Source organism: Pezoporus occidentalis, unplaced genomic scaffold (genome assembly GCF_034315485.1).
Source record: "Pezoporus occidentalis ecotype Australia unplaced genomic scaffold, CSIRO_AGI_Poc_V1 ctg204, whole genome shotgun sequence".
Lineage (NCBI taxonomy): Eukaryota > Metazoa > Chordata > Aves > Psittaciformes > Psittacidae > Pezoporus > Pezoporus occidentalis.
The window spans coordinates 359,175-490,683 of NW_026913900.1; the positions used below are offsets into that span (position 1 = coordinate 359,175).

Here is a 131,509-nt window from a genome sequence, read left to right on the forward strand (position 1 = left end):
CCATACAAGTGACCAACAGAGTGCTGAAGAACAGGTTTTTTCCCCTTGTAACAGCAAAACTTACTTACATGTAAAACTGCAGTTAAGCTTTATTGAGTGATTTGTTCTGCCACAGCTCATGGCCTTTGAAAGCTCCCCCGCAATTATGTTTTAGCCAAGGGGTAAAGGGCATGCAGGGCCTGATTTTTTGAAGATGTTTGTCCTGGATGCAGAAGAGAAAGCAGTGACACTCTTCAGCGTATCTCAATGTGTGTTCCCCTAATTTAAATGCAAATCAGGTAATAATACCTTTCTCAAATTTCCACTTCATCTGAAAGTCCTGTTTGATGTCTGCATAATGACTGTCCTAAAACTGAACTCAAAGATCACCCAATTGAAAACTGAAGGGCTGATTTTTCTTTCAATACTGTTCTCCTTAAAAATATACACAATACACACTCTAATATAGCTTAGCAAACCTACCAAATCACAAGAAGGTTTTTCCATGCTGTTGGTAGCCTATCAGAAAAAATTCAGATTAAACCCAAGCTCTCTAAAATGTGAGACCAACCCCAGCCTGCACAACTTTGCACAGGTCTGTTGGCAGCACAAAGTTGCTCTGTCAAGCTTTGGCACTGCTTTCTTTCTGAGTGGATCCCAGTGTGAGGAAGGAGGCAGCCTCGGTAACTCTGCCTCTCCACCTCTCATTTCCTGCTGATCCTCAGGTGGGGTGGGCAGCACTGCTGTGTGTCATAAGGGTAGAGCCACAGAGACTCCTCTCTCACTGTGCCTAGTAATAAATGCAGTGTGGAGAGCATTGTATAGACCTTGCTATCAGCTTTCTCACCACTCCTGAAATAGAAACAATTCTTTCTTTCCCTAACCCTGTGCCAGATCTTAAGGAGTGCTCAAGCTTTTCTCATCTTTTCACCCCTTCTAATTTAAAGATCAGACAATTTTCTTTTTCTTTCCTAACATTGAAGCTGCAGGACATCATGAGGCTCCACAAGAATTCCAGTATTTCAGAATGGGTTTAGTCTCTGGTGCTCCAGAACATGGTAGATACTGGACACTTCACCTAGATGTTGCCGCAAGATTCAGAAACCAGGAGGTAAAGAAATCCACATATACTGGCCTTATTTTGAGCCTGTGCTTTGAAGCAGAGCTGATTTCTGGAGAATGTTACCACCCTTGTAAAGGAAGAATCAGTCAGACCGACTTTTCTCACAGAACTGTGTTTCAGTATTTGAGCTGAAAGGCTGATTTAGCTTAATTAGAACAACTTTAGTTTGATCTTTAAAATGACAAACATGACCTATGACAATTATATATTTTTATGAGCAAACAACTCTATTTCTTAAAACAATTATATTTGTTGATGTAAATATCACATCCCTTCCATGCTAATATTAGGCTGTTTAGCAGCTGTGGATGTTGAACCCTTCACACTTCCATAACTTCAGGAATGATCCATGTAAGACTTTGCAGCCCCGACACATCATTGCATTTACCTTGCTGATGGAAACCATACCTATCTACAAATCCCAACCCTGGTAAAATTATGATTGAACAAAGCCCAAATAAATTTCAGCACTTTCCATTTAATTGACCTTGTTTGCCCATTTTAATGTGTAAAACATGAGCTCTTGCTCTGATGAATTACTTCTCACCTTAAGTAATAAAACCAGAAGGGTTCATGTTACTGATATAGGAGAGGGTGCTCAAAGATGCCGTGGAAGAGGTGTGAAAGGAAAGAAAATCAGAACAATTTCTAATTTCCCTGCAGCAGCTTACATTTAACTCACAACTATTTGGACCACATGTTTGAAGTTGCCAACTAGTTCTAGAGCTGTGGAGCCCTCCTAGCACTTAAGGAATTAAGGAATTTTGGGGTTTTGCTCCCCCAAACACAACTAACTGCTTATCACAGGCAGCAGATTGAGAAGGTGCAGAATATAGAGAGGAATGGGTTATGGGAGAAGGGTGCTGCTGAGACAAGTTGCCTGTCAGAGGTGAGCAGGCAGCGCTGCTGGGGTGGTGACACTTTTTCACATCTCAGTTCTGGCCAGGCGGTGCCAGTGGTGCTCCCTGGCACTACCAGGTGCAGTAACTTTTAGAATAGCCTGGAATTCCAGGGGCACCTGGGCATGTAGTTCTGCCTGCACACCCTGGTACCTACCCCAGCTGGCATTAACCAGGATTGCTGCCTGCAGTCTCAGCAAATACTGAGAGCTGAATGGAGCAAAAGTTCAAACTAACTTCTGCCTGTAGGTGGTTTGATGTGACCTTAGGACACAGCAAATGATGCAATCAAAGACCAGGAAGCCCTTTCGGAAAGAGGTAATGCATGGGAGGAGCAGGATTTGAAACTGTAGAGGTACTCATAGGCTGGAGATTTGAGGCAATACTGTGGAGATGTCAAGAGACAAAAAGCAAACCAGCTGTAGTGTTTTGGCATTTAGCTTTCAAAATACTCCATAATATCCCTCCCTACCCTTATCTTTTCATGTCATGAGACACCACAGTTGAGAACTGACAATACTGAGATGAACAATCCCACAATACTTGCTGGCCAGGTCTATCAAATGATGGTTAGATACTCTCTGATGGTGGTGACTGACTATTAAGAAGCATGCAAAACAGTCAAAGCAAAGACTGGGATTCACAAGGAGGAAGTGTTCTTGAAAATGCTCATTTTTTCACCCAGATGTTCAGGATAATGGAGACACAGCATTTCAGAAGACCACACATTTGAAAGCTGGCTTTCTTGGAAACATAAGCACTCATTTCCCAGGGCAGCCACAAGTATGTTTTACTCCCACTGAAGTCAGAAAGGCCTATGCCCAAGTGGGACATCAGCTTATCACGAGCTCACCATGACACTTCGAAGAGATGGAAGCCCATCACAAATACCTAGTGTCAGCAGATAGATGCCGTAAAATGTTAGTCAGAAAATGTGTAGCTTGGACCAAGACAGGAACGAATTTAAAGCCACATGGTTAATTCACTTAGTTCATTGATCAATGATTAGAAATAAGTTCCTATTTTACTTTTACTAGGCCTTAAACAGTTTTCTCAAGAAAAGCTTTCAGAAGTTTCTCTCATGATACTATTCTCTCTAGAGGCCAAGACAAGGTTAAATTCTTTTGAGAAACAGTTTTTACAAAATCTGGGAGTAGATCTGATCTACATTAATAGTTTCATAACGGAACAAAATGAAAACGCAGAGACAAATTGCTGCAAATTTCTGAGCAGTTGAAATCCAGATCCTTGGTTTTGCTCAGGTCAATCATCCTTTTTATATCAGAGCACTCTAAGGTGCTATACATGCCATTAATATTCTGATGTGGTTTTGTAAGTCCGTGAGCCTCCTGATGGACAGATTATTTGTTCCACCATATGGGATAAATATGTAGCATACCAAAGGTCCATTTTCCCTTTACTCTTGGCTGGATTATAATGATCACAGCATACCAATTTGCTGGGAAAGTGTAATTTGCTTTCTTTGTTAGTTTTTTTCCCTTGGAATCAAGATAAAGATATTAATGCTAAGGATAAGATTACATTAGATGAGGAGTCATACTGCCATGCTGATAGTGATGTAGGTTTTACTCACAAATTCATGCTGCTTTATGTTTTCAGTAGGAGGCAAAGCAAGCAGTGGCACATATCAGACACCCATATTGAGTCCAAAGGGCCCAACAAAGATTTCAACTTGGAAGAATAATAGCTGGAACTGGGAAAATCTAGATGGGTGTCAGACCAGAATTAGAGAACAGTATTTATCTCAACTGCTTAGGAGTCTCTAAAATATTGCTATAATGCGGTGCATGTTTAATGCTCGGGATAAATGTGCATCAGTTCTTAATGTTCTCTTAAACTCTGTTCCTCCCTTTCAAGCTGACTACTCTAGCATCACTCGAGCTGGAAATACAGCAGTAGAAAGGAGCTGAGAGGGCAGCCAGAAGGTGTTTGCTGCTGGAGCCTGGGCATGTCCTCTCTCGAGCCACAAGCTGCCTGGTGGGTGCTGGAGAGCCTCTTCCTCACTTTAACTAACGCTCTGCACAAGGTTAATCGAGGTGGCAGTGATCTGGCTAAGGGGGCTGAGAACAGCTGAAATCCACCCATTTGTTATAGCTTTGTTGTTGCTAGGCTCTCAGGTTTGGGCAAGAAACATGATTAGGTCCATGTAGCGGTTTTGTCCAAAAAATGCCAGAGTCCCACAATAGTGGGTGTCTAATATCTGAGGTTTTGCAAACCCAAGTGAGAAAAACATTCTGAAAAAGAAATCAGCAAGGAATAGAAAAAGATACCTGATATGAATACATATGTAATTAAAATGCTAATTGACCTGTCTAGGGGGAAAGAGGATTGCTGCTTGAAATAATTAATGAGCGCTGCCAGTGGTCCAAAAGTTGAAAAGAGCTCTCTGAAATGACAGGCTGAATAGGAGCAGTGGAGGAATGCATTTAACCTTGTTTTCTGCAACTCGTCCTCACTTGGGTACTAATGAAGTACTAAACTCGTGAGAACTGCCACTTCCCCCCATAGTTTATCCATGGCATCTTTTCTTGTGCCTATTTCTCCACACAAAGCTTTTCTCAGGAAGATGAATATGGGTATGAGTGTAACCTTCTGAACCAAGATGCTTTGTACACTGGAAAATGGCAATGAGGAGCCCAAGCCCCACAGAACTGGAGAGCCCTTGGCCCATGACTCTGCCAAGGGTTTGTTTGTACAAAGTTTCTTTGTACTGGGGACTTGTGGCAGACAGTGTAATTTCCAAAGGCTAGTGGAAACCTGTGAAATGCCAGAGGTTAAAGCCAGAACTGTTATTACTGCAGTGGTGTTAGGTAAGGAAAGTATTTCAAGCATTATTTCTGTACTAAAAAAAAACCCCATACTACAAAGCCACATTAGGAAATGGCAGCTTTGCTGATTTGGCCTTTTTTTTCCCTTCCCCTGAGAACTGCTAGCACTGACACTGTGTAACCCAAGCAAGGCCTTCAGTCATGATGGGCTTTTGCAATCCACCTTGAGCGGGCAGCTGGAAAAATGACCAGATTAGAGCTTCTTATAAGAATACGTATAAACACCAACTCTCACCATCTGACAATGTCCCACTTGGCAAGAGAAGCCTGTGATCAAAACTGCTGGAAACTGAAAGAAGTTTGGGTTGGTTTCTGCTCCCAGGAGGTTCAGCTTACAGGGGATGTAGGAAGAAAGAAGCCTGCCCGGTGGGGACAAAAGTTGGCCATGCCCAGGCAATTCTACTGCAGTAGTTTTCCAGCACTCTTTCTAAAGCTCAGCTCAACGTTTTTGCTCTGTCTGTGATGGTGGAACAAGTTCTTTCGTGGGTTTGATTTAAAAAAATAAAACAAACTTATAAACAAAGACAGTGCAATGAAGCAGAAATCTCTACCTGGGCACACCCTCTCACTGGGGAGGGTAAATAAACTGCTTTTCTCTGTGTATTATCAGCTCTCATTCCTCACATTCAAACTCCACCCACTGTACCAGTCACCCCAAAAAGCACCAGCAGGTCTCCCAGCACACATATAAAAGCAGGACATGTCAGGACACCCCTCACAGTGTGCTATACATTACCAGGCACAGCATCTTACTAAAGCAGAGGACTGTTAACAGGTGTCAGAAGCCGCAATGTCAGGTAAAAACTTCCAAGGACTGAAGGAACAGGCTGAAGGTGCAGCTAAAGATGCTGGTAAGAAAGACTAAATTTCATTGGATTTGGGGTGGGAAGCTGAGTTGCTGCTTTTGCCTATAGAAACCACAATCTGAAGTTACACTACATCAGTGCTAGCAGGACATAGCTTCCTCTTTTTCCTTTAGTTCCTGAGACCAAGCTTTGGCTGCTGCCTGGAGAAGGACCCAGGCTGGCCACAGCCCTCAGCTCAGCATGGGCATCCAACCACCCACAGCTCCCTCAGCAGGTGCTGAGCATTGACCAGCCTTTATCACTCCCAAAACAGTTGTTTAAACTTAGTGTTTTTAGAGAAGTGTAGCCTTTTTTGGTAGTAATAACCTTTCGTATTTAGCACTTATGCTGCTCAGGGTGATCTTTTCTCATGCTCTGCAGTGGTTTTCAAACTGCTCCCCTTTCCAGAATCATAGAATCAGCTAGGTTGGAAAAGACCTTTAAGATCACCAAGTATCACCATTATGCTAGGACTGCTAAGACTACCACTAAACGATATCACTGAGGGCCTCATCTGCATGGTTCTTGAACACTTCCAAGGATGGTGATCCCACCACTGCCCTGGGCAGCCTGTTCCAATATCTGTGAATGTACCTATACTTGAAGTTGGAATCAACCTTTGATTAATGTTTGCTACTTGGCCTGCCTATCAATGCCTTCTGATAATAACTATATTGACTGTGATGGACTGTTTGTAATAAGTAGTTCAAGATTGTTTCTGTTGTATTCTTCCCCAGCAGTGATCACCAGACTTTGTAGGATGTAAAAAAAACCCTGTGCACACATTTCTATCACAGCTATTCCCATGTTGCAGGGCCAGGCACTATATTATTCTTATTGGAAGCCAGCTTTTCAATGCAAAGTATAATAGCTTTTCCCATAAATGAAAAATTGAAATATGTGCATAGCTTATTCAAGCATTTTATAGCCTATTCCTTAGAGTGTTTTGTGCACAGCTCATTCCTAGCATGGAATAATATTTATCAGATACAGTCTTGCATTTTGACCGTACAAATACTTTGTTGTATAGCTGAAATATATGAATAACCTCACTGATTTCTTCAGTTTCTGTAAGTTTCCATATACCTGGGAGCAAATGTGTAGTAGACCCAGAAACACGAAGTACGCTGTTCTGAAAAATAAAGTAGTCTTTACTGCACCCTGAATATATTCACGCCGTTAAGGGGTTACTACTTCTTCTGGCAAAAGTGATAAATAGATGGCTTTTGCTCTTTCATAAATGATCAGACATCTTAAAATTACATGGCCTCTCCCCTTTTAAATGCTTTATATTCTGAATTTGATCTGTCATGTTTCTAGCTTCTGCTCCTCTTTTTCTTCTATTTATATCTTGTTTGTAAAATCTTCCTTTTCCTGTCCTGCTTTGTTTAATTTGTTTGCTTCCATTTTGGAAAAGGCACTACTCCCAAATGGCCTGCAAAGAAGATGCGTGCTAGATGGCCAAGCACAATAAGCTAGAAAAATCAATAAAAGCAGGTGTAGTGTAAAATAAGCAACTTGCAGCTAAATGTCATAATTCCGACTCACTGCTAACATTTGCTTCTTTCTCTTTTTTTATTTTATCTTCTTATCTGTCATTGATTTGCTCAGCTGACCATAGGAGCTAGGTGAATGCTAATATCATAGCAAGTTGCTGTGGCAACACACATAGTTCCCAGGGAGCTCACGAGCAAAGCACACAGCCTCAGTCTGCTCTATACCAGCCTTATCTCTTTCCAGGGGCATGACCTTCTGCAGACACACAGAAAAGCAAATTGGCAAAGGGAATTCCAATAAGCAGAAACGTGATCAGCTGGAAATTAACTTGGGTTTTTTGTCTTTACTTACAGCAAACACATTGGGACAGGCTACTGAGGATGCAGTCAACCAGATAACAGGTGCAAGCCAGAAAGGTAAGGGCAATGCTGTTCAAATCAAGAAGCGATGGAGCAAGCAAGCCAGTAGCAGGCAGTGCTCATTCACTTCTATCTCAGGGCATTCTGAGCCTCAAGCTCCCTGGTTTCAGTGACAATTTTTGGCCTTTTGTAAATCTAATAGGAAAGTATTCCAGGATCTATTGCTTAGTAACTCCATACATTTACTAGCAGACAAAAGCTGACACTCTCCTGGCCACCGTGTCTCATGCATGGTGTTCACCTTCTGGCTTTCTTTTACACAACTCCTGTGAAAAGCATGGACAAAACTTTGCTCCTTTTCTTGCGGATGAAGTAACCCTGTGATTCATCTTGCACTCTCAGCCCGGAGGGCAGGGGTCTGTCCAGGTCCAGCCCCTTGCTGGCTCCCAGCACTTGCTGAGGCAGCAGCTGGGGTCAAACATCAGTGATCCTGCAGCTGGAAAGGTGCCATCAGGAAAGTGTTGGTATCTCACCTCTGGAGATTGGGAACAAGTTAAACTAAAAACTAAGCTAAATTCTCACTTAATTTTAGTAATTCCCTAAGAATGAGGGGACAACTTGCAACTTTGGGGTCTAAAATGTTTAGTGAAAGCTAAATTACATTGACAGTATCTCCTTAGAGCAGACACTCTCTACAGCTCCATGGACATGATGAGGAGGTCAGGCCTGGGCACTTTTTGACATTACATGGTGAGGCAGCAAAATTGCCAAAATCTTTTCAAAAGATACATCTCTTAATATTTACAGTCTAATCATTTCTGCACCTCCCCCTTCCAGCACAAATGTGAAACCATGCTGCATTTTCCCAGCTTTCAGCTTTTTCCCTCTCTTTCAGTTATTGACAAAGCTTCCAAGGCGGCACAAGATGGTGTAGAAAAAGCAACCGGACACGCTGCAGAAGCAATATCTGGCTTTGGGAAAAAATGTGGATTTGAGAAATGATGCTAATTTAAGCAAACAGTATTGCATATAAAAATATCTCTTTGGTCTGCAATTCCTTACTCCTTTGTGTTTGGTATCTGGATAATTTCTCTCTCTTTGAATACAACAATTTAAGGCAGAAGGCCCTCCTCATCTTTTATATGGGAATAATACATCTTCTAGCACATCTGCTAACAATCTTCAACATAGCTCATAGCAACACTGTTGCCCTTCTCTTACGACAGCACAATTATTATTGCCACATTTTCTGAGTGTATTTACAAATCCAATGAAATTGTTCATACTCCAGGACACGAGAACATTTGTATGATGAAACTGAGTTTCCTTCCAATAATCAGAAGTTAAGATGGGGTTATATTTCTTTTCAGCTTTTTGTTTATTCCAATTTGCTGTGTTTTCAGATAAAGATAAATAAAAGGTGGTGTATCCACCAGCCAGAAATATATCACCTTACGTGTTTGCGCTGTCTTATTGGGGCTCTCAGTGAAGGATCACACAATGTCTTGCAAATCTCTTTTGCTCATTGATTCAAAGCTCTGTGAGGTAAGTGACCCTTCTGTCAGGCAGGTGATTACCGAATCGTTTTGCAGTTTGGGAGGCAGACAAACGGACACAAATAGCCCTGTACCACAACGGAGCCCCGTGGTGTCTGCAAGTGAACAGCAGTTCTGGTGCCTACCCTGTCATCCTTTCTCTTACATGTCTATTGCCCATCTAAATTTTTTGTTCCCATTGTCCACAACATATCTCCTGTTAAATCTCCCAGGGACAAAAATCACACACTGTATCCCAATGCACATCGCAGCACTACCACGAAAACCAGCTGGTAGCGCTGACGTGAGAGACAACCCCACGGGGTGCTCGGCTCATCCCTTTAATGATGCCCTGGCTGCAGGGTCTGCACAGTGCCTCGGGGCAGCCCCGGACACGCTGCCCAGCAGCTACCCGCTCACAGGGGCAGTGGTGCTCAGGGGTGGAGCTGGAGGAGGAGGCCCGAGTGGTAATGTCTGTGCCTCAGAGATTGAAATATTTGGTTTAGATTGCTGCTTGCTGGGCAATCAGCGGCTGCCAAAGCAAGACGGGGTGCCCACTTAGTGCTGCTCTGTCAACATGAGGCACTAATACCCACTTATTCACAGTGAGTGCTCTTACCTTGGCCTCTGGGTGTTTCTCATTGCTAGGCAATGTTTCCTTCCTTTTCTTTCTTTTTTTTCCCCCCTTCCGGTTTGAAGCATCACCATCCTGATTTCAGTAAAAGTCTAATCTGGGCCCCACAAAAGACTGAAAACCAAAGCATGAGCAAAAGCATCTGGCTGTGATGAAACAAAGCAATCCAAGCCAGTCTGAGATACCACTGCCTCACATCTGTTGGACAAGAGCAGTGGTTGACCAGGGGTTTTTTAGAAGCCAGTCTTTGGAAACGCAGTCCTAGGAGAGACTGATTCACCACCGAACCCAAAGACCACCCTTGTCTGCAACCTGCACAAGGACTGCACAGACTGAAATGCCTTTAGCGGACCCTGTAAGTAATAGACCATCTGTGAGTAAACATAGTCCAGGGCTTTGCACAGAGTGTCCCTGTGCAATGTCCACTGTTATTTAAAGCTTTAAAAGCCTAAATATTTACCCAAATACAAGCTCACAGAAAAAGCAATAGACTATTGCACTCTCGGTTACTGGGCAACCCTCAGTAGTACTTAATTATTTAGTACTTTCCATGGTTACCTCCCTGATGGTGAAATCGTCAGAGAATGAGCTCTTTAGGCTCAGCATTTCAAACACCAGTGCTGTGTTTGTGGGTGACAATGGTGCATACACCACTTGCCATCACAACGTTTTATTTCTGCAAACCACTTCTTGGTTCACATTAAAAAAGTACTGAACGGTTGTGGGGATTTCATCAGCAGCACCTGTTATCACCTTAAATGGCTGATGCTATTCCTGCTGCTTTGTGCATGGGGAACATAGCCCTGACTCCTGGTGTGCAGGTGTGCTGATTTTATCATTCCAATCACAGGCAATGTCCTCAAGTGTGACCACATGAGCTGTCACTGCCTGCTGCTCTGTCTCAGTGCTGGCAGCAGCACTGGCACAACAGGGACTGGACTGCCTGGCTGGAGGGACTGCTGGAGGTCCTCCACTGGGACAAGAGAGGAGAAGCACCTTTCCCCATCTGGCCAAGGAACAGCCAGAGGCAGTGCTTGACTCCTGGTCTTCAGTGCAGGAATGTCCCTGCTGCTTCAGCACCAGGAGCCTGATCAGAGGGAATATTTCACATCTCTTTCGTCCTGAGGGTGGATGCTGTGCCACAGGCACCCATGAGTCTGAGTCACTTGCTGGCAAGTGTTTCTAGGGCTCAACTTCAGTGCTTTGCTCCACAAATAAGGACACTGCCTTTGTCACAGTGCTCTTTGGCCTTAAGATACTTGAGGCTCTCTCTCCCTTGCACATCACATAGGGAGCTGTGTCCCAACCAAGGACCATGCCTACCTGACGGCTCCAGATGTTGCGTAAAAGCAAACCAGACGTCCTTAAAGCCCGTAGCAGCTCATGTGCCGTCAGCCCTGGATATGTGAAGTTATCCAGCACCTGAGTTCCCAGGGTTCCTAACATTTGTTTCTGGGTGTGTCAGCTTCCTGAGCCGTGAAATGCTGACCAAAGGGGATTCGTGTGCCAGCCTGGCTGTGCTGCCCAGCCTCAGCATCACCTGCTTCCTGCCCCACTCCAATGCCCCAGAGACCTTCACAGGGTGGCTGGGAAGACAGGGACCCACCCCCTGTCCCCTTCACAGCTCAGCAGGGTGGGGGCACAGATTTCTCTGGACTGCTCAAAATCCACCTTCAGCTCCCTGCTCTGCCCAAGAAAACGTGAATCCTCACCTCAGGTGAGTGCTGTCATTAACGGCTACCGAGAACCCGTGCCTTGTACAACCTGTCTTTGCGGCCACGGTTTCCCCATCATGGGCCAAAATGCAAAGGTGACTTTTTCCGTAAATCCCCACTGCACCCCCCTACCCCAGTGCCCTTTACCAGGTTCCCACATGGTTTCCAGCTCCAGCCTAGTGCCTGCCAATGCACAGAGCCAGTGGGCTGGGCCCTACAGCCCCATGCTACTGGGGCCGACAGCCTCAAAAGGGATTTGCATGAGCCATTTTCACTTTGCTCATAAGCCTTGCCTTAATACATGCTTCTCCAGCTTTGCATCAGCCCCTCAGCCACTGCTGGTACCACAGTGGTACACACACGTGCACACGTACATGCACAACAGATGCTAGTTTCTCTTTTGCCTTCAGGTAGGAAATTAGGAGGAATTCCATGCAAAGAAATCCCTTTTATACAAGGGTCCTTCTTTCTGTTTAGTGGCGTTTTCTTTCTTTCTTTCTTTACAGCTCCCAGACTGGCTCAGGCACCTGTGAGCACCCTTTGAGCCCTTGTGATTACTTTTAAAAGGTGGAAAGCAGGCAGAGCCCATGTAGAAGCTGGATGGCAGGGTGCACAGCTGTTGAGCACAGCAGGTTGACCTGCTGCTTGTGCAGAGGTAAATATTAACAGAGCCCTTAGTAAAGAAAGCCATTCTTACTGCTCTCTGGCTGGCCTTGGCATGAGCAGCTTGTGCCAGTGTCAGCTCACCCACCTCAGTTTCCCCCTGGGCTCTCCTCTCATGCCTTGTTGCTTCAGCTGCCATTTTGTTCCGTGTCTACTCAGGCAGCAGTGACAATTACGGTCACCTTTGTCCTTTAGGAGTAACCTTCCAGATTTTACTTCTTTCTCCTAATCACCCCTTCTGCAGTGCATGAGGTTCTCACTTCCCCCTGCAGCACCATCCCATGTCCCCATCACAGACCCCCTCAGATCTCCTTTGTCCTCCAGGGCAGCCCCTGGGGGGCTGGTGGGGCTGAGGGACTGCTGCAGTGGCTTTCCTCGTATAGCTGGGGCGGAGCAGCAGGACATGGATGGGACATGTACAGGACATGGGTGGCTGCCATGGGAGGCCGGCGGATGCCAGGAAGGAGCCACAGGTGAGTGGTGCTGGGGCTCACGGTGTGCGAGTGCAGGAACAGGCCAGCTACTTCCTGACCAAGCTGTGGAGAAACCGCCTGCCATGAGACGGGGCAGCACATCTGTGGAATGAATCTCTCCTTCCTAAAGGTAAGATCAGGAAACCCAATGCTGAACAAACTGTCGCTGGGTTGGATGCTGTTCTCCACACGCCACCGGTATGATGATATGATATGATATGATATGATATGATATGATATGATATATGATATGATACCGGTGCTGGGGGTGAAGCTGCTGCGAAGGCTGCGTGCTTTGCCTGTGTTAGGCCGTTTATCCACGACCTGACGAAACCTCAGATGAGCCCACTCAGCCTCTCTCCTCCCCAAAGAGCAGCAGCAGCAAAGGGCAGCAAGAGGACTGGTGACCTGGGGAGCCTCAGCAAGTCAGGCCCCTCTCTGCACCAGTTCCCTCAGACTTCCAAGCAACCACGGCTGCTGGATTAACAATGTTGGAGGGTACATCCCAGCCGTTCCTGGAGCCTCCAGTTATAAATGGACCTATTGTCTGTGGTGTCCAGCTCCTTTCTGGAGCTGCCAGCACTGTCTGCTCCCAGAGCCCATGGCAGCAGCGGGTTCACTGGGGTTTGCTGCCCATGGAACAAAAATGAGCTTCCTTTCATGTTTTAAATCCATCTCCTACCGATTGCAAACATTGACCCTTCCCTTGAAACTCTGCAGGGCTGAGCTGGGGTGGGGGGGTCCACCCAAAACCTGCCTGCACCTGAGCTGGGGCTCCCAGCTGTGCCCAGGCAGGGAATGGGGAGGCTATAAAGGGGCAGCAGGAGGGAAGGGAGCTGGGTGGACTCATAGCTGCAGACATGGTGGTCAGGTAGGAGTGGAGTGTGTGAGGTGGCTGTGTGCTTTGAGGGAGGAGGGGGGCCAGTGGCATGCCATGTTGGTGGTGGGGTTGTTGTCCTGTGGTTGTTGTGGCTTTGCCCGCAGTGCTGTGATACCTGCATGGTGGTGGGGTGTGACCCATGGGAGAGGTTGAGATAGGTCATGGTGGTCAGTGCTGGCAGGTGGTGATGCTCAGCCAGACTGGGGTATGAGTGTGCTGCAGCGTGCGCTTGAGGCAAAGAGTGCCAGGTTTTGTCTCTGCACTTGAACTCTGTGTGCTTGCGCCTGGTGGTTGAGCTTAGGGGCTGTATGTGCTTGTGCCTTGGCAGCTTTAATTGGTGCTGTCAGCAGTCTGTCCTGGCATTGCTTGCTCTGAGTGGAGCCCTGGGCTTTGCTGGCCAATTGCTGGGCACAGAGAGGGGAGTGAGGCATGGGGAGGAATGTGTCTGTGCATGGAGGTGAGCCATGTGGAGACAGCAGGAGCTGAGGCCCTGCTCAAGTTAGCCTCGGTCCACTAACAAGGAAGGTTCAGTGGGATGTGTCGCTGCGCTGGTCGTGGCAGAGGGAGGGGAGAAGTAGTGGCAATGGTGCAGAGGGGCAGCTCCTGTTACAGAAAGACACAGTGTTATGCATCTGCATTGCCTGTGCTTATGTGAGGTTAGGAATGCACTTACTGAGGTGCGCTGCTGTAATGACAGATGGCAACAATTACAGCATTGAGTGCAATGTAACATCGGTTTAAATGCATATGTGAAAATACTGGTGTCTATGGAGAATTACATGTCTTCACTGGTCTTCTATGGATTTAGACTATACATAGTAACAAAGAAATAGGTTGTCTTTACGTTTGAAAACTGGTGTGTTTTAATGTTGTGTGCTTTTACCCCTGTGAGGCAAACCTCACCTTCACCTGTGTGTAGGGAATGTTGCAATGGCACCTACTCTGTCTAATGTTACGATTTAATATGTACCTGCAGTGCGTCGGCGTAATATAATTGGGATTGTTTCAGTAATTCTATTTCCACACTCCTCATCTTCATTGGGAAGTCAAAGCACAGTGCTAACGCTGTACTGCTCTGCTCCTGTGGAAATTGCTCATGAGCTGGTGATGATGTGGCTATTAAATAAAGAGCTGTATTTGCAGTACTGGAGCATGGGGGAGATGACCCGTCCTTCACTTTGCGATCACAATAGGATGAAGAGAGGTATTTCTAGTATCTCATGATAATGTAAACAGTCACCTTGACAAATACACAATTGCATTGCTGACTCCAAGTCTTGGTGTCTTCACGCATTTCTCCCTGTCCGTTACTGCAGCAGCAGCAGAGCAGGACTAGGAAACTCCTGTTTCCTGTGAGCAAGGCCAGCCATGGGTAATTGAGGATGTCACAGGGAACAATGGGTGTGTTTTACTGCTCCACTGCTGTGCAATGGATTTCCATGGCTCAGATGCTCCTCTGAGTTATTGAAATATTTCAGGGCTTTTTCCTGCATTGTAAGTCAGTTCTGAACTTCATCAATGCCCTTGACTTGACATCAGTTTAGAACCAATTGTTACTTTCCTTCTGTGTTCTGGTAGAATTAGCACATCCTGGTAGAATTTGCTTTCTGATATGGTTGAGTAATCCCTTCCCTGCTGTCAGAAGATAAAATGATGCAGCAAAGCCCTTCCCCACCCCTAGAAAACCCTCCACATCATGTTTAATCGACATAAAGTAGGGCTTTGTGGTCATTAAAAAACTGGTAGTTGGAAGAAAATGGAACTTTAGCTGTAATGCTGGAAGGTAACTGTTGTTTATGAAGTGACATGCCTGGGATCAAAAGAGGCATTCCTAGAGCTGCTGTGGCAGTAACTGTGGGCAAATTAAGTTTGATGAATAAACCCCTTGTCCTTGGGTTACATTCCGTCCCCGTCCCCGTCCCCCCCCCCCCCGCCTTTCCATCAACAACTGTTTGATCAACAGAGTGAAAGCTCCTGCCCACAGTGTGAAAGAGTACAGAAATGGTTCTGCTAGAAAGCAGGTGATCCCACATTAAAAAAAAAAAAGCCTATTTGTTTGGAGTGAGAGCAGCTCCAGGCTGGCTGGCACTGCAGATGTCCTGCGAGAGGAACCTGGATGGCATGGGGACCTTGTGCTGGGTAGCCTGCTTCCCACCATCCTGCAGCACTGCATGCGGGCTGGCCCTGTGCTGCATCCCAGCCCATCAGCTCCAACACAGGGAGCAAGGTGCCTGCTCAGCTCCTCGTCACTGTGGGCCTGGAGCGGCAGCTCAGCACTGCCTGCCCCTGATAAGGGCAGGAAGAGGTTGAGGGGGCTGCGCTCCACCGGCCTTCAAAGCTGTGCTGGGTCCCGCAAATGTTCTCTCTGGGGACAGAGGAGGACACAAACCTCCTCTCTTCGCTCTTCTGTGCCAGGCAGTGGAAACAAGGGGTTAAAATAGTAATTATGACACAGCACAAAATTATTGGCTTCATCTAACACAATAAAGGCTTCATCAGATCCTTTAAAAAGCAGGGTTAGCTCCTCCCACTTCTTTTTATAACCATGAAGTTTAAGTCCCTCTGGGGAGGAGAAAAAATGTCAGCAAGACTCGTCTGAAACTGGATACTTTTCTATGTAAGGTTTTGAAATGCCAGAGTTGATTTAAGCAATTCTTCAGCTGAGTGTTTCACGATGCAATGTTTTTCTGACCAGTTCAGGGCAGGCTGTGCGCTGCGTGCATCTCCCCCCGCGGCACAGGCTCGGAGCCTTTGGTCGGGACAGCTGTGGCATGCATGCTGTTTACCAACTCCTCAATATGGAAAAACAAAGCTCTCATTCCTGGGCTATGGAAAACTTCTGCCAATTAATCCACACCCTCTCTCTGGGGAGGAAAACATAATAAACACTAATGTCTCTTTACCCTTTTATGCCTTGTGTATTAATCACCTGACAAGGGCTCATGGCTTTTCCCCTGTTCCATTTTGCATTTGCCCTGCAACTACTGGGAGGAGTCCTGCTTTGTCTATAAAAAACTGCACTTTGCCAAACACTGTAACAGAACTGAATTTAGGGATTCACTCACCCATCCGCTGTGGAGAGAGAGGACTGAGTACAGCCATGTTCGGGATTGGGAAGAAGCTTGCTGAGGAAGCTGTGCAACAAGCTGAAAGCGCTGCACAGGTGACAGGTAAATACAAACTGCTTCTTTCCCTCCTCCTGTGCCTTAGATGTTATATATGTGCCTGTTCACACCCCTGCAGCTGGGATCAAATCTGCCTCTTAGGCACAAAATCTTACAGATTCTGTCCTCAAGGGTGTAGGTCAGCATGTCCTGTAACCTCTAACACCTCTAACACTACAGTAAATGAAGGACCAACATTAACTACCTGTCTCCCACAACTTCTCCACTCTGGACAGCAGAAAGCCGAGAGGGGAGGTGAGGTTGCTTATTCAGAACTTTGTTTCCTAACAAGAACAGCCATGACAAATACAAACTTTGTAGTAGTGTAATGGATTAATTTCCTGAAGGTCTGAGGTCTTTGGTCTGCTTGGTGTTGCACAAATACATGCAGTTAAGCCAGCTCTGCTCTGCTGTCAGTGCTCCAGCCACTCACCCCACTGAAAGCACAATTGCGCTTGCAGGGGCTCAGAGGACCACGGTCAAGTTTACTCCTGCAGAGAAGCTTGCTGGATCAGCCCTGAATTTAAATAATGTGCCACTTTGAGCCTTTCTTAGTGAAGCTTGAACACAGAGATCTGCACTGGTGCAATGCCTGAAATGTTTGTGCGTAGTATAGACATGGAAGTGGAAACTTTCATTTTCTTCACATGACATTTATCTAAACTCTTGAAACCAGACATTTTGTCTGTGACTTCAAATGCAGTAGAAATATTACTTGCAAGTTATGTGCCCAATGAAGCAAGTGGAAAGACTGCTACTTATTTACCAAGTACCTTTGGTTCAGTTTGCTGGAGGGTGAAAGATGCATAACACCACATCACTGTCCCCTCTTCCAGGGAATTAGGGCTTAGGTTTAAACAAACTACTTTTATGGTGAAACATGAAAAAAACACCAGAATGTGGGCAATTGGAGGGTAACCATTGATCTTTCTTTTCAGGTGGAGAGTTCTGCAGCCCTAGAAATACATATTTTGTGGAGGCTTTTTCATGTTCTTAACTTTTTTTTTTAACATTGGGGAAACATCTACTGTTTTCTATGCTGGAAGACTGATACGGGTGCTTTAGAAGGGGTATTTGCCATCTTGAAGGATCTGAGTGGTCATCTCTATATTCAGCTGTTTGAACTGTTTAGCAGTAAGCAAACTCTAAGAGCAAAGTCTTTTAAGTAGTAGTAGTAGCAGCAGTCCTTCCCCTTCTGTCCCAAGCACTTGAGGCTGAACCAGTCTGAAGCCCTTTGCCTGAACCCTGCACACATCTTCCCAGCAAGTCCTGTGCTGCAGCATGGCTCTTCTAGCTGGTGTTGGATCCTGGGGCAACGATGAGAGATCCCAGGCACTGGCCTGATTTTGGCCACTTACTTCTGTGCCATCAGCATGTACCTTGATGACAGGCAGTAAATACACAGCATGTGATGCCAAACTTGTGTCACACCACTGCCAGTACTACCAGCTTCTGGAAGCATTATAGAGGTACCTTCTAATTCCCCATCTCAATGAAAATAAAGGTGGATTTTACACTAGTTTAACTAAAACAAGACTGTCCTGCTGGTGGTTCTGCAACTACTAATTACCTAGTCTCTGAACCACTTACATTGTGCCCGCATGCGCCCAAAAGGCTCAGTCCCATGAGCTGTTGCTAAGTGTGGAGTGGCACAACTGGGCTTTGGAAGTATCTAAAATTAGCTACTACTCCATGGCTCTCGAAAGGAGCCATGAACTTTGCTGTGACATAAGATTGCTATGGGAAGCATTTTCCTTAGCTGCACCCTATGGGCAGTGAACATCATTCATGTTTGGAAAATACAGCAAAAGATGGTGTATGAAGATAATGTCTTTTGAGCAACAGAAAGTGTCCTACAAGCCCAAGGTGAAAAGGGTCACTTTTTTTACAAGGCACTTAATGAAACAACTACTGTTGAAGAGCCCTTCAGTACAAAGCCTGGAGATCTTTGAAGTTTAAGACACTCCCAGTCCACTCAAATATCCTTCCTCACCTCAGCACTTCTCCCTCATGCAATGTCCATGAGCAATCTGGCTTGCTAAATCAATCCTCTTCAGTGTCTGTTCTGCAGAATATATGTCTGTTTTAAAAGGTAGTATTTGGAGCCAGGAGGGAATGAAACAAATACAGGCTCAACTGAAGGCTATTTGCCTCAAACTTTAATTTCACGTTTGTGAGCAAGACTTCTCTGATCACAGATATTAGATGCTGATCATCCAAATAGCTATCACTATTTTCTAGGTTGCAGTTCCTCCACTTTGAGAAAATATCTTCTCTTGTTCTTCATGTCTCAGTAGTCTCTTCTGTTGAACACTTCCACTACTTTAAAACTAGATGGGTCTCTTATAGAATAAAACTTTCTCTAGCTACAAGAGAAAGTATGAGACTAATAACTAGATTTTGATGTGCTGCTCTTCCAGCCTGCTGCTTCACACTGTAGGTGACACACATTGTAACATATAGTCTTCATATGTACCAAGACACATGGATAGCGTGGGGAACTACAGCCAGAGTCCTAACAGAATCTCTTCCACTAGATCCGGGTGCTCATCCTTGTGGAATAAATTTTCACCTTCTAGCCCTGAAACATTTAGAGAACCCTTCTAATGTGTGATTATGAAATTTAGGGCAAGGGTAAAGACTGCTTAATTGACACTTTTTGTTCTAATTCCAGTAAACGCTGTGGGCCAGACTGTGCAGCAAGCAGTGGAACAGGCTAAGGATGCTGGTCAGAAAGGTATATTTCTGTTTATTTCAACAATGTCATACCAGTGAAATCTCAGCTATGTCCCCCAACCCTGCCTTGCTCCTTGTTCCACACGTAGCGGGAAAGGGGAAGGTATTGCAGTGATGCTACAGTTACCTTTGTTTTTCTGTTTTAAAAGCTCTTGATGAAGTCTACAAAGTTGCTGAAACCAGTGAAAAAGCTGTTAAAAACGTAGCGAATCAAGCAACTTCGTGGGGCAAAAGCTTTGGCCAATGAAGATTAAAATGTAACACTACTGAATTTTTTGTAAACAAGTTTCTACTACATGTACTCTTAATAAAAAGAAAATACTTCCACTCTACCTGGATTGCATGTATTCCTTGGGAATCTTTGGCTACATGTATTAAACACTCAGAATCACTGGCCTAGAAAGATTGTATTACATCAGAGAGCAGAGAGCTAAAGCTGTACTATGCTATTAACACAAACTCTTTCTGGGGGTGGCTCAGAGTAAGCACAATGTAAAGTCAAGGACTTCATAGTTGGTATTTCTCATCTTTTCATTGAGTGCAAGTCTCTCAAGCTGAGCACCCAACACCCATTTCAAGACAAGGTAAGTACCTGTGTACTTCTGTGACTGTGCTTTGTACCTCTGGTCTTATCTGTAAAGTTGCAATTAGCTATTGTGCTGATGAAGACTCAAGTGTGTTTAAGGGATACATAACTGCTGAACACTAGCACTGAGATACTCAAACTGATGCTAACAGCAGTGATGCATTACTGCCAGCAGAGCACTTAGCTTACCACTAACTGCTTAACACTGCCTGAGCTGCATCACTGGTACAGCTTCAACAGCACAGCAAGGTACTGATGAGTAATGAAGCACACAGTATAGCAGTGGAGTCATTTATGGCATTTGCAAGGCTTCTCTGAAACACACAGATGGCACTGATGCACTGAATCAAGTAGAAACTGGAAGAATGAGAACTGAGCAAGTCTGAGCTGTTAAAAAGCTAACCAACCACCAAAACACACGCACAAAACCCAACCCAAACAAAAACTCAAGCCACACAAAACAACAATAAAAAACCCCACCCCAACTGAACAAAAAAGCTCAGGTACCAGAAACACCCTGTGTGCACATTAGCTTTGAATGAGATCTTGGAATCATACTTCAGACTCACCAGTTCCTAATAGAATAATTTAAAGGTCACTTACTTGGCATCAGCAAGAATTACTGTTGCTCCAACACTTCTTTCTGATGTGTTTCTTTTCAGTTGTCATCAATGAATACAGGCATAGTACTGAGTTCCTTGCTGGGATAAAAAAAAGTGATTGTTCTACTTGTTCTTCTGTATAATAGAGATATTTTGCATTTAGTAGTTTGCAGGCAGCATGTAACCCTGAGCATTGCAGTCACCATCTTTATGGAATTCAGTTGCAGCTGTGCAGTACCTGTGGAGATCCTGTTCAACACAAACTGTGTACATAATCAGCATGAGAGATTACAAACACCTGCTATGATAAGGATGCATTTTGCTCTAGGTAGTAGATATGGTTCAGAGCAGTTTCAAATCTCTGTTCAAATCTAACATCCGGTACAGACTGGCTCATTGACAAGCACCCAAGCTTGGTGAGCATCTAGTGGCATGTAAGTGAATCCAAGTAGTGACTGTGTTCTCAGGTGGAAGACACCACTTGTGGAGGGGTATGCCTACAGAAAGAGAGCGTTCCGCGAGTAGTCTAACCATTGCAGTCAAGTTGGTTGAGGAGAAATTCAGTCAACCTTAAGGGCTCATCTCTGGATTAGGTAAAATCATGTCAGGTGGCAGGTCTGCTTTCTTTCAAACATCCTGGGAAAAGAAGTGCTAGCTTGTGGGTGTACAAGAATGTAAGATGTTAATGAATTGGGGAACTCAGGCATTGTGCAGCTCTTGTGGGTTTTTTCCCTTTCAAAGTGGGTAGGAGGAAGAAAATATCCTAGTTAGCTATCTATGCCGGCTTTCCATATGATCTGACACCAAAAAGGTCCCATTTTTACGGTCTGCACATGCATAACAGAGGTGCTTTACTAGCTAGAGAGAGGAAGAACAGTAAATTAGCCAAATCTCTTTACTGCTACTGCACTTTGCTTTTGACAACTTTGCTGACAGATAACGTAGCTCAGCTTTTAAGATTATTTCTCTTTTCAATAATACAAGTACTTATTTATTAGGTTTTAGTCTCCAAGGTTTGGTGGAAGTAGGTTACAAATTGTCACAGTGTAATTGTTAAAATCTTAGTTTCATTTTACTATCTAATAAAGGTTTGCATAAAAACTGCCCTGAAAAATATGTTCCAAGATACAGATCTCATGTTTAGAGCTACACACCTTGATCAGTGTAATTCTTTCATTCTGAAAATGTGGGGGTTTTGGTCTTTTTTTGTTTTAAATAAATGCCAGCATATATACACATTGCACTTAATCTGCAGTACTTTTATAACCCTGGCTATCAGCATACATGATGGAGTAAGCCACTAATTAAATGCATCACACAGGTTTATTGCTCCATGCTAGCTACTAGCATAGTTCTTCACACAAATTTGAGAGGACACAGTAAAGACTGGGAATGATTTACCAAACATATCCAACTTCAAAAGTTTTTCTGACAGGCAAGTTTAAGAGACAGAGATCTGTATTAGTGAGCCCTTCAGGATAACTCAGAAAAGGTATCTTATCAGTAGGCATGTAATGAATAAACAAGTGTGCTGTGAAGATTGATTGTAACTAAAGAAAGCTATTGCATGAAATAGAAAACAGTAATACACCAGCATAGGAGGTTTGGAAAGGTCAACTTTTTTTAATAACTGCTCTTCTCTCCAGGTTAAGTCATGCAGTTACAAAGTAGTTAGAAAAAAAGCATGAGTTTCTGGGAGGGACTAGCTGTCTTTTAAAAAAACATTCATATTCATTACATAAATAACATCTGGCACTTCAAGGGGACTCCACAGGACAAAAGCCTTACACTTTAAAAACTGTGCTTGATCCAATATTGTGTTGAGGTCCATTTTGTTGTACTCTAATACGGTCAATACTTTCAAGACCTCCTGATGACAAAAAAAAACCAAAAACACACCAACAAACCCAACAATCCAAAACCACGAAACAGGCTGTGTGTGTTAAGACAGTGATGAAGTTTATAGCAGCATTCTAGTTCCTCTGTAGTTTGGCCAATGATTTCTGGGTTCAGTTTCACTTTAGTTGTTCACTGAGGCAGTATCTAACTTTCAGAAAGCCCTGAAGACTCCAAAAGAATTCCCAAAACCCTAAGTATGATTGCTTACCAAATTCAGACTATCCCTTTTCTTAAAAATAAAAAAATAAAAAAAAAAGCCAACAACAACAACAAAAAAAAACAAAGAAACCAAAACCCACAGTCAGAACAGTTACGTAGATACTTGATTAAAAATGTAACTAAAGTTGCTCAATAGTTTCAGCTTATAAAAATATTAGTCTGTCACCTCTACGTACTTCATGGTGATAGTCAAGCCAGTTTGAACAAGCAATAAAAGGCAGTCCTATAACAGCAGCACAGTTAAAGAAAATACATTGCCTAAAGAGAATCAGGCCTGAAGCTTTACTACAAATAAAAATTAGACTCCTATCAAAGTTAATCCCTGCTAGAGGCCCATTTTTGACTTGACAATGCAACAGCATTGATCATACAAGGCCTTACTGAAAGTGCCGAAGCCAAAATTACATCTTTAAACAAAAGTGCATGAAGTAATAATGAGCTAAGTGCTCATCTAGTACAGTATCTGATCTGAAGTCTGACAAGTGGCTCAGGTGGCAAGACCGTTCTTTCATATATGAAATGTACCATTTTGTTTTGTAGGTGAAATACCCAGAATGGCCCCCACAAGTGCAGATGAGTTGTTATCTTCAGATACATACTTGTATACAATTTCCTAATCCATGGATTTTTATTGTAAAAAAGACTAGTTTGGACTGAAACTAATTGAGAATAGAATCCACTATAATGTCAGAAGGAAAGAAAATTTTGTGGTTACATGTAAACTTGTGATAAGCTTTCTCAAGAAGAGGGTACATTAACAGCATGAGGGATGGGATACAACAATGAGCGTTAATGGCTTATTTATGTAAAGGTCAGGCCAGCTTCATTGTACACTTTGAAGACTTTCTCAATTGCATTGACGTAGGCAGCTGTTCTCAGGTCCAGACCCAGGTTGTACTTCATGGCAGTACGCATGATTTGCTGAAACAGAAAACGTTAATTGTGATTTCTGCAAGTTTCTCCATCAGAACTAAACTAGACTTTGCTTGGAGGATCCAAGTTATGACTATAAGGAGCTGCTAGAGTGGTATCGGAGCTCTGATCCTTTGCGGATCAATTTTAAAATTTCTTGATTACCCTTATGACTGAGATATGAAGGGGAAGAAAATATTTTCCAGATTACTGCATTGCACCTTTTCATGTCTTGGATCCATGTGTACCTCAGATACAGGGAGAAACAAGGTGTTTCAAGCAGTCTTTGCCTCACTAATTAAAAATACTGCATGAAGGATTAATCTAAAACTGCTGACGGTAAAGTAAAGCAGTCTTAGGTACGCTTAGGCAGATACAAGAGAACAGTGGAAAAGTATCTAATTACTACAGCTTCTACTAGAAAATATTTCATGATTTCATGTATTAGCCTCTAATATTTAATGTATCTAGATAAAGTTGATCATCCGAGCACAGAGCAGAAATACCTCTACCTGATACTCACAGTGCCTTCCATTACCATGAACTGTTTACTCCTTTAATTGCAAAAAAAAATCTGTACAAGCCATTTGAAAACTTATGCAAAATAATGTAAGTAAGTTCTTCTTCCTATAAGCATATTTACTAATGCAATATTTACCCGGGCAGAACGCTCCATTGTATAAGCCAAACCAGAGTGGACAATATCTTTCTCAGATGCACCCTTCAACAACAGAGAAGAAAATCAGGGTTTAATCCAAAACACAAAAAGGCACTAGCTGTGTATTAGGGACAATTACTGAAGCTTGCTTGCCCATATTCTTCTAATGACTGCTGTAAGAATTGCCTTTACTGTGTTACTTGAAGAGCTAATCATGGTCAATTCAATCGTAAAACCTCACAAGTAAGCACTGAAGACTTGTATACCTAGCTTCTAGATCCACACTGCTAGCATTTTTTACTGATGTTTTCAGCCTTCAGAACACGCAGTAAGAATTAAACAAAGAAGCTCCTAAGAGTCAATAATCTATAGAGGCTACTTGCAATTGTTTTGAAGCCAGTCATATTTTAGAGAAGTGCACATATCCCCAGTTCATATACTCAATATTGTATTAGCCCTGAGCAACTCCAGAATAACTTTGTTCCCATTAAAATGTAAAAAGACAGAACAATAAATAATTGATGATAACCTGTATTAGGCTATCAGTCTAAATGTTCCATCATGGCAATTGCTGTAATTTATCATAGTTTGAGACCTGGCTTCAAAAAATACATGCTTTCCCTCAAATACCAGTTTGGACTGGATATAGAAATTACCTGGCCAGTTTTTATGGCTTGTGCTTAAGAGATCACAGCAACCACTTTAAGCCACAGAACCTATTTACCACGCTATTTGTTCATCCTAACATTTATGAAAACATCATACTGGGTCAGCCTAAAGTCTATTTCTATCATCTAACAGTGGTCTGAGTTTACATGCATTTCCCCTGATTTCTTCCTGAGGGAACATGGGTTAATGTTTTTCACAACTCACTGGAGTTGTTCCCCCAATCATCTGTCCCATCTCCTGAACTTGTGTTTAAAGAACCAAACCTACAGATCCTTTTAGTTGCCATATATCCCTTGACAGAGTATTACACATCTTAACTGTCTGCTGTGATAGAAACCATCCCATCCGTCATTCTGCACCTCATCCTGCTGGCTTTGTTTAAACACATCTCATTCTTGTTCATCATTCCTTACAATGAAGAATCTACCTGTACCCATCTATTTTCACATCACTCATTCTATAGATTACTGTCTTCACCCTGGGACTACTTCCGGCCAACAGGGCCTAGGTTAGAACATTGTTCCATGTATGAGCAGCTTCTGTTATCTTTGATCATTCTGTGATCTTGCTCTGAACTTCTTCCACATCTACAATATTAGAATATACAGAGACTTAATCTGCATGCAGTATTCAAAAGGCAGATATGCTCTGTATTTATATTGTGGCATCATTAGTTAGTCATATTCTTTTCCCTTCAGAACCATTCCTAAGGCTGGATTTGCTTTTTGATTGCTATGGATTTCTAAGCTTGTATTTTGTCATTACCTCCAGATGAGCTCAAACCCCAACATTTTATATGAAAATTTCCTCACCATGTATTGCTACACATAAGATAACAATGAATTTCATCTGACATTTCTTTTTCCATTAACTCAGTCTTAAAGGAACATTTTACAATTTTTCACCCAGCTCTTATCTGTATTCCTGGAGTTACAGAAACAGTGTATAAAACTGTCTGTAGTGTGAGATCCTATTGAAAGTTGTTTGGAAATCTAGCCAAACTACATCAACAAGAACTCCAAACAAATTCTGGTAATGTTTGAGGCAGTATTTCTGACTACTTTCCATGACCTCAAGTAAAAGAAAGAAAAAATAGCCTACTTCCAGTATTCCTAAGCACTTCAGATCGTTTGCTGCTTATTTGTTTTGTCATCAGGCTAACTATGTACTAATGCCTTGCTTGAGGAAAAAACCTCCATGATGGCTAAGGTAAATGGAGATAAATGGTAATAAAAGTAATGGTAAAATTTAGATTACAATTATAATATCAGAATACATATACAATAACAAAAAAAGCCAAGCAGCTATTAATTACCGATATCCTATCTTGAAATTCTGCTGTAGGCACAACTGGAATAGTTCCACCATGTTTCCCGAATTTTCTTTCCAAGCTTTCCTGAACAGACACTAGAAAGAAAAAAAAGCAGAGGCAAGTTAACTGACAAAGAAAGGAATGTGCTTCCTAATAAAGAAGCTGACCCCAGAACTTTCAGCATTCAATGACATGAAATGCAGACCACAGGTACTAGGGGCAAAGGGAGTAATCTTATTTTTGTTTTCTAAGAAAAAGGAAAGATGATTTTTCTTTATGTAGCTGAATGTCTCCAATAGCAGAAGTATCAGAGCTACAGTATAGTCACATGGCAAACAACTGTGGATTTACTGATCCCACTTCGCTAATGTTATAAAGCTGATAGAGCACTCTGGATTAACTTTTCTAATTTGATAGATAGCACTAGACAAAATATTTCTTGAAGTAATAGATCCATCAATTATCTCCTATTGCACTTTGCATATACACACTACTTGCTAAGAAAAAAGCCGATGCGCAATTTTAGTTTTTTCCCTTGGGACATGCTTTGATATTTTGAATTGGTATTTATTTCAATTCATAAAATTTAATCAGTATGGTTTCCTAAACAACATCAGAGTATTTCAGATGAAACAATCCTGAAGTTAAGAAAGCGGTTTAAATGAGAATTACCGTAACCCTTAACTGCTTTAGAAACACCTTGAAAGGTATCATTTATAAGAAAAGGTTATATTAAAAGAATATTCAGATGTATGTTTTGTCATGTCCAATATCCCAAGATTCTTACATATTTTCTACAGAATATTGTTTAAAAGAGAGCTATATCCTGCAGTTCTTCTCCATTAAGCTTCCTCTAGCCATGTAATTGGTATTCTGGCCCAGAAACTGGGAAGCACAAAATGACCTTAAGTGGAGCTGTAGGCAACAAGCAGATTTTTACACTGCGTACCAATTATATTATTGCCATTTATAGAAACCCTCTATTGTTATACATGCAGAACAACATTACCCACTCAAACTTCGAATACGTCTCAAATACCAAGTATACAGCTCAAAGGCATCCCGTAAGAAGTAATAAATATTTCACATAAGTGGCTTGAGTTCAATATTTTCACAAAACTGAGGAAAGCATCACTTTTATTAACTAAAAGATAACTGAAAAAATTATGCATTTAGCTTAAGTCATTAGAGTTGTCAGTTAACCTGTGAAACCTTACTCTTCAGTATGCAGCAACAAGAAATTTGTGAGAAACTGCAGTGAATTCAAAATAGTTATGTATTTCTTTCTCCCACATTTGGTGTTTGCTAGTCCAATCTATTAATTAAATGGTGAGTTAAAGCGAAACTGAGGACTTACTGAGCAAGTGGTAGTTTGAATCCCTTTCATATTTAAAAGTCAAGCGGCCATAACTGACGTGGTTCAAGTTTTTCAGCCATTCAAAATAGGATACTGTTACACCCCCAGCATTCAGATAAAGATCCTGCACACAAACAGTAAATATCTTGAATTACGACCATGTGACAAAGACAGCTTTATTGTGTTAAGCAAAAACAAACAGAAGTATTATGTACAAAGTATTGGTTTAAACCGCAGTACAGAAGATGATCCAGTTGCTACTTTTACATTACTACACTTTCTTTCTTCTGCAGTCCAGGGATTACTTCTACTTATTTAATAGAGAACTTGACTTTATAACACAAAGTTCAGGTGTGCTTGATTGCTTTCTTTTATTTTAACACAAGTTTTTAATCAAGAAAATTTGGGCATTCTTAGGCCATCTCAGTGAGTAAAGGCTGAAGATCAGCTACTCTTCCTAGTAATACCACTTGATCAGGACACTCTTTCTCTGGGAAAATAATATCATTATACCTGAATAGGTCTTAATCTTCCAAATTATCACTATAGGTAACATTTACTCTCACAATCTACAATACATACTTCTGTCAGAGTATCACCCAGAGACACAGTGGCCAGTGTTTTTACTCTGCCTTCTCCCTTTGTTTGGTGGGCTAATTGATCAAATGTCAGCTAATACTCCAAAATGCAAGAAGACAGAATTAAGAACTACTTGTGGGTTATTCTCTCTTCTGAATGTGCAGATTTCATGTAATAGCTATCTTTAGTCATTTACAGGTGCAGTAAGATCTTTAAGTAGCAGCAGCAATCTTAAGCAACACTGATACCTGTTTCGTAGACATCAGTTGTTAAAAAACACTCTAAGAGAAAGAATGGCTATTAATAAAAGCCTTCAATAAACACCATCTTGCTACAATTCACAAAAATATTACCCTTGTAATGAAAATCAAAGGTCAGAATAGAAGCTTACAGGGATAACCATGATATTCCTCTCCAAGAAGATTTTGTCAGCTTCAGGAGTTGTAGGCCCATTGGCACCTTCAGCAATAATCTGAAAGGAATCACAGCAGAGTAACTCTATTTCTGACCATGCTAATTATTTAATAGTAGTATTTAAACAGGCCTTCTCTATTTTTCATTTGCATTTGAACTCTCCAACTTACTTTTGCTTTAACTTTGTGAGCATTGGCCTTAGTCAACTGCTTCTCGCTGGCAGCAGGGATAAGAATGTCACAGTCTATTTCCAGAATACTGCCCTCAAGTGTCTGTGCTTTAGGGAAGCCCATGATTGTCCCGTGTTGCTGTTTGAAGAGAACAAACCAGAGTGTTTTTAGTGTGTGTGTGTACTTGTTTGCCTTCTTTCCCTTCTTTTAACTTTCTTTTTTGAAAGAAGTGAGAAACAACAGTACTAGAAAGACAGCATATAAAGTAATTCCTATCCTTACTTAGATTAGACATAAAAAAGCAAGCTACAAAGCTTGGATAACAGTCAAAGTTCCCATGACTGAGGCGTAACTCTCTCTGGCCAAAGACACTGGTAACTATTTGGGCTCTGGATTATTTAAACAAAACAAAAATCCCCAACAAATCAAGCAAACAAACAAACAAAAAGTCCCTCAACTCTTAAAATACACAGCTAATACAATAGTTTTCAAACAACTGAAATGACTCACCAGTCTGCTACACACAGGCTAAGTTAAGTTGCATCGTATAAAATTCAAAAGTACCATTTTAAAATTCAATACTACAATGATAACCTTTGTTTAGCAACAGAATCTTTTCATTCTTTTGAGAAAGGAGTTGATAAAGACATCAAATTCTCCCTGTGTGAAAGAAGATGCATCAAATAAACCCCTTAGAAACTAAGTAGATCACATTTTAGTGCCTGTGAACTGTCCCCTCAAGTCTGCTTCACTTTGAAACTGAAATAAAAAGACTATATCCAGTTTTCATTATAAGCTAGAATTCACACTGACAGACAGGCTTTCATTTTTTACAGAAACAATCAATAGGTAAGAAGCAGTAGAAGTGCACTTTGAAGTCTTTAATGTTCATATGCTTGTGATTCTCAGTCAGGAATCCTTCAGGAACCTTTCTGCTCTGGTTCCTTCAGACATCCTTCCTATTTTAGTAATAAGAAAGGCAAAATAACCATGAACTGCAATTCTGAAACCAAAGTAATTATCCTGCACATATGCAAGCCTTTGCCATTTTTCTGAGAGTCAAGTCAAAGGGTAAAGAAAAGTAACACAGGCATTTCTATTGGGTACAAGGAGAAAGCCAACAGAATCAGCATTCCTAAGCCATTTTATAAGTACTAATTGCAGCATGACTTAAATATCACAAATTAACACCTGTCTACACTCATCCTATGTACTTACAAAGCTGACAAAAATGCTCAGCTAGTTTCATACCAATTTGTAATCTTCTAGCTCCTTTGGGTCAATCCCATCAGGATTCCAGATAGAACCATTAAACTCTCCAACAGCAACGCATTTTGCTCCAAAACGATGCAAGTATCTCATAGAATGCAAGCCGACGTTACCAAATCCCTATAGGTGGAAAGAGAAACGGAAAAGTAGTTAACCCTTCAGCTAAAATGATGATTACTGCTAAGGCTTATATAGCTTTGAATAGTTTGAAATAGTTAATCTACTGGCATGTCTTGGTATCAGATGATGTGTATAAGAAAGATGGAAGAAATCTACACACATTCTATTCCACTCTGAATATCATTGTAGAAATTCTGCGTTGTAGCCAGCAATGTACAGTTGTGCTGTTTTGTATACTGGAAATACAGAAAGGAAGCACTAATGCTACTATGAAAGTGCCAAAACTACGATATTTATTGACATAAGAAAATTATGTGTATTTCATAACAAGCACTGTTCTAGAGGGATTCACAGATTTTCGTATGATGATTCAAAGGTTGGACTAATGTTTTCAGGCCAAGAAATAAACAAAATACTAATTTAATTTGGGTAATGAGGGCTTATAAGTGTAAAACCATCCCACAATGCAAAGCATTAAACAAGAATATCAATAATTCTTCACATTAAATCATATAAACTAGTAAGAAGCTACATAATTTCTAATACATTTCTGAAATGGTCCTGTACAAAACATATTTCCCAAATTTAAATTCAGATAATCTCACATTTCATTAGCATGTTTTACATCTTGACAGGTGTAGAAAACCGAATTCCAGACCATTATTCAATATTCTGAAAGTAAAGGAACACAGGTGGCAGACCAAAAGGTCATACAATCCATGTCAAAAGTTTGTAGTAAGATTCTATGCTGGAAAAAAAGCTGAATATTAACTTCCTGTATAACAAAGCTCCAATTATGTTTAGATGTTCTTATGGCCATGTCTTCAGTCTAAGTTATGACTAAGCGCCTGTTGGCAGCCCTCTGCCAGGCTTGAAAATGCCAAAGTGCAGGGAGATGGGTCTGTGAAGAGCAGAGATGTCTCAGCCCACTGGGTAACTAGAAGAAAATTTACTATATTTAATCAACAGTGCATTGAAAACAACAAAGCAATTTCTCAGATCCGCCATTTAACATGCTGTTTGAAGCTGGACAGAAAAAGTTATTCCTTTGAAATTTTAAGAATAATAATGCATATTACAGAACACCAAACCCCTCCAAAATTCAACTACATAAATCCTGAGGTCTTATGAACCAAAGACTTACTTCTTAGGATAAGGTACTGGTTTCTACTTTTCCAACTCATCGCAAAATGGAACAAAAACATAACCCTCAATTCCTTCTCTCCCTAAAATGTTTTATTACAAAACAGTGCAACGAATTGTGTGTAGGCAGAAACAGTGTCACAGCTCACTAAAATGCATGCAATGCCTTAGTCTAAAGAGCTCCTGTAATAGTATTTTACTTTGTTCTTGCAGCCTGTATTTATAAAGACTGGAGACTTGGGCTTCGTGCCTATAGAGAGCAATTGGAAGTTCAATTTTTTTAAAATAGTCCAAAGTAAAGGGTACCTGTGTTGCTTGAAAAGTGCTTTTAAAGTCTGAGAGTAAAGGTTAACTTGGAAGTTGTAAAACCTTAACGGGATTTACTGCTATAGCCCTTTTTAAAAGCAGCTCTACTAGAAGTTTGTTCACTACTTTTTCCCAACAGCTGAGGAAAAAAGTTACCTGAACAGCAAATGTTTTATCTCCAAATCCAGGAGTCATTCCTAGTATACTCATATATGATGCTTCATTGATGAAATTTTCAATTCCATGGAAGAGACCACGACCAGTTGCAGATATACGTCCATGGATCCCACCCTGGCTGATGGGTTTACCAGTTACACATGCATGTGCATTAATATCCTGTAAAACAGTGAAGGACTTGTGAGCTGTGGAATTAATCAAAGAACAACTAGAAGTTTTGTACACTTTAGACATAAGGAAAAACAGGAATCATGAGTCAGAACATGTTATAGTCTATATAGATCTAGTTTGTACAGATTATTTCCTTCCTCACTTTGTGTGAACACCTCAGGAGTACTCTAGTAGCTGTCAGGAAATTTGAGTAATGCAGTATTGGATAAGTTCTGTAATTTTTCATTGTATTAAAGTGTATATGGTCACTTCAGCCTGTACTTAGTTAATTATGGTGATATCTATGTTGTACTGTTAGCAATAAGCAGACTTGATAAATGAAAAAGTTTTTTGGGTATGTTTCTCAAAGTTAGCTCCTATTACAGGCATGATTTTCGTCATTTTTCTTGATATTTTAATCTTGAAAAGTGCTCAGACATATCTTGGACTGGTTTTTAATCATTAAAATGCTTAGTGTTCCTTTATACTAAATTCAGTTATTTTGAAATAACAATACTAGCCAACCATCCTGTTGTCAGAATACAGGGATGTTTGATGTCAGACGAAAATCTGCAATACAAAGGTCATATGGAAAAGTTAGAGAAGTATTTAGTATGTTTATTCAGAAAAGCGACATATAATCAAGCCTGTATCCTTAATTTGGTGGTAATGAAATTAAACTTTCCATATGCTAGACAGCTAGCCAAGATAAAACAGACTGTTTAAAACCAGTGCTAATTTTTCAAATTGAAATTAATAACTTGAAAAACTACTTCCAAACTAGACACTGTTTGGGTCTCCCTCTTCTGTCACCACTGGTTCCCATGCTCCCACACCCTGGGAGCACAGTCACACAGTTGGCTTGGCCACCAATACAAATAAAAGTTTAGGGATGAAAGAGAATCCACTGAAATGAGTCTGCCAGCAGCCGGATGGGTTTCTGTTCCACCAACCGCATGTTCACTGGGAGCCTCCCTCCTCTCCGTTACTTATGCCAAATGCATTTGCATGCCTGTGGCGTGAGTGCAAGATGCTTGGTGAGAGGAAGGAAACGAGCAGACAAAAGTAAGTGGAAGGAGAATGACAGAAGATACTTAGAGTCTTAATGGAAATGAAAACTATTTACTGTTTGAAAATGACAGTGAGTTCACATATAAAGCCAAAGATAACCCGTCTTTAAAAACAATAAAAATGATGCTGGGCTTGCCACAGAATTCCTAATTCTGTTTCCCAAAATATGGCTGCATTGCTTTCATTAAGCTGTATGCTCCCTCTGGTGGTGTATCAACTATAAACAACATCTGTGGTGGTGTTCTGCTAGGAACAATTTGGCCTGGTGTTTTGATGTTATTTTTAGGTTTTCATTCTGTTTCAGACTTAAACTGCATTTTAGCCTTCATGCATTCACAAAGGAGGAAGTATCTTTTATAAATACTTGAAGAAATACAGCTTCCCACCATATATAATTTGTATTTATTAAAGTTCCTTCACATGTCCCAGAAGTCAGTTGGATGTGTCAGGAAGTACAATAGAGTGGAAAGCATGAATTTAATCAAAAACTTCAGCTATATATAATTCAGTGATCCAGCAACTTAAGGTGGATTTTCTGGAACAGTTAACATGGTAGTTATTAAACACTTGAATGATTTGGTAAGGAAACAGACCATGAGGTGAGGGCAGGTCTGGGTCCTCTTAAAAGTCACATATACGAACCACAGTCAATGTTGAAGTCCTAAAAACGTTGGTATTAAGTCAATCAAAAGATGTTTAACACATCTTGGGCGAAAAAGAAAGACCATCACTTTTAATAAGGAGCTTGTAAAATGGCTCATGGCTAGCATTAAAGACTTCTATATATTAGAACTTAGTTGGCAAAACTGTAACACTGAACTTTTGCTTGTTTGTTAACTTCTTTCTACGCTGCACTAATACTCTCCTTGTCTCTCCAGCTTCCTGGATCTGTATGTTAGGTTTCAAGCAGACCTCCCCTATCTGTTTATATCTGCTATTTGACTTATCCTTTCCACTTCAACCTCCCTGAACACATCTGTGTTCAACCACACTGACTCACCACGTCTGTAGATTTCTCAGACAGATCGCTTTCACTGATGAGCTATCTTTCCATTAAACTGAATGTAGTCCCTTGCACAGCTTCCACCTGTTCTTCTGAATTAGTTTCACTTTTGTTCCATGGTCATTTTCTGCTCTTCATTCCCTTCCCTTCTTTCCCCTTGGTTACTTTTGTATATTTAGTATTCCTTAATCACCTTTAGTTTTGTTCTTGGTTTCTCAACAAGAGAGTTATCTGGAACATCTTGCTCTACAAATTGGTTTTGACAGATTACTCCCCTTGTCCAGAGTTCTCACCTTCCTTCTCTGTGCCGCAGTAGTTCAAAAGTTCCACTGTGGCTACTATTCTCTCCTCCATGTACAAACAAACAATCCAACAAAATTAAGTAAAGTGATTTTTTTCCTTATTTCAATTCTTTAATTAACTTTTCAGAAACATACCTAAATCCTCTTGGGGTGTTGATTTTTTTTTGGGGGGGGGTTAGCTGGTTTTTTTTTAGTCTTCAAGAATAGGGTACTGCCATGCAAAGAGAGTCTAGGATTATAAGAAACTATTGTGGCATAACTCATATTGCATTTTTATTCTCAGTAGTTGTTGGTTTGTTTTCTTTTGTCACTGAAGTATGTGCATATGTGGGACTACACAACAAGAGGAGATGGGAAGGGGAAAGAATAAGAAATTAATAATTTAAAAATCTTCCCCTGTACCAGTGTTTAGTTTTCCACCTATTAAAAACTCTGAAGCTTCTGTATAAAACTGTATGTGAACTATTAACAAATATAGCAAACGTTAAAGCAGGTCATGTGTTGCGAGCCCTCTCCATCAGCTGTAGTACAACACTACAGTTGTATCACACTGAAACAGGCATTTTAGTGCAGTTGAGTTAAATGTTAAAACTTAAAATGCTTTGAGGCAGTAGTTTTCTTAAACACTGGAATTTTAAGTTATGACAGAAGGAGTAAGTTGCCATTCTGTGTGTTGAAGTCATCATTTTGGCTTTTTATCAAGTTTAAAGTTTGAAATAAAATATTTCTGTATGTGAATAAGAAAAAACAATGTTGTATAGCAATATCCCTATTTAACAGGCACCTTGCCAGAAATACATGTTGGGTGGCTGTACTGTACACCCCCCTCCCTGTTTTTCCTAAGCAACTGTTGGAGAGGATTGCAGAAAGTAAAAAAAAAGCTCACAACATCTCTGAAAGAGAAACTAGAAAGTTTGGGTAGCATAGGCAGTAGACCCTTAAGAAATAAGTTGTCCATAATACATTTTGCTTTCATGCAACCTGTCAAAAGCACACAACAAAAGTATTTGGTCAAAAGTTATGTTTTTGGTGCAGGCAAAACAGGTATAAATATCATAAATAGTTTGGGTGGGAAGGGACCTTCAAAGCTCACCTGGTCCAACACCCTCACAATGAGCAGAGACATCCTGAACTAGATCAGGTTGCCCAGAACAACATCCTTGAATGTCTCCAGGGACAGTGCATACATCACCTCTCTGGACAAGTGTCCTGGGTTCAGCAGTAGCAGTCATTTTTCTCCTTCTTAGTAGCTGGTGCAGTGCTGTGTTTTTGACTTTCAGCCTGGGAACAACACTGATAACACCGATGTTTTTAATTGGTGCTCAGTAATGTTTACTCTAACCAAGGACTTTCTGACCCTCGTGCTCTGCCAGGGAGGAGGGGAAGCCGGGAGGAAACAGAGACAGGACACCTGACCCAAATTGGCCAAAGAGGTATTCCATACCACAGCACGTCATGCCCAGGATGTAGAACTGGGGGCAGTTACCCGGAAGGGCTAGATCACTGCTCAGTTGGGTGGGGTATCAGTTGGCGGGTGGTGAGCGGTTGTATTCTCTTCCATTGTTATTTCCCTTATCATTATTATTATTGGTGGTAGCAGTAGTGATTTGTGTTATACCTTAGTTACTGGACTGCTCTTATCTCAACCTGTGGGAGTTACATTCTTTCGATTCTCCTCCCCACCCCTCCAGGAGCAGGGGGAGGAAGAGTGGGGAGTGAGCGAGCGGCTGCATGGTTCTGGGTTGCTGGCTGGGCTTAAACCACGACAGTTCTTTTTGGTGGCCAACATGGGGCACAAAGATTTGAGATAACAACAGATCTGACCGGAGTGCGTCTAATCGTATTTGTGATAAGCATTTATTGTTTTGGATTAATAATCACATCACAATGCTACTGCTGAACCCAGGACAACAAGCTGTTCCAGTGTTTCACCACCCTCGTTGTAAAAGATTTCTTCCTCACATCCAGCCCGTATCTCCCCTCTTTCAGTTTAAGACCATCACCCCTTGTCCCACCACAACGGGCCCTGCTAAAAAGTCTCTCCCTATCTGTCTTATAGGCCCCTTTTAAGAACTGAAAGGCTGCAGTAACGTTTCCCTAGAGCCTTCTCTTCTCCAGGCTGAAAACCCCCAACTCTTGCAGCCTCTCCTCACAGGAGAGGTGTTCCATCCCTTTGATCCCTGTGGCCCTCATCTGGACCTTCTCCAACAAGTCCATGTCTTTTTTGTACTGAGGATTCCAGAGCTCCAGAGTTGAGCAGAGGGCCAGAACCATTTTCCTTGACCTGCTGGCCATGCTCCTTTTGATGCAGCCCAAGATACAATTGGACTTCTGGGCTGAAAGCACACAGTGCTGGCTCATGTCCAATCTTTCATCCACCAATTCCTCCAAGTTCTTCTCCTCAGAGATAGATACTCTTGAGCTCTTCATCCCCCAGCCTGTATTGATAAGAGGGGTTGCCCCGACCAAGGTGAGGGCTCTGCACTTGAATTGTTGAACCTCATGAGATTTGCAAAGGCCCACCTCTCAAGTCCAAGTCCCTCTGGATAGCTTCCCAGCCCTGGGGTGTATCAACTGCGCCACTCAGCTTGGTGTCGTCTGCAAACTTGCTGACAGCACACTCAATCCACTGTCTATGTCACTGATGAAGATATTAAACAGTACTGGTCCCAGTACAGACCCCTGAAGGATGCCACCTGTCACTGATCTCCACCCAGACATTGGACCGTTGACCACTACCCTCTGGATGCAACCATGTAGCCAATTCCTCATCTACTCAACAGACCACCCATCAAATCCATCTCTCTCCAATTTAGAGAGAAGGATGCTGTGGGGGACTGTGTCAAAGGATCTCCAGAAGTCCAGATAAACAACATCCATAGCCTTCCTTTATCCACTGATGTAGTAACTCCATCATAGAAGGCCACTAGGTCGGTCAGGCAGGACCTGTCCTTGGTGAAGTCAGGCTGGCTGTCTCGTATCACCTCCCTGTCCTCCATGTGCCTTAGCAGAGTTCCTAGAAGGATCTGTTCCATGATCTTCTCAGGCAGAGGTGAGGCGGAGAGGCTAGTAGTTCTCAGGGTCCTCCTTTCTTCCTCTTTTAAAAATTAGTGTGATATTGCCCTATTTCCAGTCACCAGGGACCTCACCTGACTGACAGGACTTCTCAAACATTATGGAGAGTGGCTTGGCAAATAACCCCAGCAATATAAGACAAAGGCCCAATTAAAGGCTATAATTAAAAAATACTAAAAAAACACCAAACTTTAATTTTTCTATTGCTTTTTGGGCAATAAATTATATGAATGTCTGTTTGCTATACATTTTTGAGAATTTGCTGAAGTACACACTGATTACTTGTTACTTTCAGGGGACCTCAGAGAACTTTAATATTTTTACAGGTTTTACTAATAGTGTTTAATTACTTTACATGGTCTCTTGAATGCATAAAGCATTTATGTAATAACATTAGTTAATTCAAAGTCTGAAATTGAAAGATTTCCATATTTTAAGACTATACCAAGTATTATGAGCTAATTGTTTAATAATGTCGAATTAGTATTTTTCATTATTATTATACTATTTTTTCATTATATATTATATAGAAATAGAAACCAACTTTAGACTATGTACAAGATGTTTAAAAACAGTGTATTTTCTTTCTGCTGAACAGTTCTAATCAGTACTGTACCAGACAAACTTAAGCCTACTGTAAACGCATTAACCTTAAAGCTATTTTTCCTTATCCGTGTAAGCTAAGGTTTCCTTACCTTGTACCAATTCAGTGGTTACAACTTGAAAGAATACCTTTAGATCCACATAATGAAATAAAATTGTATGGTTAAGCAGCACAGTAATAAATTTCTAGATAAAAGGATTTCTGCAAAGACCAAGAAAGCTCTTTTACTTCAAAGCCTCTGCTCAAAACTTACATAGTGTCCTATGGTACTGGCATAGGTGTCAGCAATCCAGGACATCTCCCTCTCCCCTGTACTCATATCAGGAGCAGGCACATCAACACCAGGTCCTGTTGGCAAAGGTGAAAACGGCTTTTAAGGATCAAACATGAATAGTTCTCTTCAACTATTATTCCCTTGGGAACTGTGCAGACCTTGGCAGAGAATAACTTCCTGTTTTATCCCCAGTTTATTATGCAAGCAGCAGATACAGACAGATTCAGTCTTAGATGCCGTATCATGTATTTGTACAATCCTGTCAAAACCTCCAACTTTTCACAAAAGCCATTCAGTAAAATGAAGGTCAGTTTGTCAATAAAAAGTCAGAGTAAGAGTAAGGTATTGCATCAAAAGCATTTATGGGTTTTTTGATGATCATTGCTGTAACAACAGGAAGGGCACTACCTAGGTAATGATTTCTATAAATCATGATGTTAATTGCGTTTTTTCATCCAATTGGTTGTTTGGTGTTGTGTGGTTTTGGTTTGCTGGGGTTTTTTTTGTTTGTTTTGTTCTTTTTAATTAGAATTTCCTTTTTGTTCCTGTGTTTAAAAATTGAAGATAGGCTATTCCTAGTCATTGTACTCTAGCATATGCATTTGATTTTACCACCCACTTCAAGAAACAGACACTACATCTTTCTTGATTAAATAAACCCTTGAAGGAACAAATTCTGCCTGTTTTTATTAGATAACTAAAAATAGCATTGGCCCAACCTATTTAAGATGAGAGGGACTTGCTCAGCAAGATTTTAAGTGCAACTGTGCCTCTACCAATTTTTTTTCTTAAGTGTTTTTAAACAGTTTATGAAAGCTTTGGCCTACCATAGAATCAAAAGTGAAGACAGATTTAGTCAAACCATTTTAATTGTCACTGAACTAACAATCACCATAGCTGGCATAGTGTACAGTATTACCCTAGTCACATGTCACATCAATAAGTGTGTTTATACAGAAGCTTAATTTAGATGAGAAACACTCTGGCTGGAAGAGCATATGACAAACACTCTGGCTGAAGAGCAAGAAAATGCAGATAAATGGATATACGTTCCCAGACATCAGGAATACATGACAGACCTTTAACTAGTTACATGCCTTCTTATTCCCTTGAATAAGAATCTCCTTTAGGTAAAATCCTCCATTTAATTACAAGTTGAGCTAGTAACGTTCAGCTTTATCCAGAGGAGACTTCCAGATAGCAATGCCAGACAGCAAGCTATCAAAACAACTGTGGGTTGAGAGTCTGAATCAAACACCTAGTAACATTACAGAATCTGAGGTTGTTAGAATAGGCACCTATGCTTTTTGCCTATCCTTGCAGTCTGTGGTTGCCATGGATGAAGCCATCAACTTTCTCTGGGGTGGACCTTCTATTTCCTTCCTGTGTTTCCTCAGATATCTGCCAAAAGCCTCAAATGAGACTACAGGAAACAGTAACAGTGAAGAGTGATATTGGAGATTAAAATTGCAACAGACTGTCACTGTTTTATAACATATCTCTAAGAGAAATGTGATTCATTTCGGATCCTGTGAGCTCAGCTTTTGTGGCTTTTCACAGCGGAACAGCCACAAGAAAAAGGTTAAGACAGCTCCCTTTAAAATCCACTAAGATGCAATGACTCAATTCTTTGTGGCTCTTTGCTGAAAGTACTGTACCCAAATTATTTACAGCTCTCAAAAACATGGTTATTTAAGGACACTATCTAGTGGGTGCTGTCAATGCACAGTAGATCAGATTCCTAATTTTTAATAGTAAAATTGCACAACATACCTATAAAGCCCTTTTTTGCAAGCTCCATGGTAAACCTTCTTGTGATCTTTTCCAATTCATTGTCCTATAGAGAAAATGCAATAAATATCACAAGAAATCATTAGTGTTTATGAATATTGGCTAGAACTTATGCCCAAGTATAAAGAGATGCCCTTTTCTTTTAGAAGAAAGGATGATTCATATATTAATGTAATTCATATGCCACTCCCTGACAGACCCTTAGAATTCAGGCAGCACAAGGACCGATTCAGCTTTCTTTCTACACATTCTGATCCACAAGAAGTCGGGAGTATGGTACGGGAAGAACCTGTGCTTGTAGCAGAGATTTCCAGTAAACAAATCTGATATCCTATGACAGAGATTTATAACCAGCAATAGCTGGGCTGCCAGCTGTGTAACCACCACAGTTGAACAACTTCACACAAATCCTCACAGCAGTTTTGAGCTTAGAATATCTGCTACATATTCTAGTATTCCTTTCTGTATAAGTTATTTTAATTAGGGCAAGGTGACAAGCCTGCAATAAACCTTTTATAAGCCTAGTTAGTTATTATTCATATGGAACTGCATAGAAAAGTTTAATAAAGCATAAAACTATTTGTCAAAATAGACAAAAATATTTACTATTTTTCTAAGAGTAATTTAATTTAAGCCTTTATTAAAAGTATCAACCTGCTAAAAGTTCAGGTTCTAAATTATTTGTATTTTCCTGACTTCAAGGAAAAAAAGTGGTAAGTTGAATATTGAATATTCCACCTCTGAAACACAGACTTTTAAGGAATTCTTTTCCTACCTATGGCATGCACAAGCCTCTACAGAGGCAGAAGAGGCAGGAAGTTTTAAGTGGTCAATAATGACCTTAGAAGAGTTTTTTTTAACTGGCTGGCTTCAGTACTGCAGAAAACTGAAATTTCATCTATTATTAAGCTTACTGTGTAGTTCTTGGGATTGATCTTGACACCAGCCTTTGCCCCACCAAATGGCACATCTACAAGAATGCAAAGGAAAATTATTTTACTTTTTCAACAACAAAGGCAGAACACATCAGTAATATGTGTGAATACCTGTATCTTTGATTTTAGTAGTGAATTTGGTTTTGCCACATTCAGGGCTTCACAAGTTTAAGCTATATCATTTAGGTATTCCTATAGAAATGGGAAATCTTTCAAGGGCAGCTTGAAAATGGTCTCCAAAACTTAGATGTTCATGATTTAAATTTCCTACACTTCAAGCTCTTGTACTTGGCATTTGTAGAAACAGTGAGTTCTACAGTTTAGATTTTACTGATTTAGCTCAAAAAATTTTACTTTGGAATTCATAAGTGAAGTGTCTTTATAAACAAAATTTATTTTGTTTTCTTATACGTAATATGCAAATTCTCTCCAAACTCCCCTAAAGTTTAGTAGTCATGTATGAAATATACTTCTTTATAACCCATAAAGGAACTTTACCCTTCTCTCCCCACAGTTTCCCTCCCTGAGTCCTTTTCAGCCTCCATCTGTTCCCCCTAAAATTAGCCCCCTCCTAATCCAAGTTTGTCATACTTTGATTTGAGTTCAAGATGCAGCATTTTAAAGGAGGTGGTAGCTAGCAGAATTCTGACTTTTCAAATGAAAATGCAACTTTATTCAAGCATCTACAGTAACAGCAGAGGGAATATGTATTATTATTTTGGTCACTATGTATTTTTCCCATCTTGTGACAGACTTTAGTCAGATCAGGGTCTGATCTAGCACCTTTAAATGGCTTTTATGTAAATTACATCAGTACTAAGTGAAATTAAAGATTGTATCCTTGCTTGAAAAATTATCACTTACCAACCACAGCACATTTGTATGTCATTAGAGATGCTAAGGCTTTCACTTCATCCACACTAACATCCAAACTATAACGAATACCTGTAAGAGACACATGAGAAAAAAAGGAATTCACTGAACAACTTCTTAGGTATTTATAAATTGGGAAGGTTACTTCTATACCAGCCACCTGTAAGATACGATTATGTAATTTATCAACTTACTTGTTTTAAGAGTTGAAGAACAATTACCCATTCTCCTACTTAAATATCTTTTACTTAGCAGAAATTCAAGACTTCAGTAGTTCTCAATTAAGTAGTTTAACAGCAGTACTCAACCTTGGAAGAAAAGTGAGTATTACTTGTGATGAAGATGAGACAAGCTGATAGGTAACTAGAAGTACAGTTTTCGAGAGACTGATAAAGCTCATCTGCATTCTGTAAGATTTTTAGCTCTGGACTTCATTCACTGTACATACAAGATGAACTTTGTTCCTTCACATAACCTATCAGTACAGGTTATAATCAAGATATTTTCGCTACAGTAATGCAATCTCCTGTTATGAGCCATATGTAGCTTCAAGGCTGTAGCTACTAAGCACAGTCACATAACAAAAAGCATCAATCCACTCCATTAATTCAAACTTGTTCAAAACATTTTAATGGAGTAACTCTATCCCAGTAGCAAGCTTGCGTGACCAGGGCCACCCAGCCTGCACCCACATGGAAGCCAGCCCAAGCCTGCATTCTCTTCTCTGAGCCATTCAGCAGAACTGCAAGTGCATGCTGACAGGTGGTACAGATGCAAATTGTAGTAGCTGTGGTCTGATAACGGCTTGGATGCATTGGGTTATCCCAGTCTTCACAGCAGTTCAAAACTGAGTGGAAAATGATTACATAAAGATAGGGAGATTTGTCACCTGCCTGACTCTTACCAGCCTTCTAAAGAAATAGGTTGTAGCTGCGCAATAAATTGACTGCATTCAAAATTAAAATTCACGTATTCTGGAGGCAGCTGCAGAGCAGAAAACATTCAACCAAACTGACAGCACACATACACAGAACCCTAAACATGATGTTTAAGATCAACACAGTGCTCAAAATCATGTGGCCACTGATAATAAAAACAAACCCTACAGCTATATATTATCTTCTATCCAACATTCTCCTACATCACTAAGCATTTAACAGAGCCATGAAGAATTTATCATTCCCACCTCTGCTCCCCAAATCCTTGGCTGTAGGCTGTGCCAAGTTGCACGGTAGTTTGTAGCAGGCACAGAGTGTCCCTCAGATGTCAGGACAAAGCACCACAAATTTCCTATTATGTACAGAGAAGACCATATTCAGGTCCTTAGGAGTGAAAAAATGCCAGCATACATTACCCAAACTAAAGTACTGTGCTGCTATGGAAGCCATTCCTGAATGCTCTGGAAACAATCCCAGATTCAAAGGAACTGAGTGCTGCTCAAATAAAGCTGAGGGCCAAGTGCTGCTTTATGCAAGTTCAATTGGTAAAAGAAAGTATCGTGCCTCTGCACAACAGAATTTAAATTTAGTGTGTCTATGGGGGAAGGGTGGTCTCCAAAAGCAAACTAACTAGTTCCTGACTTAAATAGCTGTAAGGTATTCATATCTGGGATTTCAAGAACCTTGTCACAGGAAGTAATATTCAAAATGTAAGTGGAATCTATCAAAGCCCAACAGACCAGTCACAGTTGCAACATACATGTTGTTTTTTTTTAACATGCCTTACTCTGATCCTTCAGAGGAGCAGTTATCCTTCTTGCCAGGCCCTGAGCAAGAAAAAAGCAACACCTATGGCACTGACTGTCCTGCCGGGGGGCAGTTCTCTGTTGGCTGAGTGGGTACTCTGGGGACAGGTCTCATTTGAGCACTGCTCAGGCCAGCCAACGTTGAAGCCACAATCTATGCTGGACAAAAATGTACTCTGCCCCTCCATCCCAGCTGAACTAGACCACTGTGTATTTATTCAAGCTATATATTTATTAAAATTTAAAGTTGCATATACAAAGTAGTTTTGCTGTAACTATACTCCTGCAGGCACACCAAATGTTACTTATTGATATATGGAAAGCAGCAGGGGGATTAAATAGTTGGGAATAGTTACTTTATACTTTTTGACAGGGAAGAAAAATATGAAAGGAGCAAGCAGCCTCTTCTGCACATCATATGGAAGATGGGATCTGAAAAGGTGAACAAGGAGCAGTTTAACTAGCACACTCAAACACATGCTAAACAGTTCTATCTCCAGTGTCCTTGTATTACAGTCATGGCTTACTACAAACTTTATTGTAATAAATATTAAACTTTCATTCCAAGGAAAATACAGAAAAAGCCCGAAGACTAACCAAACACTGTAAGGCTTTCAGCCAAGTTGCCTTTTTGTCACCCACGTACATGTACCCAAATAGGGAAAACTTTCAGACTTGAGGCTGTAACTGTCTTTTTCTGGACAACTTCATATTTCTGAGCAAGACTTGGCTTCTTTTCTAGCCTTTTTTAACAGTTCTAATCAAAATGGCTTGTTTGCAGGCTTTATCTGCTGGAGGGGGAGACTCGCCAATTCCAAGAGCTGTGCTGACCTCACTAGCCACTTTCAGTTTATCTGCTAAAAACTTCCATTACAGTGTAAGGCAAAATTCAGAGTGTGGATTCCAGGTTTCCTCACAGGTGTGATGTTTTTTCCTTTCTATGGCAGGCGTGGATAACATTTAAGACGTACTAACATTTCATTCTTTTTCACAATTCAGCCAATTACCATTTTCAGGAATTGAAATCACTCTATAGGAGGCCCATCTCTTGACAGGGAAGTTATTTGTGCTAAGCTGTTAGGACTGATGAGAAGCAGGCATCTGAGAATGCTGTACATTCCATCTGCAAGGGGATGCACAAAGATAAAAGACTTAATTTCTATTCTATTTGTACATCACTGAAATTTAGTTTGACAGCTTCCTAATTTGGCAGGAGAGTATTGCCATGCATTTGTTTGGCTCTTTTGGCAGTGCTACTATGCATTCAATAGCCTGAGTCTAAAAATGGACCATAAACACAGATAAAATACTCAAGTTTTTTTTTTATTATTTTTTTTAATACAGAAGCAAATGAAAGTCACTGCTATGCCGAAAGATTTTAATTTTTCTAAACCATGGCAAGTACCACACAGTAAGTTTCTGGAAACTGGTGACTTTTACAGCAAACTAGCTACAAAAAAATAGTTTGAAGAAAGCCTCAAGTTACAGTATGACTCACTACCATGGAAAATACTTTTCATTGGGAAACATAAATTCTTGTTCTAGTTGAGAATTCTCTTTCCTTGCCACACCCCAAGAAGTTAAACAGTATGCTAAGCGACTTTGTTTTCTATGCACAAGACCTTTTAGATGAGGAAATGTTTTCAGTTTAATTTTGTTTCACTATTGTTCAGTATAAAGAGAAGGCTTTATCATCACATTGCAGTATCTATATTTTTTAAATTTTCTGGTTTCGCAATCTGTATTTCGGATATATTATACTTCACTCAGTTACCTCTTGCACCAAGCTCAATACTTGTTTTAGCCAGAGTAAAATTTGCTCATGATTTAAGCTTAGCTTCTTGGATGCTTATGGATTAATTTTCACTTTTCCAAATGAAGATAGCAAAACACTTGAAACACTTTTCAAATAAATATCAAAGTAGTAATTATCAGTAAGGTTGCATTTTGGATTCTGTAAGAAGAGCAGTTATCCTTTAATTCAGCCTGTTTGTAATACAGAGTGTACTAACAGGCATGCAACAAGTATCTTTATTTCAAAGAAAACTGCGTATACAATTTTACGAGGTTTTTTTACAAGATTTCAGTGGTCTATGATGTTGAGAACCACCGGCTCTTCAAGGAAGATTATTGCCTTTTTAGTACACCTAAAAATCTACACTTAAAGAAGTTGCTGTCATCATTACCTGATTTTCTAAGTGCAGTTATCTTAAATAGTAATATCTATGTATGTCCTCAACATTAATGAGCATGAAGTATTCAAAGACAAGTCTCAAAACTAAACAGTAGCCATAGTAACAGTTCAGGACAAAATACTCTGTGCACTACTCCTCCTGAGCTAACTATCTTGCAAGTTTCTCAAGTTCCCCAGAACCTGGAACAGTTTTGCACCTCAACCTGAATTGTTAATGACTAACTAAAGCTTTCATCCTGCTTTGACTTCAGTGTTTTCTTCTAGTTGTGAAGATCTTTTGAACTTTGAAACTAATTTGGGTCCTTTACAGATGACAATTCCTGTTAAGATGATGCATTTGCTCTGCTCACCTCTATTTGCAAATTGCTTGCTCATCAAACAAGCGTTCCAAAGCAGCAGCTAACCTACACATCCATACAGTAGTCAGCAGAACATATTTCCTTATCTCTTTCAAAAGGTTTTACAAGTGACTACAGCTATACTAATCTCCCAATCAGCAACACTGGATTCTGCAGTGGCTCTGAGGGTTAACAGCTTGCCTGACCCTGTCCAAAGGCTGACATGACATCCAGAGTCAAGAGCTTCAGTAAAGATGCACATCTTGTTCAAACTCTTCATCAAAATCCCCAAACCCCATAAATAAGCATTATTGCAATGCCTTAGTTTCTTGATGTTTTAACTCTGGATTATGTATAAAATTTTCATTTACATGAAATTTAGGAAGTAAACAAGTGAGACTGCGATTATACTATTATAAAATTCTTAAGTAATCTCTGATACCTAAAACAGCAGGAACAGATCTTCAAAACAATCCTTAGGCTTTCAGCACATTTTTCTAAATCCAGAAAAAAAAATAAAATCCAGCTTTCCCTAGAAGAAAAGTGCTTAGCCTTATTTAACCATTTGGAAATTGTGGTAAACAGCACAATGACAAGTTTGTAATTATTGATGACAAAGAAATTCCAGACAAACCTAACAAAGCCAGATGAGTAATTCAGTGCTGGAAATGATGATTACTGTATACCAACTGGCAACAAGAACTACTCAATCCTAAATTCAGTTAACTAGCTGACATGAGAGGAGATAAAAATATTTATCTTTTCCCTCACAGCATTAGGCAGCTATAACCTGGGGCAGGGAAGATTCCCCTATGAACATACACCCCATTCTGATTTAACCAAAAGTATCTATTCAGTGACCATAAGGCAGTCAACCAGACAGAATACTTCAGTATAGCACTTCCTGAATATTTTTAATAAGCTATACTTACACTTGAAATATACTTAAACATATACACATGTATTTCATTCCATACAGAGAAAAAACAGTAATATTACCTATTAAAAAAATAAAGTACAGTGCATTAGTAAGACCTTGTGTTTTAAATGCAAATATGAGATATTCAGTATTACCACTAGGCATATTACCTGAATGTATGCACTTAGATTATGCCTACAAATTAGAGTCTCACTTACAGAACTACCTCAACCCTACCTAAAGGATTAGGTTCCTCATTAAGATGCACTCAACACTGTAGTAACAAGGACTGATACAGAGAGATGCAGTAACACTACTTCCATGTAGATATTAATACCAAGTGCATGGGTGTGTGCAGAGGGCGGAAATAACACATGAGCTGGCCGTGGCTAGTCCAAATACCACAGAAACCATAAAACAATAAGCTAAAGCCACCACAGTGCTGACACGAAGCAGGCAAATTCCATGCTCTTCCTAAGAGTTTATTTCCTAACGAGATGAAGCTGTTGCAATTCATGCAAAGAATACCTGCTAGGATGACCCAGGGAACAGGAGGGAGATTATCACACAAGAGATTCCCCTTCTCACCCCCTCCAACACGTGTTTATCCAGAAAGCCCAATGCTGAGAGTGGTATGATATCTCTATAAATAGACAAGGAACCAACAGTAGCAAGGGAAAACAACTATAGAAGATCAAGGACAAAGCTGGCTACTGCACAAACAGTATGAGCTGATTTATATGAGAAAGCCGAGACTGAAAAGATTCATAGCTAGAAGAGCACGGAATAGCCTCCTACAAGAGTACCAGAGGTAAAACTACAAAACTGATAGAGTTCACTGAGAACTGCAACAGCAAAACACAGGACACCCCATTCCTTGTCCTTCTTTATTTTTCAGTTTGCCATTTAAACACATAACCACTGTTGAACTAGTTGTAAAGTAAAGTAAGCTACAGGAAGAGGACAGAGAGGTATAAAATAAGGCATTTGTATAAGCTTTAGCTAGCAAGTGTTAACACAGTTAAGCTAACTAACCCCCTTTTTTTTTCTGTAAAACTTACTCCTTTGAAGTTTGATCAGTTTCCATGGTTTATTTCAGGTTACAGATGGTCTATGTTATAGTTCCACCTGTTGCAGGGTCCCTAGGTACATTTCCATGTATTATCCTTGAAGACCCCTAGGCCAAAGACATGACCTCAGAGCTTTTATCAGTGCATGACTTAAACAAGCTAAGCCACCAATACAACCCCAGGATAAACAGAGTTTGATGAAGTCAAGATATCTTACAGCATTACTTCTTACTTTCCTCACTTACAAAAGGGAATAAACAATGTCACAATAGCCAAGGCAGTACATGGGGTTGGTACTGGTCCAACTCTTGCACGTATGTGTATACTGTTTTAGACGAGACAATGTGTATAACAGAAACTATCTGATGGCTGGGCACCAAGATTAGCATCAGCCTTAGATCTCTGCAATTGGAAAAACCACAGCAAAGTTAACATGAATAAATGTCACCTTATGCAGTAAGAAACTCATTAATATAAACCCATAAGTCAAATGAGGATAGATCCTTACAGGCAGAAGAAAAGTAGCCAAAACCAGGACAAAAATTTTGTCACATAGAATAGCTCCTTCCACTAACCAGCCAAGGCAGCACCACACAGGAAATAAGATTAATTCACCTCCAAATCAACTAATAAATGAAGTTAAGAATCATTTGTCTGCATACAAAACTTTGCAACTTCAAAGTAACATATAGCAAAGTTTTGCAAAATTCCTATTTAAGTGAAAGACTAAAACTAGTCTGGAACTAAAGATAGTTTTAAAAAGCCTTGCTGAACTAAGGAAGCAGCTGAGACTTGATTAAGGCAGTTTGGGTGACCATAAACAAAAGGTTAGGTTGTTTCCCAGCTCTGCTTCATTTGCTTTCATTGATAACAGACCTGTTGGACAGTTCGTTAACATGAAAAGGCTTTAAAAAAATTTTAAAGCAGCTTAATAGCTTTATCCCCACAGTAGATGCTGCCTAATAAACATGGAATCATTTCCATACTACTAAGCAGGTAATAGCTCAATAAGCTTATTCTATTTTCCGAAACTGTTCTACTAATGAAAACAGCTGTCAGCAGCCACATGAAAAAGCAGCTTAACCAGTTTTACACCTTTCACAGAACCTGATAAAATAATGAATCTTTGTAAATAATTTTAAGTAGGCACTGTCAGAGTTCTTTTCAACAGTCATCTGTATTTAGCCATCTCATTTCCTGTACCCTATTTGGTATGTTTTAGTTCTTCAGGCAGCTGTCAGTGCAGTGACAACAGCAGCTGTGGTTTCCTGTTAGTGCTGGCCACTAGCATGCAACTCATCACATAAGCAAAAGAAAGAGTGATCTGACCCTCCAGCATTACTTCAGCTACCACGCAGCATCAGCCCAGTTGTATGAATACTAAGTTTGGATCATAAGCAACTTGAGTTCCAACACACAAAGAAAACTGCTTATCTCCTATGTTCTCAATGGGATGAGGAAGCATCTAAAAATTTTCCTTTCCAGCAAACAGTTAAATTGCAGAAAACAGTCTTAAAAACTTGGACTTGTGTGCTGGACATACTGTGAGTGCTACCACTTCAATGGGTATATTCATGACCATTCTGCAAAGATTCCTAAAGCACAGAAGAGAAGCACACCAAAAGAAAAAAAAAAATCACCACCTTCTTGAATGGCAAAATTTTGCAACCCCCAAAGTAGGAATTAAGGATTAATTTCTACAGCAATGAAATAGGTAAGCACCACAAAATACAACAAGAAATATTATTTCTGGATTCTCTCAATGAGGTGGAAAAAAACCCACAAGTTATAAACTGGAAAGAAAGCATGTTTCAGTACCTAGTGCCAGTTCTCCTGAAAAGCACTTCTCTTGACTCAATGAAGAATCACCTGCACTACCGTGTAGTGACAACTGTGTCCAACAAAATCAAGTTGACTTGTGTTTCTACACCTGTTTTGAGAGAGGAGAGTAGGATAAGCCATTAAATAACTTCCTATTTTTATTAACTATGCCTTAGATTACTAGAACTAGGGTATTAAGAGCATTTAGCTTCTTGAATAGAAATAAGATAGTCGTGTTCCCAACCAAGATGTAGTTCACCTACACAGAACACGCAAGACTGATCTTAAATTTGCTCTCACCCAGCCCAATCCATGTGGTCTGCCACTCCATTTCTGCAATATGTCACAGTTGTCCATCCATTCAGAAGTCTTATTGTCAAAGCAGACCCCTTCTGGCATTCACTGCTGACTTATTTCTACTTTCAGGCAAGAGAGAAGCCAGCAGAGAAGGAGGTACAGAAGGACAGAGGAAGCAGATACTGGCAGGTATCATGACATGCACATGCAAGTGTTAAACTCGCTTCATAAAGATCAATCTTGCATTAAGAAGTTTGGCACTTTCCAGATTTGGGCTGGACTACTGAGCAGGGGTTGAGGTCTCATCCAGAAGAGAATGAGCAGGCAAAGAAACTGAGGCTGACATCTGTGACAGAAGGCACATAATCTAGCTACTATAGTATTAACCTACAGCCATTTAAGGCTCCTTAAGTGGAGATAATTCAAATGTTTTTAGTCTCTCTTTCCTCAAGAAATTCAGCTGTCTACAGGTTTAGAGCATTTACTTTTTTTTTTAAATTAGATTTACAGTACAAATTCTTCATTAGTTCACAGTTAAATCTGTAGATGATCTTACAAACAAAAAGGTATGCAGAAGTAACTTACAGTTGCTAATGAGGTATTTTGGTATGGATGTACAAAAGAAATGAGGAACTAAATTTAAGACCTAAAAACATTTTTTTCCTGCATTCCACACCTGAATCTTAAAGTACACCTTGATCATTTGTCTAATTTGCATAAAGAACAGTATTTAATATTCTCTAAACAGGATCTCTTATTCTTCAGCTTATGTAAAACTCAAAAACTACAAGAGATGAGCTTTTAAAGCACAATGGTTAAGAAAATGAGAGAGATGACAATGCATCCATATTTGCTAGCAGAAAATAAACGCTGTTTCTTAGTACCAAATACACATCCTTAAAAATAAAAAAAATAAAATATATAAAACATACAGTATGGGGAGCCTTAATTTTAACAAACTTTCTTTTTCAGTAAGTGCAGATTTAAAGTTCACAGTTACTGCATCTGAAAAGATCTGGAAGCTGTGCTTCTCTTACTACTCTGCAAGCCTTCCAGATGCCAACTCATACCGTCTTTTAAAAGGTGCCCTATGTCCCTTGCTGTTTCTTGCTGGTGTGAATTATCTTCATCAGACTGTGAGCTCCACAGTGCCCGGGACACCCACCTCACCAAGTTTTTCCACTTCATAACCCTATGGAGCCTGAATTTATTTATCTAGGCTTTGCTGGGAGGGAAAACTGTTTGTTTCATTTGGAGGTTTTTGGTGTTTTTTTGGGGGGAGTGAGGTAGGTGTTCTTGTTTTTTTCCCTTTGGAATCTACTAGGATTCTAGTTTAAACATCACTTCTAGACAAAAGGTCAAGTTGTTGGTATATTCTGGGTGGATCTAATACATCATAAATGCAGAAATACCTTTAACATTCCTGTTCTTTCCAATTTAAATAGAAGTGTTCTAATTCCTCCCACCTTTTTTGCACAGCAGGTTTCAAGTAGTCCATCTACACTTATCTCATGTCCCATTTAAATTTACTGCAAAGCCAGCTGTGTCATCTGACAGTGAGCAAATCCCTATAGAGCATTAGAAGGTGAAAACCATTAATGATCACTACACTGAAAAGACTGGAAAGGAAAGAACATTTGCAATTCCTTCCCTAAGCCCACCCGGAGCAGAGAGCAGCACAGGAAGAAAATTACATACTATTGAGACTTTATATCTTCTTTAGCTGTCACTTCAGATTGCCTTGAAATTTACAGTTGTAACTTTCCAGAAATGCTTCAGTGCAGACAGACCTAAGAAATGCTACTGAAAATCAAGAAATTCTGTGAAGCATTTAGAAATACAGGTATCAGAACAGATGGTATCCAGCACCCAACTGGTGCTTTTTGTTCATATACAAAGTCTTTTCCACTTCTTTGTTGTGAAAACATTAATTCCTTCCATTTTGAGCAATACTAATGTGAAATATTAGACATTATCATACATAAACTACTATCTTGTTACTTCAATTACCACTGAACTGTATTTTGGTATACAAGAGGGGATCTTACAAGAAACACGGGCTGTACAGAAAATGACTTTCTGTAAACAGCAGCAAAAAGTAACAACCTAAGCAGTGACAAAACAGCAGTCTAACAACTCATCACTATTTTAAAGGAAATTCTCTGCCATTGCTGTAAACAGTAGGTCCACACACAGTAAGCATCAACCATACCTGACTTCAGTCACAACTAAGTCTGATGCCGATAACTCTTGTTGCAAGGAAGCACCAGAAGTTGAGTTAGTCCCTTCTGGCTAAGAATTAAGCATGTCACGGGACACTCACTACATATTTTATTTTTTAAAGCTAGGAAACATTAGCAGGACAGACTAATTGTGCTGCAAAGAGAAAATCTCCTATGTCATATACACCAAACTGATTATCAAGAACACATTAACCTAGGAACATCTTTCCTACTCTAGTCTCAAAGTCAGTCACTGATCAGAATTTACAAATAAATCTTTTCTTTCAGCAACCACCATCATTCACCACAAAGCTGGTCTATGCTGAAGAAAAAAAGAAATGTATTTGCAGATCATAGAAGCCCTAGTTTGAGACACAGCCCTGAAACAGCCTCCAATACTTAACTGTCCACAAAGATCAGAACTCCTCAGTAAGTTATGGCAAAGGACATCTGTATTTGTTTTTCAAGGAAGTGACATCTATGCTGCACTAAAAGGAAGTTCGATTCCTCTGAGATCAGAGCTGGTGCCACATGAATTCAGCTCTGGTGGGACTGACCCTCCCAGTCCCCTTGTACAACAGGCATGGTGTTGGCCTCACCTATACCAAGTCAGCTTTCCCTAGAAAAATTACTTTTGACTCTTCCTGTGTATCCAGCCGCTAGCTGGGAAAACTTGTTTTTCTCTACTGACGTTTCGTGAGCGAGCATTGGTCTTTAGTGAACACAGCAAGCAGTGTGTTAAACGACGGCTTCTTCAGCTCCCGCCTCAAGAGTAGGCACTTTAAGCGTGGAGTTTCCACGTTTTTCAACAAACGCTAGGGAGGTTTGAGTCACGCTAACTGCGCAGGCTGCCCTCGCACCCTTCACCTTGCCTAAGGCCAGGCCAACGGTGTCTACTGCAAAGACCACACGACCAGCCGCTGTGAGACCTCACACCTCGGATAACAACCCGGGCAATAGATCGCTGAAGGGCTGCGTAGGAACCACTCTGCCCCTGCTCCTGCCTTCCATTCAGATACCAGATACTGCAGGTGATAGAGGGACGCTGCTGGCTGTCATCGCCGGAACGGCTGCTAACGGCCGCTGGCCGGCCGGGCAGAGAGCAATCAAGCGTCACCTCCCCAGTATTCCAGGGCGAGGGAAGCAATTACCGGGCAGAGGCTCTGCGGACCTCCACGGACACCAGGGGGGGATGAAGGGACAAGGGGACGGCGGGTCTCACCTCCCTTGCAGGGGGTGCGGTGTTGGCTGTGCTGCGCCCGGTAGCCCTCGATCACCTCCCACTCGCCGTTGTCACGCTTGATGGGGAAGGAGACACTAAGCACATGGTTGCAGGGCTTGATGATGCGGAGAATGCCGCGGACGCGGTGGCGCCGGTCCTCCATACTCTCTCGGGTGCGCAGCCCCTCCACCAGTTTGTCTTCCACGATGCTGGCGCCGCGGTCGAAGAACCCCTCCACCATCTTGAAGAAGTTCGGGTTGTCTTCCTTTTTCGCCGCCTCGCAGTAGTGCCGCCGCGGGCACCTGCCCCCACTCCATGCCGCCGCTGCTCCCCCAGCCGCCGCCGCCGTCCCGCCCGGCTCCGCGCCCGCCAGCACCGCGCCGGCGGCCAGGCGGGACGCCAGCAGCTCCCCCAAGTAGCGGTACATGGCGGCAGCCACCAGCGCTTCCGCTACGCGCGCAGAGACGAAGCGGCGGCAAGCCCTGGTGCGGCGCTGCTGCCACAACGGGCGCAAAGCGCCACCGCCTTTAAACGGCCTCGGGGTGGGGGTGGGCAGCGGGGCGCAGGGGAGGGGGAGAACGGAACACGGCGCCCTTCCCCACTGCGCCTGCGCGAAGCCCCGCCCAGCCCCGCCCCCGGCGGGATTCGCGGAGGGGGAGAGGGTGCGGCGAGCGGGAGACTCGCTACGGGCGGGGTGGAGGGGGTGTGGTGAGCATGCGCGCTTGGCCCCCGCCTGGGGAGCCGCTGCGGCTGGCGGAGCAACGCGTGTGTGGCTGTACTCGCGGGGCGTGAGCGGAAGAGGGCGCGGGTGCGCCCTGGCTGTTTTCCCATAGGCCTCGGTAGGTCGGCGGCGAAGGGGGGCGGCTTCTCCCCGCCTCTTCTCTCCTCTCCTCTCCTCTCCTCCCCGCCGCTTCCCGCCTGGTCCTTTTCTCTTCCTGTCACAGAGCCCGGCCGCGGTGTGTTGGGTGTTCGCGCTTCGCGCCTCACGCGTGTGGCTGCGGTCCGTCTCTCCGGGCGGAGGGGTGGGGTGTAGGGGGCTCCGCCGTCCCTCGCTGGCGAGGTGCTGCTCCTCTTGAGCTCCGTTGTGCTGTGCTGTGCTGGGAAGTAGCCGTTGCTGGTGAAGAGCGTGGGGCGAGTAGTCTTCACTAAGGCACCAGTGTGAGATTCTGGCTACCTTCCAGCGCCTTGCGCCCTGCTCTGCTCCCCTCCGCTCCAAACAGGGGCATGGCAGTGCCCTGGGCGAGGGAAGTCTGGCGTGGCTGTCGGATGCCGCCCTTATTTGAGTAAAACATATGGTTTCTCTTCGGGCAGGTACAAATACGAGTACTTCCAGGCAGTTGCAGTGTACAAAATTATTAGGGAAAGTGTAGTTTGCGTGAAGACCCCTTTTGAGGAGAGCCCGTTAGGAAAACCCAGTTTATCCACACGTGTTTAAGTGTCTGCCCTGTCAAGAAAGAAAGTGGAAGCTTCAAGCCAAACTGCTAACACTGCTGGTTTGTCTACTCGGGTTGTATTGGTAGAATGTTGCCTTTTGCTGGGTCTTGGGCCACTGAAGGTGGTTGGGGTTTATGTAGCTTAGACTTTTGAGTGTATCTTGCAGCTTTAAGCTGTACAAGATCTGCATTCAGAACATGGGAGATGGTGTGTGGCAGTATTTTTACGATTTTCATTTCGGAAGAAATAAACTTTCCCTTTCTGTAGGATTGAGCTGCTAATTGGAAAATACAGGTTTGATTTAGTTTTGCTTCGTTTTGTTATTTGTTTGGGTTGTTTGTTGTTGTTTGGGGGTTGTTTTTGTGTGTATGTGTATTTAGGTTTGTTAGGGGCAACCGATACTCAAATTTTGTCTTGATTTAGCTTTGTTCCTATCCTAAAAAGTTGTCATAAGGACCACTAATAAGGTTGCCTTTTATCTGTAATGAGGATGGTTTGTAGCCTAGAGAACAAAGATCCTTGATAGTAAATGATGTGGAAACAAAAGCAAGAAAGGAGCTTGTTCTTAGGACTGTTTGTTATTTGGGTGTTTCCACTGAGCTTTAGAAGCAAACTTACTGACTTGTTTTTCTGCCCTTATTAGAGGTGGTTCATAAGTAACTTCTATTGCGTTAATTTTCAGTTCACAGAATTGCAGTGTTTTCAGTGGTTGTGTCAGCTTTGCGCGGCTTTTTGATTTGTCACGTGCAGGTTTCCCTTATCTAAAACTTGTGTACAAGTTCTTAACTTTTTTAAATGTGTAGGAAAGGAGGTGGTGAAAGGTATTGTGGTAAATAGTCCTTGTCAGCTAATTATTTTCACATTGTTCTGTAGGCTAGAACACTATTTCATTGACAAAAGTTGAATGAAAAATACAAGTAACCAGTTTGCTCAAGTGTGTAGACTTAGATCAAAATAAGGTAAATGCAATTAGCTCCTATCCTGCCTTCCCTTTACTCAATTACCAACTGCTTGCAGTATATATTTGGAATGTATTGGATACCAACTATGGGACATGACAGTGTGAGACCAAAGTGGGTCATTCCATGGGTTCAGTCACACAGATGTCTTTGGAGTAGCACCATAGCTGGCCTCTTTCCTAAACAAGGCTGGATTTCAGGAAACTATCCAACAATATGTCAGCAAAATGCTACAAATAACTTAATCAGTATGCTTAATTTCTTAGTCTTTATTATGAAAGAAAACTGGGCATTTTTGTTTGCACTTTCTAATGAATGAAATCATTTGTACTGTTTACAGACACTTTACCTGCTTCAGCAGTTCTCTACAAGATTTTTCTTTGCTTCAAATCCCTTCTGGAGGCAAGAATAACCATGCTGCCTGAGGGTGTTCAAGAAGAGTAAGAACAAGAGTCACATACCCTATTCCAGTATTCTCATACAGGTAAATGGTGAGCAGTTGAAGCAAAATCTGTTTGTCGCAGGAAATAAAAATTTGCATGCTTTAGAATGAGAGAGTTCTAGCAGATATGAAAGTGGCAATTACAGTAATAAAAGGTTAACTGTCTTGTTTGTTCTTGCATAGCAGATGGGGTGCCATCAGAAGAGTCATATTTGAGTAACATCAGTAAAAAAAAAAAAAGTTTTGGATGGATTCAAAGGTAACTTTTTGTCTATCTTCACAACCAGAAATTTCACTAACTTTGCTAGTTTCATATTGAAAGTTTCATATTAAATGTTGGTTGTAGACTTGCATCTGAAGAGAGATACATAGAGAAAACTTAATACCTGTGTGGTAGGAAATGTGTGATTCATGGACTTTGCAACAAGGTCATATTCAAGTGTGTATACATGATAGGTGCAAGTTTTTATTTAAAATCTGTGAAGTATGGGTGAGGGAGACAACAAAGAAGTTGGTTAATTTTCTAAGCTTCTTCTAAATCATCTTTATACATAATTTTAACATTATTTTTAGGATATATAAGAACAGTAATAAACACTGTATTGTGCCTTCCTGAAACGATCTATGTTTTTTGAAATTACCAATTTCATAGCAAGTGGAGTCAAATTTATTATGTGTTGAATTTAAAGTTTTATTGAAAAAAAGTGATCTAAGGCAGGAATCCAGTACTGTGCTTTAGTACATTATATTATTCAGAGTATTAGCTATTTGAGAATATGTAGATGACCAGGGTAATCTTTTTCCTGTGCCTAACATTATTAATAGTGGTGCCATAAATGATAAATATTTCTGTATTAAAGTTAAAATATCAGGTTCGGTTTAGTGTTCTCTATCAAAATATGTCAGTTTTGCTAAAATGTTCCTAGGATGTACTAGTACTGGATTGTCTCAGAAGCTAGGCTAGTTATCCCAGTAGGAAATTAGGGGTCTCCACAGGACTTTGAATAACTGTGCCCTTTGTCTGGCTAAGCCCCTTGAAGTACAGGTTAACTCTGAGATTGTCTCCAGTTCAGAGACTTCAGAGTCTGAATATCCATTAGACAACACGTTCAGGAGGAAAATTGATCCATTCAGTGGACAGAGAACTAATTCCTTTCTGTGGTAAACAGGCTTTCTTCTGGGAACAGAAATGGATTTTGAAATACTCTGCAAATGGAATTACACTTGTTTCAGCACCTTCAATTTAAGCCGTCAGCCATGTTACATGAAGCATTTGTCAGTTGTTACCCGTTGCTTAAAGCATTGTTTGAGATAACGTCCAAATATCAGTAACACTTACATGTGAAGATGTTTTTTGTAGTGATTCCAGAAGTAATGTGGAAAGTTGTAAAACTGAGGTTCTAGCTGAATGTGAGAATTTTAAATATTGTACAAGTTGAAACAAATTCGTGTTCCCCTTTGAATTGCCAATATGAGCAATTATGTTTCTCTTCCTCATTTCACCAGAAGTTGCAAGAAAATGCTTCTTTTTCTTGGACTTAAGTGGTATGCTGTACAGCTTGATGTATCTTGGTAGTGACTAAGTAGGTGAGAGCTGAGGCTATTGTTTTATCCCAAACTGTTGAAGAACTTCTCAGCCTCTGAGTTAACAGATCTGTGAGTGGTTGAATAATTGTTACTGGAAGAATCGGTGGGTATGATTCTGTTGGGAATGCTAACTGTAGCTCTAGCCATAGAAACCCCATATGTGTTTCTGTTAAATAGAGGGTGTGCAGCAAATATGTAGGACTTCACAATAATCCTCATGCATTGGAGCTGCCTACTACAAAATAGCCATCTGCTGATCATTAGTTTGAGAGATTCTCAAGTTTTATGGATCATATTTTCAGCCTTCACAATGCTTTAAAGTAAATATTCATGTATCATATATTATTTTTAGCAGGGGATATGAAAGTTTCTGTATCTGCATGAAGATATTGTACCAGTATTCTGTTCTCACAATAATAGGAGGTAATGTCGATAAAGCATGTGTTCTTTTAAATAGGTATATTTTTATAAAATATACCATAACATAAAGAATCTAAGGAATTATTAACATGATCTGAGCTTAATTTTAATTCCAAATTTGTGAATAAGTTAGTATACTCAGAATGTCACATTTTTTGTTTATATCCTTCCCTGTTTATGCCAAGACAGTACATGATATAACAGGAAAGAAATGAAAAGTGTGGCACAGTTGTCAAGCTTCAGTGTCACTAGAGGGCTGGCTCTATAAGATGCTATTACATGTAACACATGAATTAGGTGAATCCCAGAAGTTTTCTTTTATTTGTGACATGTCTATCTATGTAAGCACTTTTACAAAGTCAACATTTACCTAGAAATCTTCATTTCAGTCATCTCTTTAAAAACAGAGATGAAACCTGATGAAAAGCTGTTTCACTGGCATAAGGTATCAATACTTAGATTGATTGGTTTGGAGACTAAGGGGAGCCAGCTAAAAATTGTGGTAAAGAACTATGCATCCCTTAATTAACATTTCTTTCCTTTATAAGTAGCTTCAGCTGTGTTCAGCCATTCCAAAGCTGGAGAGCAGACTGGCAGGTTCTCTTTATTTCCTCCCTTTGCCTTAATACAGAAGAATCTGAATTTGGTGTTTTTCCAGGCAGGCTGCAGAAGGTAGATTTGCATATGTTGCAAATCTGAGATGTGTTCTCTGTAATACTGCAGAGTTGGAGGAGAGGTATTTAGATAATTTTCTGTTGAGATAAAGACTTTGTTGTTAGTGAGATGCTTAGGTACCTGTGCTCTGATTATTTAGCATTATGTATTATTTTGTATTAAATTCAGGTGTTTTCATGGTTGCTAAATATAAGTATCAGCTGCTAACATCTTATTCATATGCAAAGAGTAACTTTTTTGCTTGTCTATAGCACTGCAAAAGCAGGGAGTGAAACTTGTAAGTGTACAAATGAAGTAGGAAGTTGGTAGGTTTAACCTAGAAATTATTTTCTTTAGGAAATGCTAGTCTAAAGTGAGAGATTTGTTTTTTTACTTGAGGCATACCTACAAAACAAAAATCAGTAGCTGAGCAAATTAGTATTTATATTTATTATTTAAACAATCATCTTTTTTTACCTTTCCAGAACTTCTGCAACAAGATGTGATTCTTATTTCATAATTGTTGCAATAGAATTCTTGGGCTGTTTTCCAGAATGTAAATTTGACAGGGGTTCCTCAATGTTTCAGTGAAAAGTACTTGAAAAACCTTCAGGAAGTGGACTCAGCAAGTGTCAGAGGGCAGTTTCCTAAGGTCTTAAAATGTTAATAATTCAACTGGAGAAATCAGAAAACATTGAATAAATTCTGATAATTGCCTCATAAGTAAATATAGTTTTCATTGCCATGAAAAGTGTTGGTGCTTGTGTTTATCAGCTTTAAAGACCTTCTGTCTCCATCTGTTTATATTGCTGCTGTGAATGATGACTGATGTTGCCAACTGATTGATTACTTCAGGTCTGTGACAGAACAGATACAAAAAGCTCTTCATGTATACAGGAGATAATGTCCTTATTTCTTATTCAGACAGTCTATAAATATGCAAAAGTTTTGTGTGTCACATATTGGTACTGTTAATCTAATATATTGCTAATAGGCATTGTCAGATAATATGACTAAGAAATATAAAATATGCTTTTTATAACACTTATTTCCCGTAATGCTGCTTCTGGTTTTCAGATGGCTAGGACAAAAGGTAACTTTCTCTGGAGTCTGCAGGTCTGGTCTGAAACTTACTGAACTCAGTAACAAATTAATCTGATTTCAGTGACCTTTCAGTCAACATGGCTTTTGCTGGTCATTGTGAGGGCTGTTCCTTTCTCATTTCCTTTATCAGTGAGAATCTGTTAAAGCAGCTATTTCCTGTCTTTGTGGAATGATCTTTACCTTTTACTTGTTTTAAACTCATTTCTACTTTAAAAGACAAAAGAGGGAATGATACAGTTACCAAAGCCAGTATATTTGAGATTCCTATCTAACTGCTAAATGTGTTGAAATGAGCTGATGAAAAAGCTAATGGAAAGTCTGACAGGTATACAGGCATAAAAACCTTCACTGTGAGCTTTGTTGCTTTAAATAGGTTATGAACAAAAGTACTTTATTTTGTAGCTATTATACCACTTTTTTAAAGAATTGCTATCTATTTTAGTCAACACAACAAACGAGGGAGTAGACAGTATGATTTGCCAGGAGTGTACTGAGTATTGTTTGAAAGTAATATTTATAATTGAAATAGATGGTTTTTTGCAACTCTTGGTGGCCTTGGCTGAAAATTATACCCGAGGTCTTAACAGCCTGGGATCACAGCATCAGGGACTGTAAACCAGTTTTTTCTTGCTTTAATACTTAACTGGTGATCAAGAGCTGTTAGCATAAACACAGTGTGTATTGTTTAAATAACAAACATTAAAGCTCTTAGGAACCAGGGAATACTAGTCTTCAGCAGTGGTCTTGTTTGCTTTTCTGTTAAGAGATTCAACTTTATCCTTTTTCACTTTGGCAAACTGGTTATGGAAATCCATATTGTTAAAATATGTTTGAATGCTTAATCCTTTGTGAAAAAATGGTGAAGAATTAAGAATTGCCTCTCATGTTTATTGGTAGAAAAAATAGGTGGTGTTCATCAGAAAAGTCCAGGAGTATATTGACTTAGTCATCTTCAATAAACATCAAGATTGTTCATGGTGCCCACTGGGTGTAGGTAACCAGTGCAAAAAAAACCACTATTATAGCTCAACTCAGAGAAATCTGGGATGAGCTATAATTAGGTCAGAATGAAAAATACTTGTTTTAATTAAACTGCCCATCTTGAGCACATTTGAACAATTTTTGAAAACACTGTATTAAAAAAAAAGAAAAAGAAGATAGATTTTTGCACTCTTTGGTCAGTTTTCCAGTTAAACAGCTTGGTTTATTAATACTGCCCTTCTATGGAGATTAATCATGTCATATGTGGTGTTTAAGTGCCTATATGGCAGCCATGTTTAATGTATAGGCATGCAGTGATGCCTATAAGTGACACATAAGTGTCACATAAGTCACATAAGTGACCCCTTATGGAGTTGTGGCAAAACTTGTGTGCACAAAATCTATCTTGGAATGTTTTCTGGAGGCATTGTTGCTGTCATTGTTACTTGGTGCTGGTGTGGGAGCAGTAGATGCCTTAAGGAGCAAGGGTGGGATGGTCCTAGTGGTGTCCAGAGACATGATGAGCATCCAAGGGATGCGCATGTCAGTTGACATGAAAACAGTTCGCAGTTGCTGCCATAAACCTGCAGCACTACCATAGAATTTGCCTTAGTTAAACATTTCTTTTGATTAACAAGCTGAAGATACTGTGCTGTTTAAAGTTTTATTGGTTATTATTTATTGTCTAATCTTGTCAACGCTGACAAGATAAAGCAGAACAGGTAAATAAAACATTATTGCTTCTTTTTTTTCCTTTGAAAGTCAGCAAGTTGACTTATTATGAAATCCTGTTAAGGTAGAGTCTCTACACATCATTAACAGATTTTCAGATTTCAGGAGGAGCATTATATTGCTGTCATCTGAGTGAGTTAAAATAGTCCTGGAGTTTGTAAAAGCTTATCTTGATTTCTTTTGTTTTGTCTTACCAGCTTTTCAGATAAGCTGGTGTTTATGTTTAATTTAGTAAAGGGAAACTCACTGGCTGTTTAAATAATGTATGCTTTTAGATTGTACCATTACCATTACAGATCAGCTTTCTTGAACAGAGAGTGTATGCCATGTGTTCATCTCGGGTTTATAGTCTGCGTGAGCATTATGGTAGTTATAGAAATAAATGTTACACTGGGCTATATAAGCAGAAATTTAGATCCCTCCTTATGTAACAAATGTTTCGTGAAGGTAATAAGGGAGAAGGAAGGAAAAAGAAGCCAGTCTTCTTCATTGTTCTGTTCCCCCTGTATACTTTATGCCTTACCTACCTACTACAACCCATACCTGTAGTGCAAGTCCTTTAGTGTTATTTAGTTCTAGGTTTGCTATGTCTTGTTAACAAAAAGAAGAAAGGTATCTTATTTGGCAAAACTTTGTATTTTCAGCACTTTTTTTCTCCCAGAGCGTATGAGTATTAAAGTTACGTCAGAATATAGCACTTAAATTTTAAAGAACTTAATGTAATTCTCAGTGTTTTGAAAATTAAGGCTTAGCTGGTGGGTAGGTTCTGCATGATACATAAGGTAAGAGAAAACCTCTTTCAAATAGTGTATGATGCTTAAGAACTAAATGAAAAAGTAATACTGGGTGCCCTGTGTGAATACCAACTTTGAATCATTTGATTATTTTATGCTGGCATAAGCAAGCACCTGAGACCTCAAGTAAGGAATAAAAACTTTTGATGGAAGACAATAAATATTATATTGCAGGAAGAAAAGTTGAGATTAAAAGGATAGTTTTGTGACTTAACACAAAGTATTACACACTGGGGAATGATAGTGCAGTTTTAAGGTGTGAGTATGAAAGATTCACACAGAGTTCTCCGCTTGTTTCAGCTTACTGTATATGCCAAAGTGACTTAAACTTTCCTAGCTTCAGTTCCCATAAGGAAAACAGATGATAATTTATTCCCTACTTCTATAAAAGTCAACAAAATACATTATCATTTGGAACTGAGGTGGTTATACAGACTTTTATGGTCCTCGTATCTGAATGGAATTTCTGAATGTCAGAAACTACAGTATTTCTTCTTAAGGAGATACTCAAGGAATTTCTCAAGAAATAGAGAACTAGAGAAATAGTATTAGATTGTAATCTAAGTTGTAAGTAAAATATTTCATGTTTTGAATGTTAATCTTTTATCAGATAATATTAAATTTACTCTGCTTTTTCCTTGTTAGGAAAAGAAACAGCAAGCTCTAATGGAACTGCAGTTAGTTCATTTTATGTTGAAGATAATGAAAAATAAAGTTATATAGTATTTTCCAGGTTCTGTTGGATTAAAAGAATCCAAAGAAATTAAAAATAAGTGTTAGAGAAATCAACAGAAGTTCTCTTGAAATAACAGATATTTGTATCTGCATCCATATGCTGCTTCAATGCACCAGTTTGGATAAGAGGAGTGATTGTCAAATACATTACATATGGGTGTTTTTCAAGCAGAGGTTTTTTAAATTATTTCCCCACTATGTCCTTAATATGTCTGGAAAAAAAAAAAATCATCTTTCAGCAAGTCTTCATCCAGCAAATTTGATGATGACAGGTGAAGGGAAAGTAATAGAACTTGACCTATGACTATATTGGTTATAAAAATTTCTGAAATGCAAAGTAAGGTGAAATTACTCAGCAAAGGAATTGGATGCTTAGATTGGCATGAGTTCTTTGGGAATGTGCCAGTGTAGATATGATTGTGCTTTTTTGCTGAGAATATCGGATCAGCTTCTTTAACACAACGTAATTTCTTGAACTTTGTTCATACTTGTTTTTTTCTGTTTTGTTTTCCCATCCCAGATCATAAAAGAATATAAAATCTGGAGATTACGTGGGCCAAGGTGACTTTTATCAGATCTGTAACTGCATGGACTGCTAACTGTAATTGATCTTTTGGGAGTACAGATATTGCAGTTTAGTTATTCCCCTGTCTTCCTGTGTATAGCAATGTAACCCCAGTGGACAGAGCTCTGACTTCAGTCATGAGACTTTCATTCTCACAGTAGGAGAATCAGTATTAAGTACACTATGAGGTGAGCATTTCTTAAATCTTTAGTTTTTCTTCATTATATTAAGGATATATTGACTTAGAAGCAATTTATAGTTTTACTTAAGCTTGGATCAGCTTCTCCATGAAGACAAGTAGATAAATAGTTAAACCTCTTCCGTTTCCATCCTTAATTCTTCACACTTCAGGAGCTTTGAAAGTTACATACCTTAAAATTTCATGGTTCCTTCACGATTGTGTATTGTTGGTTTTGTCAACATGGTTTGTAGAGTACCAGTATCTCTCTGAAGAAAGGGACTTTCTTCTAAGTGGGTTCATGGTGTATGTGAACATCTTAAACATGCACGTACTTTGCTGGACTTTCAGAGCACATGATGGAAGAGTTAGAGTGAGCAGAATATTCCTCGGTATTAAAATGAGTGAGGGGGAAATAATTTATCTTGAAGTCTTTTCAGATTAGCTGTGAGTCGCACACATAGGGCTGGTCTCAACCCATTAGTGTAATACACTTCAAAAATGAGTACTGTGTCATACCACGAGTAATAAAATCATTTGTAAAGGTTGTGAATTAAAGACAACTGAGTGAAGGTACACAGCAGTAATCCTACTAGCATGGTACAGAAAATAATTGAGGTATTGCCTCTAACATAAAAACAATGAAGAAAATTACTAATCTTTAGTGAGAACACATGTACAAGAAAATTTTGTCAGTGGTTATGCTGCTATGCACTGTGACTTACAACAGTAGAAGGAGACCCAAGATGGCTTGTAGCACCATGCTTATTTTTTGTTCTGCTTGAGGTGTTTTCAGACAGCTGGCTTACAATGGAAAAGGGTAGATATATGTGCAGGCCATATAAACCAGTGTTTCAAGCATTTTACTCACAGATTTTATTAAATTATGATGATTTCATTTTTGTGGGTAGAAATCAATCTACACATTTTGAAGTATATGTTTTTGAGTAGTCTAAGTGAATTGCTGCCTTAAAGTGTGAGAGAAAAGTTAGTTCTCTGACATAGGGAAATTTGCATCTAAAAGGCACATTTGACTCGGTCAGCTGTGTTGATAGTTACTCAGTGTCACCTGTTCTCTGTTAAAGCTTAACCAATTTGCTAAACTAGCATCCATCTGAACCATTAAAATGTAAAGTCTTATATATTAAAAAGCTAATGCTAATTTCCTTTGTGTATCATATCTTGCTTTTTTGCTAGGTAAGTACTAAAGTTTGTTTCCACAAATTTTGCTGTAGTTTTTACTAACTTAAAATACTCTGAAATTTTATCTTGGTTTTTCTGTGGTGATCTGGTAAATTAACAACTTTACTGCTTAGACATAGTACTTGTGAAAGAACATTTACTTGGCTGACATTCATACAGTTTTATAAAGAAGTTTGTAGGTATGTTGCTTCTGTAGCCACAATAAAAAGCAAGTGTGTGCAGTGAACCATCTGTGATCTTTGTAGTGCTATTCACTATTATACAGAGCCAGCTTGGCCCAAGTCTGAAGGTTATATTTCCTTAAGGGGGCTTTATCTCTGAAAAAAAGCATAAACCTCTCATCTTCTAGACAGAACTGCATATCATTTGCAGTTGTTAAGGCTGAAGGTGGGGGTGTCTAGTTTGTGCAATAGGAAGATCTTAAAATAACCTCAAATTCTTTGCATTTTCAAGAACAGAAATACGAGAGATTTGGATATAAAACTCAGTACTGTCATGTAGTTAATGTCTGTCATATTTAGTGTATCAGGTCACCAGCTACTTCAAACCTCACAAAAATATGCTAATGATACCGCATGGGGTACGTAGTTGTGTACTGCAGAAATGGATAAAATGTGCAGAATGGGACTCAGGGTGGAGAATAGAAAAGGTTTTGTGCCATACTTGTGCCAATTCTATCAAAAAATCCTTGCTTTTCTGGAGAGATACTGCATAAAGACTGAGGAGGTAAATGAATACCTGATTGAATCTAAAGAAGTCTTGTGGACTTGTAGGCCATCTGGCTGCTTCTGGAGCTGCCTGTGTATTTGCCAGTTTTGCACAGCCTTGGAGCACCTTTAGGTTTAGTAGTAACTTGGGTGCTGCTAGTATGACTTCCGTGAGTGGGTGGCTGTTAATGAAACAGTACCCCACGTGCCTTAATTGTAACAGGAAGTGTGGTTTCTGTTTAAGTGTACTGCTAACATATACCCTTAGGGAGAGTGAAAGACATTTCGCTAACACTACTATTTAGTGTTACTGATTTGTCCCACACAAGTAAATTTGTATCCCACAATGATACCTTTTCAACACCCTGTCTCCCACGGTACAAAAGTACAAGCACAGTCTCGCCTACCGCTGTTGTCCAGAGCATTAATGATACCCCTTTTTTTGGCATGTGCAGTCAGCATTTACTTTTTGTTATAAAACTTCACCTTTTTTGAGTGAGGCTTTTGTAAAGGTGAAAAGTAATAGTGATGGCTTTGTATGTTAAGTATTTTTTCTGTGGAAACCACATACAATATGGCAGATTAGATCCTCTTTCCTAAGCCAGTCAGGCAACTGCTACTGAGAGAGCAGCCTTTGTTTACGGCTGCCTTGTGTGCTATAACAAGTTAATCCCAGTGATGTATGCAATTGTTGTGGAAGATGGATTCTGATAACTTTCATAATGATTTCATCCTAAATAATACACACACCCCCCAATTTATTTAATTAATAAATTATTTTTTCACCCTGAAAAATACATTGGATTTGTGCAGGAAGATGTGCTTGATCAGTATTATAGTACCTGTTGAGCTGTACCATACAGTGATGTTCTGGCATTTGTGTTACTAAGTCAAAGCTGAAAGGTATTTGCTATTCTGGAAACAGATTTTACAGAAATCCAATCAAAGCCCAGTGAATTATTGCTTGTTTTAGAAAGTTTTATTTTCGTGATTGGTCAAAAAAACAAACAAACAAAAAAAAACAAAACAAAAAAACCCACCACAAAACCCAACCAACCAGTTTAAGAGAAGACTTTTGCTAGAAGAAAATAAAAGTTGATGCTAACCTGATAACTTGGCCTTTTTTTGTCTTCTGATCCTAATAAATCAAATCTGCAGGCTTTTCAATGGAAATAGGGCTATTATAATCATGTTTCTTTGACTAGTTGCCCCACTTTCACCTTGGGTCCTGTATTGTTTCATCAACCTCATTTTATCAGAAGATTTACGTCCTAAAATAGATTTTGTAAATGTTACCTTCGGTTAATTTTCTGCAGGCTTAACCATTTTTCATAAAAAAGCCATGATGAAGTCATTCTAATATTGAGTATTTTGAATACACTGAAATATCTGGAAGCATATCTTTCTTGCCAGAAGATATAGCAGTTCAGTTGTTTAAAAAGTTCTCAAAAATAAGGGTTTGGAGAATGAGTGTTTTTCAAAAAAACCCGTGCACAGCACTTTTGTCTATCTTTGACCTTTTACCTTTATTTTTCTTTCCTACTCAAAAGGTCACTGTTCCTCAGAACTTTAAACTTTTAGTTTGTAGCAGCCACTGTATGTTCAGATCTTTTTAATTGTAGTTTTATATGTTGCAAAACAAAAATCAATAAATAGAATTTACTTAAAAGGAGATGTCACAGGGCACAAAGGCAGTAAGAAAAGGATTATGAAGTTAATCACAAAAGCCTACTACCTTTGCTTCAATTTTCAAACACAATGAAGACCATCTCAGTGGCTGAATTGAAAATGTATCATCTGTATTCATATTTTTGCATCATTTGGTTCCATAAAATAATCCTTTTGAAGTAGAATTGCTGATGCAACTGCTGAGTGGATGCTTCCATATGATCCAAGCTTGGTTTTACAGAAGAAATGTCTTTATTTCAGATCAAGGAAAAAAAATTCCAGTTAGAGCACAACTTCAGAAACCACAGGCCTCGATCCCGCAGGAAAGTAGGTACACATTAAATGTTAACAGTGCTATTTGATTGCTAGCCTTAGTAGTTTATTTTAATAGTTATGAAGAACAACTTAGTGTTTCTAGCCTTTCATTCAGTATTTTGATATAACTTCTGAAAAGTGTCAGGCTGTATGAAACTTCTCAAAACACTGATTTTGGTTTAAACTGTTGATCTCGCTGCTTATGCTGCAGGAATATTTAGGAAGATTTCTATTGCAATGCCTAAATCATAGGTGTTTCATATTCAAGATGCTTTGTTACTGAAAGCCCTGCAGATAAAGAAAAAAAAAATTTGGATACGTGTTATTTCATGGCTAATTATTGCTGAATATAGCTTTTGTGTATTTGTAAACCACCTGTACCTGTCCTGAGGGCAACAGGTATTGTAGTCCCCTGGTAATAGCGATTGACAAGAACTAAATACTGAATGGATTAGTATTGCTGCTATTTAATATACAGAATAAGTACTAATAGAAATTACTTTATGGTCAATAATGATCTACATTCAGATAGCATTTAGAGATAACTTTATACTAATGATTACAGGTACTTTTGTAGGCAAGTGAAAGCTTGTGATTTTCATAAATTTAGATACTGATTAGTGGGATTCTTGCTATATCACTGTGAATGGCTAGTGACTGCTTCTGTAGACAGTATTCCAAAAACATTATTATTTGAGCCAAGTACTAATCTTGAAGAAAAATTATCTTTGGTTAAACAGGTCAGTTAGAGATAGGATTAGTCTTTGCATGAAAGCTTGTATTAAAATTTAGATAAAAGGTATTTGGTGATTGTTCCCATCAGCAAACAGAAGCTTAAAAAAATAAGTCTTGTTGCTACCTGTCCTGTCCATTTGCCCATATGTACATGTACTTTCTTCCACATGTAAGTTCTCTTAATTTCTTGTTAGGTCCATTAGCCTAGTGTAAAGCAGTTCACATAAGTCTCAGTGAGCTGCCATCCACTTACAGGTATAATCTTTTAAGCCTGATGATATGATATATCCCTCTGTCTTATGTAGAATCTAAGATTGGTTTAGCTACAAGTTGCTTAGCTTGATTTCTAGCAGTTTTTACTTTCCATTGGGTTCCTCTTAATACTTATATTTTTCTTACTGATTTGGTGGATAGGTGATATTGCTGGTGCCAGCGTGAGCTGTTGGCATAAAGATCATCCTTCTCTTTTCTGGCAAAAGTTGCAAGCAAACATGTAGTGTGTTCACTTCATCCCAGAGCTGTTTCAGATTCTAAGTATATGAAACTGTTCGTACACTGCTTGCTGTTTCTTCAATTTTTCAAGGTTATTGTACAGCTGCAGTACCTGGCTTTTAAAAAGACACAGTTGAATTTTGAAGTAGCATGGTAAAAGTGCCAGAAGAGTTTCCTGGGATGTAAAGAGAAAGGATTATTTCTTTTCCCTTTTTTATTTGTTTTTTGTTGTTGTTGTTGTTGTTGTTTGGCAAGTGTCTGAATAGATGTGCTACTGTACCAATATATGTGAAGAATTGAAAGCTTTTGCATACTGTAGGAATCAAGTTAGTAACTACTTACTGCTTAGGATGTTTGTCACCAAGCCGTGTTAAATCAAAGCTGCAAATTAGAAGAATATACTGGTTTTATCCCCAAAAACTTCAGGGTAGGGGGTGTATGAGTATTCTTGAGAGGAAAAGGAGTTACAGTTTTGCATTATATTGTTCTTATCCTTTGCCTTCTGTTGTTTGTTACTTCTGTTATTTTATTTGTAGCTTGAAGCTATAGTTTTACAGGCATAAAGAAACTTGCCCAGAGGTAGAATTAGTGTGGTTTCTTTCAGTGTTAGAGGGCTTAAGTAAAGACTTGATGAAACTATATTTGTATGTGAATTTTTTTTTTTTAAACCAGGGATTTAGGCATCTGGCTGCTATTAAATTCAGGAGTGATAGGAAGCTGAAGCCATATCGCCCTTTTTAAATTACTTTGGCCTAATGCTTAACTGATTATCATGGTGAGTGAATAGTGAAATACAGAATGAAAATAATGAATACTTTTAAGGTATTTTAGGGGTAATTTAGGGCCATATATATAGCATAACACAATGTTCATAGAGTATTTAACTACTGGAGGAGGATTTGTAAAGCTGTTTTTAGTTTTGTCCTGTGCATAGCAAATGACTAGAGATTAACAAACTGCTAATGACATAGTTGTTCATTTTGAAAACCTTTAAATTTAGAATTCCTGTCTTACTCTTTAGATCAGGGGAAGTACACTGTGTACCGTACATAATGAATTTCTTGTAAATAGGTATATTAAACTTTAGTTGCAGTGTCTTGCAAATGTAAAACCTGCTGATGTAGTTACTGGCTTTTAATAGCTCAGACTGACCATTTGTGAGATAAAAAGCTAGGGTTTCATTGGCTATTATGAATAGAGCACATTTCCACAAATGAAGAAATGGTGTAATAATTAACATGCATAATGGATATGTGCACTCAGGTTTCAGTTATATCTTTATGAGCTTTAGCTGCTGTTATCTTTGGTGTAGCTAACCCCCTGTCTATCCATACATAACTGCACCACAAAAATAGATTTGTTCTGTTGCAGTGGCATTTAGCTAATATGAGTAGCTCAGATTTTTTTCATTGGCATTGGTGGGGTTTTAGTACTGTGGTAAGTCACTTTTTGTTATTAATACATCTTTATCGTGTCAACGCTATATGGGTATCAGGTGTGCTTATAAAATACTTTTTAGGACAAGCACCTGAGTATGTTCAAAGTACTCCTTAATATTAGTTACAGATCTTCATGTGTATTTATTCTAGTAAGACTGGAATAAGATGGTACCTTATACCTGTGACAGGTTAGTATTCATCCCTTGTAGAAAAGGTGAAGATTGAAATGAAAGAGCTGTTCACTGTACCAAAGCCCAGTTTGGAAATGACTGATTATTTCATTAATCTCTGCATGGTATGCAAGTTCTTTAAAGTGGCATGGTGTGCAAGTTCTTTAGAAGTGGCATGGTCAGAATTTGGCTGTTCAGTGTCTTTTGTACAATAGCACACGTGTGGAAGAAAAGGGTTTTTTTAATTCATTTGAGCGTTTTATTCACTTGAATCTCTTAATAAAGAGACATTTATATTGTTATACTATAGACTATCTAATTAAGAAAGCTACGCATCTGTACTGGCTGTAACCATGGTAATAACAAATGAAAAAGCTACAACTAGACTTACATGTTTTGAAATGGGAGAAATTACTTAATCTCATCCATAAGGTTTCATTTCCAATTTCATTTCTAACATTCATTTAAAGTAGTGGTGACATTTTCTTTTTGTTATTTGTGTGTTACCATTCTTTAGTTATATAACTAAGCCCTTCACAAGTATGGGAATTGTCTTTCGGAAGTTGCATTCGTGTGAGCCTAAATTTATTTAAACATACAATTGCAGATGTTTGGATATAGCAGTCTTCTAAGTATTATTTGTTTTGCAGTGAGCGTAAAACTGAGTGATAAGATACTGTGTTTTGTAGTTTCTTTGTATTATGACGTGATATGTTTAATTTTGGTGTTTATATGTTGCTTTTCCTGTTACACCTGTAATAGACCTCTTGGTCAGTGTTCCAGGATGTTTATAGTTTTTCCATGTTACTATGAGCTTTATGAATGTGCAGATTTACCGACATCTAGTGGGTTGATAGAAAATTCTTGTTAATTTGATAAGGGCTAAATTAAAAATTTATTAATCTTTTTTCAATGCTGTATTTATTTCAATGCCCTTTTCCTTCTGTTTGCAGCTGGCTGAGCTCTTGAATTTAATTTCTGGAGCTCTGTTTGCTACCTCTGTGGAACAGCCTATTGCAGCAACTTCTATTAACACCGCTGCCAGAACATGTAGCTAGGTGTCTGCATTTTAATGAACACTTGTAACTGTAGCTGAGTATTTTAAAATCATACTACATAAAACCCAAACGGCCTTTTGTGCTATGTAAGGTGGTCTTATTTTTAATTACCTAGAAAAGCTTGTAGTTTCTTAGGTATTATGATACTACATAAATGAATTAAAGCAAGTTCTAAATCATCCTCTCAGGTTTCACTGACCTCTTAGTGCTTATTAAATAATTATAGTTCATCAGCAGTATCCTGAAACCTTCCATATCATGAAATAATCACTTAATAGAGTATTTGCATGCTAAACCAGCATGTAAAATATTTAATTTCTAACAAATTTTAAACTAATTTTAAATAACTCTAGTATTTTTAATAATTTAGTTGAAATCGTAATTTTCTGAGAGAGAAAATTAGCTTTTAACTGTGCTGTGAAATTTCCTAACAAGCATTTATTTCACATGAATTAAAATTAAGTACTGAATAGTGAGTTCACATTTGGCTGTTTAATTAGCAATAGCAAGTGACGATAAGTCTCAATAATTAGACTGTAATTGAACTTTCCTATAATTCTGCATCTGCTGTGTTTTCAAGTGTCAGAGTCGGAAATTAAGCCCTACTGTAAATGTATATTTTTATGCAAGTTTGACTCAACAAATAGCTTCCTTTTTTTTTTTTTTTTTTTACGTTCAGTTTTATAGGCTATAAGTAGTAGTGTTTTTACCAGTTAAATTTTGAAATGATCCCTTGAATGTTGGGTATTTTTAAATTTTTAAGAAAAGCCAAATCTATTTTTTTTGCATTTACTAATGTTTAGTGTTGTGCCTATTGCATTGTCCTGGGTACAGGACATTGTTTAAAGTCAGAATTACACAGCAATCAAAAATGTCAAAAAGACCTCAAATTCATATATTTGTGGGAGCACCCAGTATTCCAAGCCCCCCAGAAGTGTCAGAACAAAGCAGATCAGCACCTGCTGCTGAAAAATGGAGAGAACTCTATTATGTGTGTGATACACATGGTCTTTTTTCTGAAAAAGTCAAAGGTGCTGACTGCTTAGTGCTTCAGGCAGAAAAAGCAGTTCCTACAAACCCTGACAGCTCGCAGCAGTCTGAACAGGGGAGTTTAATGGTAACAAAAGAATATTTGATATCTCTCAAACCTGTGGCAGTAACTTGTACCAGCACACCTAAAAGGATTGAAAGTTGCATTTATTCTGATTGTCAGATATCTACGCTTAGATGCACAGGTGCAAATGCAAATCAGGCTGCGGATCCACACCTTCCACAAAAATTTGCAGAATCAGCTAGACAAGATAAGATATCACATGGCTGTTGTTCACACCTCACTGAAAGAAAAGGTGGCCATTTAGAAGTTAACAGCTCTGACATTTCTGATTTGGTTGCCGGTACTAAGCAGATCAGCATACATCTAAGGTCTGTGGGACAAGGTGTTCAATCAGATTGTAGAAATGATTACCATGAACATCTAAGTCAATATTTGGATATGTTCTTCCCTGAAAATCAAGAGTCAAAACCAAAAGAAGAACCAAGTGATTGTCCAAGCTTTGCAGTGTCAACAGATACTGAATTTCGTAGTATAATGACTTCAAGTCAGATGGCTGTTTTTGCACAGGCTCAGAATGAGATGCAGAAGCGGGTCGTAAAACTACTGGAAATGGAAGCAGGCAAAAAACCTGACAAAAGGCAGTATGATCACTTCAAACTTGATTCTGATGTTGGAACATGTCTCACTGTAGCTGAAAATGAATGTAAGGAGGTGTGTACATGTTTCCCTGAACTTTTCATTTCTGAGGGTGATGGAAAAAATACTTGCTTGGAAGCTGCAAAACAAGAAGGAAATGCTCAGGAAAATATAGAGGAGCTTCACAAACTTAATGTTCCTGTTGAAGAACTTGTAAATGAAATCCGTATTGAACCATTGAGCTCAGGGATATTGTGCTCTCAAGTAGACAGTTCTCATGAGAGTTCTTCTAAAAGAGCCCACAAGTGTGAAGATTCCTTTCATAATTTTCACTCAGCGTTTAAAAGACACCTGAAATCTAAGAGAGCAAAATTTAATTCTTGTCCAGCTGGTCCTGGGATGAGAGTGGATCAAGAGAGGATGACAGAGTTCAAGAAACTTCAAAAGAAATTAACAGCACTTAAGAATTGCTGCAACAAAAATCAAAAGTACAATGTTTTGGTCACAATTGTACATCCTTGTCATATCAAAGAAATACAGGTGAAGACTAGACCAAAATCTTCATGTAAAGTTCCTGTGGCAACGGTTGTAGTTATTGACCAGTCAGAAACTGAGAGAAAAGTGGTGCTGTGGCGTGGTGCTGCATTTTGGTCGCTCACTGTGTTTCCTGGGGATATTGTATTGCTTACAGGTGAGAATTGTCATTTTCCTTTTTATAATAGGTGGATCTTTAGAATGCCTGTTTAAAGTAGAGCAATATGTAACCGTGGCTAAGCATTTGTAGGTCTCTTTCTTGCATTACTTACATCATTCAACCGCACTTTGAATTATCACTCATCCTTCCAGTGGAACATCAACTGTCCCATAGAAGTTTGCCCGTCTCTTATGTATAGTCTTTGGTCTGAGAAATATAAAATGCTGTTGTCTGCTAATAATGAAGATTCCTCCTATTAAGTCCTTTGCGCTATTTAACCCAAAATTCCCTTGAAGAGTACACAGCTTGTGTAAGACAACACAGTACTATAGAATGATATTGTACTTAATTTAGGGTTGGAATTGGCCAGAACTTGATACCAATCTGGCTATTTAGGTTTTGCAAAATGCAAAGAACCCAAACACAAAACCCCAGAAACCAAACCAAACAAAAAATACCATCCCCCCAACAAACAAAAACACCCCATGTGCCCCACCACAATATAAAATTTTTTGAATACTTTTACAGTTTAAGATGCCTATTGCTCCTTGTTAAGAGTTCTTTAAGTGCTTATAGGTAGGTACAAAGGTAGATAAAGAGATTGAAGATAAATTGGGATTTTTCTTTTCTGCTTAGGCATTCTTACCTCAAAATACATCAGAACTGTTTCTGGGTAATCCTACTACTTTATTACTCATTCTGAAATGTAGAGCAATAATAATTTACCCAATACAGTCACCTACTTGACCTGCTATGAGGGTATTGAATCATAGAATCATAGAATAGTTAGGGTTGGAAAGGACCCTAAGATCATCTACTTCCAACCCCCCCTGCCATGGGCAGGGACACCTCACACTAAACCAGATCAAATATTTTATATGAATTGAAGAATTGCATCAAACTACTGAGAAAACTTATTAACTCATTGTAAATGGTGTTGGTAGATAAAAAAAAAATATCACTTTGTTTCCAAGTGCCCTCTTTTGAACTGTCTTTCACACCTGTATGTATGATAGTTCTGTAGTCAAGAACAGGATAACACACTTCAATATTATTGGTACATGAGTTGATAAGGTTGCTTTTTTCTTGCAGATATAGTAATGTATGAGAATCTTTGGTGTGGAGAAATCATGCTGCAATCTACATTTACCAGTCAGTTACTGAATCTGGGGAACTGCTCAGCCCTCAATCCAGAAGAATGTAAGATAATACTGCATAAGTTTCCATGAAAATCACAGTAAAATAGCTGTACTATACAGTTAGTTTATATATTATATTTTATATATAGTACTCCTTTTTGTTGGCAATGCCTCATGCACAGGATAAAATGGAAATGTGAGCAACTGAGAGGTACAAAACACTAGGAAAATATGACAGGAATACCTGTGGACATGATGACAGCAGATAAGTATGTGGAGTTTAAGGTAACGTTGGGTGGTTACCATTCAAAACTGTGAATTCAGAGAAAACTGATTTTTTTGGCCTAAGAGTGAGTAGTTATCCCAGGACTCAACCATAAGATGTCTGAGATTTCATGAGGATTAATGTTTTTTTGCTAAAAACTGTAGAGGCTTAATGAATAAGGAGGTCCACTCAGGGAAAGTCATTGACTGCAGGCTGTTAAGCACAAAGTCTTTAAAGGTATCTGAGCCATGGAGGGTTGGCAACTAAGGGAAAATACAGTAGAAGTATGACCATGAACTTGTGTTGTTCTTACTGTCATCTTCTGTCCATTATTGCCAGCTTTTTAAGGCAGGTTTTGAGCTAAAAAGATCAAGAACAGTTACTTTTACCCAGCTATGATACAAGATTTCTTTCCTATTTTTGGTGTAACTAAAAATACTGTATTTAGCTTAACTTTGGGATATTATCAAGAGGAGGCAGATGAAGTGCAGTTTAATTTTGGATGAACTGTTACACATTTCAAGAATTTTTGCAGTAGAATTGCTGTGAAATGGTTTTGTTTTCATCAGTGTAAATATGCACCGATTACATTTTATATTTCTAAGCTTAAAAAAAAAAAATAAAGTGTTCCTCTAACTTTGGGTTTGGTTTGTTGTTTGGTTTGGTTTTGGGTTTTTTTTTTTTCCTCAGTTTATCCCATAGTCAGTTGTGATGTTCTCCTTGGCTTGCTGGCATACATAGCATCAGAATTTCCACACTTCAAAGACATTCCACGAAGACCAGTTCAGAGGCTGGATAGTATTCAGTATATGCAGCTGGACCAGCTCCAGCCAAATACAGTGGTTCACTCGATCTTGAGAATTATCAACATTGCCGTATTAACAGGTAAGTTCATCCAGTGGACTTCAGCTTCTGAAACTTCAACAGTAGGTAAAACTTAATCAGAATCGCCTTGCAAAATTACTGTTTATTTCCCATTCAGTACACCAGTATTTGACGTGAGAGTCACAAAGTAAAACCTTTGTAATGATCCACTCATGGGGGCATAGCAGTTAGAGAAATAGAGCTAGGAAGAGGAAGGGAATGATGGTTGTAGTCAGTTGCTGAAATGAGTTTAATGCATACTAGTACTGTTGACCACTGCTCGAGAAATGGGGCTAGCTTATGAAAATGTCATGTGGGACAGCCAAAGCTGACCTGACACCTTCCATGTAAACATTCTGTCATTAAACGAACATTTGATGGCACTTAGAAATTATGTGTTTTTCAGAATTAAATACATTCTTTATTATTTTAATGTTTTTAGGATGTTCTTGCCTTTCTTATTTTATAATGAAAGTGTGATCTTTTATAATGTTTTATTCAGAATATCTGTTTCTTTTTTTTCCTATTTGGAATGGGTTTATTAAAGCTAAGTATTCCTGATTTCTTAAATACATGCAATATTTATTTAATACTCCATACTGTGTGCCCTTCTTGTGCAAGTTCTTTTTGATTTTCAACGCTGGAAAATGTGCAGTGTGACGCTAAGGTGTCCTACTGTGATACTCCTGTTTCTTCTGCATAGGCACAACAGAGAACTAATTCATTAACATAATTTGGTTTGGAAATATGTTTCCTGTATGTTTTTATTGTAAAGACTCCTCTCCCCCAGAGAATCATGGCCAATAGTCCATGTACTAATTTTATTATATGGGTTTTTTGGTTTATCCTTCTGTCATGCATTCCTTTCTTTCTAATAGTGAATGCAGTTATTTCAGGATTCCTCTTGCTGAAGCAATTTTCCATGTTAAAATTGATAATTTGTTTTCATTCATAATCAGGTCCTACAGCTGCTTCCTAGCATCTTCTCCACCTTCTGAAGTGAACAAAGCCAAATAATCTTGAGCCATTCTCAGTATTTCATGTGGTGTCCTGCCATGTTTTTTACCAGTTAAAGACCGCTGTTCCCGCATGGAAAAGGAGTCTTCCTGTCTTTTCTCTGCATAACTGATTTGATCACCTTTTCTTTACAGTACCACTGTTGCATAATAAATTTTGCACATAAATTTGATCATACTGCACTAGCATCATGTGTTACCCACACTATCAATGTCATGTTTATTCATTATAAATGGAGAATTCTGAAAATACAAATCTTCATATTATTGTACATAACACCAGAACTGTTAGATACTTAAAGCAAGAATTATTGTTCAAAAATTTACTTGTTTATGAAAATATTGTAGGTTTAGTGTGCAGCTGAAACGTTCAGGCAGTATCCTGTGTAAGAATGCTGTAGAGATCTTAATTGTTTCAAGTTGTGTACTGTTACTAATCCTCTTGGTCTGCTTCTATGTGACTGTATTTTTCTTCCATGTGAAAATTCTGGAGAAATGTTTTAGTGTATTCCACAGAAGTTCCAGGAACTTTAACTTCCAATTATGACAGTCTCTTGCTGGGAGATTGAGTATTTCTTTCCACTTATACTGGTGAGGATGAGTGGGAGCTGAAAGGTGCTCACATACCTCCTGTTTCAAAGGGAGGTGTCCAGTTGCTGAGTATTTAGATGGATAAAGGTAAATTAATATACTTTATGCATTCCTTCAAGCTAGATTAATCTTACTGAAGAAATCAGATTGCTTTCATTCTGGCCTGAAGAAATTTTAGGTGTATTTTTTTCCCTTGTAGTACAAGATGAGATGGCAGCATGAATTTATTTTAATAGGGGTGTGTGGATTTTCTGTTTTTATAAGATTTTTACTGTAGAAGTCATATAATTTCAAACTTTTTCAGAATCAGTGTATACCTACAGAGGTGGCAACCAAAGGAAAATTATTCTAACAGTAGAACAGAACAGAGATCGACACTATAGAATGGTGCTTTGGGGAGCAGGGGCTGCATGGTACCCTCAACTTCAAAGGAAAAAAGGTAAAGTCCTTGTAGCTATAGGTAGCTGTAAAAGTATTTTTGTGATGCTATTAATACCTTCAGAACGTGCAACATTTTTCCATGCAAGCTGTAAATACTCTCTTTGGAAGGACCACATAGTTGATACAGATTGTAACATGTTTTCTCTGCTCAGAAGCAGTGCCATCAGCAACATCATTTGAATGCACTCACTTCGGAAGACTGAGAAAGCATGAGTGTTTAAAACTTGAATCTAGACACAGGATGCCTAATTATTTAACTATAAAAAAAGTTGAATGTTAACTGTGTTGCCAGTTCTGCTGAGTCTTCCCTATTGTTGTCTGGTTTAGCATGAGTTGCTGTTTTTTCTGCTTCTTATTTTAATTTGCTGTCTTCCACTTTACTACAGTGTCAGGCTGCATATCCTAATGGTCTTGGTATCAAGTCTAGCTGTAACAGACTAAAAGCATCTCTTGCAAGAATTACATGTGTAATAGCCTGTGTTTTAGCAGTGACTACTGCTGAATTTCATTTTATTCCTGGCATTGCTCTTTTAAAATACGTGAACCTAGGTTTTTGTCAAATTAATAACTAAAGAGTTTGTATTTCTGATCAATGGATACACTTAAGAAGTAAATGCTTTTTTAGTTGAAGTGCTGAATGTGCCTGCCTAAAAAGCCAGGTTTTGTATAGTGTAAAATAAAACCCAGAAAGGTTAAACAATCTCGTAGTGAATCTTGTAAAATAAAACCCAGAAAGGTTAAACAATCTCATAGTGAATCTTTTCCTATTAAATGTAGGCAGTCTGAATACTACCAGTTCTGCTTTGATTTATAAGTAATCATTTAACTGCAAGACCTACCTCTTAAGCTACTTGAAGGAGATGGTTCAATTTAAGCATTAACGAATTGACTTTAATACAGAATACCTACATGGACCTTATTTTTGTGCATACTTCAGCATGAGCAGATGTATACTGTTTGTTAGATGCTTAGAAATCTTAGAGAATTTAGCATGCTAGAATATTAGACTTCTCAAGATATGGAATTTAAAAAAATCTTATAACTGCAAAAAGAAGATACCAAAGGTAATTTCTCAGACAACATTCTCTAATGCTTAAAGCAGGAAAGTATAAGACATAGAGCTCTGTAGTAATAAGTGTACTTGATGCAAAACTTGTGTCCTATTCTCCAACTAGTGTACTGTGCATCTAGGAGGCATTTTAACGATTAAAGGATTATCTGAAATTCAAGGTGAGTGATTTCTCAGCTGTTCAAATTCTTAATCACAGACAAACCATGAACAGAACAGCTGTGTTGTGTATTTACTGGTTGTGTATGTGTGTACTGACTTATAACTTTTGAACTGTCCACATACTTAAAGTACGTAAGATGATGCAGTTCTAGAGCATCTAAAAATTTTTCCTGATAACTTATATTTATTTTTCATTTCTTGCTAAAAATCAGTCCAATCTTCCAGTATACAGTCATCAGACATTCAGTTCAAATTTTACACTTATCTGGTTTAGATTACCAGAAAGGAAAGATTTATTTCATATCACACATTTCGCTAAACTTGATTACTTACAGTTTACTCATGTTTTGTGATCAGTTTTCTAATCAACAGAGGAATATCAAAGATCTGAATAACATGCTAAATTTGGGTCTCAACCAAATCTTGTACCCCATTTAGACTGTCCTCTACTTCCATGTATCCCTGCTTGCCAAGTGCATGTTTGTTTCCTCCTGTTTAGATTTTGTTTTTTGTTGCTGTAGTGTTACTGCCTGAGCCTTGCTTTGAACCAGAGCATACTCAGTTTTGGGGAGGCTGCAAGATCTTTAGTCAGATACAAGATGAATGAAGCTGCTCAGAGAAGATATTTTGGAGTATTTTACTGTAAATCTGCGTTTGGCAGCAGATTTTTGAGGAGCTTGCACTTCTAGCAAGTTACCACCAAAAATCAGACTAATCAAAAATATGAAAATACTAATATATGCTAATAAAATACTTACAGACACTTCAATACATTAGACAAAAAGTAATGAATCTGTATTTTTCTGACCGTATTTCCAAAACCAATTATTTTGGCTGCAGTTTTCACCTTGAGCAAACATGGGAAAAAATAACAGCCTAAATAGTTATCAGATTTGATTAGTAGGTGAATACTTGAATCTTACAACAAAACAAAGGACAACCTAAAATATATTACTCTTCTGTGATCTCAATTTTTAAGCAGTTTTTCTTTAGAGTTGATTGGAAGATGGAAAATTAATTATTTTTGCATCAGAGCATTATGGAGATAGAAGATTAAAAAACAGGGACATGTTAAAGGTGGAAGTTGATTAGTAACATAAAGATGGCTTCTTCTAAACATTGACAACTTTTCCTTATTAGAGCTGACAAGAAATTTCATAACTGTTTGGGTTTTTTTTTCCAAAAGTTGAGTTCTCTTGGAAGCTGGATTCAGTCCAGGTGAAATAAAAGCATCGTCCTGTTATGGGAGGACTTGTGTAAAGTTTATAGGGAAAGGAAAAGCCCTACATGTTGTCAGGCTTCAAATGAAGTTGGCAGAGCTGATCATATGAGAATGTCTTGCTGATTTGTTTCTCAGTCTTATAACTAACCTTGGCTTTCTGAGAATTAAGTAGGATATAAAAAGTAAACTCTTCTGGGGCTTATTTGGGTTTTTTTTTGTTTCTTTGTTTATTTGGTTTCGGTTTGTTTGTTTTGTGAATGCTTATTCTTTTTCTTTTTTTCTGTAGATCACATATGGGACTTCAAATACCTTCTGGTGCAACATAGTTCTGTCTCAGGTGATTTTGAACTGCACACAACTCCATGGTCATCATGTGAGTGCTTGTTTGATGATGACAAAAGGGCAATTGAATTTAAAGAAAAGTTTCAGAAAAGCAAAACATCCCTCATGCAGGTGACAAAGCTCTCGGCACATTTGGAAGAAAAGTGCTCAGGTAAAGCTGTTATCCATAGCTCTGTAATGTCTGTTGTGCAGTGCATAACTAATGACAGAATCATAGAATGGTTAGGGTTGGAAAGGACTTTAAGATCATCTAGTTCTAACTGCCCTGCCATGGGCAGGAGCTCCTCACACTAGGCCATGTCACCCAAGGCTCTGTCCAACCTGGCCTTGAACACTGCCAGGAGTGGAACATTTACCACTTCTTTGGGCAACCTGTTCCAGTGCCTCACCACCCTCACAGGAAAGAACTTCTTCCTTGTGTCTAACCTGAACCTGTTTAAGTTTGAACTGATTACTCCTTGTCCAATAGATGTTCTGTTGATCAAGTTAAATACTGCTTTTTTTTTTTGTTTGGTGTTTTCATTTGTTTGTTTGTTTTTAAAGTTAGCACAGTTCTATGAGTCTGAATTTATTCTGGAGGCTGCTGCTGCTCAGTACCCAGCCAGACTGTGATTGCAGCCTCATTCAGTGAGCCCAGAGGCAAGATAGGTGTGGTATGTGGCACCATACAAAGATAGCTTTGGCGAATGGGAAGAAATGCTGCCTTTTGTTGTTCATGCTAATCAGTTTAGCAACGATGTGATTAATAGCTGAAAGTTTGTCAAATAGTATTTCTGCAAAACTGGAATTCTCTAAAGTGAGAGTAAAATAGCTACTGCTGTTGAAAACATACTACAAAAGAACACATTTTACAAAACCAGTAAAGCAGAAGATTGCCAAGGTTAATGTTAAACATTAAGAAGTAACTAAATGGAGTTGGTATTGCGACGTTTAACTCGAGTTTATTATGTCTAATTAGTGGAAAGCTAAATTGTTAAAGCTGTGATTTTCAGTGTCTCTGAATTAATGTGGAAATTATTTGCACAATTGTAATACCTTGATCTCTTGTTCAGGCTCTTCTATAGTGGTATCTTATCAGCTGTAACCCTTGCTTTTGGTTTCAGTTATAAATAAAACTGAATGCAGATTTGACTGGAATTGTTGTTTTTGTAGGAGTGATTCAAGTGAAAGCCCGTATCTTAGAACTGAAGTTTACTGTTTCAGCTGGTCAGTACAAGCAGCTCATCTTTCGTGCTGACACTTCGCTGGAGTGTGTTTTGGCTTCTCTGCCGATGATTACGTATTCAGGTTGTGCTAAATGTGGTTTGGAACTACAGGCAGATGAGAACATGATCTACAATCAGTGTATTAGATGTTTGCCATACAACAAAGTAAAAATATTCTACAGGTAAACAAAATTAAAATAATGTGCACTATTAGGGAAGTAAACTACAACTTTCTCCATTTTAAGTTCCCTCATATAAAATTCTGCTTAAGGTATGTATGCTTAGCAATTCCTATTTTTCTAATGGATTTTCAAAGACCTGTTCTTTAATATGTTATACTGTATTATATTATAAGTAATATTCTGTGTTTAAATAGTTTTATTTCTTTCAATACTATGTCAGAGTGACAAGTTTTACCTTGTACTGTGTCAGTAAGCTAAGACGGAGTAGAAGCTTGAGGACCAAAGAAAGATTACTTGAGAGTCTTGTTTCAGCCAAATTTTGAAATCACATGAATGCACATCTATATTTTTAAACTGATTAATCAGCCCTAACCTTGCAGAAATAAGATAAACATGTTTTCAACCAACATTCTCAAAGCAGAGATATAAATTGTCAGCAGATGGCACTGTTTGACAATATGCGCATTTGCTTAGAGTAAATAAACAGATCAGTTGATGTAGGAACAATACTGAGCCCTGCAGAGTTCTTGAAACAAAAGATTAATCTATAATTTGATTTGCTTATTTGTGATTCAGGGAATGTAATAACTTATAACACTTATTTTAAAAGTGTGAACACTTAACAAATAGGCACCGTGGTAGGAAAATAGGTATTGCAACAGGATCTTGGCATTTAGAAGACTTAGTCTTTATATCTCCGGTTTCTATACTGGAGGTCAATGAAATCATCCCCTGTTGTCTTTTTCCTTTGAAATGTAAGGGCACAGTTTCGTTAATCAGATGTGACTGTACTGAAACTCATCTTTTCCTTCAGATGCCAGAGACACAAGCTTTAGATAGATGCATGTGTGTATGCTTACATAGCTTTTTTTTTTTAAAGTTAGATACCTAGAATGTTGAACACAATAACAGTATCAGTAATAATGAGGCAGAAGTTAATAGAAACTTATACTTTACATAAGCGTTGTCATATAATGTTGTAAATATTTCCTTCTCCTTTTTTTTTTTCCTAGGACAGTATGAATATTAAGCTAGAAAAAATCATGAAAACTAAGACAAGAAGAAATACTGTGTATTTCAGAGCTCACCTCTTAAATGTCAGATATCACAGATAGGTCCTTGTTTCTTACATCTGTTTTTGCCCAAACTTTGTTTCCTGGCGTCTTTTCCCAGGAATTTGGTATGATGTTGGCATTCCATTCAGATAATTTTTTTCAGTCCATTCTAATAAGTGTTTGTATTTTAAAAAGCTGAACATTTTAACAGTGGTAGTAATGAGATGAGAGATTCCTAGGTACTTGGTGCTAAGCATGGATTGAGTCTAACCTTTCTCTACTCGTGGAAAAGCCCATTTCACTGGCATGCTTGATCAGCTTAGTATAAAGGTACTAAAGACTATTTACTTGGTAGCCTCTAAAGATTGTTTATTTATGCCTTTAGAGAAATTTAGCTATATGCTTAAATATGTTTCTGACTGGTTTACAATCATTTAAATTCACCATGTTAAAAACAGTGTTTTTTAAGGAATAAAGTTAATCACAAAATGGCATTTTTTGTGCACTAGTGAAGGAAAACTAAGTGTTAGGCTCTGTTTTGAAGACTGTTGAAATTTCTTTCTCACCATGACAGTTAATTCCTGTTGAAGTAAATAAGATTATCTGAAAGAAGATTTAGATGACCTGGAGAACAGAGTATGAACTGAGAAACAGGTAGTCAGAATATAATAATCAGGAATAAAGCAAAATTAATCTTTTCTACTGTATCACTTGTTTTGTGACACATCACATTTGTAGACCACATTTGCCTATGGTTTTGAAAGCTTTACATTTTGTAACATCTGTTAGTACCTTTCTCTGCAAACATGTTTAAGTTAATTATACTGTTTCCAAAATGTTAATGTTTAGTATTTCTTGAAGTCAGTAATTTTCATGTACATCAGCATAAATTGTCTAAACCAAAATACATTTCTTCAGAGACAAAATAGCAATTGCCCACAATTATCTGGGTAGTGTATAAGCATGTAAGTGTATTCTTAAGCTTTCTGTCGTGAAGGGAGCCAGCAGTCTTTAATAACTACAGTAGTCTGGGCCTTGGTTTCTGTCTAGACCAACAGATTTGAAATAATCCCATACATAATCAGACATGGAGTTCTCTTACCTCTTTTAATCACTGAAATTATGAAATTTAGCAGTGACTTTTAGATCAATGTATGGCAAGTCAAATGATTTTGCCTACTGGGAAAGTGGTGTATTTGCAGTCATTTGCCTCCATGCCTCACAGGCATTTCAGTTAATGCTGTTAGTTAGCATGATGCAGAATATACCTAAATTAGTCTGTTAATAACACTCTCTAGTTGTCAGTGTACTGCAGTACTGACTGACTGCCATATTTGACAGTGCGGATCTGCTAGTCTCTTGAAGTGACTGTCCTTCCTTCATTTCTACCACCTCTGCAGTGAGCACATTTTATATCCTGTTGGGAGCATCTACCTTTGAAAAGTTCTGCATTGAAGATGGCTGTGCCTTATTTTATTCGTTTATTTAACATACACTGTTTTGGTACTGTTCCAATGTTGCTATAACCAGGATTTACATTATTGTGATATGTCCTGATGTTTAGTATTTTAGTTACTTATGTGAGATGGTCAGGATAGAAGCATTGAATCCTCTTTTGGTCAGAGCAGTGCAGATTTTCTGAAGTGTGAGAGCTGTGATGGTGCAGATGTTACAGGTCAAATTCTAAATAGTCTCAGGGCACTGAAAGAGCATATGTTGGGTAGAAGCAGCATCAGCTCTAGAAATGATTAGGCTTAGTACAATTGCTCAAGCTTGAAAGCAAGCAGAAACTACCTGTTGAACATCACTCTAGAGGACTGCTAAGGTATCATCATCTTGCAGAAGCACAGCAAAACCCAATAGAATAACTTATTTTATACTTTAATTATATAAAGTTCAAAGCCATAAACAACATAGCACGTATTTCATAACAATGCAGTTGTCTTGTCTTCCAGGAAAAGACCACTGCTAAAGCATTGTTTTCTGCAGTTGTCTGAAAGTAAGGCTTACTTGATAGATTTTCAAGTTATTTTAACATTGAATAGTAAATTCAGTGTAATCTCAAACTCATTCCAGCTCTGCAGATTTGACAGGCATGAGTGTGTAGAGATTTTCTAGTTTTTCTAGTTCCTGATGTTGTGTTGGAGGGTAATACTACCTTGTATTACTTTCAGAAACTTTGCTTCAAAAAAAACATAGCTAACTTTGAAGTCTTTTGTTTTCTGATTTAGACCTGCTTTGATGACAGTAGAAGATGGAGGATATGAAATTTATGTTCATGTGGTATCTGAGTTGATGGAAAAAATTTTCCTGAATATTCCTGCAGACTGGCTGAAGAGATTAGTAGGTACTGTTTCATAAATTATTTGTGATAGAAACAGGGAGTAAAGTTCACAATGGAAGTAAAATTTTTAACTATTGACAATTTAGAAGTGGGATGAGATTGTTCTGGATAATGTTTGCTTATATTGTAGAAGACTTACCAAAAACAAACAAACAAAAAAACCTCAGAACACTTCTGAGTTTGTCAGACAGCTACTGAAGTTAAGAGTTGAGGTATCAGATGGTATGAACATTTATTGTACTTTATATAGCAAAGTATTCAGTAATTACATGGATTCCTTATATGCAAAATAGACTCTCTTAGCAGTTTCGAGAAATAGCTGACATGCTTTCATGATGTAAATCGCTGAGCAATGTTTCAGATAAACTTCCCTTAATACATCCTGTTTGACTTTAGAGGTGTTTTACATGATTCACAGGTGTTAGTTAATGAGAAACAATATTAGCGCATTGGTTTTAAAATATTATTAAAAACAAAAGCTAATTTTATATTTGAATATTGAGCTACACTTCCAGTAATTCAGTGTAGCTTTCATGGAAGTGGAACTTGACTGTTAAGTGCTATTGTGAAAATAAAGAGTAAGTTGGATTTTTCTGTCTTTTGCAGTGCCTTCTTCAGATATAACCTATGGCATAATAATAGCAGATCTGTGCCATTTGCTGCTAGCAGATACGGAAGCATCCTATTTGTTGGAAATTAGGAGCCATTTTGTACTAGATGAAAACAGCTATCCTTTGCAAAAAGATTTCCATCTGCTAAATTTTCATCCTGATCTTTGAAGGATTGACCTCTGCAGTAACAGAGACCATAAGAATACACAGATGGCAAACAGAAGAAAACTGAATTAACTGAAGGAAGCAAATATCTTTAAACATACAAGAAAGGATTTGGGGTTTAACCTATAAAAAGAAAAAAGGACTGGTATGGAATATTTGCTAAATGCATATGCTGCTGCTGTAATACTTAAAATTGTCATGAAGTATATTTTTATAAATATATTTTTATCTTAATAAACTCTTACTTAGTATCTGGTTTCCTTTCCTCTCCAGTAAAATTCACTAGTATTGAGACTGAATTTTTCTCAGATATGGATGCCTTTCTCTGATCATAATTCGGTAATAATTTGATTTTAAGATTAGAAGTTCCTGTATTTGTCAGTAGTAATGGGAAGTATTGAGGAATGTGTCACATTTTGTATGATCTTGTATCCGTTTCTTGGATGGGGGTATTTGTGCTATATATCTGGGTAAAAAATTTAAAATATTTTAGAAGAAAAGAAGCACTGTTGGCACTGAGAGGTCTTGTCTCATTCTTCATCCTTCATCTCAATATAACTCTCAAGGACAAGATAAGGGGGGTGATCTCTAAAAGGCAGTAGATAAAAAAAGTTGCTTTGTTATGTGACAGTATCACTGTAACCCCTTATTAAATAACATTTCTTGCTTTACTGGAGTAACTCTTGTGTTCAGGAAAAGTCAAAAAGGACCTTTCTAATTTACTTCACTTGAATGACCTCGAGCAAAATCAAGCACATTAGTAAGTGCATTTAAATACGTTTCTTAATGATTTTAGCTGGAATTATTGAATGCACAAGCTGGAAGTTTTGGTGCTTTAATATATAAGAAGCTCAAAGAAAAGAGACCACGTTAGTATAATGCACTGTTTTATTACTCAGACTGTAGTGTACATAGACATATGACTTCCCACTTTAGAGGTATTGACATTAATAAACACTGTACAATTACACACATCCTCCTGCATAAACTAGTAAACCTGTGTGAAAGATTTTTAACAGTGTACTTTTAAGATCTTCAATGTTTATTAGTATGATTTAAATAATAGAGGGACATAATGTATTTGGTAAATATGCTTTATCATAGTAGTGGCGTTATCACAGAGTTTGTATGTGGTTTTCATTCCCAGATTGAACATGTGGATGGTGTTGAGCCTATAAGATGGGGTTTCAGTGAGTTTGTGGGAGGAAAATTAGAAAATGGCACATTGGGGCTGGGGCTGCTGGCATTACGCATTTGAAAGACACATATGATAGTTGAGCATTCTGCAAAATTCAATTAAATGTAGTGAGTCTAGGCTCATCTTATTCAGTGGTGCAGTTAACCAGACAGACTGTGAGTACTGAGGGATCAGGTGAAACGGAGTCTGTTATCTTATTATTCCTCTCAAATATATTCTCATTCATAATATTTCCTTTAGATAATAATATAAAAATGGAAAGTGTTCTCATCTCCCCAGAAAAGCCTCATGAATTTTAAATATATTGAATTACTATTGTATCCTGTTTGAAAACAAGTTGGCTTTATTTCAGCTGCAGAGATTATTGTCCTTGGAACATAACTGTACAAGATGCTTTGCTGCAATAGACTATCTGGTTTATGACTGCATGGCGTGAAAGGTACAGAGTTCAGGTCCCCAGAGAATAATCAAGAATAGAAGAATGTCTTACTTTATTAAAATAATTGCTCTGAATTATTTTGCAGAACACTAATTTAGTTAACAAAGAAAACTCTACCACTAAAACAGATGTGTCCTGGGGGCTTAAGCTAATTGGGTTTTCAGTTAGAGTGGTCATACTAGGTCAAACCTAAGGTTCTTGGAATCAGTGCTGTCTCCAGCAGAGATGTGTTTAGGGAGAAATACATAAGGTCAGGTCACTTTCTTAGGGTGCTCCTATGCTCCTCCAAGCCTCCAGTTATTTGTGACTTCAGAACTTCTTTCATGCTTCTCCCTTAGAGTCAACACAAAGTGTCATACACTGGGGTCAGCTGAAAACATGAAAACCGAATTACTGCAAAAAATACACTGTGCTGGGGAATGTGAACAGGTGCATCTAAGTTTTTGATGAAGAAACATTCAGTGCTTTCCACCACTTATATTCAAAAGATATGTTTTAAATATAATACTGCTATTTTAAATAAATTGTACACTTAGTAATCAGCCAACATCTTTTGGGCTTTGTGTGTTCTGGCATGTTTACTGGGCTTCCATCCCTTTTGGTGAAGCTGCTCTGTCCTTGGTGGTGCAATGCAGTGAACAGTAAGGCCTGCTATCATCATTAAAAACTCTTAGGTCTGTCCACATGATGGATGATGGCCATGGAACTCATGACCAAGAATTAGAATTTATTAGTCAAAATAACTAATACAGTGAGATCATGTTTGTCTCATTTGTTTACTGTGGTACTTATTAATTAAATTGGAAATATATTTTGGAGAGAGCAAAGATAAGAGTTACAGCCTACTAGGGACCAAGTCTTCTATTTGCATTTGGGCAAGGAAGGAATTTACTTATTTTATTCATGTCTACTTCAGAGTGTAAAATGGTCAAAGATTTTTGTTCCCTTTAAATTATGAAAGATAGCGGTGAGAGCTTTTACATGTTAAGGTTAGTTGGGGGTTTTATTATCCATGCTGTTATGTGCTGTGGCGAAGAGCATGCCATCGCTTAACCAGCTCCTTGGGCTTGCTGATCATTTCATTCCAGTGTTCTAGTTCTTTGCCACGGGTGTACATGAAAGGCCCAACTACTACATGTCCTAGTAGATGTGTTTCTGGGAAAAAAAAGAAAGCAGTTTGTGATTAACACCTGTAGTTGCTTCTTCAAAATCCTTACCTAAATCAGAAAATTATCTCTCTAATGCATGTTCTGAAAGTTTGTTTTAACCTAAAATTTTTGTCAAGGAATTAACTCTAGATTTCAAGTTATGTAGTTTTTACATGCCAAGATTCAGCATTAAAAGGTACTGCAAGTAAGTGAGTATTCAGGCCTATGCTACTGCCTGCACTCTAAACTAGAATCAGTTTAAAGCACACAGATCTGTGTCTGCCCAGCCCCTCTACCTTAGGTGTACTGTGGAAGTGTTTGTTTTGGACATCAGCAACCTTAGCAGGATTCATATGATATTCTAGCTGGGGAAAGAATAGTTTTAGTGGGACAGCTGTGAGTTGCATTATGTGGGTTGCCACTGCCCCCCCTCATGCCCGAACTTGTCAGCTGTGGAGGGAGAAAAATAATTAAAACCTGCCTTTACATGAACTTGAGAATGTTTCTGAAGTGTTAGTCTGTCTGCAAGTGAAAATGGTGAAAGACTAGTTCTGTCAATCCTCAAAGCCAAAGAACCTGCCCAAAAATTCACCTAAAGGAATTTTTTAAGAAGTACGTGAATCCAAATGAGGGTATTAATGCTTCACTATTAAGATCATATCTGCACTGCAGGGAAGATGCTTTCTTGTGAACAGTGGAAATAGGAAATTATGATTCATTTCTCTAAGCAGAACTTCTTCATGCATTCTCTGACATAGTAAGAGGCAACTTCAAGCATCCGGTTTTCTTTCAGGGAATGGGGATGTTTGTAATCTCTCTTCTTTCTTACTGCAGTAACTGCTGTGATAATTAAAATTCCTATTCTTCTTTCAAATTTGGTTAGGAACAGTGAATAGCCTCAAAATTTTGAAGGTTGGGAAATACACATAAAGAGAACGTAATTGCAAAAGCTTGTTTTTATAGGATACCAGAATGAAACAAAAGTACAGCACCTTCTATTGATAGTGACTAGCCTACAGTTATTTTATTCCTGTCTTCCATTAAATTTTTCTTTAGCCTCTGAAAGAGACGCGTACACTTACTGCAAATAATAAGTTTTGTTCTGCTCCTTGAAGAAATATCCTGTGTAATACCCCAAACCTTTGTACATTTTATGATTATTGCTGAAAAGGAATTCCTCCCAGGTTTAAGTATCTCTGCCGTATTTAAGAGATTTATGTTATCTTAACTGTAATAATTTATATTGCTTACTTTCACCCTTGATACTCTGGAGCACAGATAGATTTAGGCTTGCTGTATCCAGCTCTGTCTGATCTGCCTTGAAACTGAAGGTTTCATTATACACTGGATTGGGAGATCCCAGAACAGCTGCTGTCTTTTTACTTTTGATGAATTTATTATGGTTCATTAGCGAGACTTTGACATGCACACCTTGGAGAAAAAGATATTCAAGAGGAACATAGATCAGAGGCAGCTGGGAGAAGGCTTAAGAAATTTCTTGCTTTCAGGTGTCAATATTAAGTATAAAATTAGATCATGACTGATTTGCGAAACATATATGGCAGCACGGCAATGCAGAACATTAAGCAGGAGTACGCAAAGTACTTAGGGGCCAGTTTTGCAGTGTATTTTCCAATTTAAGGGCTGTTAAAAGGAGCAGTCATGTTTTTACCCTGCATCCTTGATCTTATATTCCTAGTTCTTCCCTTCATCTGATGGAGACTTTTCTGAAGGCTTAGTTTGTTTGGTCAGTAGTCAATTTCATATATTTGATCCCATGATTGTTTGATTCATACAGGGAGGCTGTGAGGGAGGAGCCACATCACAGAGCTCCAGACTGTGTTTGGATTCGATAAATTTCAGAGTAGAGTCTCCTGGTCAAAGAAGAAACCTTAGACAAAAGGCTTTACTAATAATTTCTAGCCCTGTGGTAAGGGGTTTGGTAGAAAATTTGAGGAAGAAAATGAGGAAGAGATCAGTGATCTCTGCTCTTTCTTCTAGGAAATACTACAAAAATTGGTACGTGAGTGTGGGAACAAGAGCAAGACCAACAACAAAAAATGCTTTGCTTCCTGAAGGGGACCTGTATTGCGTTGTGGTCTTATTCAGTGGGTCTCTGGCAATGAGATCTAAAGCAGCCTGAAATCTTCCATTCTTCTCTGCCCTTCTACAAAATTTAGTGACAAGCATGTAGAAAATTAATTTTAATTGATTGCTAAAGATTTGTTCTTTTCCAGTGAAGCAGTAAGAGATTCCATACTGCTACTGTGATTATTACTCTGAGGCCAGGGACATGTGACTATGGTATACCAGGAAAATGCCCACTGCAGTAAAGAAGAAAAATTGTGAGTCCATGCTATGGTCCTTTGGACAATGGCCACACTGTCCTAAAATAGATTTTTTTTTTTTTTCCCAGTTCAGTTCTACCCAGGACAGCTGTTCAGTGTAAGTGGTTGTCCTGCAGCTGTTACCTCTGGGCTTTTGCCTTGAAGCAACTCAGTTAAAGTCAGCATCCCCTGAAATGCTGCCTTCTCTGTAGTAGGGTAGTTGCTCACTGTATTAAAGCAGGAGAAAAAAAATGCTTCTGATGACATGAGACAAACCACTTATTATGAAACAAAATCAAAATGTAGCAGAACCAAGCTATCAAAATGTAATTACCCCAGTAATAAAGCATGGGTTATTTCCACACAAATTAAATCACTCATGTGTTTATTTTTTGTTTTCAGAATCACTCAGTGCAAGCCTGGGTGGACAGATGAGGAAGGAGCAAATTAAAACAGGAATTCTGGAGCTGATAGCAGAGAGGAAATCGCACTTACTGATAGAATGGCTCTCCTCATGGAGCTTTAATCCCCTTGCCCTCAGAACCACTACAGTGAGACGGCCTAGGTAGTCATTGTAGCTGAGGGAGAACTGGATATCACCATGCTCTGAAGGAGGCTGTGGAAGCAGAACAACACTTGTCAAATATATATCAAACTTTCTCTTCACACAGACAAATGGGGAAGGGGGGAAGTTGTCCTTTCTACTAGTGGTTTCTGCCACACTAAGGGCTCAATTCACATGAGTAATAAATTGTAATGGCTTTATTCTGTTGTGACATTGGATAGAACCACTTAATCAGCTTTCTGGAACCTCTGAACTACTATCTCTTCCAGGTGATGCTTGTTTCTGTGCCTTTGCTGCCTTTTTCCTGCTCTCACAAATTCAGAACAGAAGCAAATAACAAGAAGTGTGTTCTTAACTATTTCCTAGCTTGTGTGACTGTTTCTGGGCAGTTGGATAATCCCTGTGCAACAGCTATGGATCTGCAGGTTGGAATCTTGATTCCAAATGTTTATCAAATACTTCTGCATTTGATGTAGATATATGTTGTATCAAGTACTTCAGCTGTACCTCTCTAGTACTTGTAAGATGGCAGAAGTTCCACAGTGCCAAGCAGCCTGCTATCACATACCTCCAAGTTTTCTTTCTCCAGATCTCTCCATATGATTAGCTTGTTGTCATTGGTTAATAGTTCATTTTTCAGTGGGAAGATAACTTGGCCTAGGAGATGATGTTTCTTCTGCTTATCAACATGATAAACCAAAAACTTCAGAGTCCGATAGAACAACATTTTACTGGAAACCTGTATGGGAAAAGGAAGACTATATTAATAATTATAAAACATCTGACACTTTAGCATGACTTCAGAGGAAGAATTTTTCAAAGTGAGTTAAAGGTAGGTGGAGATTTCCTTTGATTATTTGAAGTCCTTTGATTATTTGAAGACTTTCTTAATTTCCCTAAAGTTTTAGCTATGCTAAGTCTAAGGATACAAGCTAACATAGAATGAGTTATCTTGAAAAATGTGCAATTAACTGGTGTTTTTTTAACTCATGGATATCTAGTGTTATACAAAGCATTTGCTTCCAGATGCAAATGTCTAGAAATCTGTAAACACTAATTTTTCAGCTGGTCTGAAACACAAACTGTTTTTGTTTTAAAGCTTTTGTGACACCTGCTGTGAAAGCCTCTTAGCTTAGGGAGCCAAGCTCCTAGCTTTATAGTACCATAGAAATAGCATACCAGATAGCTCATGAGTTCTAGTTTCTAGCCTACTTCTACAGCATAGAAACTAAAAGCCATGGAAGCATTAGTTCAGTATTGGTTGGTTCTGGACTTTTAGAGCTGCTCAGCTGAACTACTTGGGCGTAGTTCAGACTAGAGCTTTCATCATTCCCAGAGCAAGTTCTGGAATCCTCAACAAGCAAGATCTTCACTGGAGCCACAGACTTCAGTAGCCCAGAATCTCCAGAAGCCCCAGTAATAACTCTTATCTCCAGTGGGAATGACTGGTAGCTTGGTAGAAGTTTGTAGAAATCTAATTTTCACAAAACATGTACTTAAGACAAGTCAATATTTGCAAACAAAAATCTGCTTCATCAAAAGGAAAAGTACCTGAAAAACAAAGTTTTCATCAAACTGCGGGTTAAGGGTTTTGCGTTTCATTTTGGACTGCAAGTAGCTTCTTTCATCAGGCAGCAAGTAGATTTTCACAAATGGACTACAGGAATCAGCAGCAGGAGGCTGCAGTTTTCTGACTTTGATCAAGGAGACGAGGAGTCTTTCTGACTCTTGCTCATATTCTATGGAGAACCAGAGGCGGCCAATGTTGCCTTCAGGAAAATCTGTCTCACTTTTGTCTTCAGGAAATTTGTACAGCTCTGGGTTAATGGTCCCTACAACATAAGCTCCAGCTTCAAGAAATAAAAACCAAGAACACTCAGATTAGTCTCAAGACCATAGTAGGCGTTTTTGTAGCCACTGCTGTATTTGGGGAAATCACATTAATCTCTATATTAACAACCAAATTTTCCATAAACCTGGTATTTTAATCCCTTTTCCCTCAAATTTGGAGGAATAATTGTAGGCTGCGACACATTTCTTTTTTCTATTCGTGTGACTTTACCTTGATACTTTTTTGCAGTCTGCAACTGGTCACTACTGTTTCTGGGGACAACAGTTAGGCACCTTCTGAGAGCTACACTCATGCCTTTACAAAACACAGGAGAGATTGCTTTGTCTGTCATATGCACAAGGTCCCACAGCCATGTAGCCAGAATGGCTTTACTCTGGCCCAATTTCTACATGTATAAAAAAATATATATGCGTACAAGTGTTTAGGGCTTATACTGTCTAATGGTGTCTGGTATGCACCCAGTAAGCATGTTTCACAGTAATAAAGTTACTCTTTAAAAGAGTACCACTACAAAGAGTCCTGGTTTTGCAATGCCATACCCAAAGAATGAAATGATGACCGGGGCCCAGACTGAGGAATCATGTAGGGGTCACTGCCTTCCTGAACATGTTCTTCGTTCATCAGATTAATCCAGTCTCGCTCGTGCAGTGTTGGTGGAATGATAAATGGAACGCTTCTGGATCTGCTCAAGACAACAACAGCTACTGACTTCTGCTTGGAAACCAAACTTGGTAACAAAAATAAGTTTCCTATTCTTATTTCATAATCTTGTAAGAGTTATATGGAGATGCACAGGTAGAAAAGATATTGTTTTGCAAATAATTGTATAATGCCTAAAGGTCCATCTGATCTTAATTCTTCAGACAGATCCCTCACTTTTTCTTTTAATAGTTCTTTAGAATTGATCTTTCAAAGGAAAGGATGAATTAAATGCAGCTGCCTGCTTTAGAGCCCCAAAGCTCTGCACTAACTAACTTTCTAGGAGAGTCTCCTTTCTGAACCAAAGTGCTATTGTTTAGCTCTCAGATGCTTCGTTATGAGACCAGCAGGAAAGACTGGAACATAGGATGAATCTGTCTAGGTAACAGATAAAGTTATCCATGCACCAGTTACACTTGAATCTGTTCTCTCTTACATAAATCAGAAATAATAATTGCATTTGTAGATAAAGAAAGTACTGTTTTCCTTCAGGAACAAAACAGAACATGACTGATGTTTTTATACAATTTAGGGGGTCTCATTTACTTATGAACATTAATATATTTAGATGACCCCCTCATTTGAGATTTTACAAGTTTAAATAAAGTACCATTAGTGTATGCTTTAAAAAACAAAAATATATACCTTGTGCTTTTTAGCTGAATTTCAGACTGATCCTGAAAAACAGCATTTGCATTTGTCGTTTTGACAGCACCGGTGAGCTTTTCATAAGAATGGAACCAGCAAAATTTCTTCCAGAGCAGGTATGCAGTTATTCCGATGAGAACAAATAAGAGGATCCCTCCTATTATACCTCCAGCAACAGCAACTGCTTGTTCTGTTCAAACATAGAAGTATATAAAGCATAGGACGATCAAAGTTACGTATGTTTTGGGGATAGACAGGAATATTAAAACTGAAATATTTATTTGATTTAAATTCCAAAATGATTTTTAAGTGAAACATTCTGTTCATGTGCACATATTTGTCTTTGGTTATAGCATGATGCAACGCTTGAAGATGTATGACATCAACAGAGATAAGAAACTGTTCTGATATGCAGGCAATGGCTGTAGTGTAGAAGGCTCTAGATGGGGGGGGGGGGACGTTGGACGGGACATGACACACAACATGAGACTAAACCCGAAGAGCTGTTTAGGCTCTTATTTTACATTAGCATAAGCGTTTACCTTATCGTGGCAGAAGTGCTAGAGCTTTTATAACAGAAGAAAAAGAAAACACAGGAACACCTAACACAAAAGTCACCATTATTTTTGTTGTTTTATTCTTTCAACTATTAATCTATGTTGAATTGAAACTAGATCCTGTCACAAGGAACAAAGCCAAGTTCTGTGTTGTTTTCTAAGGATGCATGTGTTTCCTGATCTGTAACATCAAACTTAAGTATCCATTAAACACAGTTTCCTGAATCTTGATTACTTCAGATAAAACCAAATCTTGTATAATTTGGGGTTTGGGATTTTTTTTCACACTAATAAAACTTAATAAATGCATTTAATATGAATATGAGGAATGCTGTTGTGAAAATTTCTCCCTAGACCAAGGAAAAATGATTGATAGTGGGTTCAGTTTGTTGTTTTCTCATGTTTGCTGAATATGCTAGAGTAAAAGTCTGGAAAAGCCACTTCTGCACTGTACTTTATATGTAGCCTGTCTTGGCCTACCACTAAACTGGTACTGGTGCTTTGAGACATGATTAGGTCTCAACTGAGAACTGGTTTTACCAGAATATTCGTCTGCCTGAGCCCAAACTGCAGAACTACTACTCACTGCAGCCATGTGAGGCAGTTTACCATCAGCTGGGTTCTTATGTACTGCCATTTCTCAGGATCTCCCCTGAAACTGAAGCAGCAAAGTGACCTGCTGTTCTCTCACAATTGCTACTGACTTTTTCTTCTCTGCTTTTAGGTAGAGGTAACGGTGGTTATGCTTTATTCTTTTCTCCTTTTTATCTGCCTCTCCTTGGTAGATACTTCGCAGTTAACCACCTCTATATAATGGTATAAATAAAATCAATACAAGGACAAAATAATCAGTCAACACTAGTAATCATCTTGATTAAGAATTCAAAAGTAATTTTCTACAGTTTAGCTTATTGATTAGCGCTATAAATATATAGGAAGTGAGCTGCAACTACATGTATTACTGATCTTTTTCATGGTTGCCATGTTCCTGTAAGTGATATGAAATGTCCATCAGCTACAGAACACCTCTGTAAATACCTTGTTCTAGAAAATTAACCTGGACGTAGTGCCTCAAAGGCCTGTACGTGATCCTCTCTCATTTTCCTGCATTTGGTACAATCATAGGAGCCAACTTATTTTTTGCAGCTTTGCTCCAGGTGTATTGCCTTTGCTCTCTGCAGGAACTGGCTGGCTGCTTCCCCATGAGTCATATAATCACTCAGGTGTCCCAGCACCGTGGAGCAACCACCCTGCTCATGGCTATACCTGAGCAACAGGCACTTTGCTGTCCTTGCAACTGGCAGGTAGGCTGAATAGGTTTCAGCATTTAATCAGGCTATTGGTACAACAGTATCAGTACAAGACTTGTCCTGAGGAACATGAAACAAGTACCTATTTGGTATGGGTTAATATTAATGCAAAGAAAAGTCTGTACTATTACTGGTCATTTAGTTTTCTTTTATAAGAATCCATAGTATGAGGAAATGCATTAACAGATGCAGTCCTGAGCATGGAAAATGTGTGTTTGTTCCTCTTAGTCTTACTTAACTTCTTACTATTTAAGGCATGCTTGAGTGTGTCTTCAGTCAGATTGCTGTTTTATTACAGCTTAGAAGGCCAGATGGAGAAAAAATGCTTTAGTTTAATACCCATGAACATAATAGAAATTAATGGTTCACTTCATGCAGGTGCACTATCAACAATACAAATGTTTGTATGGCCAGTGGTTTTACTGTCTGACATAAGTATCTTAAAAGTTAACATTTCAAGCAAGCTCAACTGCCTATTTAACTTGTCCTTTCCATTCCAAAGTCTTTAATGCTCTCAGCAGCAATCCTCTGCTCTCCCCCCAACCAATTTGTCACCATTTCCCATTAAGAACAGTAAGCTGAGGTGCTCTGTAATGCAATAAAGAGTAAAATGGCTGTGCATTGATTTTTGGAGTAAGAGAATGAGTTTCCAATATCACGATTAAATGAGTTTAATGTATTGAATTTGTCCACTGGAAATTGTTAGCTATTTATGACCCACCTACTGCCATTGGCTCAAATTCTGTTTATTTATTTTTACACAGTGGTATATACAAGGTAAAGTTTTACTCATTTCAGCAAAGCTCCCTATGATTTCATGAGATCAGGAAAATTTTGCATACTTCATCTTACCTGCTTAGATAAGCAGCAGAACCAGTAGGTTAGAGTATGATGTAGTACTAGTCTCAAAATCAATCACTGAAATAAGTTGAGCCTGCAGGGAGAAAAATATGTATCTTTTTTAAATAAGTACCTGTCATTGTGAGGAATTGATGTATTGTATTGTTCTGTGATCCAGGATCATGGCAGCTGGAGGTGGATGAGACGTGTTGCATCACTTAATCTCCAGGTGTCCTCTGTTAATAGGTACCACGTTTACCCTAGCACAGAGAAACGGTGACAGTCATTATCTTTTGTGTTGGGTCCCGCTTTGCTTAATGTCCAATGATAATAAGCTTTTCTTAAACTTTGCAGCATGCCTTTGGGAGTTGTGACCAGCCACTTACCCATCAAAAGCTTTCATCCACATACACTCAGATTTACTAGCAGTTACAGTATGGGTAGAGTAAAAACCAAATTATCTGGGGTGGGGTTAAGCTCTTGGCACTTGCAGTGTCTGTCTCGCAGAGCCGGCTTGTCCTCCGACAGCGCAGTGCTCGGGGCACGGAATGCAGATCGGCGGTGCGTACCCGAGCCGCAGGTTGCAGGCTGCCTGTCCTCCCCCGGCTCCCTCAGCAGGTCGAGCGGCTCTACAGCCCGTGGAGCTCAGAGACAGGTTTGAGTCCTCTCCTTACCCTGACTTCGCCGCAGCGCTGGAGGGGCGGGCGCCGGGCTGGGCACCGGGGAGCCGGTTCCCTGTTGCCTGAGGAGGGCAAGGGACCGCGGGGCCAGCGGTGCGGGGACCCCACTCCCTTCCGTGCGGTCACGGCCTCGGCGGCAGCTCCCCGCTCCCCGTGCCGGTCTGGGGCTGCCGGCAACCCCGCGGGTGGCTGCCCAACCCCTCCCCGGCCCGGCCCTCCGGCACCCGGGCTGCAAGCACGAGTTAGAGCAGAGGCGTCTCTGGTTCTGGCCAGCAGAAAGGGCGAGGGGCACGTTCGGAAGGAGTTCCAGCCTTACCTAGGCTCTTCGTGCAGGGCCAGCCGGCACTGGTGGGCTAGGGATGGGGGACAGGCACTCCGGGCTTCAGACAGCTCATCAGCCGTCCTGCCTGGGAGTGAGGTATGCAGAGAAGTAGCCGCTGTACCGAGTAAATCTTCTGTCAGCCCTAAAATGCCCTGTGCAACGTATAGAACAAGAGGGAATGGCTTTAAACTGACAGAGCATAGATTCAGATTAGACATTAGAAAGAAGTACTTCACTATGAGGATGGTGAGGCACCAGAACAGGTTGCTAATAGGAGCTTTGGATGCCCCATCCCGGCAGTGTTCAGGGGCTTTGAACAACCTGGTCTAGTAAGTGTCCCTGCCCATGGCAGGGGAGTGGAACTGAATGAGCTTTAAGGTCCCTTCCAACTCTAACCAGCTATGCGAGATACTTTTTTAAACTATGATTGTGCTCAGAAAGCGACTTTGATAGTAGTAGCTTAATTCTTGAAATTCAGGTGAGCAAGAAATGAGCATACGCTTGCTTCAAACCAAAATGCATGAGCACAAAGGAACACAGAAAGTTTACTCAGACAGCTGCAATTACAGCTTTTCTTATTTGTGTGTATTAATGTAATGGTTTTCAATCTCGTGTGCGTGTAGTAAATATAACCAAACAGATCTTGACTAACAAAATTACTCACATATAGTTCAGAAACGAAATTATTCATCTTCACTTCTTGTCTGCTAATGTTTGTTTCTGAGCCAGTATGATGAGAATATACACCTTACCTTCGATAATTGTTTGTATTATACATGCTTGTTCTGTTCACAGCTATTGGGTTTTTTTACATGGTGTGATTTAATCTAAAAGCCGAAGAAGTGCATAGGAATTAAACTAGTAGGAGTCTAATGGAATATCCCCCAATTCCGTGGAATCTTTGAATTCTTTTAATTTCATTTAAAATGTTGATGTGGTATGGTTTAGCTTTTTCTATTATTTTTCTATTTATTTTTGAGTTCTCCATAAGAAAGAAAGTATTGAGCTAATTTTTACTCTAAAAATAAAAAGCTACATATGTTTCACTTTTGTACTTTTAACATAGGTACCTATTACATAAATATTGTATAATCAGCACTTTTGTTATTCTTATTTCTACATTGAATTAGTATCAGTATTGCAATATAGATTTTTTTGCTCGGTAGTTTTGCACTTGCAAAGATAATGCCTGTTTGAGACAACTGGAAGTTTTGAGTTGTGTGGCAAGACCAACAACTGCCTGCTTTCTATTACAGTGTTTTCACTTGAGCACACTTTTATGGCTGTGTGAGGGGTGATAACGTTGCTTTAAACATCTGATAGATTTATAGAGTGCTGCTGAACAGTTAAAATGATCCTAGCCAGATGCACCTTCTCCCATACAAGCTGCGCTGTGTGTGTAGACAGGTGTGAAGCACTTACCTCTGGGAAGTGCTAGCCACCTGCTGATTCAGCTCGTTTCAGTGTGTTGGTAGATGAGATGGGCTGAGCTTGGAGGAGCAGATTTCACCCTGTCCAAGGATGAAAGGAATTAATGACAAAGCTGCTAAGCAGGGAGCTTTAATTTTGATTCTGTGCTGCATCCACAAACTTTCTGCTGTTTAGTCTTTCTGTGCTGAGTTCTTGCACCAGTTGGAAGTCAAAATACAGGATGTGAGGAACTCAATTTTACCTTCCTTTATTTCTGATTACTAACCTCCTTTCTAGCTTAAATCTCTGGATTTAGTAAATTCTCATCTGAGAGCAAGCTGGGAGTTTAATGTTTTGTGGACCTAGGTATTGTACTATATTTGAAGTTTCTGGTTAATTTTTTTTTTGTAATGTTAACATGTACATTTTTTTAGTGTGCATATATCCAGGTCTTGCTTCTTACAGTAAAAACCTTGGCCTTTAAAAGACCACATAAAAATTCCCTTGTAACTACAAAATTATATTTACTATACTTCAAGATAATCACCAAGATATCCTAGTTTAGAATACAGGCTAAAGGATGCTGCATTCTCACCACTTTGATTCACCATTGTGATTCTTTGAATCACCATTGTGATTCTCACCACAATGATTTTTGTAGTACGAAAGTAAAGAGTTGGGCCCCGAATAGTAATGCATATTTCTTAATGATGCTTTTCTCAGTGATCTGTTTGTATAATTCTGGTAGCACATTCCTATCATGTTTTTGAAAACATACATTCTCATGGAATTGCATAGCTGATCATCCAGGGAGATACAGAATAGTACAGTTTCTACTGTATATGTCTGACACCTCTTTGCTTATAGGCCATTTCCTTGCTTTTGTGGTAGCTATCTCATTTTGAATGCTGAAATGTTGATACCATTTTTATGGCTGCTCAAGTGGCAGGCTTTCTTCTTGCTTTGGCAAAGCTGAAACTGATGCTGAAAAGGCAGATGTGGTCTCTGGAAGAGATGTGTAGAAAAGGTAAGCCTCAAAATATGCTGTAATGTTGCTTTTAAAATCTCTGAAAAACAGAAACAGTTTGAAATGGATTATAGTCTCTTGTTCTTAAAAGTCAGAACACTCAAGATAAAGAATATTCTGCCACAAAGCAGTTAATCTAAAAACAGTGCTGTCACATTGCTTGTGAGACACCAAGTTAAGTAACATGTTTAATCATTTATCATATGATATTCTCATAATTTCCACTAGCATGGGTGAAATTTAATGTATGCATTTTTTAAATTGGATATCTTTGTAAACAGAATGATATAAATGGTGCCAAGCAAACGTTTCACAATCAAGTTGAAAGCATGTAATTACTTAATGCTGTTTAGCAATCAGTAATTTAGTAATGCTTTTTAGGAGCACCCCATGACAGAGGATAGAGAAATACTTAAGATACAGCTGTAGAATTATAAGCATCAGTAGATCCTTAAGTAATCTTAGTATTATTCAGTTGACAGTTTCCCTCTAAAGACTAATTCTTACTGTAATTTATTAATAATCTTGAAGATACAATGGATCTCCTTTGATAAAAGGATTTTGTAATTATTTTGTTTTAAGCAGCCCTAGAATGATCTTTAAATTCAGGTATTGTAAGTAAAATGTATTCAAGTTCTTCTGCCTTTGTACCCACTTCCTTGTAGTTGTGAATTTTGATTTTCACACTGGCGGCACCTTCAGCTAGAATGACATTTAAAAAGAGGTAGATTCTTTTTTTCCCCCAACTAAAATGTGGCCAGTTTTATTGAGGCTGATGAATCTGTCAGGGACGTAACAGATTAGGGTTTGCAGGGAGCACTGATGGGCACCCTAACTACAACAAATAAATTACATTAAGAAGTATGATTGTGAATAGCAGAAATAATGAGTTCTTAGAATTTCTATAAAGCCTTTCATTCCCATACTCCTGATTTCTGGACCAGCATTAATTCCTCTTAGTTAACCATCACAAAAGCTTTTTGAAATAATAGTTATTGTTATCCTTATTTTATAGATTGTTTAATAGCTGGAATTCCTCCAGAGTCACACTTGTATAACTGAGATAAGAATTTCTCCCACAATCTACTGTTGGCCTTGGACTAACATACAGTTCTTAGCTTGAGCAAGTTATGGAAAATTGACTGTTTCAGAAAAGAAAATGTGAAACAAAGATCTACTCTGTCATGAAATATCCTTTGGATTCATTTTGGGTGTCATTTGTTAGTTTCCTTTCAAAAGAAGAGATGGGAATGGGAGAGTAAGTGCATCCAGAAGGGAATGAGTCAGTCAGAACTGTTTTCTCTCAGCTTTACTGTTGATGATAGTCGCCCTTAACCACCCGGAGTGCCTAGGGCTACAATCCAGAACAAGTATCCTGCTAAAATTACAGGTATGAAATGGAATAGAGACAAAGCCAACATGGACAACAGGAAAAAAACCTTCAAAAGCTGCCATGTTTGGTGCCTCTTCAAAGGAAGAAAGACAGCAAGAAAAGAAAAAAAAGAAGAGGGGGGAAGGTGAAGATAACTTTAACTTAGTTAAGGGGTTTGGTTTCCTACTTTCATTTTAGGCCAGTAAAACCCCTGACACTGTTTGGGTCTGTGATACTCCTCAAGGAAAGATAGGCAGAATGCTTTCTGGACCTGTGCAAACCTTCCACCTGTGGATATCTGTCCCATCAGTTTCCTTCTGGCACAGAACTGGTCAACTGAGCATTGAGCACACAGAAAACTGCGACAGCCTGCACAGAGCAAGATGGATTTCCCCCTCCATGCTTTGGTACTCATCTTTTGCTGGGTATTGGAAGTCCCTGACAGACTTGAACACATGATGCATTTGCTTTCTTTTTAGGGCCTTCTTACAAATCTTTTCAACACTGTTATACTGCTCTGGAAGTATACATAGGTAGTCTGCATATCAGCATTTCTACAGAGCTCAAAATGTTTCCGTTTTTTCCTTTTGCTTTTAGTACACTGTGACTGTTGGTGTTGCTGGATAATAAAATTTATGTGAGCTATAGCACCACCTCCTGTCCAAAGTTGGGCTTTGTTGAGAATCGACAGTAAACTGAGTTCTCTTAAAAGTGACTTTTTTGTTTTTCTTTATGAAGCAGAATGCAGAGGATGTGAACTTTTATTCCTTTCAGTTGACTTTTTCTTCCTGTGTTTTACAATAGGAATTTCAGAAATACCAAGTCTGTTTTAACAGGATAATGTTCTCATGGGCTTTTTTGCTAATGTAAATTGCATTAAGAAAGTTAGCAGCTGGTGCTGCTTCAAGAAAAAACAGCACAAAATGTTCCTCTCAAATGACTTTTATTAATAAGCTCAGTGTTTACGATGATTTGCATAAGGACTGTAGAGACTGTTGCAGAGAATATTACTGGCGAAGCTCTGGCCTTCATGGCTTTAAAGTGTTTTAGGAGCAATAGCTGACTCTTTGTTCTGGCTTTGCACATCACCTAGTCTTGGCAATGGTAATCTAAACTCTGTTAGTTTGCCAAGGCCTTGCAAGATTACTTATGTACACATGCAAAATGAGCTGTTTACACAGCTGTAGCCATGGAAAACAAATTTTGCTCTAAGGCAAGACTAGTTTTTATTTTAGGCAGTATTTCCTAACTTCCTCTCCCTCTGAAACAGATAATGGATTTAATCCATACACAATGTTAAGTAAGGTATGAGCACTATAAGACAAACATGAAGGGATTGCTGAGTAGGCAGATGAGTCTGTAGACAGAAATGCATTTGAAGATTTGAATGAAGTGCAGGAAAGCGCAAAAATTTATATATTACCCTGTATGTAATATAGCCCTAAATCTGTAGTCCATAAGGGATGCAAACTTCTAACTGAGAGCAGAATTTTGTTTGTTTTTGGGAGCATATACAACTGGAACGAGATACTAAAAGCTGAAGATCTGTTTGCTTTAACTTATGGCTGTTTCTGTAGGCACACACACCTAAAACTGCTCCATCTGTAGCAACAACAGGTTTACAGATGCCATCCCATATATTTTTGTAGGATTTAGTGTTTTTGGGCAAGAATGTAGTGAGATCTTGAGAGTCAAGGATGTAAGAAAATAAATTTGATTCCTGAGTGTAGGGAAAACCAATAAACTTTTCATATAATTAAGTCCTGTTTCATCTCCCAAAGTGATCCCTTTCTCTTTTCAAAGCAGCCAGGAGATGTCAGGGCAGGTGCCATCCTTGGGCTCCCTCTGGAGGCTTTCCTTTGTGAATTGCCACACACGACAAAGCTAAAACATGACTGGTGTTACCTAGGCCCAGCTTCTGGCTCTGCCAGAGTAAACTGTTCAATATGATCACAGAGTCCACTAGGAGACCATCCTAATGTGTAAAAGGACTTAGCAGAAACAGGCACTATGCCTATTCTTCTGCTGCTTTTGAAATGACTAATAAGGAACATCTGATCCATTTATAGAATATCTGTCTAGTACTGACAGTGACAGTGTGCATCAGACGTGCATAATGACCTTTCCTGAATACACATAATACAACGGGATTTGGCTCCAAGTACATTAATTCCAAGTGATACTGATCAGCTTTGGCCCGTGCGTGAATCCTCAATACCAAAGGTTAGAAATCAAATCAGGTATAGGGTAGATAACAAGTGTTACATGGGCAACAGCTATGTGAACTATTCAGTTGGCAGGAGAATAAATGAAACAAACCCCCACAGTCCCCAAAACCCCAAAAAGGTTCATCTTAATTCAAATCTTCTCACAAACCTAGGTTAAAGCCTAGCCAGGAAGGACCACAATAAGCTGATGTGGACATGCTGCATGTAGTAATCACTAGAACTGCTGCAGGAAGAATGTTGCACCCTGTTCCTGCTAGCTCCTCACTTTAAATATGTGTGAAAATGCTCTAGGAAATGCAAGAAATGTGACAAGGATGAAAGTAAACATTTTGATCTAAGAAACATCAGTGTAACTCCCTCAGATGTTGTTGCCTTGCTTTACTCAGGAAGGTAGTGTCTTAATGCTAGAAAGCAGTGTTTTTATCCTAGGAACTAGCTAAACAATTTCTGTCCTTTTTCAAGCCTGGGGCTCAAATGATGCATTCTGTGGTTGGAAATGCTAACCTGAAGGACACCTGCCTGCTATTAGCTATCTGATCATATAACTTTGGTTGTATGTGCAAAGAGCTGGATTTTAGGACTTTAGTTGATACTTTTTTTTTTTGCCTACTCATGTAATTTTTCTTTAGAGGGTATGAATGAGACCTCTGACAATCTATTTGTTTATTTGGCAACCAGGGTTTAAGGATGGGAGAGAGTTAAAAAAGGAGATTTCCTTTAGATTCCTGAGACCTATGAGTCAGGATGTCCGTGAGCAAAGGTTATATAAGCTAATAGATTAGAACAAGATTTAGTTGCATAAACATTGTTAGTGCATTTCAATCTGTCACAGAGTCAACCCTGCAGATTATTGCAGGCAGAGCTAGCCTGGGGCTTACAGTCCATCTCACTGGACTGCCTCTGGCAGTGGATACACTTGAAATAGCATTATTCCCTTGCTGTGGGGCTGCTCTGAAATCTGTGTACTACTTTTTTGGTCTTATTTGTGCGAGCCTTATTTAATATATAGTGCTGGTGCTCTCAGCTTGTGTCTAATTTGGAATGTCACCCTGGTATATTGGTTGCATAATAATTTTGTCTCTGTTTCATTTAACTAAGGGTTATGCCTCTTATGAGAGTGGTCCGATATAGTCAGCCACAGGGACTAAATCCAAATCCTCTGCAAATTCTCCCAACTTTTCTGAAGCCTCTGAACTTTGTCTCTCTTTCTTCCACCATACTCTCTGCCCAGCATATCCTGGGTGAGCACCCAGCTCATCTGAGAGAAGTCAGAGAGTACAGTGTAGGCAGTCTCCTGCTGCATGGGGCAGAAATGGGAATGGGTATACTTCTGAAGCATTTGTCCAGGGAAAGGGAGGCTGGATTAGGAATGTTGTGTGTGCTGGAGTCAGTCCAGAGGCCCATGGGGCCAGTGGGCAATTATATTATGACATTTGTGATCTAAATTGCTTGGGAATTTTCCAGGTCATACAGCAAAAAACCTTATTGGAACTGCAGAGCTGCGCTTTTTGAAAGTGCATCAGGGTCAGAAATCAGGCTGCAGTACTTTCCTCTTGTACAGTGTTTTCCTTGTTCTTCTCCCAACTTCTCGCTGATAACCTTTCCTCATTTTATACCCTTGAATTGAGGCAGCACAAAATTTAAGTCTTTGTTTAGCTGCTTGACTCCCATTAAGTGGTGCTGTCTCTACAGCAGGCTTTGTTCATAGCACTCTAACCTAGGCCCCAGCTATGGTCTAGAGAAGACTCCACTACTTTTGTTTCCATTTGTTATCCATAGACCAAATCACTTTTTTGAATCCCAGCATTTGCAAGCATAAACTAAGGAGGTTTAGTATATACATGAATGTGTTTTTGAAAAGAGTTCAGATCCAAATTTGCGAGAGTGTCTTGGTGGGTAAGTCACGCAGGACGGAATTACTGGGGGCTTCCTGAAGTGTAACATTTTGTACTGGTTTTGGTTTACTTGGTTTTGATGGGGGGTTTTTTGTTGTTTTTTTTGTGTGTTTTCTGGGAGTCCTGCCAGCTTGCATCCTTTCCAGTTGGGAGTAATGGAACACTAGCAATGAAATGCAGAGCGAAGCTAAACATGTGATTAAAGGGCCAAAGCCCTTATTCCATGAAAGGCAGCTTAAAGCTACCCCAAAACTGGCTTGAAAGGTTGATTTTGGGTTTTTTTTTTAGTGCAATTATTGCTCTTTGCTACTGGGTATTGAGCAACAGTAGAGAACAGGGGAGACATTCTGGTGATTGTGCATGGGAGGAAGTGAGATCTGGGAAAGGAGAAGTGAGAGCAGAGTGCCCATGTGATAGTCCCTTGATTTAAGATGGGATTTAAGGTTTCATGTCATGAAATCTTTGGTTTATAACAAAAAATGCTCATAAGAGGGATCTTGTTTGCTTTCTTCATAATCAGCTGTTGTTTGCTTATCAAGTGAATAGAACAAAAAAAAAAAATAGTGCTGTCTAGAGATTTGCTAAGTCTTTGAAATATATGAGATTGCTCATGTCAGCGTGCTGCCTTGCAAGCTGCCACAGCAAAATAAAGGCAAAAGATCTGGCCTGCTTTGTTGAGAAAGCTGCTCTTAAATCCAAGATGAAAAAGAAGGGAGATGACACAGCTCCAAACCACCGGCTTTCACAGTACTAAAAAGCCTCACAGCTTTCAAAAAGATTAATCCCACAAAGAAAAGTACTACATCTATGTTGCTCCTTGACAAAAGTCATGTCAGTAGTGTTACGGCATTATTCCCAGGAAAGGTGAATGTAGATGACCTGGCAGATTTCATGACAATTTTGTGAAACAAACAGATGAGATAAACCCAAACAAATCATCTTCCTTTCACAGAAAAACAAAACTGCAGAATAGAGGCTTATTCATAGACTGTACTTGCTATAATTGAGCTGTCTAACCAGCAGTTATCTTCTCCCAGGCAGAAGAAGCAGAAGTTGTCATGCTACTTGCTATATATAAACCCCCTCTACAGAGTGTTTATAAACAAATGAGTTCAACAGACATTTTAGAGGCATGGCCCATAAACTAAGGGAATGATATCTGTGTATATATCAAAAGGCAGGAAAGATGGTAGTGAACAGGGGAAGTTTGGGTTGGAAATAAGGAAGCAGTTCCTTACTGTGAGGGTGGTGAGGCACTGGAATGGGTTGCCCAAAAAAGTAGTAAATGCTCCATCCCTGGTAGTGTTCAAGGCCAGGTTGGACGGGCTGTTGGGTGGCATGGTTTAGTGTGAGGTGTCCCTGCCCATGGCAGGGGGGGTGGAACCAGATGACCTTAAGGTCCTTTCCTACCCAAACCATTCTATGATTTTTATGTCAAATGGAAGGTGATGGTCAGTTTTATGTTTTCAAATAATCTTGGGTGCATTTGACTTGCCTGAAGCATGTGTGAAAACTAGCTCCTATATTGGACTGACTGGAATTATTTTGGGTATCTGAGCATAAGCAAAAACTGCAAACCTGCCACTGCATACAGGATGCCGATTTCAATAAGGAGCTAGCTGTGTCTAGGGTGGAGAGCTTCTGACTTGTTATAGGAGTAGCAGAAGTTAAGTTTGGCTATGGTGCGTTAGTTGGTATCTTACAGGCTCTCTCAGACTGCGCTAAAGTGCTGTTATTCTTCAGAAACACTCAAAAGTCCTTTTCAGTGGTGATATCCAAAACCTGATGCAAATTGACTATGGCAGATATCATTCAGGCAAGTGAGCAGTGTTACCCAGGAGACAGCATATTGTTCCTGGAGGGCTACATTATTGTGGTAGACTAGAACCTATTCCAGAAATGCATTAAGTTAAAATCGGCCTGGTTGCAGGTGCAGTTTCACTGCCTTAAGTGGCTTTGAATCAACAGACAGCAAATATCAGCCTTCCAGGGTTTGCATACAGAGCCCCCAGAGAGAAACGTATGAACTAATTGCAAGCAGCGTTTTATTGAGTCAGCTCAGAAAGAAATGTGCACTTGCAGCAGAGCACATTCTCACTGGGGGCACTTGAACCTGCCTCCTCCAAGAGCTTGCGAGGTTTGAGGCTGATGGAGGAGTTCAGGAAGCACAGTCTGGGCAGGTCCAAATCCCCTCACCTGGAATGAAAATGTTACTGTGAATGACAGCAGTTCAGGCAGTCTAAGAAAAGGGTTATAAACGGGAAGGGGTGAGAGGAGGGCTTCAGTACAAGTTTTTAGGTCTCACAGGGAGGAACGAAGAGATCAGGATGGTTTTCCCACCCCGTACCCTCTTCTGAAGTGGGGTAGCTGGTCAACATGTGGTCAGTGAATTTTAGATTAGACAAAGAGTGTCTGGGGTAGGACTGGGTTTCTCTTCTCTTGAATGTGGAAGCCCTGGTTGCCTGGATGGAGGCTGTGGTGACAAAAACTGGCCTGTGGGTCTGGCAGCTCTGCAGCGATGCCCCTCGGCAGAGCCAACTGCCCTTTCTCACATGATGTGACTCAAAGTCATGGGGCTGGTGCCTTGCTTATGATCTTCAAGCACCCAAATCAGTAAATAGTCATTTTGAACTCTTATTTCCATGGCTGGACATAGAACTATAATTTCATTAAACTAAACACATTCTCACATGTTTAAACCCTGGGTGGAGTTCATGGGAAACATGAATGCTAGTCAGGCTGAGTAACAGTGGCAGAACTGTTCTGCAAAAATGCCATCGAAAAACAGTGTGTCCCTTCTTCCCAACAGAAATTCATCAACATTGTCTGGATTTAGCCTAATGTATCTGTAGGCTATTGACTTTTCAGTTTCCTTTAACTGTCAACTTTGTTAAAGAAAAATACATGATAAATTCTTCAAATTTGGATTTGAGACATCTCTACACCTTTTCTCATTAAATGCAAAATGAAAAAGCTGTATGGCAATCATTATTATGGATGCTCAGATGAGGTGTACTTATACCACCTGTTGAGGTGTGAGTTGGTCACCAGTATCATAGAATGAACTAGGTTGGAAAAGACCTTTAAGATCATCAAGTCCAACCGTTACCTCAGGACTGCCAAGTCCACCACTAAGCCATGTCACTGAGGGCCTCGTCTACACGTTTTTTGAACACTTCCAGGGATGGTGTGTAAGCGCATTTTGATGCTTCTAGTGAAAATAGTGAAAAACCTTGTTGGACATACCGAATCCAGAACAAGAGAGCTATGGAACTTCCTCCTGTAGAGGGTTTAAAGAAAAAGAGAAATGCAATATTATCCTTACATTGTATCTATTGTATGTTCTTTGGGCAAACTGGGACAAATTTGGAAGGTGCATTTGGCTGGAAGAGTTGTACACTGAGTTGTCACAAGTGGCCACTGGCGCCCATAGAACAATGCTGTAATAGCTGCAAGTGCCAGGGCTGTGTCTCAGCAGAACAGCCAAAGGTCTTTTGCTGGAATAAGAAAGGAGGCAAAATGCTGTGGAGGTGTCTTTTCCCTGCAGCACCATTGTAGTCCTATACCACTGTGCAGAGAGTTGCTTGGATATGATCCTGGTCCACCAGAAATGCTGATAAGAACACTCTGGAAGGGATGGTTCAAGGAACTTCTGTTTCTGGCCTCGCAGGAAGGATGCACAAGGTCAGCACAAACAGCTGATTTCAAGTCCCTGCTCTGCTTCATTGCTCTAATGAACATAGCAAGTAAAATAAAGCAGCTGGAAAGATGCTGCTGATGCATGCATGGTTGTTAACCCCTGAAATGCTTCTTGACCTGTAGCCTGAGGGAGCAATTGCTCAGTGAGTGTGTGGGGATGCTCCTCTTAGGAGCAAAGCCTGAAAACACATAGAACATAACTGGGTTTGTAGCCCATTTTGAAGACTTGGGGAACAATACCATGTCCCTAAAAGCACCAGGAAGGGGGCTTTGGTCCCCATCTCCCAGCTGACCTAGGTGTGATGAGAGGGTAGGAGGGAAGACTTAGGAACAAAGTGAGAATGTGTTCTAAATGTTTTACTTGGAAAAAAAATTAATTCTTTCCTGAACAGAAAGAAAGAGGACTTGAAGGTGTTTATTTCAGATGCTTTAGCATCCTTCTGCTTGCCCCATCAGAGATCTAACTAGCCTGCCTTGTGTGAAGGCCAGACAGACATAAAAGCAGCTCAAAATGCAGAGGCAAGAGGTGGTACTTGGGAAAGGACTTAGTGTAGTAAGTGATGAAGGTGAGCGAAAGGGGAGATTTCTTACAGAAATGGGCCGTCATGAATGGGGACAAGATTCCGTTGGCCACATCTGTCCTTAATATCCCCAATACACCGTAGGTCTCAAGGTGGCTTAAAGGAACCTGAATGCTCAACAACAGCACCCTGGAGACCCTGCCAGTGCACCTCGGGTGAGCTCCTATGTCAAGCTGAGGGCAAGGGCATGGAGCTGCCCTCACACTTGTGTGCAGTGAGGGCCAGACTGGCTGCAGCCTCCTGCACATTGAGGATCCCCCATAGGGCACAGTAGCATAGTGGTGCAGGTGGCCACACTTAGGTGGGGGGACTGTGCACCCAGGAGTGCCTGTGCCAGGTTTTAGGAGCGTGGGACTGACTGGGGGACTGTGGCCAGGGTGTAGGACCCATGGGAGGGCAACGAAGGCCACAGCTGCAGACACTGATGTGTGTGCTGATACGTATTTAACGTCACTTTGGTTCAACTAAGATGTGTTTCAGTAAGCAGAAACAGGTTCTGGAAAATGACTTGCCAAGAGAAAATTTGTTCTAAATTGTGTCCTGTCCATGACACACTAGACAGCTATCTGCAGTGTACTGGGTTTTATTTCATTGCTTCCTGCTTAGAACAGTCCCACTCTTTCCAGTCCTTTGGGATGTCCTTGTTCCCAGTCCATCCCTAGACAACTGATGCATTCTGCTTTGGTTTGGTTTTGTTTTGGAGGTGGGAGGGGAGGTGTTATTGTTTGTTTATTTTTCCTGATTACTCCAGATTGCCAGAAGCAATGGGTGTTTCCTACTGATTTCACGTTTACATGAGGTTAGAAATTGAGCTCATCCAGGGTGGTTTGGCCCAGGCATCAGTTCCTTTGTATGCCTTTTATAATTTTCCCTTTTCCCATATAATTTCTATTCCTCCCCCTCTGCTCCTCCTCTTCCTGCCCCTCTTTGCCTCCCCTCCCTCTGCCTCCCTGGCGGCATTGCCAGCTCTGCACAGGCCCAGTTTTTCTAATTAGATGAAGCCACAGGATTATCTCTCTCCCTCCCTGCTAGGCTCCATTTTATTTCCTTTCCAGCCAAGGCAGGAGGCAGGAAGGGGCGTCACGTCTAAGCAGAGAAAGACCCATCTCCCAGTTTCCTGCCTTCGATGCTTTCTAACAATCCCTCCTCCTTCCCCTTATCATATGCTCACCTTGGTGTCAGCAGCATCAGGCGGATCAGGAAGCCCAGTCTCCAGAGGAAATCTGAACTCTTTTGGCTTTCATTCTCCTCAGATTTCTGAGCATCTATTTTAAATACCCTCCAAGTAACTTGGACAGGGAAGCTGGATGTGCAACCTCTGAGTAGGGGCAAGGTAAGGACCACGGAAGGCATGTATTGCCCGTTCTCTTGTCTCCTGTAAGGACACGGAATCCTCTCCATTTTGCCAGCAGGTCTTTGAGAGTAACAAAGCAGATGAGGGAAAGGGAGAGGAGCTGCACAGAGACAGACCCAGGCTTCTGTAAGTGCTGTGCTGGCAGCAGGGGGTTGATAGCTGGGCTGAAAAGCCCAGGAAATAGTAGTTTTCTCTTTTAGTAAATGATAGGAACTATGGCTGTGAGCTTTAATTGAATTTAATGTAGTTCTGCAGAAGGTGGTGGCTTTATGCTGGTGACTTCCACTTAAATGTATATTTGTCTTTTAGCAAGTGTTTCTAGAATATATTTGTCATTGTTTCTCCGGAGGAGAAAAACCCCCATAATCCCATTTGTCTTTATTTATCTGCACACCTGCAAGCTTATGAAGATGCTTTTCAATTATCTTTTGTATGTATGTTGGATTTTTTATATTGAAAGAAAAAGAGAGTAAATTGTATTGCTTCAAATTGTTACCTTTTAGTACTTATCTGCCACAGAATGGATTTCCTTGTTTTTAATACCATGTGTATCATGTTTTTTAAATTCCTAAAAAGTTAATATCCAACACTAGAGAAAAATTAGGAATATTTCAGTACCCTCTGCATATCAGCTTAGTTTTACACTCTTCTTTCCTAGATAAATGATCAACCACTATTTAGAATGACTGATAAAATTTTCTCTTGAACAAAAACATGTCTTTTGCAAAGTCAATTATTTGATTTGGTTTGGCTTTTTATTGTCATTAGAATAAATGTTTTCAGAAACCATAGTAGAAGAGTGTTTTGTGCATATATTGTAGCTTATAACCTCCTATGATCAAAAGTAAGAATTCGTGCTGTTGCACTCCTGGATTTTAGGGGAAGAGGTTTAAAAAGGAGGGGGAGAGCAAGCAATTATTTCTGTTTAGAGCATTCCAGTCATGAAAGGTGACTGGAAAGATAGCCATTGGGTGAATATATTTTGTAAGTTGTTGATTTTGTGGATAAATAAGATGGACCATAAAAAATCAAAATCTACCTCTTTTCCAGTGACTCATGCTTCAAATTAATCATTTGATACAAAAACATCAGTGGCTTGCACCAAGACATTGAGTAAACCTTGCAAATAGTTATTTGCATGTTTAAGGTTAAGCATTTGCCTGAATGTTTGCAGGGCCTAGACTGCAATATGATCCGAGTACAAAGACCTCTGCATGGAGTTTTTGTGTAAAAGAATGATGTTTAGGGAAGGTTTCATTTGTGAGGGCGGATTAGATGAGGACTTCATGTTTTCATGTCATGGCTCAGTTACTCTGTAGAACACTGTTCTCTGCTTATGGGGTTTTGCTGATTTTTACCATCCAGACATCTTGACTGTACTCCAGAGAGAGCTGCAATTGCAGTTTAGTTTAACTGACAATTAACTAGGGCTGCATAAAAAAGAAGGGCAATAAACTGCATATAGCTTTGTGATATCTGAGCTGGTGTATAATACCAGATGTGATAATTCCCCATTAGATAACCATACCAAATCCACATTTTTCCTTCCATAGTAAACTATTCATATGCAAAATGCACTTGAAAAATATGGCTGTATTAAGGAGGATGGAACAGGCACAAATTGTTATTGATGATCATTATACTTCTCAAGTTTTTAAGAGCAATGACTAAGAGTATCTTGGTAGCTTTAAAACACTTCAGATGAGCAGAGGTATTTGCTGTACCAGTGAGGTAATGTTATACCTGTCTGCAGCTGTTTAGTGCTGCAAAATCCTCTTCCTTCTTCAGCAGCTCTGGGTAGTGAAGAGGCTGAATTCTCCATTCCTTTCTCCTATAGTTAATGTTTTAAAATGAGGATGGAGTATGCTTGATTGGTCCTTTGTATTTGGATATTGCAGGCTGTTAAACAATTTGCAGGAGAATACAGCCTAGGAAAGATGCTTTCAGAGGCTCAAGAGCTAGACAGAGAGTTGCTAATGGTCTTTATTATTTTCTTTGTTCTATAAGTATTTTTTTCAGTGAATCGGAAAAAATAGAACTTTTGTTGTTATCATACGCCATAGCTGTAGTGTTGCAAGGGACCCTCAAGTCATGGAGCAATTCTCTTATTTCCTAAAAGAAACACAAGTTTGTATCTTTGGTAGATGTATGTGACGTTTCATTGCTTGTGAAGGGTCCCAAACCCTTCTGGTCTAAGTGACTGTGAGCAGGACCGTAGGGTTCATGGGCACTGGCGTTTCATTAATTCTTGCAGTTTCATTATACAGTAATGATTTTTTTAACTGGTGTAAACTGTAAAGCTGTATGCATGTACAGTGTCGTATGTGAAAACTCTTCTCTTTGGGCTGTTAAATTCTGGGAGGTCTGAATCATCCAAACTCTTAAAAGTAATTTTTTCGCTTGGGGAAGGGCAGGGGCTGTTCCAGTGGTGAGAGAGATACCTTTTCTGTGAAAGCAAAAAGGGAGAATGAAAGTAAATGTTGGAGAACAGTGGTCGGGAATATTTGCACAAGGGGTACAAAGAGAAGGCAGTGCAGTGAGACATTAAATGAGCCATTCTCTGGTTAACACCATTTGATGTGGTATTTCTTATGTCTGCCTTTTAAACTGCTGAATGAATCTAAAGCTATACAGCTGATAGTTTGTATGTGTTTTAAGAACTGTCCTTCAGGAGTGTTCTCTGATTAGTGGATGGTAGGGAAGAAGATGGTTTGTTTCCTTTACAAAAGCTGTTGAAGTTCTTCAGAATAAAGTTCCACTCTAGAAAAATTGTCTTTAGCAAAAGGAACCACAGAAAAGTCACTTTGGGGCTGCATAGATAGAGATACTAAAAACATGGGAATAGGAACAAGCTAACTAAATTAAATTGGTATCAGTCAGGTCTTTGCTAGCCTGATGTTGAGTATAAGCATTAATCACACAAATTACATCCAAGCGTCATTCTGCACCAGAGAAGCATCATAAGAAAGATCACCTTTCAACTGGCCTGTTGTTGTGTGCATCTTTAAAGTAGTATGTCTCCCACAGTGATGGCTTAACTCTTGTGCAGTGTGGATTCAGTACAAGATAGAGAAAGGAGCAGGAGTATTTCTCCATCTGCAGAATATTTACTAATTAAGCTTTAGCAAGGGCACACCTGAGTGTGCAAATGAAGATTGAGCTGTTGTAAGACTTCCATTTGACTGCAGAGCTTTACTGTTGTAAAAAGTGCGTAACAGTGACGGAACCCAGTTCATCTGAGCTGAATTGAAAGATTTGACTTCCTTTTCAGTTCAAACTAAGCAAACCTGACTTAGAAATTGGAGGGCTGATGAATGCACAAAGCCCCCTAACTATTAAAAACTGGATTTTATAGGGTTTTTTATTCACTTTTAAAATTATTTCTTTCTGCGTAGAATCTGCTGGCAACTTCAGTGTTTCTGACTGAGCAGGGTAGATAAGTACATCTTGAAATGTTGTCAAGGAAAAAGATACATCTTGTTTTAGCTTTGTCTGCCACTGTAACTGGTTATAAAGCTTTGCTCTCAGTTGATGTCAACATTTAGCCTAAGGGAGTGAGTCTTTCTGGGAAGAGGCTGGGTGCGTAAGGCCGAGGCTCAGCTCTGCTCTTTTGTTCACCTCCTTCAAGTCAGCACAGACTGCACGCATGCTAACTGTCCGTAGACTCACGCAGCCAGTGTGACAGAGCTTTTGGTGTCAGATACATGTTCACTTGTCTGCGTGGAGTGTCTCCTTGCCCTCATATTCAAGAGTAACTAACTACAGTGCTGAACCCTGAAGTTAAAGCTAGGATATCCATAGGGCATGGAGGCTAAGCCAAGCTGAGTTCCTATCTTCCCTCTAACTCTTTTTATTAAGCTTTCCAGCAAACAGCAAAAACAGTGATTTGAGTATTTTCTACGAAACCACACGAATTTACACACGGATATTTTAATCACTTAGCTGGTTTGGGTGGAGTTTGTTAGATGTGCAAACTGTCGGTCTCTTGTGAAGATTGCATTAATATGTAGTTGTATGCCCTAGCTGTGAGATGGGAAGCAAGCCCTAAGCGGGCTTTTGCTTTTCTGTATGATTTTTAAGTTCTGTGATTCATACATTTGCAAGCTTTGGCCTCTGATGGGTAGAGGCTTGCTGAGTGAGCTACAACTATGTGTTTTTGTGGAGTTCCACATCAATAGGTTTGCTCTGGGAGTAGTCTGTTCAGAACTGAAGAATGGACTCAGAAAGGGAGCTCTGAGGGGATGAGTCGTTCAGTATATGACTGAGCCTGTCCCCTCCAAATTGGTACATGTGATGGAATAGGATTTGATCCTCTGCTTTGAAGAGGAAAGGGTTCGCTCTCTGAAATAAATCCAAATGTATGTAAGTCACTGGAAATTTCGTGCGTTGAAGCTTAATTCCTACAGAATTATGAAATGTTTTTCTCACAGGACTTCTGTGCTGCCAGTGGATATCAGTAGCCAGCAATTCTTAATGACATAAACCCAGCAGCTGAATTAACAGTTTCATTTTGCATAATTCTGCCCTGCTTAAACCAGAAAGGCAATTATATTAATGTACCACTTCTGTAGGCACACACTATTCACTGTAAGCATGATTCTAGGTCAGTGTTCCCTCAGCTGCTGAAAACAGCTGATTAAATGACCAGTCTTCTGACTGAAGAGATGAACTTTAAAGTGAGCTGTCAAATACTAGCAGTGAGCATCAAATGTGACTGTGCAATATCTCATCTTTTAGCTCTCTGGTTTCTCAACAATTTATTTACAGCCCCATGTGAATTCTCCTTTCTGGGAATTCAATTAGAGTTGTCATTAAAATAATCTCCTTTGGTTCATCCTTCTCAGGCTCTTCTCTTCTGGGACTCTCATTTTATCCTTTTTCATTTTAGAATTTAGAGTTCCCAGCTCTTCTTTCCTGGCCCAGGCTCTAACACAGCTGTGGGCTGCCCCTGCTGTTTCTTAAAAGTGAATGCTCATCCTTTTTGTATGACTCTTTTTATACTGTCGGGATAATTTAGCCTTGAGGTGAATGTATCAGCAAACGTTTGAATCTGTTCACTTTCTGACATGGCTGCGATTATATTATCCCCTGGTAAGGTGACTGGTAACCAGGCTACCCATGGTAACTTCAGTATTTGGGGGAAGAGGTCTCTGCTTGGGTCCTCAGTAAGGAGATAGCTGAGGTTCATTAATGCTCAATAAAAAGGGGACTCGCTGTTTTTCATTTTGTTGTCAATCAATGCAAGGAGATTCCTGTCTAGAATGCTCAGCTTCGGATAGGGAAAAGCCTGATGGGCAAAGTTATAATTAACAGAAATGAAAGAAAAGCTGTGACAAGTTAGTTTATCCGGACATAAACCACACGATCTATGCTTTTGCTGTGCTGCACACTGAGTGTCATAACTTCTCTCATGTTTTCTGGCTCGTCAAATATACTTCTCTTCCTACAAGTGAATTATGATCCCAGTGATATGCACCACTGTCACCAGTGCTTCTAGTGGTGCAGAACTGAAAATCAATTCCAATCATTTGCATACACAGTATGCTCTTGTCTGCTGTGTGCTTCTGATGCCCAGATCAGTTTCCCCTGTAGATCTGTCTGATACTTGGATGTACAAGATGACCCAAAATATTTACAAGAAGGCATTAGCAGATTGAACTGAACCAAGGCATAGTCAATTTATAATGCTATTCCAAAATGGAAAGCCTAAAGGAAGATGATGGATTAAAGGTTAAGTAACTGGGGTCTCAACCTGATTCCATACTAATCTGGTTGCATTGATATAGTTGTATTTACAGAATTTAGAGAAATTCCTTGATGTTCCCTGATGAATGATACCTTTTCCCCTACTGTAACTCCTCTATTTCTTCCTTTGCCTTATAGCTCACCAAATAAAATAACAATTAAAACCACCAAAACCCTCCTAATCCCAGACACTTGAATCTCTAAGCTTTTTACCATGGCTAATCCTGTTTTGCCAATGCCTTTCAAGTGGTTTGGCTTCCCCGCCCAACAGTAGATGTTAGTGATTACTGTTAGTGGACTATTTCTTTCAGTGGTTAGGGACGGGCCATAGGGTCTCATAATACTAGCATGTCAATCTTTGTGTAAGCGCAACACGGATCTTTCGTTTTTGTGCAAGTTACCAGTAATTCTTAGTGTGGGCAAGCAGGAACAAAGTTTGACTGTATTCTATTTTATTTATTTACTTATGGTGATATGAGCCTCTTTAAAATGAGTAGAGCTGTAAAAAGAAATGAATGCCATATTAGCTGATATACCTTTTTATGTCACTTTACCCCAGTAAACATCTTAGAAGTTCAGTTGTAGATGCCAGTAAGGAAGACACGTTGCTTAAAAAGCCAGGCTCGAAGAGAACACAGTGTGAATATGCTGCACTGCTTCTGGTACACAAGATAACTTGGCTGTATAGGCAGCAATTCAGTTATTTCTGTGTGTGCCATCTTGTGTCCCAGGCAGGTGTCAGCGGTGTTTATGGTAAGTGACAGCTGCCCCTTGGGTTGTAATTAAAGTTCTGTCATTTTAATCAGAAACTGCTCTTGCCTGTTCAAATTTATCACCATTGCATTTGTAGTAAGATATTTATTAAATAAAGTTAAGAACCTACATATAGTAGCCTTCTATTCACGTAAAACTTGTAATAAATAACTTGATTATATATTATTAATATATTAATTAAATAACTTAATTAACATCACATTATTCTTGAATAAAACATGGATGAGTTTGTTGTGGAGTTTGGTGCTATTGGCAAAATTGTGTGTATGTTTTATGAAGCCGATTGATTACTGCACAGGTTACCAAGTACTGATACACAGGGGGGCCAGAATGATGCAAATGAAGGAGTGAATTCTGGGCAAAGACCTTGCAAACCCCTTAATATTGCATGTCTTCTCAAAAAGCACTAGCGCTCACCATGAAGGGTCCTGGTCAGTACCTGAAAATAGCAGTCATCATCTGAAAATTTGGTATGGATCAAGTCACCTAACTTCCAAATTTCACACGTGCATAGCAATGCTCTCACCTCTGAAACTGGCTCCGATTCTGTCGCTTATTTTGCAGCCAGATGCTGGTTTGAAAGCATAAAATGAAATATATGAAGAAAAAAATATTTTATATATATTGTATGATCAGCAAAGTGAAGAAGGGTGAAACAGCCTGCAGTCACTGTTGCAGGTCTTGTTGATTTATGGACTGACCATCATGGTTATATGAAGCAAAAATAAACTGTGTAAAACTTACTTAGAAATGTAAGTCTCTGGCCTTGCGTGTATTTTTCTAGTAAATAGTATTAAATTTTAAATGCAATTTCTCTTTGTTTCTTCCCAAATTCTGCAACTAATTTGTACCGTTTAATGTGTTAGGTAATTCACAGTGCATCATAGTGTGTTTAGTTACTTTAGGCACAGAGTGCTTACAAAAGAGCACATGTGGTGTAGTGTGACTTGCTCTGTTATGGTGCAGATTTTTGCTTGAGTTAGTACTTAAAAAGTCCTTTCCTGGGGTAAAGGATGCAGCAGCTGTGTTACTTTTATGGCATTTTGTATTTTCTTTACTTGGAGGAAATGCAAGCTTGGCTGTACATATTCTGTTATTAACACATTGTCTTATGTTAATATCGCATACTACTATCCTCATTACGAAAACTATGAGTTCTTTTGTGAATATCATGTTTATCATGCCACTCTTTTGAAGCCTGGCTATGCAGGAAGAAAGCAATCACTAGCATATACATAAAGGAGGAACTAAGCGCGGTCATACTGAAATATCACGCGGTATTGTTATATTACATGAAAACATGCTCCGTATATCGATATGATTGCAGGGAATTATTCCGTTTGATATCCATTTGTGTTTGTTGCCAAAATTGTAATCAAAAGTACATGCATAGAAAACAAAAATACTGAAGAATTTTGGAATCATCATTAATTTACCACTGGATGTCTTTCAGCGGACAACACACGTGACATTTAATATTTTGAGACTAAATTCACTACTGCGTTAAATAGGTCGCAACTTTAATCATAAGTCATAGCAAAATACACATTTGTTGCTTTAAAGTAGTTCAGTGGAATTAGTGAAAGCTGCCTAGATCCCCTCATAAGCTATCTGAAGCTAAGCCAAAAATAGTGGATGTTAATTCCATTTCTATCCTAATCCTTTCTCTGCTTGACTAACGATTTTCTATATGTTCATAGCAGGGTATCTGCCTCAAAGTTCATGTTTTCTTGTTCATGTATTTAAGTGCAGGTTTCCTTTGGATTTCCAAATGAAAATCTCTCAGATCAACTCAAAATCTACAATGGGTATTTTTGAATAAAATATCCATTTGAATATTTAAAAAAAATATTTTTAATTTTTCTTTTTTTATAAAATACCCAAACTACTTTCCTATAAATTAGGTCTTTACTTTTTAAAAAGCAAAGTTTAAGCAAAGTAGTCTTCTCCCCCAACATGAGAAAAAAAGTTGTTTCAGGTCTCTAAGTACCAAATGAGTCAGCTGTGTTTATTGTATCCAGGTTTCACATGGGTAATCCGTTTCTGATTAGCTGATTCACAAACTACAATGGCATTGCACAGCTGTGAAATCAGGCAGGTTCTGCGTCTTGTGGCTGGGTTGAGGGTTTTTTGGTTGTTTCTTAAGAAGCTTGTCACACCATTCTCAGTACCTGCCCCCAGCCCCTCTGTGGTATATATGTATTGGTATAACCATCCAGACACTTCTGCTTTCTGCCCCTTCTCAGAAGTCATCAACTGGATGCAGTCTGCATGAGCTCATGTAGGAAGTACAGCACCTCTAGCATGTGTTCATGCAGTGTCGTGTCTTTTCTGTAGGGGTGTCTATTTGTGTACCTTGGGGAATCAGCGCCAACATTGCATGTGTGAAACGCAGAGTCTGGGAAGGTGAGTATGGGATTACATGCAGTTTCCAAAGTTTTAGGAAGAAAGGCCCTGTGTGTGCAGGTTTGCTCTGAGTTTATGCGCACTACTGAATTCGTGGCTCTGCAGAGGGGAGTGGTCTTCTGTTTCCTCCCTGTGCTGACACTGGTGATTGGTGTGGCTGGACTGATGATTTGATGTAGTGAGTGGGAGCTGAACCAGTTTAAAAACAACCAACCAGCCAGCCAAGCAACCAACAGGCTGATGCAGTATGTGGCAGACCTGTGTGCTCACTTACGCTACTGTGAAATGCCATGGTGACATTTGGCTGCAGCAGAGGTGAGGAAAGGTCAGGTCTACCAGATATCGATTTGTTCTGCAGGCGTCTCTCCATGCAGAGCTCTACGTGCACAAGTCCAGCTCAGAATCCTGCCTCTGACACGTGGGCATAATGGGCTGGTGGTGAAAGAGCTCTTAGGTCTTTCCAGAGTGGGTAAAAGGAACAGGGAATGGAAGCGGAAAGCAACACATGGTCTGTACATGGGGAAATGTTCAGGGTGTCTGGGAAAATGTAACTTTGGATTTCAACACAATAGGAAAGTGCATTATTCTGAAGGAAGCTGATTCATCATGTTTGAATGGGGCTTTGTTGATTTTTTTTCTTACTTCCTCCCATCTTTAACTATGTCCTAAAGTGTCAGGTGAGATGCTGTTTTACTTAACTGGTAATTGTTCCCATTGTTTTTAAAGCCCAGAAGGTAATTGTTAGAATTATGCTACCATGGAATACTGGTCTATCCAAGTAAAGATGTTCAAATGCTGTTCATAGTTGCTGGTTATAATGTTATATATGTATTTGTACATATGTAATATACATGTGGCATTGGCCCATGTTTGGTCTTGATTTCAGCTGCAGTTGGAGTCTATGTGAGTGGGGCAAAAATAAATCTCTTCAAAATTCTCTTTGAAGGTTTCATTGCAAACATTACAATGAAAGTTGTTTTCTGTTATGTCATCATGTTTGGACTGTGTCATTTATCTGAATATGTTTCTTCACATTCAGGTGATGGATCAATCTCAAATTGCATCACTTCTTCCAGTTACAGAGGTTTCTGCAGCAAGGCTACATAAAGAAAGCAAATAGAGGCATTGGTGTCTGTGTATACACACATATTTGAATCTTGTAAACTTTGTGAGAGAGCTCTTTGAAGTTTTTGCAGCCTTATGCCATCTGTTTGAAGCTTCCTTTCAGCTGAGACTCAGTATTTGTGACTGAGGATTTCCATTAGTAAATGTTGTTTCATCCCAATCTGTGAGAGCCTTTGTAGGTATTATCTTCTAAAGAGATTAAATTTAAGATCTTCACCTTGCAGACAGCTATACTCTGGTGTCTAATCCTACTGATTCCTATGTGGCAGACTATACCCATATGTGTAAGTGGCTGCAGGATTGATAAGACTGGAGGAGATGATTGAAATGCTTTAAAACTGTCACTTTCCCAGTTCTTGCTTCTCTTCAAAATGTTGAATGAGATTTTATAAGGGCTTCTGAAAAACATGCAAAAATACATGGCAAAAAGTGGTTGCTTTTGACTGCAGCTGCACTCAGCAATGCCTCCCACCTAGGAATCACAGAATCACAGAATCTGAAATTCCATTCCTGGAAGAAAAGATGCTTTTGTGTTGTCCTTAGATGCCACTATAGTGGAGTCCTATGGGCCAGAGAGGCTGCATGGTTTACAGAGGAGGCTTGGTGAAGAGTCTGTAATGAGTTTAACTCCTAATTGAACCAGCACATATGAAAGAGGGGAAACTGCCTTTTTCTGCAAACTCTAATGCTAGAGGATATTTCTGCCAATACCAAGTCCCTAGTACACAGCCCACAGTGAGAAGCTTCTCAAAGAAGTGATTGCAAATATTGTTATTTGTTCATCATCTTACTCAATTTAGTTTCATTATGGAACACAGCGCAAATGGATTTTAGGTGATAGGAAAATTGCAACCTGAACTATTGGCTTGCCAAAGTTAGCAACAAAAATGGAATTACAAGTGTAAGCATTGCTAACTGTAAGGCTCAGGAGTAGAGCTGCTTGGTTTGTGGATGGAGTACAAGGCATGCTCTTTATTGGTTACGTGGGAAGATGACTCTTTGACCCTGTAAGCATCATATTAAAAGTATCACATATTAAAAGCTTCTCACTCATAGGTTTGGATGCGAGCCCTTGCAGTCACTTGGTCTCTTGGTGTTCTGAGTGAATGCTCCTGTTTACAGAGTGCTTTTGTCCACCACATGTATACACCTTTCCAGTTCCGCACATTCATTTTTAGTTTAGCGATCCAGTTCACAAGAAATTGTGAAGGTTTCTGTAGGAGTCGTGCTAGGAAGGCAGAATGCACCTGAGGGAAAGCTCTCTAAAACGAGGAATTGTGGCTTCCGCTCTACTGCACAACAAAATATCCAGTAGTACTTGAGCTGGAAGCGATGAATAAATGCTCTACATTTTTCTGTTCAACAGAATGGGCTCTTTTAGGAAAGGGTTATATGTGTATGTGTTGGCAGATATAGATATATGAGCATATTAAAATAACTTAGTTATACAAATGTTGCATGACCTCTGTGACACCAAGGGAATGTGTGTAGTCAAACAATGGAAGATCTGATTTGATCAACAAAAATGGATCACTAAATCTAAATTTTAATCACTAGATTAAAAATCTTCAATTACAGCTTCTCTTAGGTGTGGAAGTGCTAACATGAATGTTAACAACTTTGTGTTTTATGAAATGAAAAACCCCCAGAATTTCAATAATTCTGAATCTAATCCAGGGGAAACCCACTGTGGAAACTGAAAATGGAAACCGACTGGTCTGAGTACACAGAAAGTGCAGTACACAGAGACTGCTTTTTTAGAAGTACTTGTGAACTGTGAATAGCAAGAAGCCCAGGCAGGAGGTCAGTAGAGATTACAGTTTCCAGTGCATTTATGTTTTACTGAAGTTCTCTCTTTTCTTTTCCACCATTTCTTGCAGATCTCTCTCCTTTGCCATGTCAGCTGACAGCCACCAGCTCCACACTCATTCCTACCAGGACTCACCGAGTTCTACTTGTCATGGTCTCCTGAATGTCAACAGTCACCCCCTGTCAAAGAGCTCCTCGAGTCTGGCCTGTACTGGGCAATCAAGTTTAGAGGAAAGACAAAGCAACAAGCAGGAGCTGAAAAAAAGCCATAGCAGCACCATCTGCCATACGCTGGGAAACAAGAGTGATGCAAGGAGTGTGCAGAGTCCTGGATGGTCCTCACAGCCTCGGATGGTGGGACTTGGATCAGTGGTCCAAACCAGAAGTGACCAGTTAGCCAATGACAATTCACAGAGCATAACTAAGACTACAAATCATTTTCTTATCACTGAACAGTCCCCAGCATCCTGGGAAGTGGGGGACACTAAAATGTATGTAAAGAGCAGCACTGTTGAGAGTATTTCCTCAGCCTGCGTTGTCCATCAGCAAAGCATGTGTAAAATGGAAGAACCGGGAACTGCCCTTCAGAGAAGCCACTCAGACCTGACCTGCAGTTGCAAACACCAGACTTGTGTCACTCACATAGAAACCAGTGCTACTTACTCCAGCCTAAGTTCTTCTAGCTGCAGGCATGCTAGGATGTCTTTCCAAGCACAGAGATATGGATCAGAAACAAATGAAAATGCACCTCGCTATCAAAACCCTGTGACTCCAGTTCTACCCAGAGACCAGCAAGTACCCACAAATAGCTTTGACAGCAGTGGTATGCCACGTAACACTACTGTTTACACAGATCCTGGAACATTTCACACTGCAGTCCTAGGACCCCATGTGCCTGGAAATGGTTTCTCAAACAGGACAATGTTCAATCAAGCCACTGGGCTTATTCATGGTGGTCTGATTTACAGTAATATTCCAAACTCTGCATACTCCCCCATGGTGATGACAATTCATAATAATTCTGCAGGGCCCTGTAATATAAGAAAGGACCCTTGTACGAAGGTAGATGCCACCGTCCCTGCCTATTGCCATTCTTTGCCTATACCATCTATACAACTTGTTCCGCAGTTGGTATGCTCAGTTAGTGAGTCAGGAAAAGAGCAAGCAGCACCTGGCTATTTTCATTCCTTTGCTACTTCAGACATTCTGACATATCCTAAGCTGGTGTCTTCAGTAAGTGAATCAGGCCTGGATGCCAAAAGAGTCCTGAAGTGCTGTAGCATTCCTGGAGAACAACTGCAACATGCTCAACACTGTACTCAGCAGGAGAAGGCTCCTCCAGAAACAAATGCTGCCTGTGTTGCCCTTAGTAGCCAGCAGGGTGTAAACATGGTAATGACAACTAAGGATATGTGGACTATGACCTCTATGAATGATTTAACCAAAGGACTGAAAGCAGCTCTTGAGTGTAGAGATGCCGAGGTACAAACTCTTCCAATCATGGAATGCAAATCTGTGGCAACAAGCCCAGCAGCTGCAGCAGATGGCCACTCACATGTGTTCCCAGAGGTGAACCTAGAGCAAGACATGGAGGCCCCCAAATCTCCAGTGCGTGAAGTGAGATGGGATGATGAAGGAATGACGTGGGAAGTATATGGGGCATCTGTGGATCCCGAAGTCCTTGGGTTAGCCATTCAAAAACATCTCGAGATTCAAATAGAACAATTCCAAACAGAGCCTGCACAGCTGGCTGAGAAAAGCAATGAGGAGCTGCCTTCTGATAAAACAGGGAGAAAAAGGCAATTCAGAACAGTGATACACTCCCTGAGATACCCGAGCTGTTGTGCTCGTTCCAGTACCACAGTGGAGTGAGCACAGCTGTAGGATGTGGGACAGCTGTGCTGCTTTTAAACTGTAAATAAATGCTGCACAGTACATGCGGACAGCCTATATCAAGATAAGTTCAGTGACCGTCAAATACACATCAAAGCAAGTTAAAACCCATGGTTGTGCCATGGAACAGAGGACATACAGGTGTACGTACCTACATCATGCCATCTTAACTGTATTGTAGCAATGTTTTATTCTTCTATGTTGATTTTAAATCATTTTGTAAGGAATGAGACTTCTTTTCTAAAGGATGCATCTTTTTTAAAATAATGATGACTTTTTTCTGTATTTTAATAATTTAGAGTTAGAAACCAATGTTAGAAAATTATGCTTTCATCAACATTCTTTGCTTTCAATCCTACTCCCTCAATTTGTTTCAGGAGCTACTTTGTTGTTAATTTATAATAGTGCTGAGGATAAGCCCACTTTAAGTGTAGACAAAATGACAAACTAGTGTAATGCTTTATGATGAAGAATTGTAACCTTTGCTATGTAACTCTGTGAAGTAATTTCTGTATAGCTAGTCTGAACTCTTCCCTTTGCAAGCTGATGTACAGTTGGAGGATCCTTCTGCAACTCTCAAATTAGTTTGTAGTTATGATGAATGACACCAAGAACTGATGTTTACCAAGTGATTGACACGATGTACAGTATTACCAAAGATGACTCGTGTAATGTGAATTACTTCCTGAATGCTTGTTTTAGAGACATGAAACAAAAGCTGTTCAGATTAGTCTGTCACACTATCATATCCTACAACTCATAAGCAGTTTTGGTTTGCCTATATTAAAAGTAATTTCCAGTAAGTTCTTTTTATGTGTGTTTGTCGTGAGCAGTGGTTTTTTTGTTGTTGCATAAACCACAGGTGACTGTTTGCATGTAATCTTTGCTCATCGTGTTTTCCCTGTCTGGCCTGATGTCAAGCATCTGCTGAAACTGAGGCCCTGTTTCTTCACCAGGGTATAGCTCTAAGGTTATTTGTCCCCAGTACCTTGATCATATGGGCAGCTTAAATCTTTCTCTTTTCCCCAAACCAACTTTGCACATGATTTCCCAGTGAAAAGCCTTTTCTGATACTGCAGTGTAGCTGTAGTGCAGGGCCTGTTCGAAGTGAGCAGTTTGCCAAGGAAGTTGAGACTATTATCTCCAGTGTCATGTGGCATTTGGTCAATGTCTGAGATTCTTCAGGAAACTAGGAATGTTTTTTGATGCAGAGAGAGGAACATTACTCATTTCTGTCTCAAAATGAAAACCTGCAGTGTCCGAGAACTTACTGCTGTGGAATTACCCATTCCTTCTTTAAATGTGTGTGCTTTTGTCGAGTTGTTTTTCATTCCAGTAAGTTAGCAGGCTGTCTGCATCATGTTCAGCTGAACTTTGTATGTGGACAGGAGGCCCTGGTGCCCAGGGCAGCTTTAAAATTTCATCTAGAAAACCCCTGAATGTAGTACTTGCTATCTGGAATGTACTGTGGTGCATGATTCAGTAATGTAGAGTAGTTCAAGATCAAATGTTCATTCCTGGACAACGTGTAACTAAACAAAGATGGCTCCTGTGAAACTCAATGTGAGTTCAGGAAGCTTTATTAAGGCCCTGGAGCTTTGGCCTCAACAAAGTCTGAATTCAATATGAGTTTTATGCAAACCAAGCCTGAAACCACTGGAATATGATGCCTTATTTGGGATGCCTTGATAGCTTTAAGTATCCAAGTTTTGGTAATGAGCCTAGATGTTAAAGTTCCTTTTATTAAAGCTGTACTGGGAGAGAAGAAGTAACTGAAAAAAGGCATTTCTGATGTTATTTAGCATTTATCTAAACAGTTTCTATAGGGGATTATTTTATGGTCTGGAGTGTCATAAATAGTACCAAACATTGATTTGTTCCTTTTTTTAAACATTACACTTTATGAATGCTAAGCAGTATAATGGCCTAAAACCTTGTGTTGTCTGTTAGCTTATTCTCAGCTGTGCAGGAGAATTAAAGGTTTGAACAGTCAAACTAAAGCTTTAAAACAGCAAGTGTACCTTGCTCCCATGACCATCATAATCCATGATTTTAAGCTATTTGACATGTGGAATAATCTTGATTCTCCTTCCCATCCCTGCCATACCAAGCACCCCTCCAAAATAAAGCCCCCAGCTCTAGGAAGATGATAAAATAGGACCGGTATCAAACTGGTCAGAGAGTTTGCAGAAGGGGCTGGAACAATATGACAAAGTCTGTTGGGTGCTTTGGCTGTTGTGTACTAAAAAGCTGGAACAAGTGTTAGATTTCATACCACTCTGATGTGAATTGCTTATGGTTTATGCATTGGTATGGATTTGCACGAAACACTGACTATCATTCCTGGGTGAGTGAAATAAATTACAAGCAAGGGGAAAGGACACCAATAGTTTACTAATTGAGAAAATAGATGTTCACTCATTACAGGCATTGTGAGTCTTTAGAATACCTATTGGAGTTGCTGCTGGTAATGCAAATAGTGTTCGTGTTTGAGGATTTTAATACAAGGTGTATTAATGGAGAGCTAGAAGGAAATACTCATGTGAATATTAGCTACATGGATAAAATAACATGGATAAAATGATGGGTGCCTAAAAAAGGGGGGGGAGAAAGGGGGAAGAGAGGCCAAAACCTGTCAGACATTTGATATTGACTGCCTTTATTATGATTGCACAGTTTTACTTTCAGATACTCTCTGACTGCAGGGTTAAATACTGAGATAGAGGATATTATCTCAGTGTTGTAAATAAAAGCCTTCCATAGGTAGGTCAATTCTTTAAGAAAAAAAAAAAGACTGAAAAGTTGCTTGGCCAGTGTCATATCAGTTAGTTTTATAATCATTGTGTTTATTTGTTTGGTCTTCTCCTGAAAATGTGTGTATGCTCTGAGAAATGGCTTTCTGGAGTTGTGTTTGTGGCAGGGTGCTTGATGGCTGCATTAAGCAGGTGGGAGGCCACCTAACCAAATTCATTCCAGGTTCAGAAATATGGGTGCCCCAATAACAAACTTCCCAGTGGTGTCTGCAGCCCCAGGACGATGAGGAGACAGCAGCAGGGGTGGGGTGTGCAGCTGAGGGGCTCTTCGAAGCTGGCAGCCCCATGACAGGGGGTGCTGTAGGCTCTCTGTCACCCCTGGTTCAGTCTGCAGCGTTTGCAGACCGCTTGCCTTTGGCTTCATGCATGTTTTAGTTTCTATAGCCTGGATCCTGAGCTGGTTCTGCTAAGGACGGCCACGGACTTCACCCTTCACATACAAGTTTTGCTATAGAAACCCCTGCTCTAGAGTAAGCTCATCTTTCCACATGCAGCTTAAGAAACGGTGTGTTGTGCAGCTGAGCCAAAAGGCCCCATGGAGCAACACTGCTCCATGCCCATAGTCCTCTGGGACAGGGGTGAGTGGGGTGGAAAACACACTCTGTTGTTCTGTACCCAACTGTAACCAAAGGTGTTCCAGGGTAAAAATCATCTCCACTGTATGCACAGGGGAATGTGTTTCTCCCTGGTCACTTCTCTGCTTATGGCCAGTAAGAAACAGTGGCAAGCTGGACTAATTGCATTATTGGATAGACATTTAGTCTTTTAAATCCAAAGCAGTAATGACCTGTCTGGAGACGTGCTGAGATAAGAAGCCTTCTGGAAAGATGTCACACTCTGTTAAAGATGGAATAAGAAAAATGTACAGCTTTGTTTAGGAAAATTAATGTGTGGTGAGATTGGGATAAAGCAGAATCTTGGTGCAGAGGTGAGACCCAGGAACCCTGACTGCAAACAGGGAGCAGGGCCAGGAGCCCCCCAGACACTGCTATAGCCCCCTCCGTGGGGAGCTGCTCCAACTGTGAAATTGCAATGTTATACTCCATTGCCATCTGTTCCCTTCAGACATGCTGAGGTGATTAATTTGTGTTCTTAAGCCCCTTGAAAATGAAAGCAGTCTAGTAGTGCTAAGTAATACTGTTAATTGGCAAGAGGAAAGAGGCAGCATGTGAGTTTATGAGTTGGGAATAAATAATTCTATCAACTCTCACAGTACCAGTTAAATAACTTGGTGGGACTTGCTGCATCAGTCACTTGTGTCTTTCCCTTCCAGGGGACTTTGAGACTCCCTAGAGTGAAGCGAGTTTTGATTTCTAAGTTTATTTATTTTCCCTCCATCTAGAACTATGGCTCTGAAATGAAGAACATAAGGTGCCTCTTGAGCTTCTTTCCAAAGCCGCCTTATTTACACAGGTCACAAGATCCAGCTGACCCTCTGCAAATAAGGAGAATCTAATGCCTGTGAGCCTGTGTGTAGAGCCCCAGGCTGCTCATGTCTGCAGGTCCTGTGTGCCTGCTGAGGAGGGGAGGGAGCCGTGGTGCTTTCTGCTGATGTTAGGGGTCCAGGACATCCCACTCCCCTGCCCTTCTACCAGGGGTAGCTCTGCAGTGCCACACGGTACACTTTGTAGGTGATGTGTGGGTAAGTGAGAACTTAGTTCCTTTTCTTACTCAAAAAGAAACTTGCAGTCAAAAATTCTACCCAGTATAAAAATG

The 131,509-nt window shown here is 39.5% G+C and overlaps 4 protein-coding genes and 1 long non-coding RNA gene across 18 annotated transcripts; 3 read left to right on the forward strand and 2 right to left on the reverse strand.

The window, feature by feature from the left end:
* Nucleotides 1–22,139: 22,139 nt before the first annotated feature.
* Nucleotides 22,140–54,132, reverse strand: GLUD1 (glutamate dehydrogenase 1). The gene is made up of 13 exons (XM_062618846.1): nucleotides 53,649–54,132; nucleotides 41,813–41,893; nucleotides 40,928–40,983; nucleotides 39,996–40,059; nucleotides 38,202–38,296; nucleotides 31,723–31,902; nucleotides 29,980–30,117; nucleotides 28,729–28,866; nucleotides 28,536–28,616; nucleotides 27,566–27,689; nucleotides 26,212–26,303; nucleotides 24,228–24,290; nucleotides 22,140–23,578 (listed from the first exon to the last, which is right to left on the reverse strand). Exons 1-13 carry the CDS (start codon nucleotides 54,073–54,075, stop codon nucleotides 23,459–23,461), a joined length of 1,659 nt encoding a protein of 552 aa, XP_062474830.1. The 5' UTR covers nucleotides 54,076–54,132; the 3' UTR covers nucleotides 22,140–23,458.
* Nucleotides 54,133–54,977: 845 nt separating this feature from the next.
* LOC134163712 (uncharacterized) lies at nucleotides 54,978–69,655 on the forward strand. Of its 3 annotated transcripts, none has more exons than XR_009964808.1 (5): nucleotides 54,978–55,376; nucleotides 56,382–56,742; nucleotides 64,011–64,243; nucleotides 68,073–68,138; nucleotides 69,609–69,655. It is a non-coding gene; the product is annotated as an uncharacterized LOC134163712 (long non-coding RNA). The 3 variants fall into 3 exon arrangements; XR_009964809.1 differs by lacking the exon at nucleotides 54,978–55,376 and adding an exon at nucleotides 59,039–61,238 and having other exon boundaries at nucleotides 55,453–56,742; XR_009964807.1 differs by lacking the exon at nucleotides 54,978–55,376 and having other exon boundaries at nucleotides 55,453–56,742.
* Nucleotides 69,656–71,126: 1,471 nt separating this feature from the next.
* Nucleotides 71,127–87,328, forward strand: SHLD2 (shieldin complex subunit 2). 6 transcript variants are annotated; one of them, XR_009964810.1, is made up of 9 exons: nucleotides 71,127–74,401; nucleotides 75,497–75,604; nucleotides 76,499–76,693; nucleotides 78,584–78,718; nucleotides 81,460–81,666; nucleotides 82,668–82,902; nucleotides 85,913–85,956; nucleotides 86,189–86,304; nucleotides 86,908–86,940. XR_009964810.1 is itself a non-coding variant. In XM_062618827.1 (8 exons), exons 1-8 carry the CDS (start codon nucleotides 72,892–72,894, stop codon nucleotides 86,923–86,925), a joined length of 2,520 nt encoding a protein of 839 aa, XP_062474811.1. In that variant the 5' UTR covers nucleotides 71,128–72,891; the 3' UTR covers nucleotides 86,926–87,064. The 6 variants fall into 6 exon arrangements, 3 of the variants coding, with proteins under 3 accessions (XP_062474811.1, XP_062474810.1, XP_062474808.1); XR_009964811.1 differs by having other exon boundaries at nucleotides 86,189–86,300; nucleotides 86,908–86,930; XR_009964812.1 differs by lacking the exons at nucleotides 85,913–85,956; nucleotides 86,908–86,940 and adding an exon at nucleotides 84,532–84,611.
* A 1,240-nt stretch (nucleotides 87,329–88,568) lies between these two features.
* On the reverse strand, nucleotides 88,569–99,446 carry LOC134163715 (synaptotagmin-15-like). 3 transcript variants are annotated; one of them, XM_062618836.1, is made up of 9 exons: nucleotides 99,335–99,446; nucleotides 98,794–98,920; nucleotides 95,951–96,143; nucleotides 95,146–95,288; nucleotides 94,306–94,604; nucleotides 93,323–93,493; nucleotides 92,685–92,805; nucleotides 91,114–91,293; nucleotides 88,569–89,869 (listed from the first exon to the last, which is right to left on the reverse strand). In XM_062618836.1, exons 2-9 carry the CDS (start codon nucleotides 98,873–98,875, stop codon nucleotides 89,733–89,735), a joined length of 1,326 nt encoding a protein of 441 aa, XP_062474820.1. In that variant the 5' UTR covers nucleotides 98,876–98,920; nucleotides 99,335–99,446; the 3' UTR covers nucleotides 88,569–89,732. The 3 variants fall into 3 exon arrangements, with proteins under 3 accessions (XP_062474820.1, XP_062474817.1, XP_062474819.1); XM_062618833.1 differs by having other exon boundaries at nucleotides 95,146–95,333; XM_062618835.1 differs by having other exon boundaries at nucleotides 95,146–95,333; nucleotides 99,230–99,356.
* On the forward strand, nucleotides 95,964–127,009 carry LOC134163714 (GRIN2-like protein). Of its 5 annotated transcripts, XM_062618828.1 has the most exons (4): nucleotides 95,964–96,069; nucleotides 97,692–97,814; nucleotides 99,168–99,315; nucleotides 125,159–127,009. In XM_062618828.1, the coding sequence occupies exons 3-4, from the start codon at nucleotides 99,209–99,211 to the stop codon at nucleotides 126,957–126,959; spliced, it is 1,908 nt and encodes a 635-aa protein (XP_062474812.1). In that variant the 5' UTR covers nucleotides 95,964–96,069; nucleotides 97,692–97,814; nucleotides 99,168–99,208; the 3' UTR covers nucleotides 126,960–127,009. The 5 variants fall into 5 exon arrangements, with proteins under 5 accessions (XP_062474812.1, XP_062474815.1, XP_062474814.1 ...); XM_062618831.1 differs by lacking the exons at nucleotides 97,692–97,814; nucleotides 99,168–99,315; XM_062618830.1 differs by lacking the exons at nucleotides 95,964–96,069; nucleotides 97,692–97,814; nucleotides 99,168–99,315 and adding an exon at nucleotides 101,969–102,099.
* Nucleotides 127,010–131,509: the final 4,500 nt, after the last annotated feature.

Excerpts from the sequence above, each read along its gene's own strand:
- GLUD1 (XM_062618846.1), bottom strand. The coding sequence starts at position 54,075 with ATGTACCGCTACTTGGGGGAGCTGCTGGCGTCCCGCCTGGCCGCCGGC. Across the intron at positions 40,060-40,927 it reads TCAATCCCAAGAACTACACA|GACAATGAATTGGAAAAGAT; the intron begins GTAAGCTTAATA and ends TTTTCTCTATAG. Across the intron at positions 28,617-28,728 it reads CTCACAAAGTTAAAGCAAAA|ATTATTGCTGAAGGTGCCAA; the intron begins GTAAGTTGGAGA and ends GATTCCTTTCAG.
- SHLD2 (XM_062618824.1), top strand. The coding sequence starts at position 72,892 with ATGTCAAAAAGACCTCAAATTCATATATTTGTGGGAGCACCCAGTATT. Across the intron at positions 81,667-82,667 it reads TTTGGAAGAAAAGTGCTCAG|GAGTGATTCAAGTGAAAGCC; the intron begins GTAAAGCTGTTA and ends TTGTTTTTGTAG. Across the intron at positions 86,305-86,907 it reads CTGGCTGAAGAGATTAGTAG|TGCCTTCTTCAGATATAACC; the intron begins GTACTGTTTCAT and ends TGTCTTTTGCAG.
- LOC134163715 (XM_062618833.1), bottom strand. The coding sequence starts at position 98,875 with ATGCAACACGTCTCATCCACCTCCAGCTGCCATGATCCTGGATCACAG. Across the intron at positions 91,294-92,684 it reads TGAGGAGAGCCATTCTATCA|GTGTGCATGTCAAAGTCTCG; the intron begins GTAAGTGCGATT and ends TTTTTCTCCAAG. Across the intron at positions 89,870-91,113 it reads CCAGAGTATCAAGGGTGAAA|AAACACATCTACTAGGACAT; the intron begins GTAAGCAATATA and ends TTTTTTTCCCAG.
- LOC134163714 (XM_062618828.1), top strand. The coding sequence starts at position 99,209 with ATGCAGATCGGCGGTGCGTACCCGAGCCGCAGGTTGCAGGCTGCCTGT. Across the intron at positions 99,316-125,158 it reads CCCGTGGAGCTCAGAGACAG|ATCTCTCTCCTTTGCCATGT; the intron begins GTTTGAGTCCTC and ends CATTTCTTGCAG.